The sequence below is a fragment of the Notothenia rossii genome (genome assembly GCF_949606895.1).
Source record: "Notothenia rossii genome assembly, chromosome: 1".
In the NCBI taxonomy this organism is placed as follows: Eukaryota; Metazoa; Chordata; class Actinopteri; order Perciformes; family Nototheniidae; genus Notothenia; species Notothenia rossii.
Genome location: NC_136912.1, coordinates 26572276 through 26677275, shown reverse-complemented (window position 1 = coordinate 26677275; position 105000 = coordinate 26572276). Strand labels below are relative to the sequence as shown.

General features: G+C 40.2%; 6 protein-coding genes across 9 annotated transcripts; 1 reads left to right on the top strand and 5 right to left on the bottom strand.

Moving 5' to 3' along the window:
* Positions 1 to 10823: 10823 nt before the first annotated feature.
* On the top strand, positions 10824 to 28963 carry cplx2a (complexin 2a). The gene is made up of 4 exons (XM_079646476.1): positions 10824 to 11047; positions 12431 to 12515; positions 22210 to 22388; positions 24045 to 28963. Exons 2-4 carry the CDS (start codon positions 12485 to 12487, stop codon positions 24234 to 24236), a joined length of 402 nt encoding a protein of 133 aa, XP_079502602.1. The 5' UTR covers positions 10824 to 11047; positions 12431 to 12484; the 3' UTR covers positions 24237 to 28963.
* Positions 24405 to 49807, bottom strand: tmod1 (tropomodulin 1). 3 transcript variants are annotated; one of them, XM_079646448.1, is made up of 13 exons: positions 49488 to 49807; positions 45169 to 45241; positions 44927 to 44991; positions 44472 to 44603; positions 41717 to 41873; positions 38558 to 38674; positions 35662 to 35751; positions 33988 to 34118; positions 33546 to 33653; positions 33105 to 33248; positions 32495 to 32639; positions 30871 to 30970; positions 24405 to 29432 (listed from the first exon to the last, which is right to left on the bottom strand). In XM_079646448.1, the coding sequence occupies exons 4-13, from the start codon at positions 44592 to 44594 to the stop codon at positions 29414 to 29416; spliced, it is 1134 nt and encodes a 377-aa protein (XP_079502574.1). In that variant the 5' UTR covers positions 44595 to 44603; positions 44927 to 44991; positions 45169 to 45241; positions 49488 to 49807; the 3' UTR covers positions 24405 to 29413. The 3 variants fall into 3 exon arrangements, with proteins under 3 accessions (XP_079502574.1, XP_079502576.1, XP_079502575.1); XM_079646450.1 differs by lacking the exon at positions 30871 to 30970; XM_079646449.1 differs by lacking the exon at positions 24405 to 29432 and having other exon boundaries at positions 30728 to 30970.
* Positions 49808 to 51334: 1527 nt separating this feature from the next.
* Positions 51335 to 69903, bottom strand: tdrd7a (tudor domain containing 7 a). The gene is made up of 22 exons (XM_079686402.1): positions 69660 to 69903; positions 68576 to 68794; positions 67962 to 68106; positions 66334 to 66448; positions 65913 to 66041; positions 65309 to 65346; positions 64292 to 64344; positions 63966 to 64136; positions 62908 to 63678; positions 62429 to 62625; positions 60397 to 60589; positions 59199 to 59310; positions 58837 to 59048; positions 58352 to 58486; positions 57046 to 57129; positions 56769 to 56903; positions 54711 to 54821; positions 54200 to 54416; positions 53820 to 53986; positions 53161 to 53357; positions 52021 to 52181; positions 51335 to 51926 (listed from the first exon to the last, which is right to left on the bottom strand). The coding sequence occupies exons 2-22, from the start codon at positions 68777 to 68779 to the stop codon at positions 51703 to 51705; spliced, it is 3771 nt and encodes a 1256-aa protein (XP_079542528.1). The 5' UTR covers positions 68780 to 68794; positions 69660 to 69903; the 3' UTR covers positions 51335 to 51702.
* Positions 69904 to 70077: 174 nt separating this feature from the next.
* Positions 70078 to 77127, bottom strand: stra6l (STRA6-like). Of its 2 annotated transcripts, XM_079685263.1 has the most exons (18): positions 76642 to 77127; positions 75614 to 75686; positions 75087 to 75187; positions 74755 to 74885; positions 74382 to 74502; positions 74169 to 74214; positions 73891 to 74013; positions 73575 to 73648; positions 73244 to 73352; positions 72977 to 73130; positions 72723 to 72798; positions 72563 to 72644; positions 72407 to 72455; positions 72032 to 72149; positions 71826 to 71945; positions 71513 to 71676; positions 71114 to 71257; positions 70078 to 70861 (listed from the first exon to the last, which is right to left on the bottom strand). In XM_079685263.1, exons 1-18 carry the CDS (start codon positions 76665 to 76667, stop codon positions 70632 to 70634), a joined length of 1941 nt encoding a protein of 646 aa, XP_079541389.1. In that variant the 5' UTR covers positions 76668 to 77127; the 3' UTR covers positions 70078 to 70631. The 2 variants fall into 2 exon arrangements, with proteins under 2 accessions (XP_079541389.1, XP_079541390.1); XM_079685264.1 differs by lacking the exon at positions 75614 to 75686.
* A 116-nt stretch (positions 77128 to 77243) lies between these two features.
* Positions 77244 to 84616, bottom strand: spink4 (serine peptidase inhibitor, Kazal type 4). The gene is made up of 4 exons (XM_079685442.1): positions 84493 to 84616; positions 83929 to 83960; positions 83221 to 83333; positions 77244 to 77424 (listed from the first exon to the last, which is right to left on the bottom strand). Exons 1-4 carry the CDS (start codon positions 84542 to 84544, stop codon positions 77379 to 77381), a joined length of 243 nt encoding a protein of 80 aa, XP_079541568.1. The 5' UTR covers positions 84545 to 84616; the 3' UTR covers positions 77244 to 77378.
* A 387-nt stretch (positions 84617 to 85003) lies between these two features.
* Positions 85004 to 101642, bottom strand: LOC307013972 (phospholipid-transporting ATPase ABCA1-like). The gene is given in 42 exon segments (XM_079641626.1): positions 85004 to 87545; positions 87748 to 87991; positions 88105 to 88197; positions 88308 to 88411; positions 88545 to 88679; positions 88868 to 89009; positions 89239 to 89345; positions 89508 to 89691; positions 89826 to 89955; positions 90067 to 90190; positions 90305 to 90449; positions 90559 to 90674; positions 90781 to 90958; positions 91081 to 91250; positions 91750 to 91824; positions 92090 to 92195; positions 92302 to 92334; positions 92424 to 92518; positions 92634 to 92823; positions 92936 to 93034; positions 93505 to 93629; positions 93781 to 93929; positions 94126 to 94263; positions 94359 to 94410; positions 94520 to 94722; positions 94838 to 94910; positions 95029 to 95258; positions 95368 to 95505; positions 95629 to 95768; positions 95858 to 95989; positions 96083 to 96254; positions 96444 to 96557; positions 96676 to 96880; positions 96988 to 97074; positions 97077 to 97214; positions 97393 to 97615; positions 97708 to 97884; positions 97983 to 98191; positions 99526 to 99720; positions 100827 to 100943; positions 101027 to 101166; positions 101282 to 101642. Coding segments are annotated over 42 exon segments (6117 nt in total). The 5' UTR covers positions 101628 to 101642; the 3' UTR covers positions 85004 to 87401.
* Positions 101643 to 105000: the final 3358 nt, after the last annotated feature.

Here is a 105000-nt window from a genome sequence, read left to right as displayed (position 1 = left end):
GGCATTTAATTGCAGATATTTTATCTGGTTGCTATCTTTGTCTTTTAACTCCAAGTCCATTCTCACATCTCAAGTTGCTATGTAAACGATAACAAGAGCACATCAAATAATTTTTGCATGCTCGCTACTGTACACTGGAACGCCGAAAATATTAGCAATGGCCACCAAAGTCTTATCATCTTCAGATTGATAGCCATTAAGGTTCCACGATTAAGGATGATATCAACCATCTACAGTAAATGGATTTTTTGCTGTCTTTCCATTTTAAGTGCCAAATAAAAGTGCTAAACATTCCCTGTAAAATACTTATTAGAAAGATATTCAGGGAATTGAATATGTCCTAGCTGGCAGCACTTTGGCAATGATTTGTTCATAAAATTTGATGATGTATTCCTTCTAAAGATATATAGGTAAAGAGGACAAGGTAAATCTCTGGGAGGTGTGTGGTGCAGTGGGTTATGTGTTGGTGTTTGGGTCACGGAGGTCACAGGTTCAAACCCCACTCCAGTCGTTGTGTCACTGGGCAAGACCCCAAATTGCTCCTGTGGGGATTGCCCACAGTATTGAGTAAGTCGCTTTGGATAAAAGCATCTAACAAGTAACATGTAATGTAATCACATTGGCTATATTTGACCTAATGAGTGGAGGGCAGGACAGTCCCATCTGCATAACAAATGTCAAACCTTTCGAGGTGTTATATCATTTTGCATTTACTCAGAGAAATCCAAATCTCTGCTCTTGCTGTCCACTGCATTACCTTCAGTACATGCTCATATTTGGCTGTGTGGGCGTGAATCCACCTCCCTCTTACTGTCACGTTCCTCTCTTCCCTGCATTGCTCCGTGACAGTTCTACTGCACTAGCTTTTCTAGGGCACGATGCACTCCGCTCTGGATGCTTTCCAAGTGTGCTTGTCGAGGAGAGTGGGGGGCCCAGCCTCCTGCAGTATTGTATTCCTATTTCAGACAGGTACAGGGGAAGGTACAGAGGAGAGTGAAGGCAGCAAGGGGATTTGCACTGCACACACCCTACAATCAAAGTGTGTGGGAAACACAGGAAAACACGGTCTGCTGACTGGGCCACCAGAGGACACAAACCTGCTCTGAGATGGAGAGGTCCAGTCCTGTTTTTCCACTGACAGGACAATTATAACCGCTGCACTGTCACCATGCTTTGGCTCAGTCCCCAAGATATGCCCTTTTTTTCTTTTTGTCCCACTTATGAAAGCAAGGTAATGATATTAGGTTAAACCCATACAGTAACCTCACAATTTTATACCTCTTTTTGTCACTCTGCAGGTTTTAAACAGAAGCTAGCGTTGTCTCTTACTCTGGAGTGTCTCCAGTTGTCACACTGAGCTGCTTCCCTCACCACACCTACGGCCTGCTGTTAGTCCTCAGCGAGCAAATGATCTCTTGACACCACAATATGGCAAGCTCTGTTGTCATGTTTGAGTGAAAACCACGTAACTCAGCATTTTGCGATCTCAATGTGGAGTTGAACGATCAATCTAGATTCTGATTTGTGGGCTAAGATAATAGACTGCAATTTAAACATTGATTGATTGATTGATTGATTGATTGATTGATTCTAAGACAATTAGAAATGTGCTGTCTCAGTAGAGTACAGATCTGTGCCAGGTGTTCCTCCCTCTTTCCTTTCAAATAAAGATGAATTCAATCCCTCTACTTGTCCCCTTGCAGTCAGGATAAAGAGAGTGTAGCATAGATGTAGACACATGGTAGTTTAATTCTCTTGGTTTCAATTATCGAGTATGCAATTGAACTACAAATTGTGTGTTTAAAAAAGACACCAAAGTTGTATACGGATCTACATTTTTGAGCAAGCAGAGAGGCATCAATGTGGCCGCAACAGACCGGGTTAGGCTAATGGATTGATTGCAGGCTCTACAGGCCTCTTAAAAAGACCCTGCATTTAATAGTCAATACAAGAGGCGACTCAGGAATTGTGAATAAAGCCCTGACAACCAGAGTTTGTTGAGCATACAGCATCAATGAACAAAATAAAGTATTAGGCTGATTGGTACAGTACTGTGCGAGATTAGCCGCGCCAGACGCACACATATGCACATGACAGAACACATTACCTCGGCACAGGCTGGAGGAAATAACAATGTTAACTAATTTACCGAGTGCACATTTTGGCGATACAGGGTTTCTATACGCTGACTGAGATATGCATAATGTGATTACATTGAAGAAGCGCATGGAAAGTGGCTATTTGGGGAGTGATGACGGTTTCACATTGCAAACACATCTCTGTTGGCTTTTGCTCCAAACATATTTTATGTTGTATTCTCTCGCCATTAGGACTTTTATTTACAATTTAATTGGGCTTTTACATCCAACTGTGTGAAGTACCATACATATTCTGTATTGTCTTTAAACATTACCACATAAACATTGAAGAATTCTTCCCTGAAACACCTTTTTAATGGAGAATGGCTAAATTGCTTTCGAAAGCTATAAGAGGAGATGAAGAGCCTGCTTATGATTGTTATGTAGTATTTTTGTTTTGTTTCTTGACAGGATATTTCCAAGGATTATGGTTAGACTTTGATGCCAAATGATGTGCTGAAATGTCGTAAAAATACTTTTCTTTTATATTTTTAGCTTTGTGTCATTATATATTTCTGCACAGTTTATTTACAATGCACATACTAGTTGGTGTCCCATGTAGTGGAGAGAAGATGTGTGTCACACCTGAAAAAGCTATAGAGTCAGCTGGGTAATTGGATTTGTATTAGATTTTCAGTTCATAAGGTCACCGTATAGTATGCTGTAAATCCCAGAGGCAGTCAGTCAACCAGTCAGTCATTCGGCCTTTCAGTCCACTCACTGCATGAATCCATGGAGCTGTGATGCCTTTACGCATTGCAGCAGTACACACCTCCCTCTGTCTGGGACTTCAGAGGTCCTCTACGGGTTGATGGACGGACACACACCCACACACACACGCACACACGCACACACACGCACACACGCACACACGCACACATGCACGCACACACGCACGCACACACGCACACACGCATACACACACACACACACACACACACACACACACACACACACACACACACACACACACACACACACACACACACACACAATTACATGCTAAGCCCCCTCCTCCTTCACCCACTCCCTTCGCCTCGTCCTCGTCCTCTCTCGGTGTCTCGGAGGACCTCAGAATGCAGCAGGGATGATGGACAGCAGACTAATATCCAAGGCTAACCGCTCCTCCCCTCTGACTTGACAGCGTAGCCTGACAGAGGCCACTGTGCCCTTCAGATGGAGGAATATGTCCCACTATAGTATAGAGGAAACTCTGTAGACAATACAGCTTGAAAGCATGAGCAAAGACAAGGAAGCCTTTGGAGTGAAATCATTAATATTGTAATCTGTATGTGAAATAAGAATACTGTGCCTCTGAATTCCAGATACAGATATTTGAAATGTTATAGTCATGAAGTCCCTAAAAGCATCACACATTTTCCACCTCACTAAATAAAGAAAGGATCACACAATCATTGTCAAACAGTTAAAAAAGCACCCACCGTTGTCATGCCACATATATTTCAAAAATATTCCCTGTTGATATACAAGAACCTTGAAAAGATGCTTTTGATTTGTATCAGAATCAATTTTTACTTGATGTATGAATCCTTTGTGCTTTTTTGGGACAGTATTGTGTATTTGCTTCGGCCTGCAAGGGGGTAGCATGAGAGCGGAACACAATAAGGCTTATCAAGGAGGCACTTCCTCTTACAATGTTGTTGTTGTTGTTGTTGTTGTTGTTGTTGTTGTTGTTGTTGTTGTTGAATTAGATACAAGAGTGGCATCTTAGACAAAATCTATACTCCTTTTACAACCCTGTATCTCCATTTGCGTTCACACCCAATCAAAACGTGTAGCATGTACAGTTGCAAGAAAAAGTATGTGAACCCTTTGGAATTACCTGGATTTCTGCATAAGTTGGTCATAAAATGGAGGAAGCCACTGCTGTCCAGAAAAAAACATTGCTGCACGTTTGAAGTTTGCAAAAGAGCACCTGGATGTTCCACAGCACTACTGGCAAAATATTTTGTGGACAGATGAAACCAAAGTTGAGTTGTTTGGAAGGAACACACAACGCTATGTGTGGAGAAAAAAAGGCAAAGCACACCAACATCAAAACCTCCTCCCAACTGTGAAGTATGGTGGAGGGAGCATCATGGTTTGGGGCTGCTTTGCTGCCTCAGGGCTTGGACAGATTGCCATCATCGACGGAAAAAGGAATTCTCAAGTGTATCAAGACATTTTGCTGGAGAACTTAAGGCCATCTGTCCACCAATTGAAGCTCAACAGAAGATGGGTGATGCAACAGGACAACGACCCAAAGCACAGAAGTAAATCAACAACAGAATGGCTTCAACAGAAGAAAATACGCCTTCTGGAGTGGCCCAGTCAGAGTCCTGACCTCAACCCAATTGAATGCTGCGGCATGACCTCAAGAGAGCGATTCACACCAGACATCCCAAGAATATTGCTGAACTGAAACAGTTTTGTAAAGAGGAATGGTCCAAAATTCCTCCTGACCGTTGTGCTGGTCTGATATGCAACTATAGGAAACGTTTGGTTGAGGTTATTGCTGCCAAAGGAGGGTCAACCAGTTATTAAATCCAAGGGTTCACATACTTTTTCCACCCTGCACTGTGAATGTTTACATGGTGTGTTCAATAAAAACATATAATTGTTTGTGTGGTTTTAGCTTAAGCAGACTGTGTTTGTCTATTGTTGTGACTTAGATGAAGATCAGAACACATTTTATGACCAATTTATGCAGAAATCCAGGTAGTTCCAAAGGGTTCACATAATTTTTCTTGCAACTGTATAGTGCAAGGTTAATGTAACCCTGCCAGCTCTGTTTCAAGGACATCTGTGGAATTGTCTTGACAAGCCAAGAAGTGTAAATCAATGACAGCTTGCAGTGTGTTCATCCATTCAGCTGTGGGAAGGGTTAATTTCAAGGAGAGAACTTGTCAATTACCCACTATGAAGTAGTGTCTAATACTGTACGTCTAATATACATGCAGAGAATTATGGAAAAGACCCATGACAAGCATCCGGCATCAGCTCAAAAATAATTATGCAAAGAGGAAAAGGATTTAGTAAATGATGAATGGAAAATGCTTCAATGCCTAATGGATAAGGAAGCAGTCAATACTACCTGCGTTGCATTGTGTTCACTTATCTCCACTGCTCTGAGCCAGATTGTCATATGCATGCTAAAGTAACCCTAACCCCGACACCAAAGAAGTAATGTTTTTGCAGTTACATTTGCATTTTTTTAATCAATTAGATTTAGCATGAGTTTTTGAACTCATAAAGGGGCCAAAGTCTGATCAGGTTTTTATAGAAATGGATATATAATTTTTTTCCTGAAACCTTTTGCAGATGTTTATATATAAAAGACATGAAAAAGTGGATTTTGCATAATGGGTGACCTTTAAATTACATATATACATACATACATACATACATACATACATACATACATACATACATACATACAGTACATACATACATACATACAGTACATACATACATACATACATACATACATACATACATACATACATACATACATGCATACATACATACATACATATGATACATACATACATACATACATACATACGAGGACGTTACATAAATGAATTAAAGGTCCCATGTCATAGCCATTTCTACTGATCATATTTCCATTGTTGAGGTCTACTAGAATAGATTTAAATTGTGCAATTTTCCAAAATCACATTGGTTTCTCATACAGCATCTCTGTATAGTATGTGTATTCACCAGGTATTCACTCTCTGTCCTAAACGGCTTGTTGGAGCTCCTGCCCCCCCCCCCCCCCCCCCCTCCCTGTGAGCCCAGTGTGCTCTGATTGGTCGGGATGTTGCAAGCTCGTTGCTGTGAGCTGCCGCGAGGAGCGGACAGATTTCCGGGTCGACGATACAGCGAGAACAAGCGAAACTCATCCTGAGCACACACAAACACTCACAGCCTAAGTAAAAACAATAAGTGTGGCTTGATATTGAGTAAGAAAAAGGTTTATAACGCTGTGAGAATGGGTCTGCGGAGAGCATTTCTCCACGATCCCAACTCGTCTATTACCAGCGTTCAGGGAGCTCTATGCAAGTCAATGGGGACTCCCTGTTAGTTAGCCAAGGGGTCCTGGTGTGTGAGGTGCTCTGCGGATTGGTCCATTTGGGCCAATCCGGTCATTTGTTGTCGATTTGGGTGTTTACACGTCACAGAACCCAGGAAGCAAACAATGGAAAATGAGGAATCTCCAACGAGGCGTTTTGTGGCAGCATAGACTGTGTTAGAGTTTTACTCGCTGCAGGGTGTACTTTGAGGGGGTTTGACTCTGCAGACTGTTTACATGCATACAAACCTTCATAACACACAAGGGGATGGGTAATAACAGGAAAAGCATGACATGGGCCCTTTAACATAGGTAAGTTAAATTAAGGTACAATTAAAGTGAAAGGAGCAATTACAACAAAAAATGTCTTCTCATGAAATGTTCTAAAGTTCAACTTTAAATGACATAGTATTTTATTGTAATCGATAAACATATTTGTATTCTAACTTGGCTCTATTCTCAAAGGCTTCAAAGTCACTAATGTCATCCCAAAACTTTTTGTAAAGGATGTTTTTGGCTGCCACTGCAAACATGGTTCATGTTTTCTGTGGGTCTATTTGTGTTCCTCAGACAATCCAAAGCTTTAAAGTGAATGTGTCCCTGTGGCATTTAGCTGACATTCTGCTGCCTTGTATATTATATCAAAATGTATGAGATTTGATCCTACCACATGTCTTAATAGACGGTACTACATGAACCAGAGGTGGTATAGGGGCCATGAGCCAGCTCTTTGTCAGCTAAACTTTCCTTTATGCTGAGGGGTGACTGCTACATGTGAAACTGTACAATTCAAGCTCATGCATGAAACACACATTTCAGGCTTTCTAATCCTCTGTTTGTGGTCAAATAAGATAGAAAAATATGGTTTTAGCTGACAGATGTAACAAACCAGCGACTAGGTGTTATGTAATGCGCCTTAAGGCAGGTAACCAAAAATGAGAACACTTAAAACGATTTAAAAGGCTATTGACTGAGGATATTCTGATGCACACAACAAAATTGCTGCCTTTTTGCAACATCCTGCCTTGAGAAATGGCACAGCGGCACTAAGTTGCTGTCCTGGGAACTAATCCACCATACATTTAACTGCAGTGGTGCCAAGAGGCGATGTTCAGCATCCAAGCTGTGCTGTATTTCAATACCAGCTCCTCTTTGTCCCGGGGCATGCAGCTTCAGCAGATCAGATGCAGGTTGAGTATCTCCACAATAGGCATAAGCACATAGGGCAAACTGAGTAGAGAGTGTGGACTGGTACATGGAGAGGTGCCAGATTGTCTTCTGGGCCCAGCTAGGGTGCCCTTGAGCAAGACAACAGACATTGGGTGCTGTATATATAGTAGCTGCCTTCTGCTCCAAGGATTGGTTAATTCAGAGTTTACATTTCACTTTCTGAATACTAAATAAAATGTTTATCTATAGTAGTAGGTATTGTTTTACAATAGTAATCATGAACAGTGGTTCATAGTCCATCCAACCTTATATTTATTTGTATTTGTCACTACTGCTTTCTTTATGAAATCCAATATACTTCATGGTATTTCGACGCATTGCTTCCCACCGTACTGTTTTCATACTTTTCTTCGGACTGAAGCTGAAACATTCTGTCAATACAATTTTTTTTTTGAAGAGAGCTAGAAAAACAACATCATGGCGGTGTGGCAGCATTGCTATGTTAATTTGCCCTTTTTATGAATGGCATGCGGTCCCTGTGGAGCTCTGCCATACATATTTTGGTATAAAATGCTAATGAAGTTTTCAAATGGCATCTATTGTAAGTCTCTGAGTTTCATCCGTGCCACAGCATCAGTGTATTCAGAGCAGTCACTGTGTGTTTATTTCAGTACCCCAGACATAGATTGGCAACTTCTTTTAGTTGGGCACATTTTTATAGTGACTCATTACCTGGACACAATTAAGGAAAGTACAACCATTTGAGCTCCTGTTGTGAGACTATTCGAACAAGATTAATACTCATAATGTTACACAAAGAGCCGGAGCCGTACAGGGTTTCAGATTACTAACTGGTTACTAACTGTTTGAATATTGTTCTATAAAAATGCAAAGTGTCAAACAGAAGCCAAAAGGGAATAACAGCCTATTTAAATATTATTATTTTATTTTAACAATTGTATCTAATATAAAAAAACATGTATTTGCTACCTGATACTATAACAGACAGTTTGAGAAACACAGTATCTGAATTTCAAATCATTAGCATGTTTTTTTTTAGCAAATAGACTTGCGCACGCCTCTTTGAGAAAGTCTGAAGAAATGTGTGAAAAAACCCAGAGGACAACAGAGGAGACTATCTCTATCATTACATTCAGCCTTGAAACTTAAATGTGTGGTGGATATGGGTCAAGGGCATAAGTGGCCAACTTCTAACCATAAAAACCAAAAGGCTATAAATGGCTAAAAAACAACAACACTAAAAACAGTAGTGTGTGTGTGTACATGTCTTTGCATTTGTGTGTCTGTTTGTGTGCACGACGATTGTGTGTATGGGCGCACACTCTGCCTAGGCTATAAACAAGGTGATGGATGCTGGTGCCAGAATGTGTTGAGTGGACACAGCCTCCTGTGTCTTGATTAATTTATGGAAAATCTCAGATTAAGCTCCCCTCAGGCTTCTATGTGCACCATGTGTGGAACGTAACCAAAAAAAGCAAGGACTTAAGAAGCACTTTCAGGGGCAGAAAAGGCTTATATTAGCACTTTAGTCGACTCTCAGGTACAAGGTCAAGGGGAAGTAATATATACTTGGCGTGGAACCGGCAATTGCATTATGACATTATCAAAGTCTTTTTCAATCATTCAACACAATACCATTTGCTTTAAAGCTGAAAGGTGTAAGATATGGCCAGAATTGTATATTAAAACATTGAAAACATAAACATTACCAACATGTGAAGGTATATACCACACTACAACAACTATAATATTAAATATACGTACAAAAACATACTAAGGTAGGCCATTTTAGATTACATTTAGATTGTATAAAGCTAGCAGTAGAGGGGTAATGATGCTCCCTATTTATTTTGAGCGTGTGGCTCGGTATTACACTTTGCACCTTTAAAGGGGAAAAATAATGCTCATTTTCAGTTTTCTGTACATTAGCATTCCTACTTGAACCTTAACATGCTTTGATGTTAAAAAAAACACGTTCTTTTTCTGATACTATATCTCTGAATATACCTGAATTCACCCTGATCCTGAAAGGCTGCGCTGTCTCTTCAAGCCGAAAAGCCGGTTTATTCGTCACAAAACCAATTACAAAAGTAGGACTCATTCACTCAGAGTTGAGACTCTACAAAGCTTGAATATGAGACTTGAGCTGAGTGAACATTTTCAACCAGACCAAAATGCATTACGGCTCTTTAGACTGTCAAATGGCTGTGGGCTAGGCGGTTTAAAAAATTAACAGTTGGATACAAAATAAATGATGACAAGTGACATTGAGGCACAGTGAAGGGGGAAAGCAAAGGACATATAAAATGTACTGTTGAAAACGAATGTAACACTACCATATTTAATACATTTTTCCATTGCTGTAAAAATAATAATGGACAATAATTAGTGAGTGAAAGAAGTAACGTTGATTTACATTTTGATGAACATTTAAATTCAACCATAGTGCTAAATAGCTAGACACTGTCATGTGATGAAGAGAAAAGATTGTGTGAACCGTCTGCTAGTAATGGAATTCATAAATTACTGAACACTTAATCGTTAATTTAGTAGGCAGTATGCAGTACACACATATTGAGTATGTTAGTATGTGATTTCAGACACTGCTTTGGTCTTACATTCTGCAACTGTTTTTGTTTAGTCTTGTCGCTCTCATTAACCTTGTTTCCATGTGCAGGCAGATCAGCTAACAGCTTTAATAAACCGCCTGTACGCTACATGATCAGGACCAAACTTAACTGAACATAGTGGATCATTTAGCAGCCAAAGAACCAGATATTTCCCTCAGAACTAGGTGGAGACCAAAGACGGAGCTAAAAGGAGAGTTTTGGGGGGTCTGTCCAGTGGGCAGAAGCACAACTTAAGTTAATGTTATGTGTCTTTCTGTCTTTTGAATGGAGAATGTGCTAACATTTGCTACAATTTTAAATAAGCTGCCTTAAACATTGGTGACATCTATTCTAAAAAGTCATATTTTTCTGAATAGTGTTAATTCGTATTATAAGTGTTCGTTTAATGTTGATGGCAGGGTTTGCAATTGTGTTTTTTATTTATTAAGTGCCTTTTAGTGATATGTTTGTTCTCTGTGCAACACTATTTCTTTACTCTAATCGTTTTTTCCTTTCGTGAGACAATAAAAGCAACCCTAAAGGCATTGGATGATTGAACCGAAAACTAATGAATAAATAACTGTGAGACTAAAAAGATAAATTGTATGAAAAGGCTGATATGATTTTTACCTCTGTAATGATTCAAAACATTTGTATGAGTTAAATAAAACCTTCAAAGTACTTTTAAATGTTATATTTTGCGTGTATATTGTGGACAATAAAATGGAAGCTTCTCTTGGGTAATATTACATTGATGTGCTCCCTCCCTCCCCCTCTCTCCCTCTGCATGCTCTCATCTCGTCCTGCAGGAATAGACTCTTCCTCTGCCGCTGCAGCCTCACTCTGACACAACCGGCATGTCTGCAAACTGAGAGCCGCACAGGAAGACACACAGAGGCACAATCCCCTCTTTAAGACGCACAACTTGTGTTTTCCTTCTCCCAGCTGAAGCACAAAAAGACGAGTGGTAATAACACTGCGAAGAGGCTTTTTTTTTTTGGAGGGATCAAGACTTCGAGGAGGATCAAAACAAGGTAAATGAAACCTTAAGGGTTATTTGCGTGTGTGGCTTTCACTGTACGGGACTGGATGGTGATTGGGCTCGTACGCAGGGGTAAAAGATGCTGATACACTTCCACACTGTACATGCATCGTGGTGTGTGTATCCAAGCCTGCGTGGTGCAGTTATTTACCAGGGAGTACATAATGTACGGTAGGCTACTGTTAGTGCCGAAATGCTGCAAAGCACCAGTGTCTGTGAGTGAATACTGTAAGGGGTTCACGTGAGGGGAAAATGATGCTGCTGCAGATGATGGAGAGGAACCAGGAAATGGTTCAATGACGCTCAGCTGCTGCAGATTCGACTTTGGGGCGAGCGATAATGTCACCAGGAAGAAACTGCGATATAATAATGAGTGCAGCAAGTTTTCAGGAGGACGTGTTCTTTCTGCTAGTCCGCTGTGCCGCAATGGCAAAGCAATGCTGTAAAATGCAGTGCGGATGTCATGTCGTAAAAAAGATGGTAGAAAAAAATTATCACCATAAAGTACAATAAGGTCGGTTCAAAGTCAGTCTTGAGCTCCGCAACTCCCGAAGAATATTATAAGAATATTATAATGATTTCAAATAGTTTTTTTCTTTATTACAGAAAAGCCCCACAGTGAAGTGCCTTAGACGTCCCAGCAGCAGTGTTATAGAACAAATGATACGTTAGGTTTTTACAACATGAATACTAATTATCTTTAAATCCCAAGAAAAAAATTAATACAATGTCCTTCTTATAGTCATTATGGTGAATAAAATGTCATAATGCTCTTCATAAACTTAGAAAGCGTGAGCTCATGTAGGAAATGATAGTGTCTTTAAAAAAAAGTAATGTTATTCTCTGTCATGGAATACCCTTGCAGAGATGCTCTCCAAGGCCCATACAGCATGCCCCCACTAGCTCATCTTTGACCTCTGTCTCAGCTTTTTATTATTCTGGGAGATATATCTAGGAGGATACACGACAGGCAAAGTCAGCAAAAATCCTCAAAAGATGGAGTGTTTGTTGTAAATCAAGGGCGCAGGTGCCTCTACAAAACCCAGTGTTGTACTGGAGGGTAAACCATCTTAACCCAGTTAAGTCTCACTCTTTTGTTCCTTAGACTTGGTCACATTTTGTGGCTCTAAAGGTGCACATTCATGAGTTTAAGTAATCAAATGTGTGTGAAAATCTTGTGATTATTATTAAAGTAGTAAAGCGTCCTTTGCTAAACAGAGATCTGTGTCTGGAGGTCGTTTCTTGTCCGCATCGAGCCTCTTCAGCGTCATCCTCCCCCATCCCATCAAACACTTGAATAAAAACCCCTGGAGTGAAACTGCATGTCCTAACAGTGGCATTCATGCGATCTTGTGTATTCTCTCCCCGGCTGCAGGTCTGTCCCTGATAACCTGACCACTGAAAGAAGAGAACACAGAACTGCTTCATCATGAATTTTGTAATGAAAGCTGCGATGGGAGGTGAGTAGTATGCCGGGCTAGAGGTTGATTTAACACCACTGCAGTGTAAAATATTTAAAGGGTTGTTCAGCAGCGATGGCAGCAGGACTGTACTAGTGGCCCAGTAGTTATGGGGGATATTGGGCTGAGATAATCCGTCCTGCACCAAACTCCTGACTTCAAACATCAGCGACGCATTCCACCTCTCCCCCTCTCTCACTCTCTCACTCTCTCCTTCTCTCTGCATCAATATTTGAAAACCTCTTGGGGCAGGGCATGACTTCCTGTTGGTCAAGTAATGCTTCAATGAAGATTATAGAAACCTGTTCATGGTTTGTTGCTTGCTTTTCTGCTTATTTTTAAGTGTCTTTATGACCAATTATTCCCTAAAAAGCGTGTTTAAGTATCTGTCGTAAGGTTTGGACTGCTGCATTAGAAATCGGGCAGCAGCAGAAGATTTCCACATATGCAGCACTAATAGTGTACCTGAAAAGTGTCCAACATGTCACCTTCTTAGGACGTCAGCAGCAGCCTTATTTTTAGCCTGATCTTCATGCATTTTTGAGTATCCTCAGTGGAATGTGTTAAGGAGATTTTAAGCCCAGTAAAAGCTTAATCATCGGCGCCTTGTAATGTTTTAATGACATGAACCCCCACCCCAAAGAAAATTACAGCTATCACAGTCTATGCTTTCTAGCCAACTGTTGGCGTCTTTAAAACTAGAGAAATAGAGAAGGGCTATTTTGCCAAGAACTATGATGAACACTTTTTTTTAACAAGACTTTTGTCCTTTTAAGCCTTCAGGTATTATCCTTTAGGATATTATCTTAGCTATTATTTGCCCCCTAATTAGTCCTCATTATGGCCCTGTAATTTATCCCCCTTGTCAGCGATAGCTTCACAGGAAAAGGTATGAAAGTGGTACCAGTAGGTTTAATGCTGCAGGTCATTCATGCAGGTTGCTGAGCTGTTGTTGTCCCGCTCACAGAGGTGTTGGGCGGGTACAGTTGAGGTGTGGAGTTGCAGCCCCTGCTCCTCATTGGGATGCAGAGGACGCCGCCACTGCCTCGCTCTGCATAGCTGCTGTGCCTCGTGTCTGCGCTAGGAATTCTTAAACCAACTGCATTGCATTGGATAGTGATTTTTATTCCACAGAGGTCGAGCTGCACTCCCCCAGCAGACCTTTGAAATATATTTGACAGTGTGGACTGTGTTTGCGTCCGTACCCTGCCTGTACTGCAGACGTGTTTCGTAGACATTGTATGGGACGAGTGTGTACTGCATCTCCAGGCGAAATGAATTATAGACGCTGCAAAGGCCTACTTTAGGGTATGGATTTGCGTGTGTGAGAGAAGGAGGAGAAAGTGAGAAAGGGTGCAAGAAAGATACAATCTGAGAGTGGGTGTGTGTGTCTAATAATCAATATGTATGCCTAATACGGTGATTATTCTTCTACCAGTGCAAGCTGTATTTGGTTCTGGTCCTCGTTTACTGACGGGGACACAGTGACCTCTTTCCACTCATATGTCTGTGAAATAGCTGACATTGCACTGGACCATTGAAGCTCCCTGAAGGGGAAAAAAATCAGATAATGAAAAGAACCAATTAGCCAGCTAATCAATCTGATAGTCGTTGCCTGTCAGTCAATACATCAATATGAGCAATAAAATGGATGATTCTGAATTGGGACATTTATTACTTCTGAATTGGACTGATTTTAATTTCCCTCATGTCTTGTCAGGCTTTACTGTCATCTTTTAAACAAAGACAACAATAAAGATTAATATGGCTTCTCATCAGTAGACTTTTTCCACATAAAACATCAACAACTTTTTCAATGGATTTCTGTCAAATTGTATCCACACATTCATGTTCCCCGTAAGGATGAATTATAATAACCCCTAGCATTTTATTTAGCACTGTAATCAAGGCAACTGCAATCATTTGCATGTTAACACTCCAAATTAGGATAGCACAATAAACATTGTAGGCTACCTACTTAAGATTAGCGTGTTAGCTTCATCATTGCATGTTAGCATAATGGCTATGGGATCAGATCTCATAGTTTGTTGTTACCTCGCTCTTTTCCGTCCTGTCATTGTTTTGCTCCTGATTTTTACACCGTCACTGAGTGTTTTGCTGAGTGTGTTCGATGACGGGTGTTTGGATAAGTCTCCATGACAGTGAGGATGCTGCCAGTGCATTAGCTAATTCTCCAAGGCTTATTTGGTTACAGATACTTGGAAGAAAACAGAGCGATGTTTGACTGCAATGATTCAGCAGGACTGAATCAACGCAGGAATTCAGAGCCGTATATCTGCAGAATTTAGATATTTGTTATTCGTTCCTTACTGCGGTAGCCATGTTAGCTCATAATACTGCTGCATTGTCTCTTGCCGGTGTATGGGACCAGGTACTGCAGCAATAACAAAAGAGTAAAGTCTCTTACGGGTCGTTAAACAGCTTAAGTAGAATGTAAAACTGGTACAAATTAGATAGCTCTATTTGTTCTTTACTTTAGATTACCAAGCTGCCTCTCGAACCCCCTCCCCCCAATTTTCTCACTGTCATTTATTTGAAATAATGGTGTGACCTTCTATCTCATTTATTAATTTCACTTTCTTAACAGAAAAAACTGTTAAGACTGTGTTAACAACATACCTTATTTTAGGCATCCAACCAAAACATTGACTTGCTAAAACTAATAAAGCTAATTTCTGGGTGTTAAGACTCTAAATAACTAAATATGACCTTAATGTATAAACCTATATGAAATTACAATATTATACACATTTTGCTCTCTACAGTATATTACATGGATAAGTCGCCACTGACGCCCATTGTCTCTTAAAAACACTTCTCCTTTTCAGCCTGTAGCTTAAATTACATCTTAATTGTTACAGTGGCTCACTTGTGCATTGACTGCTTATGCTCCTAAGAACTTTTGAGCTTTAGTGCTGACTCCTAAAAGCTGAAGACATTTTTGACAGAATAAGGTGCTGTTAGGTGAGGTAGACTTTAGTCCTGAGGTGTTGAGCTTGATCAAACCCTGAAAGCCTCAGGCAGCAGTCAAACCAGCAGATTTCAGCAAAAAGTCAGCACAACACAGTCAATAAGGTTTAATTACAAAATAGAGAAAATATTGCTTTTGTTTTATGTCATTGATAAATGTGTGCTGTGACAAATTAAAATCTTTTAAAAAAGAGGATCAAGCTGAACATGTACAGTGCCAAATGTTCTTTTAAACATCGACAATCTTTTAACATGATTAGCAGATTAGTTTAAAGGTCCCATGTCATGCTTTTCCGGTTATTACCCGTCCCCTTGTGTGTTATGAAGGTTTTTCTGCATGTAAACGGTCTGCAGAGTCACAAACCCTCAAAGTACACCCTGTAGCGAGTAAAACTCTAACACAGAAAAGAGCTGTCTATGCTGCCCCAGAACGCCTCGTTGGAGATTTCCCTTTTTCCATTTTGTTCTTCCTAGTCATAGTGACATAACAATACCCAGGTCCAAATAGACCAATCCGTGGAGCTCCTCACACACACACAAACACACACACACTCACTCAGTCTTATCTTTTCTCAGCCGCAGCTTCGTGGATCTCTCCACTCACAGTTCGCCACACACTCACATGTGTGTGCTCAGGCTGAGTTCCACGGTGTCTCGCTGTCTCGTAGACCCCGCGCAGCAACCAGGAAACGACACCAGTAATACAGCTCACACTGTCCGCTCCTCGAGCCACAAAGGGCGTAGCAGCGAGCCCCGCAACGTCCCACCAACACAGCACCCATACCCCACGCAGCATTCTCATCTGTTTGTCATTACTGGTGTCATTTTCTGGTGTCTAACAAACGCCATTGTACCATAAACACACATCAGAGCACAGTGGGCTCATAGGGAGGGGGAGGGGGGGGCAGGAGCTCCAACAAGGCATGTAGGACAGAGTGAATACACATACTATACAGAGATGCTGTATGAGAAAACCAATGTGACTTTGGAACATTGAACAATGTAAATATATTCTAGTAGACCTCAACAATGGAATTATGATCAGTAGAAAGGGCCATGACATGGGACCTTTAAAATACGACAGTTTAATAACTGGAGGAATATGAGTCTGGAACCCTTTAAGCAGTTCATACTTATGTAGCACTGTGTCAGGTTGAAATATGCTTTGGATTAATTTGCAGCACTATTGCATTTATGGTGCGATATAGTTAAAAGGAACTAGGATTTGAATTTGTCAATTACCAATGTCCTTCAGTTTTTTTAAATAATGCATAAAGGATGTGATGGTAAAAAGCTTGTACTTGCTGCAACTTGCAGAAAAAACAACTGAACTACTGTATAGTAAATCACACTATGCTCAATGTTTTGAATTATTTTTCAACAATTGCCTACCATTGATTACATACACAATTAGAAATTAAAAGCCCCCATGTTTTTCTTTTCCATTTTTCAAAAGGTTTATTAATTATTTCATAGTAACCTAGCGTGTCAGGAAGTACATTAATTCCCACTTAATGATGACATTTGTAGTTGTTAAGTGTGAGAAAGCTGTGCGATTTGAGGCAACATTTAAACGAAAGACACCTTGAGATGTTCTCCTCTCACCTCCAAAGTACAGATAATCAAATTTGGCAGCACTCTAACATAATTGGCTGAAAGAAGCAGATCTCATAGACCCACTCCCCGTCTCCTTCTTGTGCGTTACTCAAGCAAATCAAATTCAGCTCATCAAATTGACCTTGAGCTCCTCCTACAGTAAAACATTTGCGTGTGTCTAAGCATGTGTGTCTGACAGCATGTCCAGATCCTATAAATAATGCATTCAACCATCCAAGTCACGCACACTGAGACACAGAGAGAGAGGAAGGCTGTTTTTATTGGAAGCATGCCAGTTTATATGACCTTTTTATATAAAAGAAAAGTATTTTACACATATATAAATGTGTTGCTCCTGCTCTTAAAGCAACCAAATGTGTTTCATTCCTTGGTGTTTGCCAAACACATTGCAATTAATCATTTTAAAGGAGGTAACTAAAGTAAAACAGGGATGCAACATCAGCCCCATTCTGTTCATCATCTTGATTAAAGGTGTAAATCCATATTATTTACCAGGACCCACCTCCTGCTATACAAATTGTGTGCTGAATGTGTGGCAGGCTGTTTTAGTCTCAACAGATGCAAATCCAACACCATGGTTTCCCCCCACTTAAAATTGAGCTATTGTATGAAGATGATAATGCTATGTCCACTCACAACAAGAACTGCACTTTTAAATATGTATGAACTCCCAATGCAAATGTAAGCCGCCTGACTTTGTCCCCCTTCCACATATATTCTGCTATTTGATGGTGTGTTGAGACAACAATGTCTGCCGAGGAGGCCAACCCTAGATCTTTACATTCATCCGCTTTCTCACCACACTTTGGATTTACAGAAGGGATTTGCCTTGAGAACCTGAAGTGAAGAAAAAAATATAAGTACTGTTTATCTGATGCTGTCAAAGGTTCAAGCACTGGGGGAGCTAAGGTTAGTCTTCTTTCCTCTTCCCTGGAGACTTTGGATTTAACAAAGATTTAGCAAAGAACTTTCTGAAGGAAAGGATTAACGAGATGAGAGTTTTCATCCAAGCATTGAAACAATGTCCAAGTATCGAGAAAATAATCATTGGATAGCTTTAACTCGGCTGGGAAAGTTGGAAGGAGATTGTTGCTGCAGTAAAGTATCTTGAAAAGTAGAATTTGGTTTCAGTACAAATCACCTCAACCCAGGGATAACTGATCGTAATTTAGAAAAGGCTTGTGTATTTGACCAACATTATTATGTTACATTAATGCGTAACAGCCAGTGGTGCAGACCTGCCAGAGATCTCCTAAACAGTCCAATTGTATACAAATGATATACTTTTGATTGGTAGGGTGGAGTATTTTCCGATCTGACTCACCTAATACAATGTGGAGGCTAAAGTCCAACTAGTCAGCTTTTCATTACAGGCTTTTAGCTTCTATATGAAGTGATTCCCATTACTACTATAACCATATAGAGTGTGCAGGGATAGAGTGTAAAGATACTTTATTCAAAAACATAGCTCAACACAGCTTATGCGATGCCTCAGAGCTTAATGGAATTATTCCGGTTTGAAAGGACATTGCTGTATCTCTAAAATGGCTCACAAAGCGTGAGCAGGGATCATAGCTCAATATAACTCAGGGCTTTGTCTCTCAGGATCTGCCTCTTTTTTTTCTCCTACATTTGAATAAAGACGATCTGAATATGCTAATAAGATTTTGTGAAACCAGCCCAGTTTGTTTTGGTTTGGCTGTGTGCAGTTAGAAGAGGTTCTGGAGGGCTTTTTTCTGTGCATTGCATGGGATGGGAATCTTTTGAAATCGAGACTTAGCTGGGTGTGAGTCATTGCTCCACTTACAGGATTCAATAGCGCTGTTTACAAGGAGTGTAATGAAGATATTCAGGTACCCAGATCATAAACTGATCCTGAATCCTGTTTGCTGCGTCTCAGATAAGCTCTTACGCTGGAGCCAGTCTTTGAATTTCTGAGCTATATATTCTGACATCACTGAGGATATTAATGCATGTAAACATGAATTTGAATTTGAAACTCCATTGTTTTGCTGACTAAATCACAAATCAAAGAAAAAGCGGTACTCAGCTACAAACTCTTAATTGGTTCAATTTGAACACTGTCAGATTATTTGCTTGTGCTGACAAAATAAACTTGGATGCAAGCTGTTTCCTAGCAACACAATAAGGATAAAACAGACTCTCTATACACTATGTGTACGGAAAATGGTGATTAAAGTTCAGTCACACTTTGGTATGAGGTATGAGGCACTATCTCAAAAATTATTTGCATTTTAAATTGTATCATTAATGCTAAGTCACACCAGATATTTCGCATGCATAATGTGTATCCACATTTACTTATACTGTACATGGACACGCACACATTCAAACAGACATGAGAAGTAATTGCTCAGCCACACAACAACTCATGCGTGAGAGCCTAAAATGGAACTAAGCAATTATTTATACCCACATATAGGGACACTCGCTGTATACACTCTCTAGGTCCATTCATCCTTCTAGTCCCAACTGTCTTCCTCTCTCACGCACACACACACTTACAGATATAAATGGTGAGGCAGACAATGCTATGTCAGCTTATCTGTACTGTTTATCAAATGTGGCTACAGCAATTACCTCAGTTTTCTTTGGATTTCTCTCTGTGAATGTGTCTCATCTGTGTCTTTCACTTGAATCCAAGTGGTTCATTAATGTGACTGAATTACAGTTTGATTTATTCCTTTTATTCAGTTTATATCTTTGAGGTGGAGCTCCGATTGTGTTCTACAACTCCTAAAACTCATGCTTATTTGCAGTGTGGTGTAAGCAGCAATGATTGCTTTTTTTGACATGCAAATCATCTTTTCATATATATTTTACAGTGAAATACTGTAAACCAACAACAAGAACTGGAAAAGAATACAACAAACATAAAGAAAAAGAAGATTAAACCAAATAGCTGATGTGGTGCATTTGAAGTCTCTGTTGGTGGCCATTTTATTTTCCTTGTCCACCATTTCGCAAACACACTACCCCAGTTGGCTGTGTAATACAAACAAGTACAAATGTTAAAATGTAAGTGTCTAAAGGTTGTGACCACCTACAATTAAAACTTATCCAGGTCATATGGTAAAAGATCACATCCTACGTTGGTGTTCATATGAAATTGTGCATGTTATATTAAAGTCAATCTGAAATGTCTTCTTCCTATTTTTGCGTTTCACTAATAATACAGTTAGTTCTCTTTCTATACAGACTTGGAAAGCCAATTCAATCTCATTTAACCATATTTGCATTAATGCAGCAGACATGTAAAACCCTAATGTGATTTCCAGAAGGTCAGCAGAGAAAATGCAAGTTAATGTTTACTAGTTGGATCTACGTTACGGCAACATTAATAGTTGTTCAAGTTGCCAATAAACTATTTCAGAGGAAGGACGCAAGGAGATAACGTTATTAACGTTATCCAGTATACCGGTAAGCCTCAGAGTTCAGTGCCCTTCATGTGTGTACAGTTAATTTAGATATAACCATATGTGATTTGCAATCAGATGTTTGTCGGCAAAACATTCTATGGTAATAAAATGCCCACTTTGCTCATTATTAGTACAGTTTCCTTTTTTGATTTGAAAGATGTCTCATACAGTTCTGCATAGCCACCACAGTATAAAATAATATATATAAAAAAGAGATCCTAGAAATGGGTCCTAGAAATAATTGCTCCAACTTTGTTTTTAGTGTTTATAGCCTGCAGTTTTCCTGGTGTTTTCATTTCTTTTTCTACCATTTCCTTTTATCCTTCATTGCATTTATCCCTCCCCACTTTATCCTCTCCTGTCTTTTATCTCTAAGCAGTTGCTGCAGTTTGTTTTTCGTTATGCTGAGGAGTCAAAAATGTGAATGACACCGGGGGCAGCTGCAGACAGAAGAAGTACTCTGTCTTTCTTTCTAGGTTGCTTGCTTTCTCTCCTCAGATGCCCCTAGTCTGCCTCTCAACCTTTCCCCTCCTCATCCTCCTGACTTTCCCTTTCATTTTCCTTCCTTTATCACATGTTTCCTTCCTTCCCTCACTCTATTTATTCAGCTGTCACACTCTCTCCCTCTCTCTCCCCGGTCCCACAGAAACGGCGGGGTAATCCCACTAACTGGAACCGCTCAGCTAATAGGACTCAATAGTTTCTGACAGATTCTCTCCCTCTCCTTATGCTCTCTCTGTTTTTCCTAAATATGCTTTTTTTGTCGCAAAATTCAGCCGCATACTGACTCACTATCTCTCCAGTCCTTATTTGTTCTGCTCCTTTCACCACCCCCCACCTCTTCTTTGCTACTCATCTGCTCCTGTATTTGCCCAAATCCCTAAGACCTTTGGCTTTTCTCCTCATCTTTTTCTTTTCTGTTGATGCTCGGTGACAGCTTATTCTTGTTCGCAAGGCTCAGCATTTTCCTGCTTTTGTATCACAAGGCGTTATTTCATGGGATGTACGACTTCTACAGGGACAGTAAAACGACTTGCGTAAGACATATTCCAGGCTCGTGCCCTGTTGTGTAATCAGCACATAGTCCCATTCGTGTTGTTACTCTCTCACATCTCTTGACCTCCAAACCACCAGGGCTATAGGAGCCAATGAGGAACTCAAGGTCGTGTCTTTCTATAAATGTGTGGGGGGAGGTTAATAATGAAATAGTTAGTTCATATAAAAAGTAACAACAATTGATTTCAATATCATTTTTTCACCCTGCGTGTTTCTTTAAATAAAGGGATTATTTTTCCATTAGAATGATATAAAGTGTATTGTGGAGTGGTCTTTGAGAAAGGATTTAGATGTATGGAAATGAATTGAACAAAAACACATTTTAACTTATTGAAATATAGAAAAATGTGAAATGTGATGAGGCTTTAGTAAAAAAGCAACAAACACCGAACAGTTTCAATGCTGTAAATGGCTTAAGCAAAACTTTGTAAATGCATCTCTCTTTCTGTAAGTCCCATAAGTGCCTGCTTATCTTGTTTCCAAATTCTCTGCAGCGTCTCCCAGACTCATTTGATATTTTGACATCTCTGTCCTAGAGGAGCTGCCGTTGTGTCCTATTTATTTCTTTTGTTTCTTTCTCTCTCTAACAGGAGGTCCCCCTGATGTGGGCAAGATGCTGGGTGGGGAGGAGAAGGAGGAGGACCCCGACGCAGCCAGCAAGGAGGAGGAGAGACAGGAGGCGCTGAGGCAGCAGGAGGATGAGAGGAAGGGCAAATATGCCAAGATGGAGGCTGAGAGGGAAGGCATGAGGCAAGGCATCAGAGATAAGGTATATTAACGATTACATGGTTTCTAAAAACGTAATGTAAAATAAGTTAACATTAAACCAACCCAAGGAACGGAGTCAGTCACTGTGTTTTAATCAGGAATGCAGCAACACATTCAAAGAAAGATGTGCTTTTTAACAGAAATGTCAATGCAAAATTGGAGAGGAAGAAAACTGACAAGCACAAATGACAAAGATTTTCTCACATCCATGTAAGAAGTTTTGATAATTTCGGATCACATCCTGTCTTTTCATGTTTAAGTAGCTTCTAAAGGCTTCTCATCTTGGCTGCATGACAGCCAAACCCTTTTTATAACAGACTTGCGTTTGACACGGACTACCATCAGACTATTTCTGTTTGCTTTTATGTAATTTAAAAATAGATCACAGGAGGATCAGGAGGGAGCTGTACAGGATAAAGAGAGTAGAAAGCAATAAATTAGCAGAATGAGGCGCTATGATTCATAAGAATAAATTATAATTCTTAGACAGAAATGGGTGGGTCTGTTTTACAAACTGCTGTCCTGCATTTTTCAATGAAGGGTTCCAGTGAACTGCAATAATGAAATAGTTTCAGGTTTATCATTTATAAATGTTGTAGCATATATTTTGAAATAGTTTTCTTTATAAAAAGCAATATCTAGCCATTGTTAGTATGATGCATACTTAATTGCCTACAGTTGGAGTAAGGTCATACTCAGATAGTGTTGCTGTAACTTTTCCTCTCCACAACGGTGAGGCTGGGGGTGTGCAGGGATGGCTGCAGTGTAAGAACCTCACTGCAGAAACAGTGTGAACGACAGGCAGTGTGTGGGTGGGGCAGCTCTGAGGGGAATACTGTGAATCATTGGGATAAAAAAGCCTCACTCCTCCCCAGGCTCCTCAGCTCCCTCATTCTTCTTAAGTTATCCCGGAGGAGAACAAATAGCGAGGAACAACTCCCAGAGTGCTCGTTTCCGAAAGGATTTCTGTCAGCGCTTTCCAGAGCTTTATCCTGCTGTGTAAGATGCTGCGAGAAATGTTTAATAGCTGAAGTATACACAAGTTCCGACTATATATAGAGCAGCGTATGACACATATAAGTGTCATAAGCTGTTTTCCTGCAGTTGTGGGGGAACTAAATGCCATTATTAGCAGTGTTTTGTCCTGATTTTGGATTTATGCCTTTAAAATAAATACTTCTCAGTGTGAACATTGAAAAGCAGCATACTTTTACTATGATTCTGACGTGATCTTAAGCTTTGCTGAAGGAGAAACAATTTAAAGAACAAGATAAAGAAGAAGGGTTAACAGCTGCTAAAAACACGAGAACTTGTAAAAGGCGCCATGGGATTGGGATAATCTAAATGTCTGATCAAATGGATAAGTAGCAGTTTGTGTGCATTTTGTCACATTCATGTTGGATTGGAGTTACTATAAAAGTTACACTTCATCATCTGAGGTGTTTTACTCCTGGAAGACCTGGCGCCACAAAATTCAAGTGCCTGGTTTTTCAAACAAAACACGCCTCCCAAGGATCATCATTTAATTTCAATTAAATCCAAATTAAATTTATGTCGTTTTATATTATTTATGCAGAGTCCTGTATTTATGTTATTTTTCCTGGCCTGCATTTCCTTTAATCTTCCACATATTTCTATTTCTGTGTTTGTACAACAGTATGGCTTGAAAAAGCGCGAGGAGGCCGAGGCCGAGGCAGCAGCTGCTGCAGAGGAGCCTGCAGAGGGCAGCTTGACTCGACCCAAGAAGCTGGTACCGGCCGGGTGTGGCGACGAGGAGGAAGAGGAGAGTATCATGGACACAGTGATGAAATACCTGCCAGGCCCACTGCAAGACATGCTGAAGAAGTAGGCTAGCTTGCTAGCTTATGCTAACGTTTTTCTAGCTTAATTCGAAGGTTAAACTCACACTGTTGGCTTGAATCAAACATTTTCCCACACAAATGAAAGATGTGAACATTTCTACGAAAGTCCATCAAATAAAGTTTAATTTTGATGTGGTTTATGGTTTTTGGAGAAGTTTTACGGTGGGGAAATTAATCAGATGTCGACCAACAGTGTGAATATTAGCCTTTAAACAGCCAGGTCAAAGTTAGCTTGAGTCATGTTAACGTTAGCTATGTTACACTATTTAAGCTAACTTCAAACAGGGGGGCTAAAAAAACAACGTTAGATGGTTTATCCTTCTAGTTTGAGACATTTAAAATTCCTTTGACTCTACTCTGCAGAGCTCTCGCGCAGCACTGAAAAATAACCTTGTCCACCACGCTGTTCACTCGATTTGTACATAAGTAAATGAATACAATACAAGCCTAATGGTGGGCAAACAATCATAAAATATGATATTAAATTATTATACTAACTGTGTGTCTGTCTCTAGAATAAAAAAAGATGTGATAACTTGATAAGCCATATTTTAAAAAGGAAATGTAAAGACTTCTGTTGTGTGCTCCTAAAGCTACTGTTTTGTGTTCGACCATGTCTGAAACTTATGTAAAACTTTTTGCACACAGTGTTACACATTCTATGTCAGACCTGTCTATCTGCCCTACACATAAGTGTAATACCATTCATGTAGTGTAGTGTTTAAAACTGTTTCTATTCCCCTTGTTCAGTGCGTCTCCTTTTTATGTCTTGCATGCCATTTGTCTGGACATGTTTGTTGTGTGAATATGTAAAAACTCACCCTCTCCTTTTATCCTCTTCTTTGTCATGCAAAAAATATTAAGGCAATAACTCCTAAGTTTGTGTGTGTTTTCACTTTCATGTCAATATAATCGTTAATTATATCAGTAATTTAAAAAAACGATATGTATGCATTCAGGAAATTTCCTTTACAGGTTTGCAGGGTTTCTTTTTTTTGATGTTTCATTGTCTCAATGAAGAATGATAGTGTAGCCATTCATACAATAGCCAAAACCTTAAGCTTTCAGCCATAAATCCAGAACTTATATATATATATATATAATACTACTATCAGGGCATACTACTAGGGAGAGAATAGTGAATGAATCTGTATAATTAAGAAGATATATGTATTCATAATAAGCAGTATAAACTTGAAAGTGGGCTGGATTTTGCATCATGTGGAGATTTGCGACAAAGAGACCCTCCCTCAATACACACTTACACAAAGCAAGTTTAGCTACTATATTATATTACTATGCTATTTAGTTACACAGTACAACCAGATGGAAGTGATACTTGATTCAGTTTAACTTATTGTTGGGTTGAATGTAAGAACAGGCCGCTGAGTGCGACGTGGAATGCCATTGAGCAATAAAGGATTATCATGTATGTTTCTGCCTGAGATTCAATAAAAACGTAAAACCTTGTTCACAGACATTCAAATGTGTCATCTTCTAAGATTAGACTATATTTACTTTATTATTCCCAATTAGGGAACACTTTTTGTCACAGCATTATGAAGACAAATAAATCCCAGTATAGTATGTAATTTAAAAAAAGTGCTTCATAAATATTTAAATGAAATATCAAAGAGAGTAAAGGTCCTAGGTATGATGATGATGATGATGATGATGATGATGATGATGATGATGATGATGATGATGATGATGATGATGAAAATGATTTGATAAAAAGGGTCACAATATAGTATAAAATAAAAAAAGTTATAGAATATTGAGTCTTGGAAAAAGCTACAGTATATAAAAATGTCATTAAAAAGGCCATGGTATAGTTAATCATAAAAAGAGTAATTCAAAAAGGCTATGCATATAGTGTGTCATAAGACATTTGCTAAGAACCTCATTATGTCATGAAAGAATCAGAAATGAGTCAAACTTTTAGAAAAAGTCAGAGTATGTCCGAAAAATACCTTAAATGGTCATAGTAAAGTATGACACATAAGGTTCCTAGTATAACATGTCATAGAAAGACCATTCAAAGTAAAAGTATATCATTAGCCGTTCAAAAGAAAAGTCAGAGTACAGTATAACATTATAAATACTGATTGTTCTACATCACTACGTTTGGTAAAAAATGCTCGTAACATTCATACTAAACTATGTTCTAAAAATGTAACACAATGATAAATTGTATGGTCTGAAAGAAATATCATAAGAGCTGTAATAGTACCCAGAATCCTCAAAATCAATCAAGCAATCACATTTTATTTATATAGCCCAATATCACAAATACCATGAAAAAAAATGTCAGTATTTCAATGAAATAGTCACAAGATCTTTCAGTTGTATTTTGGCTGTCAAGCAACAACTTGGTGTATGTTGATACAACTTATTTTCAATGGATCAACATTCAGAATATTTGACCACTGCCTTTGTGCAGTTAACAGAAGTGTAACAATAATGTTTGTCTGAAGAGGGCAGCATAGGGAGAGACGGCAGCCCAACTGAACTGACCTGGTGTATTTATTCCATTTATCTGCTGAGTATCACTGTTGTCAATAACACAGCACTGCACATGTCCACACAAATGCTTTGGCAGTTCAAGAAAACGAAATATTTTCAAGCTTTATTTATTTATTAAACAACATTCAACCAAAAAATATGAACTATCTAATGTAACACAGAGTCAAGCACTAAAATATCAGAAAACACTGGACAGAAACTGGACACAACAAAGACTTTTGAAGAGTAGCACAAGTCCACATCCTCTTTTGCCTTTAGCATTCAGTTGTACCTGTTTGACAAATGTTTACATCTATAACTTCCATTTGTTGAACATCACCCACAGCACTGACAACAGTAACAAAGCGGTGACATTAAATAACATTAAAAGGGTTATCTGACACTCAAAACGGCTGTCAATATCAGGTACAGTTGTTGACATCAAGGAAACAAGGATGGTATGGTCAGCTAAGATTTTTCCTTGATTCTGCAACATTAAAGGTCACCTATTATGCAAAATCCCCTTCGTCGTGTCTTTTATACGTAAACATGTGTCCCCTCTGTGTAAAGAGATTCGGAAAGTTTCAGGAAAAAAGATTTGCTCACTTTTTGTCCTGATCAATGTATATAAAAACCTGTCTACAAATGAGCTGATCAGATTTAGGCCACTTTGTGATGTCACAAAGTTGTACAACCATTAACCAATAACAAACCAAGGTAAAACCCGCCCACCTTATCACTTGAATCTCCATTGTGTTTTTAAACCCATAATCTAGCAGAGGGGCGTGGCCAGCAGCAGCTCATTAGCATTTAAAACTAGACACAGAATCAACACTTTTGAAACAGGGCTGAAACAGAGGGGATTATGGGATGCCACAATGCATTATCTGTTTGGCATTTCGAGCCAAACACTTCAGAGACATGTTTTGTATATATCTGAGACCTATATTATATTGTTGAAAAATAGTATAATAGGGGACCCATTTTCTTTAAGCCAAAAAATACAGACCTGTTTCACCTTGAGACATTACAATGTAACAGACAGTTTTCCAAGGATTTTTACTGGAGCAAATTTATTTTCAGACAGCAACATATTAGCTCAAGTTCCTGGTTACATAGCAGCTAACACCTCCTTTTTCTCATTATGCTGTTAATGTTTAAAGTGTTGCAAAATACACAGTAGAGTTCATCATTACCAGCATGTGGATGTGTAGTCAGAGTTGGAACCGTAAATCACCATTGTGAACCATTAAAGGATCCATCCAGTATCAAAGTGTTATACCATATTTCAGACGTTAGGTTGTTAACTCATCACAAAGATAACAAGCATTTTGAAACAGCTAAAAGTATTTTTATTTTGAATAACTTTTATGGATTTAGGTAATCTGACAGCTGTGATGACATTAGAGGTTTTCTGTGTTTTTAAATCGTCGTCTACTGTCTGTTATTGAAACCTGGATTGAGGCTTTAATATGAAACCTTTAATCAACAGTAAGTCAACATTACCAACCATTTTGTAATAAACCACATGTTTTAGCTCCAGTAAATAAAAACACAAACAATCAACAAACCAGACTTGGTAGAAAGTGTAACAGAAGTCCAATCAAATACTCAGTTTGGGTTTTTATAGATTATCGTATATAATTAACAGTAGACAGTAAATTCAATAAAACAACACAGTGTTTGTAGGTTGTTGTTTTTTACAGTGGGTTCATAGAATATCTATTGTCAGTAAATAACTCAGTTTCTAATCCCAGCTGGCAGGAATGCTCTGCAGAGATTGCTTGTATATTGCTGGATAATTTAACGATGTAAAGTGTCATTAGTTTCATTTACAGAAACCTTTTTAGACAAGACGTTACACTATCCAGCAAAAAGTATTTGAATGGTTTCTGACTCTTTCCCAGGTCCGTCACAAATAAATATATTCTCTATATAGCGACAAATCTCACAGTAACCAGGTTTATAAATCTACTGTCCATTACTGAAGGATCTGTATAGCCTCCGAGCACTGAGTCACCAAGACAATGTTAAGGTCTATCAAATTCAAATGGGACATTGGCTTTTGTGAATAATTGGTAGAAAATATCTTGTATGTCGATCTCGAAACAACATCAGACACTTTAGGGAACAACAGTAATGGCAGCACAACTCATTTACAGCATAATAATTCAAATTAATTCAACTCATCAATGGTAACAGCGATTTCTCCTGTCCCATTTCAATGTGCCTCTGTTCAAAACCAGGCCTCCAGCCCCCTTTTTTAAGGATCTAGACACTTAAAGGGATATTAAAGGATACAAGAGTTTATCCAAACAGCTACAGCAAATATCCACGCCTGAAACTCGAGTAAAAATCAAACATCAGAGTGCAAAAATAGGTACATAATTTCACCTTTTGCATGCCCTGAAAGCTTTGAATGACACTGCTGATGAATCCATGATATCCTTTAATATCTACCAAAACATTTCTGGAAAAAAGAGTTCAGAGACAACATGGTGACGTGATGGTTGTTGTTTTCTGCCACCGGAGGGTGTCAGACCGGAGAGGGTTACAGGAAGGTGTTTAGAGGATGGTCCGGGTCGAAGGGGAACGGAGGGTTGATGGGCGCCCTGGTTTCTATATATTTGTCCGACACTTGGGGAAAATGGGACCTCCCTCAAGCCTTCTCTTTCTTACTGTAAAAAGAGGAGATTAGATCAGACAGAAGAAGAAAAACAGAGGTGAAAGGATGAGAGGGAAGAAGAGAGGGAGGTAAATAGGGACAAAGAAAACCATTAGAAAAACAGACGCAGGACTGTGATTCATCAGCATACGCATCGTAGACAGCAACCGCAGAGCAAAGTTGGCCCTTTTGTTGCTTTACATGAGTAGGCAAAGAGAGGCAACAGAAAGAAGCTATCAGAAAAGGAGAGAAGGATTAGAGTTGCAACACCATTTATTCAAGTGGCTGCAAAGGGCTCTAGCAGGAGCTCCTGAAGGAAGAAATAACAACAGTCAAAGGTTAAACTCGAATGAGAGCAGGAATTGATCCACTTCTGCCCCAAAATAGCGTAAACACCCCACTTGACCCTTAGTTTGTAATATTAATAATCAATACTGAATTTGTGATCAATCAGCAACTTGCGCCAAGTAATGACTATGAATTTAAATGGCTTCACATAGTTTTGTGTATAAATCATCGCATTTGCCTTTAGAGGCCTCGAACCTTTCAGTTTACACTGTACTTTAGTGGTGCGTGAAGTTTTAACAAACAAATTGGGGATGCAGGGCAACTGTTTTGAATGAACAATCCACCTTTGGAAAAGAGCAGTATTTGAAAGAGTAAAGGAGAGGACACAGGTTGAGCTGAGGCGGCCAAAAACCCTCCAAGCAACGCAAGAACAGCAAAAATAGAAGGTCGGGAGAATATAATGATCATAGGAGAAAAAAAGCCAAGAAAAACAGAAATAAAGTGGACCAAGAAAAGATTGTAGCATCGATCTAGTGCTGGGAGAAACCACAGATCATGAAGGTGTATGTAGGTTCATAGTGCAGCCAAAAGAAGATGGAGTACTTGAGCAGGTGAAAGGGGGAGAGTTTCATCCCGTCCAATCAGATTCAAAGGCAGGAGAGGTAAAGTTGTTGCTAGGATTCAAACAAACGATAGAAGCAGAGTTCAAGGCCTGCTTCTTTGCATTTTGGTTGTCTATTTTGGAAAGTGTATATTATCTGCTGTTTATTGTTCTGGGTTAAAAAAGCATGGTTTATTTTAGCCTTGAGTTATTTCAAAGTCATGTCAACGTTTCACTCCTTATTTCTGTTAATCAAAGGATTTAAAAAAAAAATTCTGGAGGTCTTATGTCCCTGTATGTGGACCATATGTGTTATTATTCAGACTATTGTAGGGACCAGAGAGCAACAACAGCTAAATCTGGGAGACAGTCAACCAGAGAAGACAAGAATATGAAAAAAAGAAGCAAGTGATGACAGGTGGTGGCAGAGGAGCAACAGAAACTGTCAGAGCAGTTTGACAGCTGGTGGCAGAGGTTTCCAGTGGTCTGGAAAAGATCCAGGTGATGTTGGCAAAAGAAAGGCAAGGCTGAGCGGTCACATGTGCTTCTTTCTCTTTTTTACTTAGTCTTGGACTTGAACTTTTTCCCGAAGGCCATCTCCAGCTCAGGGACGGACAAGGTGAGGGTGAAGGAGCCGTCAGCCTCCGACCTGACAACCCGAGCTTAAAGATGACGTGGGGAAGAAAACAAGATTATGACACATACACTTAACTACAAGTGCTTAGTGACAGAGTACGACCACACTTCAAAAGCATCCAAAAATAAGCCCATGAACAAAATCCCAACCATAATTACAAACTTAAAGTGGACCTATCGTACTATATTTGAAACATATATTGTAGGGCCATACCTATATAAAACATGTCTGTGAAGTCTTTTTTTCAAAATACCAAACAGATCATGCATTTTAGCCATACCTCATTTCGCTCTATTTGCTCTTTTCCAGCCCTGTTTTTGCAGGGGCTGATTCTGCTTTTGTGGCAGACTACAGCGCCACCTACAGGCCTGGCATATGTACTACAGCGTCTCCAGCGCTTTCGAGCGGTCTCTCATTCCCCTGATAGGTGGAGAGTTGCCCATATATGCGGAGCACCCCTTTTCTGACGTCAGAAAAATTCAAATAATAATCAGCTCCGTTGCAGCCACGTTTTTAGAGATTTGGGTATGGAGGAAAATAGAGAGGTTTGTGTTTTCTGACACTTGGTGAGTTCCCTGGAACACCGGGGACACGTATTCATGTATAAAAGACGTACAAAAGTGCATTTTGCATGATAGGTCACCTTTAACATCAATCCTGTTTTATCTTCATTTAGTGAAACTTATAAGGAGTTAAACTCACCTCTTTAGTGCAAAAACAAGTAAATGAATTGCCGTAATAACTTGTGCATGTGCGCTTCTTCTCCCAGTCTAATTTTGTTTTCTCTCTCATGCACTGACTCTTTTCTTAGTGCTGATGTCATAACTTAAAAAGCCACTGTTTTGATTGGCTGGTGCGTTTTGGCCTTACTACTGAGTTACCGGCCGATGATATCACTCTGATACTTGCATTACAGTCTGATTCTAGTAAAACCCAAAGAGATATAGTGGAGATAAAGTGTCAGCATTGACGCACGCAACAACCTTCTGCACTAGCATACTTATACTTATATATAAAATAAATATTCTAAACATAGTCTACATTTAAAATGATGTTGATTTTTTTAGGTAGTCCTTTTTGTTAGGCTAATACAATTGTTTTCTGATGCCCCCGTCCAAAGTAATACATTGTTTAGCGTCTGTGCTGGTACTTCTGTCTGTTTCTCAAAACCTGGGGATTGCTGAGCGGAATCTAGTGTTAATAACATATTGACTAACGATAAGTACCTATACAATCTCATTTAAAAAAGTCCAAACCATCCCTTTAAAGCAATTTTCGGGAAATCTATCATATAACACAAGGCAAGTTTATGAACCATTGTCACAGTCCCAATTATGTGTGTGTGTGTGTGTGTGTATGTGTGTGTGTGTGTGTGTGCGTGTGTGTGTGTGTGTGTGTGTGTGTGTGTGTGTGTGTGTGTGTGTGTGTGTGTGTGTGTGTGTGTATGTGTGTGTGTGTGTGTGTGTGTGTGTGTGTGTGTGTGTGTGTGTGTGTGTGTGTGTGTGTGTGTGTGTGTGTGTGTGTGTGTGTGTGTGTGTGTGTAACCCACCCAGGTCGTTGTTGTTCATCATGGCGTTGGAGCCTCGGAGGCGCGGACCCTGCTGGGTGAAATGATATCCAAACTTCAACAGCGTGGTGTTTTTCTCCAGCATGCGGGCTATCTCCATCTCCACCTTGTTGCCTAGCGGCTGGCTCTGGAGTTTGTAAACAGAGGGGGAAAGCTGGAGCATTAAAACTGGACAAAAAAGGCACTGTGAATAGAATTCAATAAATAAAATAACTGCTCCTATGTCAACGCCAAGGAGAAAAAGTGGCAAAAGCAACACGGATAATGAACTAATGAGTAATGTTGAACTATGCAGTATATCATGACAATATAATCTGGGTGCATTATACTGGAGGCCTGTATACACTACTTAATACACACATACCATCTCAGTTGTATGCATTACACGTAAATCTACATCTATATATGCAAGTGGGTTTTGCGTTTAAGTGTGTGTGTGTGTGTGTGTGTGTGTGTGTGTGTGTGTGTGTGTGTGTGTGTGTGTGTGTGTGTGTGTGTGTGTGTGTGTGTGTGTGTGTGTGTGTGTGTGTGTGTGTGTGTGTGTGTGTGTGTGTGTGTGTGTGTGTGTGTGTGTGTGTGTGTGTGTTGATACCTGGTTGTCTATCTTGAGCTCCTGTAGTGTGGTGTTGTTCTGCAGTGATTCTATGAGGGACACTATGCCGGTCCCTGTGATGAAGTTAGACTCCACATTCAGGCTCTTCAGCGTCGTGTTGACCTTCAACATCTCTGCCAGGGCCTGAGGACACACACACAGCACACACTGTACATGACTTTATTCATTTCTATGCAACATTTTTTTTCCAACCTCATAACCATAACCTAAAGTCTGTTTTAAGCAAATGTCTAATTAAATAGTAAAAGAAACAAGAGAAAATAGGCAGAGGAATGACATGCAGAAGGAGTTATTATAAAGATCACATATAATTGTTTTTGTTGTACTGTTTTTATCTTATATGCAAAGAAAGAAAGTAAAGAAACAGGTTGAAGGCATTCTGGTTAGCATTTTGTGTAAAATGTAAGAGATGTGACTTACAAATGCTACAGGGTCGTTGCTCCTGGTTCCCACAATACTAAACCTCTCCACCACAGAGTTCTCTATCAGAGCATCAGCGTACGCCTTCAGAGTCTTGATGGGGATATTCTGGGTACAGATAAACATTACAGTAAATGCTATATGTTACACTCAATATTAAGTGTTTTACTTAAAAAGTACATTTTTATAGCTGGAAATTGAAAATGAATGTTGTGCACCAATGTTTAGTTTGTTTGTGCTTTTTGTGTCACAGAGTTTAGTTTTATGTAGAAGAAGGTACTAGAAAAATAAAAAACAAATGGTAAGGGACAGATAACTTTAAATAAGAGAGACAAATATATTTCCTAAGATTTTTCATCTTTACGGAATGATGGTTCAAGTAGAAGCTCCAACTCCAAAATCAATAAAGAAATCAGACCCAGTTGTTTTCCCACAGACACACCTTGATGTTGTTGAGGTTCACCTCCACCAGGTCGGGGTCGTTCCTCTTCATCCTCAACAGGGTCTCTTCTACGTCTGTGGAGTTGGGCTCTTCATCTGGGAGTGCTTTATACTGGGCGCACTGGATCACACCTACAACACAGGACACACAGCTGTGGATCAAACCAGTCTGACTGTGGGAACAACGCATATTTAAACATGTTTGACGCCCTTTCTACACTTCACTCATAAAGAGTTAAAGACTGCCAGACTTCACCGAACAATGTTAGAAGTTTTATCTGATGTTGGTAACTTATCATCTGCTTACAGCAATGGCCAAACAAAGCATGTTAGCCTGCCATGTCCAGAGAGACCCTGTTTAACTGCACTCAGGCTAATGCTGATCATTTTAAACACAGCATGCATAGATTTGTCAGTTTTATCCCACTTTCCAGGCCAATGGTTTTCACAGTACAGACATGTCAACAGCCACTTTGCCACAGCAGTAGTACATTCAAACCTTTACTACCACAGGAGCAGAGAACAGTGCCTGCCAGTGACTCCTAGCAAAAGTATTGTTTTTCTTTCTGGTGCATTGGAAGTGTGTTTTATTTCATCTACAATGAGTAAATAAAGTTATTTTAGTAAGTAATTGGCGTGAAACAATGTTTCTGTCGGTACGTAATTTCTGTAAGTCTACAGTAAGAAAAGTAGGTTGATAATAACAATATTGGGACACTAAATTCCATTTACTTATGTTTATTTTATTATCTTTTCTTTTTAATGACTGATTTTAAATGCCATTTTCTTAATGTCTTTCATTTTTTGTAAAGCACTTTGAATTGCCTTGTGTTGAAAGGTGCTATATAAATAAACTTGCCTTGCCTTGCCTTACTTAACAAGCACACTTACAGCATTCCCTTAGTGTAGTATCACAAAGGGCAACATTTATTTTTGAAATACAACTGTTTTTATGTTATAAAAGTCTCAAACTATAACATAATAACAACTCATTGTTCAAAAATCATTTTTTACTTCCTGTGTTTTGGCAAGCGCGAAATTCTGCAGGCAAATCCGAGTTTGTAGCTGGCTCTTTTATCAGAGCCGGTCATATTTGGAAGTGAGGTGCTCGGCCTCTGTCTCTGTTTAGAGCTGGAGCAGAAGCTATAGGATGAGCCGCCATGCAATATAAACACAGGCTCATTAACATGTGATGTGTGTGTCTGTGTGTGTGTCGTATCAGAGAGTTTACACTACCAGTGCTAGATTAAGGGTAAACAGATGAATCATCGGTTATTCCTGGAGGAGCTATAGAACAATGTATGAGAGTCTGTAGACACTTTTATATCTACTGAACACCTTACTTCTAGTTTAGGCTGTGTAGTTAAATGTTAACATGTGTGGAGTGCAACAAAAAAAGTCAGTGCTGATCATCTTAGGTTAAATAAACTTTCTGCCAGCATGAGATCATTGCACTTTGCATTTTTCTTGAATGAGGTGATTTCTCTCTTCCAAATAGTTGAGTGATTATCTTTATTTTAGGATACTTTTACTCATGCTGTGCACCAAATGCACTTAGAATTGAACCAAGTGAAGACTGCTCATACAACTTTCAGTTTTAAACATTCAAAAGACTCAGTCAAATCTGACTAAAAAGTGCAAGTACATACGTGGGAGAGTGTGTGTTTTTACGTACTGTTGAGGCCTTGCTTGTTGACTATGTTGCTGCTGGCCAGGGCTTCATAGTACTGCTGGTTACTCATCAGGGTGTGCATACCCAGGATGGCTGGAAGACAGTAAGAAGACAGAGTGAGGATGGAAAGTAAAAATGCGGAGAGAGATGACTGCTGAATATTTTATAGATTTAATGGTTGTCTAGTTACAGCCATACAGAAGACCAACATGCTGACACATCACTTTAGGAAATACAAGCAGGTCAAACCTGACACTTATTAAACATTTTAATGCCATATGCTTTCAGGTAAATGGTAACATGTACGAGTTTTGGTCTCCGCAGCACACAACCAAAATATCTTTTTTGTGCTCCTAGGAGGCTGCTATATAGAATACAAGATAAAGAGAGATTTATAACCTTTATCAGAGAGGCTGACAGCATGAGAACAGAACACTTTGCAAAGACATACACAGTCAGGGAACACAAGCTACCAAACTGCTTGCTGTGACAGTTGGTTATGTTACCTTCAGCATGTCCAGGGACTCGTTGTGCTCCCAAAATATTCCTGCAGCATTTTTGATGATAAAATTCTGTCATGCAGGAAGTAGAGACGGAAAAATGTGTGTACATGTCATGTATTCCTCTCACAGACAGATGTATTATCTTTCAACCTCAATGTGATTGCCTTCTACTGCTACGTAAATATCAAAGCATGTTGTGATTTACTGAAATAAATTATTTGTCAATACTTAAAATATAGTGTTTTAGAGAGAGAGTTCTTAAAATCCAATGGTAAACGCGACCTCTGTATGCTTTACTGCAGAGACATGACGTTTTTTCAAACATCTTAATTTTTTTACATGCAGCATCGACATGGCAAAGGGTGCAGAATCGCTCCATGCAAACATGGTGTGCAGTCTACAGATACCCTGGGTGGTGAAACAGAGATATCCAGCAGAGATGGAGGAGGAGGTGGAGGGATGAGGGGGAGGGGTGAAGGGAAGATGAAAGGAGTGCTGGAGGAAATGAAGAAGATTTGGTTCAGGAAAAGTAAATGAATGAGGGGGAAGTTGAGGCCACCGTTAAGTGAGGGAAGATGAAAAATAATCAGACACCTGCACTTTAGCACATTAAACAGATCAGTTATATGAATAACAATCAATAGGCGCTTTCACACAAAGTCCTTGCAGTACTTAGTTCCCAGTACTTAGTTCATCGGAACTCTTTAGTTCCCGGAACTAAAGAGCAGATCGCGTTCACACCGGAATAAGTCCCTGAGGGAGGCCCAATCCCAAACCGCCCCCTACACCCTATACACCAGTGGTTCCCAACCTGGGGGGCGGGGCGCCAAAGGTCGCAGGGGGGTGCCAGGCCTCAGAAGATTTGAGGCCAAATATCATATTTAGACTTTTTTTTTGTATTCTTTTTTTTTTACATATAATTGTAGCACAATACATGATTGTCACTAAAAGCCTTGTCTCTACATTACAATAAAATGTAAAAAATTATTGATTAATTCATTTGAATACAAATTCAAGTTAGTAGCTATTAAAGGCATAAAAAGACAGAAATGTATAATTCTTTCTTTAATAGAAATGTTTATTCGGCCCGTAAAGTGTCCAAACCAGGATTTTCTGTATAAGTGCATTTTTAAAACATAGTCATTGTCCATGCCGGTTTCAGTTGGATTATTTGTCACAATTGCTCCGATCAGATCGGTCTCCTCCATTTTGTAGATTATTTACGACTTTTGAATCCACATAAACACATCGGCAAAATCCGGCTTACTTTGAGCATGTTTTTTAAACAGTTTAATCCCTTTGTGAATTTGTTCCACTTGCGCCGTCCTTTAATTTCTTCATACAGCGGGCATCCAAATGAATTAATCCTGAGTCCAATAACCATCAAAGTCACTCCAATAGTGCTCCTTAATTACGCTTTCATCCTCCTTTAACAAAATACTTCACATTCATCCAGTTTGTGACAGTAGTTGTAGCATTTTTGAGACTTTTAAACTTTAATTACCCTGGGCAAACAACTTCACAGCGTATACTGCCACCCGAAGTCCCCGGCCAGAAGTGCCTGGAGTTGGGGACTGGCTTCAGTAGAAGCTAATGGGCCTCTGGCGAGTAAATGTAAATGTCGCCAGAACGCCGACACCTCCTCATCACTCCTCCGCTCCCATGTTTTTTTTTGTGTTGCCATAAGTTAGTCTCTCTCCGTTGGTGCGCTGGGCTAATGCTAATAATGCTAATGCCAGCAAATAAAATGGCGGCTTCACAAACACTTTTTGGAGTTTTACGGGGCGTGGTTTGCAATTCGCCCAGCCAAACAGAAATGGGAACCTTTTTCTCCCAGGAAAGTACCTGCTCTCTAGCAGGGACTAAAAAGGGGGGAAAAAGTTCTCATGAACTAAGTTCTAGTGTGAACCGTATATACATTCTATGGTGTGAACGCAAAATCCCAGGAACTATCGGAACTAAAAGGGAAAAGTATGGGGAAAAGTACTCCGGTGTGAAAGCACCTATTCAGATTATGTTTGTATAAACGTGGGTGTGGATTTGAGATGTTATGTTAGTTATTAGTTATTAAAGGAAAGGTTTATCTGTATTCTTTCACTTTTATAAACCCGTGAAATTCTGATGAAGAACTGCAAATTAAGAAAATATATTCTCCCAATGTTTCCATTCATTTATCACTTTTGTAGGCATGTTTTAAACTGCCTTCACCATGGGGACTCTGGTAATTGTTCTAAAGGTCTTGCCAAAAAGAAGATAAAGAACAGCTTTGTATAGAAGAAACAGAAAAACCATTGTGTATAAGCGAGTATAAATGAGAGAAAAGTTCAAACGATAAGAACTATGGATATTTAATACATGTTGCTGTGATGAGATGTGAGTGGATGTGTTTAGGATACCTGCTATATCACAGAGTTCAGCATCAGAAGCACTCGCCAGGGCTTCTTCCAGCTCCGGCTCCAGAGTCACATTCTCCATGATGGGGTCCACCATCTTCTTCGGCACAAAGGCTTTCCCTGCAACATGATGGGTGGTTTTAATCCGAATACAAGCACTACTACTACCACTACATTTACCCCATATGATATGATATCTCATATGATCTAGCTACCACATTCAAAGACTGAAGACCAAATCAAACCAAAGAAAAAAACTAGATATAGTCTTCGGGGAACATACTGATTTAATATGAATCTAACCCTTACTTTAATGAGTATCCCTCCATCACATCACCCCTGACCACAGGCTGCTGTTGCTGACAGGTCAGCTGTGTGGTCAGCTCCTCGAGTTTCAGTCAGGTATGTTTTGACCCCCACATGAGCACTTTGACGAGATGTTAACCAGAGCGCTTAGCAGCCTAACTGAAAATCCCCCAAGTCTTCCCTTGACCCTAATAATACCACTGCACCCATCCAGGTTGGTGAACACACTGTTTAAAGTGTGTGACAGGTAACACCAGTTTCAAGTCCAGCTTTGGTGCAACCTGTAGTGGGCCTGGTCTCAGCAGATGGTGAGAAAAAGACGAGAGGTTAAAATGGATAACTGTTCTAAACAGTTTGCAGAACCTGCTGTGGTCTCCCTCTGCTTGTTTGCTCACTGGGTGTTCCACATGAAGACGTTGACTCCATATATCTTTACTGATTCAGTACAGCTGGTCTGTGAAAAACGTTATTGTCTTACAAGTTACATTACATTACATTGCATTTAGCTGACGCTTTTATCCAAAGCGACTTACAATAAGTACATTCGACCGGGAAGATACAACCTTGAAGAAAACAGAATCATATAAGTCCATCAGGTTTCATAGAGCCAAACATTTCAAGTGCTACTCAACTGGCTTTAGATAAGCCAGCCCTTTATTAGTATATAAGTGCTTTGTTAGTAATTCTATCGCTCGAAGTGGAGTCGAAAGAGATGAGTTTTCAGTCTGCGCCGGAAGATGTGTATCTTTCTGCCGTCCTGATTTCAATGGGGAGCTCATTCCACCGTTTTGGAGCAAGGATAGCAAACCCACATGTTTTTGCTGATGGGAACTTGGGTCCCCCTCGCAGTGCGGGTGCAGCGAGCTGTTTGGCCGATGCAGAGCGGAGTGCACGTGCTGGGGTGTACAGTTTAACCATGTCCTGGATGTAGGAAGGGCCAGATCTATTCGCAGCATGGTACGCAAGTACCAGTGTCTTGAAGTGGATTCTAGCAGTTACCGGAAGCCAGTGAAGGGAGCGGAGGAGCGGCGTGGTGTGGGAGAATTTTGGAAGGTTGAAGACCAGACGAGCCGTTGCATTCTGGATGAGCTGCAGAGGTCGGATGGCACATGCAGGTAGACCAGCCAGGAGGGAGTTGCAGTAGTCTAGGCGTGAGATGACGAGAGCCTGGACCAGAACCTGCGCTGATTTCTGGGACAGCTGGGGACGTATCCTCCTGATGTTGTAAAGTGTGTATCTGCAGCAGCAGGTTGTAGCAGCGATGTTTGCAGTGAAGGACAGTTTGTTATCTAGGGTCACACCCAGATTCCTTGCAGTCTGAGTCGGGGAAACAACAGAGGTGCCGATGTTGATTGTTAGGTCAAGAGTGGGACAATCTTTTCCCGGAAGGAAAAGCAGTTCAGTCTTGTCAAGGTTGAGCTTGAGGTGATGAGCAGACCTCCACCGAGAGATGTCTGCTAGGCAAGCAGAGATGCGTGCGACGACCTGGGTCTCTGAGCGGGGAAAGGACAGCATTAGTTGGGTGTCGTCAGCGTAGCAGTGGTATGAAAAACCATGCGGGCTAATGACTGATCCGAGCGAGTTTGTGTTCAAGGAGAAGAGGAGGGGACCAAGAACAGAGCCCTGAGGGACCCCTGTAGTTAATTGTCAAGGGTCGGACTCGGACCCTCTCCAAGTTACCCTGTAGGTGCGGTCTTTGAGGTATGAGGTGAGGAGGGAAAGTGCAGTGCCTGAAACTCCAAGTTATTGGAGAGTGCGAAGGAGGATCTGATGCTTCACCGTGTCGAAAGCAGCAGACAGGTCCAGAAGGATGATGAAAGAGGAGAGGGATGCTGCTTTAGCCGTGTGCAGTTCCTCAGAGACAGCAAGGAGAGCAGTTTCTGTCTAGTGACCTGCCTTGAAACCAGACTGGTGCGGATCCAGAAGGTTGTTCTGATGGAGATAACAGGAGAGTTGTTTAAAGACAGCGCGTTCAAGTGTTTTAGGCAGGAACGGGAGGAGAGAGACAGGCCTGTAGTTTATAACATCAGACGGGTTGAGAGTGGGTTTCTTTAGGAGAGGGTTTACTCTTGCCTCCTTGAGGCTGTTTGGAAAGTGACCAGAAGTTAGAAAAGTGTTGATGAAATGGGTGAGAAACGATAGAAGGAGCGATAGTCTGAAGGAGGTTTGAGGGGATAGGGTCCAGAGGACAGGTGGTAGGACGGGCAGAGGTAACGAGGGTAAGAACCTCACTTGGAGAGAGAGGGGAAAAGGAGGTTAGTGTGTGGGACAAGTCTTTTAAGAATACAAGTGCATTAAGGCAACACCCAGACAGAACCACCTGATAAGTAGAGCCAGAGCTTTTTAAGGAACTTAAACTTTGTCTGCGGTCCAAAGACCCAAGTAGATTAAAGAGGCCGCATTATGCTCATTTTCAAGTTTCATCATTGTATTTTGTGCCTGTACGATGACATGTTTACATGCTTTAATGTTAACAAAAAGTGCTTGCATATACTGCTCTTTTCACCCTCTGTCTGAAACCAGAGCCCAGTGTGCTCTGATTGGTTAGCTGGCCGGCTCTGTTGTGATTGGTCAACTGCCTTGAGATGTCCCGTCAACTATCACGTACAATGTGTTAAAGCGCTAGCCAATAGACATGTCACTATGTTATGGAAGTAAAAACAGGAGTCCAATCGGGCACCCAAAAACATATAACACACCACAGGAAAAGGGAAAACCCAAAAAAGCATAATAGGGCCTCTTTAAACATTTCAACTTATGAAATGGCCAAAGCGGTTTACTCTTTTTTGAGTGCAACTACTATGACCTCGAAGCGGCACCGTCACATCCCAAAATGATGAGAAACCCAGATTGTACCTCTCTTCTCCCCTGTGAAAGGCACCAGGTCTTCTTGCTCAGGATGCTCTTTGGCCTGTTTCTCCAGATGGGCCAGCAGGTTATCTCTCTGAAATGTCCCAGTCGGATTTTTCTTGGTCTGGTCCTTCTGCCGCATCCCAGCAGGCAACAACGCATTCTAGACAAACAAGAGTTTACATCAGTTAAAGGACTGATACTGATTGTATCTAATTTCCTTCTTCCTATCATAGCGGTTAAGTGCTGTAGTATCTTGCATCAGTGCCGAAGAAGGAGAAACAACTACACATTTAGAGACGAAGAACAAATACCTTATTCATGTGGTGATTAAGATGTAGTTAATATTCAACTTCAGTCTTTTTTTAAATGAAAAACGGTTAATTCTTCTAGATTTTGCCTTTGGAAATAAGAATACACAATACCTTTAACCCCCTAAATAAAAAAAATAAACCATGAAATGCAAATAACACTAGTAATGTAATGTATTTGTTTACATTTAAAAGAAGCAAACAAATCCCAGTGGCAGAATACTCATAGAATATTCATTAAAAATACTACCAAATTAAGCCCAACGGTAATATGGTCATTTTTGCATCACACTTGAAAACATGTTACACAAGTATTACAGTATTAGAGCAAAGTGATATCAACTGAGCTCTGTTTAATTTAACTCCCACATCAGTCCCTAACTACAACTCCAGCCTAAAACAGGACCCAGAGATTTCCAAGAGCATTACTGGTCCCTACGTTATGCTCAACCCATAGCAGCATTCAAACCAAGCTCTTACAAATGCTACTTATAGCTTCATATCTTATCTTTCCTCTCAGCACTCTCTCCTCATGACTGTGTCTCTCTTAAACGCTTTGACTCAAGGCCAGCAAACAATTTACAAAAACAAACCAAACAAGTGCCAGTGTCAGACCAGTTACATGATAACTTGGGTTTAAATGTACTCTTTTAAAGTCAGTTTTTCAAATGTGGTCTTTCCAGTAGTGGTCGGTAAATGTTCACATGACTTAAAGCAGTATTTATAGTAAAGCCAGGAGTATATCACATCGTCACTGCCAAGCTCTTAATGTCACACGTTGTATCAGCCTTAGATAACAGGCACACTTGGAGCATTTTATTTTTACCAACATGAGACTTTGTCTTTCTCTCCTGTCACTTACTTTACTACTCTGTGTCCTTTTTTTTTTTTTTACCTGTTTCCAAGCTTTTACCAGTAATCTAGATACATTTTATTTAAACTTTCCCAGATCTAAATGTAAGAGCTTTAATTCAAAGATGTCACAACAAGTCTTTAGTTATAAAGTGACAGTACTGTATGTCATGTCTTAGAAAAGTAAACAGTACTGTATGACCCATTCCAAGTTGGAATGGGTCATTGAAAGACAATACTGTACAGTATGCACAAAAACACAAAGTATTCTCAAGATCATCGACAATAAATGAATCTCACTACCGCAGTACAGTTTGCAAGCATGCTGTTTTTTTTTTAATGTCTTACTGGAACTGACATGGGAAGTACTGGGAAGGTTAGAGTGGGCACTTTACTGTTGTGCAACGGGTTACCCTCATAAACAGGCACAAACAAGGTAAGCACGCACTGCTTCTGACTATTTCCTCTGTTTACGTCATGAAGGAACTTCGGTCACTCCCTGCTGGCATCAGTCTCGCTCCCACACACACACACACACACACACACACACACACACACACACACACACACACACACACACACACACACACACACACACACACACACACACACACACACACACACACACACACACACACACACACACACACACACACACACACACACACACACACACACACACACACACACACACACACACACACACACACACACACACATACACACACACACGCACACACACACACACACACACACACACACTGAGTTCTGCACATTATACCCTTCCAGTCATTCCCTGGCATTGAGGGGATATCCAGCCTCTTTATGAGCAGTTGGAGAGTCATCACAAAGCTATTACAGCTGCTGTCACCATCTCCACCCATGAAACATCACTGAGGGTACAAACCTGGAGGTTGATTCATCAAATACAACAATTATTACCGTAATCTTGAGCAAAGCAAGCATCATAACAAAATCAGACATATACGTTTCCCCATACACTGTTCCCCATACTTCCTCAGACATATAAGTAAAAATTATTATTGATATTTCTTTAAGGGAAATAGCACCAAAAAAAAGTGAATGACTATTCTGGACAACAAAAGGGGACATCGTCATCTTTTATTGTTTGTTATGATGACTGACTAACAGTTCAAAACTAAACGTCTTCAATGTACAAGGATGGAGCCTCATATCTGAGAAGCTAGAACCACCAATGTCTGGCTTTTTTTCTTGCTTGTAATATTAACTCCATGCTGCCTCATTGTGCAGTTACACTTACTGCCAACTGACTGCTAGTAAATAGGTTTTTGATTGGCTGGTCTTCCGTACACTACATACAAAGCAAAGTGCATTAGCTGCCACTGTACTATTACTGTGTAACGGATTCAAGATTACTCGAGCATTAATCGTTTGCACTTGTTTGAGTGGCTGAAAAAATTATCTAACAGTATTTCAGATTATATCACATAGCTATTTAGTTATAGCAATATACAGCATAGTCAGGGGCCTCTGTTTAGCCTGTAAGACCACCTCACACTCCACTGACACCAACACAGCGACAGAAACTCTTTATGGACTTCATACTATAAACTTACATCAGGATCCAGCTCCTCTAATTCATCCTCTAATCGCTGCAGCTCTTCCTCTGACAGTTTCTTCAGCAGCTCGTCCTCGTCTATGTCCCTGTACTTATCCATCTCCTTCTTCATAACCGACATGATGGACACCTGAAAACATGGATAGGCCCACTCTCAATTCAACATGATAATAAATAGCCACATTATTGACAGGAATGTAAGGTTTTTATACTATAAAATAAACGTTTGGGTAGAACATTTTTCACAACTTACTTTTGATTTCTTTCAATGACAGTGGGCTTTCACAATAATTTATAACACAGATCGTACACTTACATTTCTTGTACCTAAAATAACTTGAGGTGGTATAATTAAACCAAACCTTTGTAACATAAGATGAAGTGCCTCCAGGGAAAAAATATATTATACAAATAAACAAAGGGATCTGGGAGGTATTCAAATAGTTCACTCACCTCAATCACCCCTCCAAACAGGAAAAGGCCAAATGTAGGAGATCAGGAGCCTGCAAGACCCTACACTTTGAGAAAAAATAATCTGTCGATCAAATCAACAGCGAAATCCCTCAAATGAATGGTCAAATAACATAGGGTTTGAGACGAGAGACAAGCATAGCCGACTGTTTTTGCCAAACAAAAACATTACTATGGCAAAAGTCATTTTATGTGGAGTTAAAATAAAACTTGAATGCACTTACCTCAATGACCCCTGGCTCAGGGGTAAAATAACAGCAAAGGCAGCCAAGTGCCTGTCACGCTCCTGAGATGGACCTGGAAGAGGAAGAAGAAGAGTGTAGAGAGATTAATTTACCTTAAAATGAAAAAGCAATAGATACACTCAGTCATTTATGGAGGAAGATATTAAGCATTATATTTCACAGCTTTCTGTGTTTTTTTATTTCAGCTTCTTCACTTTTTCCTAAAGTAACTAACAGCATAGCTACATCTAATTTTCCGATAGTATTCCATTTGCACATAAAAGCGTTTGGTTAGCTATGTGCTACAAACATTAGGTTTTCAGATTAGACAGCTAGTGTCACATATTTGTTAGCAGGATTTCTTTAAGGAAACAAACTGGTCTCAAAGCAATAGTTTGATATTTTGGGGAGCAAAAACAAGAGTTAGATGTTAGTTTGATAACACTCTCTTGGCTCTACAACTAGCTAAACTTAGCACACCAACTGTAAATGCTAGCCTGGCGCTGTCCAGACAATTTCTTGACTAGGAGCAGTAACTTCCATGAATCTGCACCTGTTGGCTACCCCCATACAATGGCCAATTGTTATGTTTGCACAACATGATGAAACATTTGAATCGATGAGCTTTAGAGTTGATTGATGGTTTCTGTTACCTTTGGTCAGAGCCAGGCTTGCTGTTTCCCTCCGTTTCCACAATTGTTGCTAAGCTAAGCTATCTGGCAGTTAATTGTAGCTTCATAGAGTATTTAACATAGTGATAGAAGAGTGGTAATGATATTCAATGACTGTATTTAATAACATCAATCTAAAATCTTCCATAAATTACGAGGGTACATGATGTAATTTAAGGTAACACCTGGCAATATCAATTATTTGCTAGAATTTTGGTTTATTAATCTCAACCAGGATTACAAAACAAATAGATATGGTTGTATGGCCTTTATTGAAGGAAGAATCCATTACATTTCAACAATCAATGTGAAGAGAAAGGGATTATTTTTCAATGTTGTTTACATTGTGAGACAAGGCATTTTGCCTTGGCGGAGATCCGCTCTCAGACTATCTTTCTAGTTTAATGGCTTGAATATATCTGAAATAAAAAAATGGTTGATTGTCTACGGTTTGCCTCATCTAGGCCTACTCATTTGGAAAAGGGAAACCACAAGAGAGGCAGTGTGACTTGCTGCAGCAGCTAAAGAATGTCCCACTCCCTTTTATGAGATTCTAAGACTCCAAATCTCAATAAGCACGCAGATGCTCTATGTCCTCCCAGAATGATATCCTGTCACTGATCCCTCCGCCATGAATCACTGCAGGAAGTGCTGTTTTTTTCTCAAAGCTCGCTGCAGAAAAATGAAAAAGTCAACCCAGGATACACTAAATATCTTATCCCAAAAAGTTTATTTATTTTTCTCTCCTACTCTGCCAACAATATGGACAGATGGCAGATCTGTTTTCTTTCTCTCTCATTGTCTACTTTGCAGTCCAGATAACTGATGATAGATGAGCAGCAGCAGAACATTTGTGGGTAACAGCTCTAAGCCACTGTCCCTTAAAACTATGGGTCAGGGTTCAAAATGCTTTGTGAGCTGCTGCTGATAGATGTCCACATGACAACACTAATAATAACTACACTGAGCCTGCATCAAAGGATGAGAATGATCTCAAATGAAGAAAAAGGGTTGTGATGGAGCCTAAAAACTCAACCTGCAAAGAACTTCCATTCAAGAAGGGAAGATATTCCTTTTTGATCTTAAGTATGACAGCAAGTGTGTTTTGACTAACCTCCTAACAGGTGGAGTCAAGCGTGCTGTTTTTTTGTTCTGCTTTCTTAAGCTCCACAACAGGACAAGTTTCCAAAACCAAAAATGAAGAACTGGGCTCTATTCCAAATAACACTGCAAGTCTGCTGGAAGAGGGCGACCTGTGTGATGATGTCAAACAGACCCGTGCTTGTATTTATAACGTTATTACAAGCTTCTGCTTCATTGGAGGACATTCAGTGGGTAGAGGAAAGACAATTAAATTTGACCTGAGTTAGAATGTACCCTATAAAGTTATAAACACTTTACTTGAACCCTGACCTCTAAACTTGTCCAGTTCTCAAGTCTCCAAGAATAGCAGCAGAACCATTCATCAAGTGTGATGTGTGTGAAACTTTTAAATTGATGTAGATTAAACATGTTTTAAACCTGATTTGCAAAAGTCAGCTTTCCTGCAACAAAAAGCTCTGCGTGCCTGCTCTACCAGAAATTGTATTTGTATATATTTCAGTTTGATTGTAAGTGTTAACCCTGCTCCAAGTTTTTCAGTTGTAAAACATATCTCTGGAAAACTCACATGCTCATAGAGAGGCCAAAGATTTGTTCAGCCAATAAATCTGAACATAAAACAGAGTTGAGGGCACTGCAGTGGATATTTAGATGATTCAGTGGACAACTTCCTGCTTAATGTCTTCAAACAGCTCCCATTGTCATGATAAACAATCACATGTACAGTAAGTGTCGTGTGAGTATTCCATTTAAAACTTCTTCAGTTTGAGAGGTAAAAGATATATTTCTTTCATGTTTGAGTCCAGTTACCACTATTTTCCTTAAAAATTATGATGGACATTTGTCTAAACTAAACAAATAATCGATTAAAACATAAAATAATTTGCAGATTAATCAATAATGAAAACAATTTTCAGTTTCATCCATATAAAAGAGGTTCCAATGACAGATACCAATCATAAGCAATGATAATAATGAGGAATAAATGTCCTAATCTGGTCAACCTGAGAATACTAACCCGCTACTAACAACATTCCTAGAGGGATAAATCATGTATAACACATCATGCTTCATGCTATCAATCTTCTGTTGTTTATGAATTCAAGTGTTGTTTCAACATTTGTAGGATGTCTATGTAAACTTTTTTCGCAGGATTGCAGTTGTTAGAATGGTCTCTGAAATCTTCCAGCATAAAACAGCTGAGAGGCAACTGGTCAGCTTTCCCCTGCCTGTGGCTTTGATAAGCTACAGTAGAGAGAGAGAGTGTGTGTGTGTGTGTGTGTGTGTGTGTGTGTGTGTGTGTGTGTGTGTGTTTTCTGCTGTGACAGTAACAAGGGTGTCCACTTACATAGTTGTGAGTACAAGTGAAATGCATAGATATGCTTACCAAAATAGATTAGTAGACCACAGGTTTCTTTTTCAAGTTCTTATCATTGATTGATATTAGTGTGTGAAATCCACCGAGCATTGTTTTTAGAAATGATCTCATTCTGCCACTTTATGGAGCAAACTAAACCCATGGTTATGTGTGCTGTGTCGTTAGTCTCCACTTTGGGGACCAGTCATAGGCCTATATCATAAAGATTACAACAAGGGGCCTGAGGACCGACTATTTGGTGCCTTCTGCAAAGGTCAAAAAGTTATGTGTGTCAGTGATCGGAGTTTCGTTTCAAGATGGCTAGTGCGATTATACAATACATATCCAAGAGAAGATGCTGATTAAATACTCCGCAACAGCGAGCTCAAAACTTAAAGTGAGGCGACTAAAGATTGAGTTTTGTGTCGTCAGTGAACCACAAGAGTATGCATGGCTATACTCAAGGAAAGTAAGTGGAGAACCAAAATGTACTAAGTAACAAAGGTTACAGGGTTCAATTTACTCTACAGTAATGCATTTAGGTCACAGAGGAACTGACATCCAACATGTCAGCCGCCAACTGTTCCATCTCACTAGAGTAGAACTGTAATCCTGATTATACATGGTGTATTTTTTTTAAATCATCAAAAACCTTGGAAAATGAACCAATTTAGCTCAAGCTTTTGCTCAAAAGTATGTTGTTGTTGCAGTGACTTTTACTAAAGTTTTTACAGACGTTAAGAGATACAGCAAGCTATATTGAGAATATGTACAATCCCTATTACACACTAACCAATTGTATCACTGGGGTCAAATGTGCCATAACAGAACATTTTACTGATTTATTTGTATCAAGTTGCACCTGTATGTGATAAGGACTGCATTAAAGACCTCATCTATGTAGGGCTTTAGGGTTAGGACTTGCTGAGGGCCATTATATCAAGAGTGGAGCCTACAACAGCCAATAAGATATTCTCCAACAGGTAGGAAAATACTGGCAGTGACATTAAGAAAAACTATTCAGTGTTTCTGGAGGAGCCCCCTTTATACTCAAAGACATGGAGGAACCGGATTACTCCCAGCTTTCTTTTAGGTGTTCTCCTGCACATTATTTTAACCAAGATATTGTGAACTTCACGCATTTGACTGTTTTACAGGCTGCAGTATCATTTTTGCATTTATTTCCGTACCTCCTCCAGCGCTATTTATAGCCGGACAGTCCCGCTGGGTGACAGCAACGAATACTTTGACCAGATATGGTTTCCTTCAGAGCCGCCTGGAGTCGCGCCGCGCGGTCCGCTCTGCAGCACGCGCAAAAACCGGGAATCCGCAGAAAACTCCAAACCAGCAGAAAGCGTCCAGATAATCCCGAATGCAGCAGATTTCTCAGCGTGCTCACAGTTTCCTCCCCCGTCAGTGCTCGTCTCTCGGCGGGTTTACGGAGGCAGAAACTCGTCTCCCGTAAAGGGCAAAGTAAACTTATGTGGAGAGATCCTCCTCCTCCCCTTCCTCCCCCCAACACGGCTGCCCTGTCACTCCAGTGATGTCATCCAGTGGAACTGTGTCCATTATCGGACACCTTTCTCCATCATTTAATAAACTATAACGTGAAATATGTACAAGCCTGCTCCTTAATGTAATTTTGAACAACGCGAGACAGTTTGTCACCGTTGCAGAATTGGTTTGACAAAAGAGATTGGTTCAGTTTTTTTTCCAATAGTTTACATGTCATCTGAACCAGTTAATCCCAATCCATACCAATATAATTACTTTGACGATAAAACAATTTGTGTTCTTAGATTTTAGAGCTTCTTCTTAGAATATTTTAAGAAAATTGCTGTTTTTCAACAAAACTCTTGGATTTCTATATTGCTTCCATATCACGTGATCCTGTGAAGACAAATCAACATGCAGTATTGTATTACTATTTATATTTATTGTACTTTAGTGCTTCTTCTATTTCATATGAATATTTGGATTTTCTACTTTGAGTAAATAGGTCACAACATGAAAATATATAAAATTAACTAGAATAGTCTTCTATCTGGCTAATTTCTGCACACTACAATTGGCATCCAGCTTGTTTATGGGGACGATAGGTTGGGACGTTGCCAGGAGTTCAATGTAAAGCCAGCACACATTTCCAATTTAACGTCAAGTACGCAGCAAATCTGGATCAACTCCGTTGTACCCGCGTTTTTAGAGATGTGGGTAAGGAGGAAATGAGAGAGGGTTGTATTTTCTAAAACTTTATGTTTCTCTCCTTACACACCGGGGACACATTTATATATAAAAGACATAGAAAAAAGGGAAGTTTTGCATAATAGGTGACCTTTAAGTGATGTTTTTAAACTCTTTAATTTAGTTTTAATCAATTAATACATGTATTGTGTAATACATATAATTAAGTTGTGAAAATATTATTTTTTAGGTTAATACATTTAAAAGAATTGAGACAATAGATTGTCTTTTTTTTTTTTAATGATTTGGAGATAAACAAATCAGATTTTGAACCCAAAGCAGAAATGTACAACTGGCTATCTTCAAGCCATCAAGCATCTGCTCAATTGTTTTGTCAAGATCTTTTTAATTCTAAAGCTTTAATACACAAATCATCTTTAGACACTCTGCTTTTCTAAGATTTGGTTAAAAAAAAAGGAAAATCTTATGTTTTTTTTATTACCCAAAACGTATTCCCCGTAAGTAAGGACTAAAACATATGAATAATAGATCATTGTAAAGCTTCTCAGTCATTTTAACCAGGATCTGCGGTCATCCAATCAGGATTTAGTACTGTGACTGCAGTCTTATAATTTCTCCACCAGCAGAGGGCATCTCCATCACCTCCACAGTCATGTTGGATGATGTTAGTGTGTTAAGGCCCTGAGAGTGGAGCAGCTGTGTGTGTGTGTGTGTGTGTGTGTGTGTGTGTGTGTGTGTGTGTGCGCGCGCACTAACCAACAACTTTAATGTTGAAACAGTAAAACATTACAACTTATTGTCAGCCAAGAGAGGTTCAAACACAAATGTAGATAAGGGCTGTCAAGTCATTTAATATTGATTAATGTAAAAACATATTAACAAAATTAAGCAAAGTAAAACACAGCAGAATGCATTAAGCACAGCAAACAAGAACAAATCAGATGGTGGAATTTAATAGTGTAAAGACAAAACAAGCACCATATAGGTAACTCAAAAATCCCCTCCTGTCTCACGTTGACATGGCCCTTAACAATAATACAGAAACATTCAAACGTGCTTATTCAAAGTCTTTGATTAGGAGATCCATCCAGAACGCTGAAAACAAACCGAGGGCAGAGAAAGCAACTTGTGGCTTTCAAAGTTCACCATTTGAAAAGAAGCAGAAAAGATACAATTGTTTACCATGGTGCATGATAAGAAGTCCTAGGCAGCCGACGACAGCTCTCCGCCAATGTCGGCCATGAGGCTGTGAATCCACAGGTCCCTCTCCTCAGTTGTAGTGTCCACCAGGTAAACCGACAACCTCCGCTCCCAGAGCTCACCTTTGACCTCGCACACACTCTCCACCTGGGCGACCAGCGCTCGGTCCTCCACGTGGTTCCTGAACAACATGGAGGCCTCCTCCGACCACTGGCGCTGCGTCGTACCTGCAGAGCAAAAATTGAGTAATCCAAACGCATCTCTTTACAGAATCAAAGACAAAAAAAGACATTTGTAGGAGAGCCTTATGATGGGACTCACCTGCCAGTTGTGCAGTGATAGCCTGGAAGGGCAGCTGTCTGAATTCCTCGATCAGAGGCCGGAGGAAAGTGCTGCGGACCAGCTCATGTTTGCCGTAGTCCAACTCGAAGACAGAAAACAAGCCGTTGGCCAGAATCCCCTTCACCTGCACGCGATGCCAACTAGGTGGAGGCAGGCAACAGTTAAGCCATCAACCAACATGTTGTAAAAAAAGTCTTTCTCATGTCGTTACAAAATAGATAGATTTTTTGTGGGACACACAACCAACACAAGGGCAGATATCAGTAGAACTTTCTTGTAGTCATCACACCTGGCAGGGTCAAAATGAACATTATACGAGGTTGATTATTTTAACTACATTTTTTTGTAATCTTTATTAATCAAAAGCAGACTATCAACTAATTGAAATGTGTGTTTCATTACATGAATTGGAAGTTATAAAAAAACAAACACATATTGACTATAGCCATTCATCAGCCTTTCTCCCTTATAAAAGGACTGCTGGGGTGAGAAGCAGGTTGAAGATCAGCAGTTACACTTTAAGAAGGTCATGACATCACCAGTAGGGATTAAACAAAAAATGACTCAATGCTGTTTTGAGGCTGTAAGGATTTGATATGGTTATTTAACTTGTTCCAATATCTCTCCTTGACAAATAAAGGCCTTTATATTTGGTTTAACAGCAGAGGGTGCTATTAGAGAGTTAGAAAGTAACTTTCTTTCCACTGTCCTGATGTCAGTTTGCAAGCAGCACCAGCCTCAGGCAGCCAGATGGAAAGCAGACAGATTACCAGGTGGCTGAGTAGAAGGAGGTGAATCAAAGAAGAATTACAGCAGTATAAAGACAACTTGATAACTATACGTTGAATTTTTTTTATGCATTTGCATAAAAACGATTATTTGTCAAGCATTTTGCACCATATAAAAGTGTATAACTATAACCATTCACTACAATTGGTTTCCAGTGAATGTATTCATCCTCACATACCACAGGAGTGCTATTAATATGACCTCCATATCCTGAAGTCCTCCGAAATCTATTAAGATTATCTTCTGTTAAGGAGCTAATGACATTCCTGACCTATCATCATTTTGAGTGTACAGAAAAATGTAACCATGAAACAATTTACAATCACTTACTTCTTGTCTATTTTGGTCGCGTAGATCCCTCCTTTCTCAATATTTGGGGCAGAGGAGTCGATCTTGGACGACTGGTTATAAAAAAGAACCATCTCCCCCATCAACACCACCAGCTTATGCAGGTCCTGCCATTGCTGCAGCACAAAGTAACCGGGGTGGCAGGCCACTGGCACAAACACATCCATATTCTGACCAGGCTGAAAGAAGACCGGGTGTGACATTATTACAAAGCTTTTATTCACATATTTTCTATTTCTGTAGGTTAAGTTATTCTACAGTAATAATTCATGTCAAAAAGTGTGTAAAGTATATTGGAATGGTGGTTAATGCTTGTATGACCATAAGCCACAAGTTGTTTTTTAAACTTCTTATATCATATACAACAGAAATGTGAATGCCTACAAGCACAACACATGTATTGTCAGTTTGGAGTGTGGTGACTGTGGCGTTAAGGAGTTTGGCTCTTGATCGTTTTTTTTAAGTGATCGGAACATCTGTGTGATGCAGACAAATGTGAATGAGAACAATGTGTTTCCATTCAAATACATAGTTCTTACACCTATTGATTAAAGCCCAAAAAACAAGCAAGGACATCATTTACATACACTTCCCTTGCATGATTGTGAGCCCCTACAGAAAGTGAGTCTGTGTCCACATACCTGGGGGAAGTCCAGTGAAGGAGGCAGGGGAAGGGGCTGCACCCCAGCTTTGGAGGTCGTATCTTGAGGACCGTCCCCTGCCCCGAGAAGAGCTTGGCTTGAAGTCTTGGCAATGGGGTAAGGGGCCGGGCTGCTCAGAGTCAACTTCTCCACTGAAGCACTCAGACCTGGACATTTGATAAAACACAGGTACATTCAAAACCATCACATTAAAGCCAAGTTAGCACTTTAACCTCATTGTCAGTGTGATTTCAATCCACGATAGATTCACATAGAAGGACATTTTGGAGAACAAGAAGGCCCAACATTTGACCAGACTTGTTCATGCAACAAATGCTGACTGTTGGTGGGACTTGGCGCTTGCCGTCGTGCAGTGTTACCTGAATCCACGCCGCCATTGTTGCTGGTGATTGTGTTGCTGTTGGTGATTGTGTTGCTGTTGGTGATTGTGTTGTTGTTCTGTGTTGTGAGCTGCTGCCAAAGCTGTGACTTGGCCAGCTGACGGTTGATGCTCTTGTCCAGCTCCTGACTGTCAGCACCAATGAAGAGGTACATGTAGATCAGACAGTCCCCTTTGTGCTGGTCTAATTTGTGGATCTGTGACGAGGGAACAAAGGGAGAAAAAAACAAAAAGGCACACATTGTTAGAGAGACCTTGAGATGATAGTGGTTGTTTTTGCACTGTTCTTCAACAGGGCTTTACTTGTAAACTTGATTTGCAGCGTTTATATTTTGAATATTTGGAGATAGATTAAAACAACTCCTGCTACACTGTTATTGTGCTCCATGCAGTCAAGCCTTTATAATAAAACATACACTCAGGCATTTAATCATTAGGGACACTTTTGTAATAGTTGGAAGGGCTGCATTTGCCCTAAAAAAGGACATTACCTTCATTTTACAGTCATCAGAGCCCAGGACAGCCTCCTTCACAAACCGGACGGCCTCTGGGCTCCAGTCTCCCTCTGGGACTGTGAGGTCAGCCAGGCGACATTTTATAGCCTGAAGAGATGGACAAAAAACAACGACATTTTACTAACAACTTTATCAGACAGATTTTAATTTGCAGCCTTAGAAATAATGTTTGTTTGTTAACTGTGACAATGACAGACATGTTCAACAAAACAGCAATTCAACTTCTTTGTCCACAAATTTAAAACAAATTCTAGATTCAGCCCTTAAGCTGTTAAGCAGTTTCGGGTTTTTTTTACGAAACTGTGTCTAAGGGCTTCTTAACATTTAATAAACTATGAATGTGTCACTCATTTAACGGAAAGAAACTCAGCTCAATGTTCAATCTGAATTTTCTTTAAAATAAAAAACATATATAGTCTGACTTTTCTACATCCAACTCACAGGTTTATCATTACTTTGAGAAGAAAGATTATTAATGTTCCCCTTTTAGAAGTGTAATTATGGTCATTTGTTGTGGAAATGTCATTTTCGAGCCTGAGACCTGGAAAACAGGCTCTGGGTTGAACAGATTCAGTGATGATGACACATTAATAGGTTTTTTAAAATATTAAGAAGCCCTGAGACACAGTTTCGTGAAGAAAAAAACCCCGCAGCCCCCTCTACCGGGGGCTCTCGGGCTGAGCAGGTTAACGACTATAAGTAAGGGATAATGTGCAGCGGTCCAGGGCTCGACATTATAAATGGCCAGCAAAACGTACTTTCCACTTGCCCGCTCGGGCCACTAAAAATATTGCTTTCAAAATATAAATTGTCCTATTGGTACTTTGAATAGCAATTTTGTTAAATTGTTTAGTTTATCAACGCTACAACATAGCGTTTCGTGAGTCGGTTGTTGGGTGAAAAGCAAACAGCTGCTTGCTGCGGAGCGCAGCGCGAGCAGGCTCCCGTGAGTGGGAGCGCGCTCCTTCGCTACAGACTATCGCGCCACCTAACCATTCGCCAAAATATTTTTAATACCAGCGGTAACCGGCCAAGCGCTGGGCAAAAAACTATCTTCAAATAAAAGTCAGAAAAAAAAAGTCACAAAGAAAGTCACCGGAGGAGTTAAAGGAGAGTGACAGGGAGCATGAGAAGAAGAGGGAGAGAAAGTTTCAGCCAGCTTGATCGATGGAGTTGGTTTCTACTGGTGCAGTGACGCGTCCTAAAACCCTTTTATAATCTATCGATTAGATTTATGATTTGAAAATGATAAGTAGGGTAGACATGTGGAGATTATCCGGCTGAAAAAAACGTGCATTTATCAAACAGGTTTTTTTTCCACAGACCTTATTCCCAGCTATTTTCCAAAACCCTGTGGAGAAATCCCATTGCTTTTTTGTCGAGGGAACCAGCAGCTTACTTCCTGGTTTAGGACGCGTCACTGCACCTCTCAATATGATGCCAATATAAACAAGGTCTTCTGTCGGCTCTGTACATCAATGCCGACCTATGCTGACAAGTAAGTGAAGACAATATAAAGGTATTGGCTATAGGGAAATGTCCCAGCAGTTTAGGATAATGAAGGTTGTAATCTAATCTACTACATAGCCATTACATTTCTAACTCCTAATGATAGAAAGGCAGAAAGCTCATCATACAAATAATAATACTCATAATAATAGCACTCATTTTTTAACAATGACCACAATATCATTATTTGAATAAACCAAATATGAACAATTGAGGAAAATTAGGAAGAACTGATGATTCAAATGTTGTAGTACAAGTAGTAATGTAGTTAGTGCATAAATTACTATTGCAACAAATGTGTTCATTTTCTTCATTATTCATATATTCTTTGGACGAATGCTCCGGGCCAGTGGTTACAAGGGTGGGGCCAGTGATAATACAATTCCACCGGCCCGGTGAATCAGAATCGCGTATTCAACTAGGCCATATTAAATAAGATTGAAATCAATGTGCAAATTAAGGGATGCTTCTCCAGCCATGTGATTGGTTGAAGATTAAGGTGATCACAACACAACAACTACTGACCAGTGGTGGGATGATGATGAAGTTTTCCAGGAAAAGAGAGGGGATCTCTCTGAGATCAGTGACCTCTATAGTGGCCTGGACACCCAGGTCGATGAAGAGGATCTCAATCACTTTGTTGCCAAAAATGTTGGTGATCTGAGAACAAGACAACGGGCAAGTAGGTGCAATATAATGACCTCAAACAATATGATTTTCACTATACTTTAAATATCCAACATATTTTAAGCTTTTTCATATCAAGCTTTTCAAGAAATGATGATTTAAATTCTCTTCTTACCTCCACTCTGGACCACATTCCTTTGTGACGGGCTAGGCAGAACTTGCCACTGAAGGGTCTGGACACCAAGAAATCAGACGTCATCTGGTAGATACAATAACAAAGACATAAAGACCTTTACCCAAGAGGAATTTAATATCTAATGGGGCTGCATGATATTGAAAAAGCTGGCATCGCGATTTTTTTTTTCCCTGCGATATATATTGCGGGTTTTTTTTTTTACTATATTTAACCGGATGAAGGTATTGTCCTCCTGTGCCTCGCTCATTTTTTACCGGTGTTTTGATGGTCTGCAAACTAGCGCGGCGGGACCTGCTGTGATCTGATCAAGAATGATTTTGATTGGTGGTTTGCTGTGCATGCAGAGCCTGCATGTCACTCACTCAAGTACCCCTGACATGAGAGCCGCGCAAGTTTTCCTTTTGTAGCAAGCAGCCACAGCAGCCCTGCTGCTGTACTGGCTTGTAGTTCGTTTATAGCATAACGTTAGCATTTTGCTTCTGGCGACTAGATTTATGATTCAAAAATTATAAAAGTAGGGTTGACATGTGGAGATTATCCGGCTGAACAAAACGTGATCTCTCTTAAATGTGTGTCAACCACAGAGTTTATTTCGAGCTGTTTCCCCAAATCTTATGGAGAATTTGGATTGGTTTTTGACGAAGGAACTGAAAGAAGTTTACTTCCGGGTTTAAGGACGCGTCACTGCGGCTCTCTATAAGGAGTGAGAGCGACGCGTAGCCAAAACCGGAAGCTGCATACACTCTGGTGGCTACCATTAGCAGCTAACTTTTGTGCTCCGATTTTTACATAAAAATTGAATTCTGGATGATAAACAATTGCTTCAAAGCCACAGATACATTATCAACCTATGGATTAACCGATTCAGCCGCGTTTTTTCTCGTTTTAATGCCATTGAACACGTCTTTTGATCAGATTGACAACTACGGTGAGACGATCTCCCGTAAAGGTACGTGTTGTGATGTCTGTGTTTGCTTCCCATTCAATACTTAAATAATCTTTGGAGTCTCAGCTTTAATCGGATATATTGTATGTGCATTTTTGATAAGTAATAAGGGTATCTTTATTTTGAATTCTGTGCTAAAGTGCGTTGGCATTTAAAAAACATTTTTTTTAATAAAACCACACGTCCCTGCGGTGTGAATATCGCGCATGCGCATATCGCGGTTATCGCCATGACACGATATATCGTTCAGCCCTAATATCTAATCATGATTTTGTTTATACTATCACTGTAAACGATTCAATCCTAACAAACGCTGAGGCAAACAACAGTCTTGTTAACCTGGGAGAAGAAGAAGGTCTCTGTTTCTTCCATTAACTTGTTGAGTCGTGCGGTTCCTCTGGAGGGCAGCTGGCAGTAGATGATACCATCTGCACACACACTTGTGACACACACATCCTGATAGGTAGCCTTTACCTACAGGCAAATGAAAAAAAGATGTTAGATAATATACAGAGGATTAATGACACTGAGGACCCAAAGATCATGAATCACCAACTCCTGGTTTTCATTCTAAATGAATAAGACTTATTTTAGTTGATAACAAACACAAGTCAAAAATGATGAGAAGAAGACAACAGCACCACACACTGGTTGAGCTGAGGTGTAATGTCACGAGATATTAATAAATGTGAGAAGCCCCCCTTTGCTGCAGTTAAATTGGCTTTTCAAATGCAAAGGTTTGGTCAAGCCTGCTATTGTAAGAGATGGGATCTCATACTCTAATGCATTCACACAATACGTGTAGTTTGCAGCACCCCCCTTACAGTCAGTGGGTTCTTCATGGTGTCGTCCTGGAGAGCCTTCCGGCAGGCGGAGTTGATGTTGATGTCATCATCCTGAGACGTGTCGTACAGCACGGCCACAGGCGTCTCGTTCTCTTGACATGGCTCCAAAGTCTCCATCAGCAGAATTTTTCCGACTATCAACTTCTCCACAGAAGACACCACCAGTGCGTGGGAGCCAAATGCCTCGAGACCTTTGAGCAAGGCAAAATAAAGGATGAAGGGAAGGAAGAGGGGCCATTGAACAAAATAAATGTTTTCCTTCAGTTGTGACATGGGTGCTTTTATCTTAATCATTTGCACAACAAAGGGTTCCTAAAGTAATTTACTTATCCTTTATGTACCTGCGAGTCGAACATTGAAAGCCTGGAAGGGCAGAGAGAGGAAGTCCTGGTGCAGATCCAGCAGATTAGTCCCACTGGTTTCCACAGAGAAGCCATGGTCCACATAGTACACCTGGCAAACAGACAAAACGATCATGAGAGGGAATATTCTAGATGGCTTTAGGCCCCATCTGCCGATACCGATCGCCGATGGGGCCTAAATGGAAGATTTAAACATCACTTTAAATCTTCCATTTAAAGTGATGTTTAAAACTCAGTTAATGGGGCTCATTCACGCGCACAGAGAAAAGGGTCATGTATTTTACGTCATGCGATCGGCTCTCGCGGTCGGCATGTTTAGAGAGCACCGATCGATCGGTAGAGAGTGAGTATCGGCCGATCTCGTAGCATCCCTACGTGTCATTGTATTTTCATGTCTTTTTTAAGAAAAATGTACTTGTCCACATTGCTTGACGAAAGGGCAGATCTGCTGGCACTAACAATGTCTCCTGTTGTGGAGAACACCCTCTCGCTAGGGACAGAGGTAGCAGATACAGCCAGGTAGCGCTTTGCTAACATGGCAAAATAAGGATATTTGGCGTTTGTAATAGCTTTGGCTCGGTCTGAACTTTTTGCGAGTGTTGGAGGCTTAAATGCTAGTGGGAGTTGGGTTTGCACTTCAGTCTTTTTTCTTTTGGTACCGGTGATATTCACGTTTGGGTGATGCCTTTTCAAATGAGTGTGCAAGTTTGATGTATTTTCAGCCGCGTAACCAATTTTAGTTGAACAATGCCGAAACCTGTCTTTGTCCGTCATCCTTTTACGTAACTGCGAAACCAAAATGTTCCCAAACCGGAGACTTCAATGATGCTGGAGGATTTGAGCTCAACTTTATCTGCGTTCGCCATTTCGACAGTTCCTCAAATTACTGACTACATTTAAACGCATCCCTGTGACCAGCTCTCATAGTATGCATCTCGTCCAATGAAATTACTTGGTGCTCTATGACTCGTTGAACCCAATGTGAGCAAATTATACTGAATGCTGCAATGCAGCACCTGAGATTACTTCCAAAAAGTTGTTCACGTTCTCAATTTTTTGTTCAAGTTTAACGTTATATTTGTTCGGTACACGTGTCCGTACCGAATAATTTCGGTATGAATACATATACCGTTACACCCCTACTGCAGACGTATACAACTATAACTAAATGACTTACCTTGACCTTGTTAAGGGTCAGAATCTCAATGACTTGAGCTCTTGCCAAGTCCTCTCCATCCTCCCCTCTGACGGCTGCCAGCTGACCAATCACAGGTCTAGACAGAGGATGGTGGGTGGAGCCTTGGCTGTAGAACGTGCGCATTGCTTCCTCCATGGCCTCCTGGGCATTGGAATAGTTCTCACCTACATACCTAAACAAATAGAAAAAGGTTTTTAATCTGTGAAGTGTAGTAATCAAAAACAGTTTGCTGGATGTTGCATTAACAAAAGCAAACATGTAGTTTACATTTAGTTTGTAAATCCCTTCACCCACTGAATAAAAAAAGGGCACTAACATCTGGCTTTCTTTTGGAAAGGTTACAATCAGCATTCCAGGAACAAATGCAGTCACAGGTATTTTTAGGATTGAGCTTAGATTGGCAGTAGTTTAAACATTGAACACTAGCAGACATGCTAGTGTCTTTGCCTGAGTTTTGCAACGGTTCACAATCAAATACAACTGAGCAAGCAATACTCCTATATTGTTGGTACAACATACAGGGTTCTTACACCTCTTCCAAAGTCAAATTCAAGCACTTTTCAAGCATTTTCAAGGTGCATTTTCAAGCAGCGTACAGCTGTTGTAAATTACATATTTATATGCACATACTTATACTCAAATGATTATTTCCCTACCTCACATTAAATCAGATGTTCTTTATGCTATAAACAACCAAATGTGTGTTTCGTAATAGCATTCTACATAAGGATGAAAAATTAAAGATAAGAAAACAAAGTTTAATATTGTAAAATGAGTGACCCATATCATATATAGTAGACTGGGCATCCCATATAACCTGGCTGAGCCAATATAAAACAATCAGCCAACTAACTTTTCAATAAATTCTTTATTAACATTTTTAACATTTTTGAGGTCCTTTTAGGGTGGCAGTAAACATACGGCTCTCCAAGGTTAGGACAAAACCATTGCAACACAAAGCTGATATAAAAAAAGCGTGTGCAGAGATCCTCTTTCTGTGTAAGGGTTTTGGAGGTTTCCAGGGAATTTTTTGCAGAATATGAAACTTTTATTGCCAAAATCTCCCGATAAATACATGTTTGAAGCTTGTAAAGGGAAGATGACAGCTCTCCCTCGCACTAATGCTTTTACGTAGCGATACTACCAGTAGAAATACATTGCTTTTATGTGCTTCATCCTCTGAAAACCACAGGATGGCGACTGTCGCACATACTGACATAGGTACGCTCCTTTTTATTATTGTCACCTGCATAAGCAATAATCCACATCGAGTTCGCTAACGTTACTAGCTTAAACAAACGTAACATGCAACGTTAGCCTAATCCAAAATCCTCTACTACGGCTTACCTTTCATATTGCTCGTCAGCGCAGACTCTCCCATCGCGAATAATTGAAATTCTTTGTGGCAAACTGTGCAGAAGGCGAATCGTTGGGTTGATCCTCGTTTTAGCCACAGCTTGTATTTCTTTTCGGATAGCCAACGCTCGTTAAAACAGCAACCTCCTGGCATACTGTCATTCTCTCATTAGAATGCCCAGGTCACACAAATAAAACACTTGCAGGTCGCGCGCATAGCGCGGGAAGGCCGGAGCGGAGCTGTTTTATGTAGAAGCGAAGCAACTAAGGGCGCTCCGACTTCTTTATTTTCTTTTAATCTAAAAAGCGAACTATTCAGTCAGACAGCAATTTATTGTAAAAGTAAAGCATTTACAATTTCAAGCACTTTATCTCAAATCCAAGCACCATTCCCAAAATTCAAGCACTTTTCAAGTCATGAAAACACCTCGTAAAAATTCAAGCATTTTCAAGGATTTCAAGCACCCGTACAAACCCTGAACATATAGTTTACTGACACCTACATGATCTGTAAGTTCATATTTTTCATTCAAAATAAACTTCACAAAGCTTTAATTTATTATTTAAGGTCTTGCCATTGGCTGATGAACGACTCTTCTGTTGTGTGTACTGTTATTAGCTCCAGGAAAAGATATTGCCAACTTGTGCGTCTCACCTTAACGTAACAACATTGCTGCCTTTGGCCTCAGTGACGAGCACAGAAGGGTACTGCTCCGCTGGAAGAAGCAGATCTTGAGGCACCGCAGACCCCAGGACCTCCAGACCAGAGGGAAGGAGACGGCGTCTACCCTGCTGGCTTTCCTGGCTGTCTACGGCTTTTATGACGGCTTTACTGGAGTAATACAGGATGGCCTGAGAACAGAAGATTACATCAACAACAAACACAATCATTTATACAGTTTTTCAAGAATATCAGTGGCAGGAAGGATGTCTAACACCTCCCTTAATAATACAAGGTAATGGCAGAAATTAAATCATTATTTCTGTTGGAAACAATCCACATTTTATCCACACCAATAAATCAGGTTAGTGATGAGTTATTCCACGCCTTCAAGGTTCACTTCTCAGTAGTGAGAGAGCATTAACTGAGGAATAAATAATTATGCACTACTCTTGAGGACATTGTGTACTTACCTTCTTCTTGTCATGTGGAACAGGGTACTCCACAGTACATATATCCAGCAGAAGAGACAAGTTGTTCAGAACCTGTTCGGGGAATGGCGTCTTGTATGTATCCATCAAGAGTTTGGGCAGAGCGTGGGCCCAGAGACCTTGACTGTACTTTAACAGAAGCTCCTTTATTCTCTGACGCACCTCAGCAGACACAACATCAGCAGAAGCTTTCGAGGCAGGGCAAGGGACAGGGTCAGAGTTAGGGGAGAAGGTGACCTTTAAAAGGGGTAACATCTCAGGGCCAGGATGGAGGGAAGAAGCTGATGGAGGAGCTTTAGTGGATGCCAGGCAAGTCCAGGTAGGGGCGAAGGAACGAGTGTTTTGGATGTCGGTAGTTGTAGGAAAGTTGTGATTATCTCCACCATCATTGGGATTGACTAGATTAACAAAGGGCTGCAAATGTGGAGCAAGTGCTGGGTTGCGGGCGGGACTGCGCAATGTGACTGAAGACAATGGTTTACATGAAGAGAAAGTGACAGTTTTTGGAGGAAAAAGGAAGGTGGGCTTAGCTAAGGGGGAAAGACTGGGTTTAGGGACAGGGATAGGAGAGCGGGGGATTGAGGAAGTTGTGTCGGATGTTGGGGGACAGGTAGAAACAGGTTTGGTGATACTTCTTGAATTGGTGGGTGGTGGTGGAGCCCCATTGGTCATGCTACTTTTACTAACAGTACTAGTCTTAAGGGGCAGAGGAGGGTAGACGAGGCGGTCCGATCGGCTGGGAGATTTTTCCACCTGTGAGGACCAGACGGGAGACAGAACAAGGAGGAAGGACATTTTACCACTTCCTATTCAAGTTTTGTCTAGGTATTGAGAATACTTTTGATGGACCCTCTTTACCCATGTATTCGCAGTCTCAGAAAGTATAATAAACTAAAAAAGTAAACTAAAATAGGATCAGATCATTTCACCCTTCCCCAAAAAGGCCAGATGAACATTTGTATAGTCCTCAAACAATACTCACAAGGCTTTATTTACTGTATAATTATTTGTACATGAATAAATAAGAGTGACTGACTCACCAAAGCGATGTGGGTCCACTTTTCCAGATCTATGAGCACCTGAGGGTGGAGCGTCTGACTGAACATATCGCTGTAGACACCTGGTAGTTTAGACAGCCACAATCCACTGAAGTACATCGTCAGGAGTTCAGTTATTCTGCTCTGCGTCAGCTCCATGTCATACAGACCGGACTGCATGGGGAGATTTCACATTGATCACTACTCTGATTTAGTCACAATAACAGGCAGATATATTTTATGAATGAAGGTTTCATTGATAAATCTAAGCAGTTATGTTATGTTGGGGATAAATTAGACAGTAAGCACAGAGAAAGTATATTTTGTACCTTGGGTTGACCAAGGCTGGAGACCTTTTCAGGAGGCTTTGCTGTGAAATGTTCTGCAAAGGAAGAAGAAAAGGTTAAGTGCTGATATTTGTAAACGGTTTGGGGCAGATTCTGCAGGATTTGGTTAGTCTGGTAAGCATCAAAGGATTTTTGTGTTGGCAGTGTTGCCGGCATACATTCGTCTGCAATACTGTACAGGTGGTGATAGGGATGCATATCGTTGACTTTTTTATGATACCGATACCGATACTCAACCGATACATATCGTGATACTTTGAAAATGCATCATCCCACAATTACTCCCATGAAGCGCTGTACGATATAGTTAACATTTCAAATTAATATTACATTTAATTGTGGGACTTCTTGGACCTTTTAGTACTGAACAAACAATGAAAAATACATTAAAAATATGAAGAAAACCGATTATGGAATATCTTTTATAACACCCGCCATCAGGTGTGCGGCATGAATAGCACATCTTGTCAATGCAAACAGACCGTTATAGCACCGTTATAATTCATGTTAAACCTGAGATTCGACAAGAGAACAAATAAATAATAGAATGGTCATGAGATCTCGGCATTGCACAAACAAACAAATCTCATCTTTAAAATCAACAATTGCCTTCACTGGTGAGAGAAAACAAATCCCATCACAGCTCATTTGTGGGACTTACCTTTCTAGTATTGAACAAACAATGAAAAATACATAAAATATGAAGAAAAACGATTATGCAATCTAATTGATAACAACCGCCATCACGGGCCACGGACTCACCTTTAAAATAAAAAATTTAAAAAGAACAAACATTTTATTTTTATTTTTTAAAGTATCGAAACAGGATCTGATTTCGGTACGGTATACCGTAGCCACCAGTAACCGGTATTTCGGTAATACCGGTATGCATCCCTAGGTGGGGAAGGGATCAACTGTGTGTTTCAACAGTGACAAGAAAACATGACAGGGAAACAATAAACGTTGTGAAAGGACAAACACCAAGCAGGTCCAACTTACCAGGGGGTTTCTGAACGTTTGCCAAGCTCTTCTCTTTCCTGTTGGCAACAGAACAGTCTATTGAGCATTTTTTACAATAACAAAGCTGTAAATCAAAACAATAAATATAATAAAAGCGCTGCCCTGAGCAATATTTTAGTAAAGGGTGGTAGACAAACAGTTATAAGCATGCTCGCTTTTATAGTTCTTTTTTTTATTCATGCACTGAAAGTATGCAATTGGCAAGAAAAACGAGGGTTGAGATTTAACTAAGCTAATGTCACTTTGAACCCTGTCATCCAAATAAAGAGAAGGAAGGGTGGGACACTAAGCCACTTTTTACATTAACAGGTGCTGACCAACTACAATGGAGAATAAGTGTATGCTGCCAGTCTCCAAGTATCAACGTCTGCTGTCAGTTGCAATATTTCACAAGTGGGTGCTGATTTGTGCAAACAGGCCTACTCTTCCTTGTGCCTAGTTTATGGATATTACGTATCAATGAAACCAGACACAACCACAGCATTAATAATACTTTACTTCAAAAGTACTCGCAGTTTTTTGGTTTTCAGCTGGGAAAACAGGCTATGGTGGGAAAAGGGATGGTCCACATGTGCATGTTCACCTGTCAGGCACCAAACACTGTTCTACAGCTGTTCGAGGGGCTGGTTGGTAAGTCGGTTGAGGAGGATGATGAAAAACGGGTTGTCTGTATGGGACAGGGACGTGAGAGCTGAAGCTTCGGCCCAATTGCCTGATGTTTGGGGAGAACACAAGGAGATACTTTGGTTTATTCACTTTGGAAATCACTTAAACATGATGCCTTGAAAAAAACATTATATTCTTCGATGCATGAGATTCAATGAGTGCTTTTTACAGAAAGCAACCACCACTTTGGGTTTCCAAGAACTGAAATTAAATAGCTGACAAAAATGTAATAATAATGCTGCTTTTTAGTGGCTAGACAATGTATAATCAATGTTGCCCCATAACGCTGTAAGTGCAGCCACTGCTCATCATTATTGATTTAATCTGTTATTGTTTACCTGTAGTCTCCTGAGGCGCTGTGGCCTCCGTGGCCTGGAGCGGACCGAGAGCGGTTTGCTATCCAGCTAGAGGGACCACCAACTATGGGTTGGCGGAGACTAGACCGTGGCCTCACTAAATGCATGGACAGGGAGGTTAGTTTAGGTTGATAAAAGGAGCAGAGACACAGAGAAAGCTTTGAGGAACTATATCCTCCTGGGACCAGAGGAAAAAATGTGTCTTCCAATTTCCTTTTTTTTTTTATGATTTCCTACCTATTTAGGGTTAAAAAAAAAAAGATCTTGCAATTTAGACTTATTTTATTTTTTAAATGTTACAGTATGTCCACTGTAGAGGACGTCAGGACCATATTAGTTTGAAAATCAGCCAAAATTAACAGATAGACTATGTAACGTATTATGGTTATAGAGTGATATTAATACAATAATACATTCACCTTTATTTAAAACATAAATAAGTAATTGATCTGAACATTGCTGTTTATTTGGTCAATAAAAAACTAGTTTGTTTTTTGGTGAATCTTTCCAGATCTTCAAAGACTTTGTATTCAATGTAGTGGGAAAAGTACCTCAATGACTCCAGTCGGCACGGGCTGTAGGGTCATCTTGACTAGTTGTATGGATGTGGTCTCCATTTTACCATGCTCATAGAAACAAAGCTGTCTGAGGCAATTCTCATTTTTCATGGCTCCACTTAAAATAAAAGCAACAATAAGACATACGTGCTACTCTTGGCCCACAGAGGGCCATGTCTTTCCAGCTCGTCCCTATCTGTCTCTCTATCTGTATCTGTGCGCTCATGGAGCCTCCTTCATCTTTCCCCCCCCTTCCTCTTGACCCTCTTCTATCCCAGGTGTGAAATCATCATCTCTCTCATCATCTGAGAGCTCAACATCTTAATCTCCCTTAACTATCTGGTACAGAAAATGTCTGATTCAGTTCCGTCTCCTGCAACAATATTGAGTCATTAAGTCCATGAAGATGGTCCTGACGTCCACTAGAATGGACATTTATAAAAGAGCTGTTATTTCAAAACTTGAATTATTTAATTACTTTCAGAACTAATTATATAGTTCTCACATGTTAATAAACAAGAACATATATGATTTTCATTGTAAAAATTACAATTATTCAACAATATTTGACTTCTCCTCCTGCTTCTATAACATTTAGCTTTTGGTATGCCAGCCATTTTGGATGAAAAGAAAGAGGAACTTCCCAGCATGCAATTTGAACCAATGACATATCACTGCAAAGACTAGGATGTCCTCTGTACAGTACATCAGGGATTGATAGAGTAGCTCAAAAGAGTAAAAGGAGATGCGTGTTAACAAAATGTCCACTACAGAGGACATTTTCAACCGGCTGGGTCCCACGAGGATATGGGCATGTCCCTGGGCAAGACACTGCACCCCAAATTGCTCCTGTGGGGATTGCCCACAGTATTGAGTATGTAAGTCACTTTGGATAAAAGCGTCTAACAAGTAACATGTAATGTAATATGGAATCACAAATAATGATTTACGAGGTTAATATTTGCAGCTCTCATCCCTTGTCTTGATAAAAAAAAACTCTTACTGCCGATATAAGAGGTCTGACATAAGAGACAAGCAACAAGCATCTCTTACCGTTGAGCATGTACGAGTTGGACGGTTTGAATCTCATCTTGCAGTTGACGAATTGGGAGCGGCCAGCCCTCTTGGCGTTCTTCTGCTTGGCCACCAGCTCAGCAATGTGGGCCGTCTCTCCACACACTGCAGCAAAGCATTTCACCTAAAGAGCACATGTGTTGAAGTCTTATTATTCACAATGTGCTTTGTAAAAGTGAACTTTTGCCGCAGTTTTTTTCAGTTCTGTGTTGATGCTAGTCGACTGAGACACTGTTTAAGGAAGCAAATTAAACACCAGGTAGGGCTGTACCCAAATATTCGTTCGTTGGACTACTATTTGGGTTTCAATTTCGTTATACGGATATTTGTTTTTTTCCGCACTGCGGCTGCCAAATAGAATTTATTGAAAACTCCAATATCAACGTAAGAGCTTGTGCCTGTTAGGGGGGTTCTAACACTTAACCATAAACGTTATCGTTTACTTTCTCCGTCTTTATATGTAGATATAACTTTTTCTCCGTTTATCTCCGTCACGTTGTTTCCATGACGTGACAGAATATTCGCTGATTGCTACCGGATATCCGGAGCCCGAAAAATTGTATTCGGGACAGCCATAGTAACAATGTCCTCACCTCTCCCATGTGGTAATCCATGCGGACTACCGAGGGGATGCTCGTGAGGTAGTCTTCCAGTTTGGAGTAGCCCAGCTTCCTCAGCGGGATGCTCTCTCCGCACAGTGACCGGTACTCTACCTGCAGGGTGCTAAAAGACACCCCGTGTTTGCTGGACTGAAGTACAGACCGCAACATTTTCTTAATGGACTCGCTGTCTGACATCCTGATAGATTCACACTGAAAAATAAACACAATAAACATTAAACCGGAATATAGTTTCCCTAATGGCAGAGGTGGGAAGTAACCAAGTACAGTTACTCAGCTTTAGCTACTCAACACAATACATCTTTACAAATTAAACTAGTCGTCAGGGGACCATCTCTTTAACACAAGTAACAAAAAGTAAATCAGAACTTTGTCTAATACAATAAAATGCTATTTGATGCAACAATATAGTCTAGAAATGTCATATGCATAAACACATTTAAACACTAAAAGGCAATTTTTCTGCACATTGATAACTTTTACGTGTTATACTTTAAGTTACATTTTGCTGAGAATATTCTTTTACTTTTGAACGCAGGACCTTAACTTGTTTTTACGTATTTTTGACAATAATGTATTGTTGTACTTCCACCTTTGCAAAGCGACAGGTGGGGGACGCGTGGAAGTAGTAGGCCACAGGCAGACCGTTAACATTACACTCTGATCTTTTATATACCGTAAATCATAAATGTGTATATTATATTAAGTGTTGTATGTCTTTTTAAAAAAAAATGGACCTAGAGTCTGTTCAAATAAAGCTGATGTAAACGACATAGCTGCTGCGTAAATTACGGATTGTGTTCGACTCTCTCGTCTTCCAATGTGGTTGTTAGCTTAGCCAACGTGGTTAGCCGCTTAGTGGTTGGATCATGGCCTAGGTGTTGAACAGAGGCTAATGGCTAGCTGTTCGTTAGCAGCTAGCGGTAAAATAAACTGTGTTATTTCGGCCCACAACTGACCCGTTACATTCCAGACATAATTATTTCCAATGTGCAATGACGTTAGCCCATGTTTTGTGACGGACAAAGATGTCTCCATTGTGTTTCTATGGATTTACCTTTAGTTTTAAATTGTTAGCCGAACTGACGTGGTCTCTCCTGTGCTGCCGAGTTCAAAATCACGTGCAGTCGTTCAAGAGATCACGAACGTTAACGCCCACAGTCTCAAATGGTTACTGCCGGAAAGTGAATGGGAAGGTTTTCCGTTGAAGCACGCGAAGCAACGGATAATGTTTTCCTACCACTAATCTTATGAACATTTAGGTAGTTAAATACTTTGCATTTTAGGTGATCAACAAGGCAATCTTGCACAAAACGGTCGTTTTGTAAAACGTTAGCTAAATGTAGAAAGTATGCTGCTTTTAAGTACCGTGGGAAATCTTAGGATTCAATGTTGGGACAGTGAATTCAACAATAAAGGTAACAACCTGAATGTTTCTAAACATAAATTAAAGTACTTTAATCATCATCAACATGCATGGTTCACAATTAGGCTTTTATTTCCAACTCAAAACTTTTGTTTGTACAGTAACCAAATATTTACAACTACAGAATCAGTATACAATAGCCTACAGAGGCTATGCAAAAACATTTTAAACCATTTAATGAAATGACACTTGGTAATATTATATTATAATATAAATATAGTGTACGTTATTAGGATATTAACACAAATATTAGGCAGAAATACTGTACAGCAGTTCAAAGCTGAGCTTCACTTAAAAACACTCAATCTCTGCTATAGGTTTTCGATAGATCCAACATGAGTAAATCCTTAAGAATGAAGACTCCTTCTGTGCTGATAGAAAAGTTGACCTCATCTAATTTAGTAATATTAACAAAATGAACATGCTTTCTCAACGGAAGCTTTTGAAAATGACCATTTGAAAACACCACAGAATTACTTCTACAACTTGTGGACCCATTAAACCTTCTTTAAAATCTTAATTTAAAATGATATAAACAACATTGCTTGACTGATACACGTGTATTTTTTAAATACGATACTAATCTATAGAATTGTTCCTTCATCAGTCCTCTGTTGGTGTGACCACTGGTGGTGACTGTGACTCTGCTTGGCAGCTCTTTGATTGAGAAGCCATGACGCAAGCCTGCACCATGTCTGAGTGTGGAGATGATGATGTGTGTACTGATGAAGATGAGCAGAGGTGGTGTTTTCTTAGAAGAATTAAATGAGGGTTCCTAAGTAATGTATAAAACAATATCCAACGCCTCCTGGCCCGGCTGTTCACAAGGGATTCTAGAAAAAAAATTATGAAAAGTTAATGAACTGGAAAGAAGAAGGAAATTAAGTAATGATGAAACAAAATGGAAAAAGATTAATATTGCTAAAACATGTGAATATGTGCACACAAAAACAGTGAATTTTAAAGGTAATTTGAAGAACATAGTTTAGTCACTAGTTGCATAGTTTGCAGACAGATGGAGACAGTGGTTTATATACTGTATAAGATACTTGTTTATACAAGAACTACACGCTCACACTACTGACCTGATTGCACGTTGCTGAATGTGGAGTATGCAGACGCAGTGTGTCTCTCCCATGTGTTGGAGACCAGCAGCCGGCAGAAACACACCATGACTGGATTGTTATGATAGTGGTCAGCAAAGATCATCCCAATCCAAGTAGCATAGCCTGAAACATGCAAGAAATACTGTCATCTCTACACACCATATGAGAGATAAACAATATATGCTTTGTGAAATTCTACCATCTACTGAAATAAATAAACCCCACCCCCAAGTAATGATAAAGTTACAGCTGCGGTTCTCACCTACCATAGTGTATAAACAAATAGAGCTTTAGCTGTAATGTTTTATTGTAAAAAAATAAACTTAAACTAATATTGTACTTTTGTCTCACACACGTCTCTGTTGAACTTAAGCTTACCGGGATCCATGGTTTCATATCCTCTCTGCATAATGGTTCGGTCTATGCGGGACACAAGCCATGTTCCCACCACAATGCTGCACAGCAGCCTCATAATGCAGTTACCGATCCCCATCACCACGTTGTAAAAAAAGAAGAAGTAGTTGAAGCAATGGAACGCCTTTCTGAAGAGGGGGTAGAGAAACTGGAACTTCAAGCTACAGATTTAATTTTGAAGTATGCCAAAAATATAAGTCCATAAATCCTCATTTCTAACAGTCAGGGTTTTCTGGCAAATAAAAAACCTGATGTTCTTATATTAAAATATACTCACCTGTTATTGATAGCTAGAGGTTTTTGTTTATCAGTTGGAGACATTTTGTCCTGAAGGAAGAAGATCTGAACCAGAACTACCTGGAGAATGACCAGGGAGATGACCAGACTCATGGTCAGACTGAAGGACACACGAAAAATCAATCAACCAATGTGTCCATTCAAAAGCAATCACATATCCACAACCACAGGGAAAACATGCCTTACACTATAATTCCCAGGTTGTGGAGCATGCTCAGTGCTCTTCCGTGCATTACAGGAAGAATCAGCCCATAGACCAAAAGCAGAGCAAACAGGAAGTGGACAAAATGGACTATCACGTAGCCTGGAGAGAAAATACGAATGAGACATTCAAATATTTCACATAATCTCTTCACACACATGTTTATGTTATTAAGCTCATAAAGAAGGACTGTGTTATTGTTACACGCTGCTGTTGTTTTATCAGGTTTCTTGGTTATCTAAGGCTTTGCTGGGATGTAGGTTTTCATTTTGGGTTCAGTCGTACATCAAAATAGCCTATGTAATTGCTGTTGTTTTTTTTTGTTTTGAAAGCATTTAGTGATGAGGTGAAAAAGTTACCCCACAGTGTAAATGCTATTTGCCAACCAGAGTATCTTGCAATGGAAGCCTGTAAACAAATTGAAACAGAAAAATGTGTCGATAGCACACTTTGACATTCACATTGTGACCTGAAACAGATTAACAGCCAATGTCAAACTTGTGTGTGTTACTTACGACGCTGACAGCAGAGCTAGGGTTGTGAAACTTTTCAGGAAGAAAACCCTTCTGCCCTTTCCACAGCCTCTTCAAGTGTTTCCTACGATGAATCATGTCAATTATTGTTTATCATAACATAAAATACATTTTCAAATTTAGTTTTTTTTAGGTCTCTTACCTGTAACATGCCAAGACATGGAGGCAGTAGGCTACAGAGTTGAGACTAGCAAAGATGTTGGTGGCCAACCAAGCCTCTGGAAGTAAAGAAATAACAACAACTTTACTCTGTTTAATTGATCAGGCCACAGTGTATCAATGTGGAGCTGTTTGTTTTGCCTTTTCTTAAACCAGAACTATGAAGAAGTAAGGAAGCAATGCATATTTAGTGTAAATGAACCCATATGTTGCATTAATAACAGTTAAATAACTCACTCCTAGACACGTCAATGAACTCTTCCAGCTGTGTTATCATGAATCCTAGAGCTTCAGTGTCATTACAAGAAATAACCAGGTGTTTAAGTGTATCCTTCCACCTGTCAACTTGGTCGAAAGCCAACTCACTGACACTGTAGTCTGCCAGGGTCATCTAGAGAAAAATGAAGTGGATGCACAGATGAGGTGCTTTGTGTTTCCATAACAAAGTTTGTAGATGAGGGAAGTTGTTTTCCATAATTAAACATGAGAGCTGTCCTGCTGTACCATGTATAGGCCTATAAGAGATATAATGACGGTGCCGATGATCCTGTTTGGGAACTTGAAGTAAGGGTCCCACTCATACACTCTTCTCTGGAACCAGCTGAGAGGCTTACTGCAAAAGAGAGACTAATATGTTATTGAAATGCTGAATAGTGAGAAGCTGACATTTTTAAAAATGTGCAAAAGAAAGTGTTTTTGAAAACGGTTGACATTTCCGAGATCTCGGGTTTTTTTTTTGGTAAACTGGTTCAAACAGCAGAAGTAGTAAATCCCATTTGTTCACGGTCCGCTTGAAAGCAGCACCAGTGCAGGTGTGCGTGGATGTGTGTTCTACCTGTGAACAGGTGTTTTGCACAGCAGTCTTTTAACATGCTGCACCTGGTGTTGCTCAGTCAGCTCCTCAGTGTCCTGGCAACAGATTCAGAGTATGTCACACAGCGTTTGTTATACATAATGTTCAGTAAAAAACTGATAATCACTGCAGACCTAACTGTGAAGGAGAATAAAATACAGCATAGAATACAATTATATACCATTGTTTTAATAAATGTGACAATGAAATCACATAAACTGTAGATTACTAGGTATTAGCTTATGGAAAATACACAGCAAAAATAAGATCAAAGGTTTTATTCATGAGGGATACTGACCTGTTCCACTTGCAGGTGTATACGAACTGCTTTTACTAGTATGTAGACAAATCGTCCCAAGAGGAAGATGAGGGAAAGGATGCAGGGCAACTGGATAATTAACTTCTGGTATTTACCCAAAATCTTTAAAACCACACACAAAAAGCGAGTTATTTCAACAAAAAAACTGGAAACACTGTTTTGTACAGCTGTATTTCTTTAGATTTGGGAAGGGACTGGATCCTTGGTGAAAGCCAGACTGCAACATAGCTTTTATTATGGATGTAGTACTCACTTACCATGCCATCTGGACAGGTGAATGTATCCCAGAGTGTGACCATTATCCTAAAAACCAAGCATCAAAACATGATTACATGCTTATGACATCATTCACTTGTCTAACAGGCCAACTTGTTGGATACTTTTACAATGTTGAGTAAAATAAAAAAACACACCAGTGAAAGAAACCCTTTGCTGTACTAATCCACATTTTGAGACATCTAGACATTTACCAGGACAGAGAGTAGAGTATTCCCAGCACTGCACCAGTTGTTCTGAAGGGTGTGGATAGACAGGCAAAGAAAGGAAAATAGACCAGGCCCACCTCTAAAGCTCCAACCAGATACACTAGAGCTGAGGAGAAGAATCAGAAAACATCACATCAATCAGTCAATTTTTAAAATTGTGTCTAGATGGTTACCTCAAAGCTGTGAAGATTTGGGAAGGGTAAGGTTAGGCATTGTACTTGAATGGTATAGACTGCTGGGCAGCAACTCTTCCAATAGTTTTCTGGGGTCACCAAGAAACTATCTTTATTTCCTTTAGTAGCAAAGTAAATACGTTTAAAAATTAAGCCTGGATAAAAATATCAAACAGTGGGAGTACCTCGGGCCCAGGAAGGCACACTGAAGGGGATGTAACTGTCAGAGAAGAGTAGCATGACGCTCGAGGACACGGCACCAAATGCAGACCCATAGGACCAGCGATTGCTCAGGCTTCCTATAGTATCCAAAGGCCTAGGACACAATAGTGACAGAAACACAAATTAATATTGCTGATTTGACTAATGTTTAATGTCTACAAAATATGGGTACATGTTAAATAACTCTGTTGCCGATAGCATCCATGGTGCTATATGTTAAATACTTTAGTTGTGATATTGAAACATTGCTTCTAACTTATTTTCGTAGTTGTTGTTACTGTTGTTGTTGACTTACACCACAATAGCAAAACGTCCCCCCAGAAAGGGCAGTCTGTGATCGATGGCCAGTCTGTGGGCCCTCTTCTGGAGGAATGACAGCACCCCTGCAATCAACACCTAGAAGACAAGAAATCAATACATTATACACTTTGGTTTTGAACACTATGCTTTAGAATCTGCTTATTCATTGGATGTAGTAATGGTACTAAAGATTTCACGATTTAATTTGGTCATTCTGGTTTCCTAGAAATTCTCCATTTGTTTATGGCGAGCGCATAACAAGGCCAACTCTTTAATTGTAAAAGCAAAATGCATATGGCATTGCTATTTACTACAAGATCTCTGTTCTCATCCTGTGAAATCATGCATCTCCATATTTGTGATATATGATTTTTCATGGTTACATGTTTCTCACAAGACGGCCACCCAAAAAAAAAGACAAAATAAATCATTGGAGTAAGTTATGGAAAGTGCATTAGTACCCTCTCTGGAGAAATAAAGCAAAAATATTGATATTTGGGGCTAAATAGATTGACAACTTACTGCTGGTATGAGTGAAAGATGCAAGAAGATCTCCATAGAGATTCCATTTTGACAATCCTGCACTGTGGAGAGCCTGGAGAAACAGTGACAGCACAAACCGAGTGTAGCAAAATGGAGTGGAGGGAAACACAATGAAACCAAACAGAAATAAATAACTCAAGTGTTGGAAACAGGATGACAGGATCCTTTTGATGTATTTAGCTAATGAACCTACGTAGGTGTGGACAGGCCTAAAGGACATTACAACTACAAGACACCATCAACCCCTGAGGTGATCCTCAGTCATGTGTGCTCTGCATCACACCCATCCCTCTCTACACCAATGATTGTATCTCTGGTGACTCTTCTGTTCTGGGATGTCACCGACACATTTCAACATTTTTACAATTGACTCAACAGTTTGTCTTGTGCGGTGTTGGTCATTGTTCATATGTATTTCTTTGAACGTACTTAAGGAGCAACACAGATAAATAATAATTTCCTAATTCATGTACACAAACCTGGCCAATAAAGTTGAGTCTACTTCGTATTAATGGTCCTTCATAATTCCATATAATTCCAGTAGATTTCAAAATCAAATATTACACGTTTAATTCAATAACACTTGTGTTATTAATCTAGTTGCTGTGCAGAAACAGAAAATAATATTCTTGATCCTTTGGAGCAATTTAAATAGTTGGCAGAATAGCTAGCTGCAGCGTGAGCTAATTATCCAAAAGTAGGAACCAATAACCCAATAAACAAAAAGTCAAAATTAGTCAAAAGTCATTTTTTGAATGTAGAACCTTTTGAAAATTATTATGTATACATTGTTAAATAGCTACAATATTCTGAGTACAAGATCTTTCAAACTTCATAATATGAGTTCTCATTCATCATGAAGTTCAGGTGTATGTTAACGGTTACCCTATTTGATTTGAAACAGGTTATATCAGGTTGTTACTCCTAAAGTCAGTGTTACATTATGACCGGCTAACAGCTGGTAGTGAAAGTAAAGGGCGGTAGCAGAGAGCAGTCAGCATACTTACAAGTCTTCCACTTGGTTTCTTATCATCCTTGATAAGTCGGTTCACTGAAATCCAAAAAGCTTTGTTCCTGCTCTGCTGTAAAGATGAGGGAAGTCACTGGATTCATATCACAACTCTTAATTTCCTGGTTTCGAGCATGTGACTCACACAGTGACCCTTGACCTCAGAATTCAACGATTTGTTTAATTATATTTTTGTGTGCGGCTTTTTGTCGATGCATCTGCTCAAACTCTCTCTGTTTGTCTTTATCATGCTCACACACACACACACACACACACACACACACACACACACACACACACACCTGGCCAGTATTGACCTATGTGTTACTCAGTATAAGGAGTGTAAACATGTGGCTCTCACAGAGATAAGCAACCGATCATTCACCTCCCGCTTTCACTTTACAAAGGAATTTGGTCAGATGATATAAATCCATTATTTCTCTCCTTTACTTCACTGCTATTACAAAACACTCACAAAAGAACAAATGTATAGCTTCCTCTTCTTGATTTTAGTTTTTAGCATCTGTGTTTGTCCTTCTATAAACATAATCAATAATTATTTGTGGCATAATGTATTCATAAGAAATGAACAGAAATGAGTTTAATGCTGAAATACATGTATTGGTCATTGCAATGACACAAACATTGAGGAAATGTTGTTTCCCAGATCCACAGGATAGTCCATAATCAGATCCTGATTGGTTCCCTGAGCGATGACATCATCCCCTGCTCAGTTCAGCAGCCCTCCTCTTTAGCAATCAAAATGTTCATCTTGGTTGTTCTGCAGAGAGGATCATAACAAGACATGGCTGTGAATCACTCAACTTTTGTCTGATGGGATTTAGGTAAATTTCCTATAAATGTTGGTTGGAGTAAACCAAAATAGGGGTGGGGCTCTGTTGGAGCAGGCGGGGGATGGGGTGTTGTGTCATTTGGAATGTAATACTGTATTGTACTGATCATTGTATCTTATGTGTCCTTAAAACCAATAAAAAGACCTTGATCAAAAAAAAGAAATGTTCAACTGTTCAAAGAATCTGCTCAATTGTTTTGCCAGAATCTTTTTAACTCCGGAATGAAATATTTAATGCACGAATAATCTTTTGACTTTTCTTAGAATTGTTCAGGAAGAAATAGTATCACACATGTACCATTATTCTCTTTTAGGACTAAAAAGGTGAATAATAGAAAGAACTGTAAAGATTCTCAGTCATTTTAACCAGGACCTGCTGTCATCCAATCAGGAGTCAGTACTGTGACTGCAGTCTTAACATTTCTCCACCAGCAGAGGGCGTCTCCATCACCTCCACAGTCATGTTGGATGATGTGGAGTTAGTGCAGTGTTTCTCAAAGTGGGGGGCGCAGGGGCATGACAGGGCGCGAGAGACCAGGAGTAAAAATGGTTATTAAAAAATAAAATAAAGAAAAAATAAAATCCTAATTTGAAAATGTATTGATTCGAAAATAATATGATACAGTACAGTACTATTACGTCTGGGTCTCTGTGTTTCATTAAAGCTTGGCTCTGTGTGTGTGTGGAACGAGCCACGAACACTTTACCGGAGCTTACACCTATATGCCGTGAGCTGATTATCGAGCCTTCATTGTAACTGTCACACTGTGTATTTGGGTGGGGATTGTTGGAGTGAAAATTTCACATTAATGGGAAACCCTAAATGTTTGAGCACCCTCTATGAAACCTCAAGCTACCCCACCAACACACTCTCACTCCATAATCGTCCAGGAGCGACGTTTGGTCAGGGTCCCGTGGCGTGCAGTTGTGACGCTCCTAGGCTCCTTCAGCTTCATAAAGGGACGCAAATAGCTTTCAACTGATTTCAATGTATTCCCATCTGCAGCGGGATTTGACGCTCATGGAAGCACGGCATTCGTTTGTGTCAGATGCCCTTAAAGGCAATGTGAGCGTCCATTCCCATTGGATAACGGATAATTGTACACCCGGAAGTAAGTATTCCCCTTACTGTCGATTGCTTTTACAGTAATATCTGCACTACTCATCGACTAAAAAACACCAGATTATCCTTTAAATTGTGTGCAATGCTTTTGTATTTTTCCCCTTCGATTCGGAGAAACAAATATTTTTTCGGAGTAAAGGATGGCAGAAGACACTACACTACCCAGAATCCCCAGCTATCGTTTAGGACTACACCATGTGCTCTGTTTGACAAACCCCGTGATTAGTTCTCAAGCTCTGTGATTGGTTGACCTCCAACTGCATTCCATATGAAAAAAACGTTTCGTAAAAGATAAAATCATACTTTATTCAGCAGTGCTTGCTTTACTCTTTGAAAGTCATCACATGAATGCATTGTAATAAATGGTTCGACTGCATTAAATATATTACACATCTGTCGTAGTTCTTTATTTTTATTTATCTACAGAGATCGGGCTCAGAATAAACCGGAAACTATTCATTTACCGTTCAGTTTGAATTTCACAATAAAGTTAGTAGTAATATTTTGTTTTGATATTATTGTTTTTTATTAACTACTAGACCGCTGGGTCATGTTAAGACCATCTTTTCTGTGTTGCTGTGGGTTTTTTCCATCGCTTTTGTGTTACGAGTATCAAAACAATAACTAAATATATCCTTCGTAAACTAAACCAGAAACAGCAGTATATTTTATTTTGTTAACACTGTAAACTTGACAGCTTTTTAACCTGAACCACCTACTGGTTAAAGCACGTTATTACACGTTTAGAGTAATGCAATGCAGGTAGATTGTGTTGCTTTTTAATGACTGTTTAAAATACCTTTTTCTTAATGTCTTTAATTATTATTAACTACTTGTTACTTGTTGCTAGGGACGCTGCTATCGATATTGTGTTTCACAACATGTTATCTATCTATGGCACGTCTCTACTGGGAGTTGTAGTTTTAAAAGACGTTTTCGTATTTCCCATAATAAGAAGTTGCCAGTATACTGTGTACATCCCTGGAGGTTTAGGGGATAGGAAACACTCAAATTTAAAACATATAATTAATAAATGTTTGAAAATTGCTTGTGCCCATAATGGGCAGCATTAATATATATACCCACATGCCAGCTAAGGTCAGAAGAGCTTTATTTAACAGCAGGTCTTATGTTTGTGACCCCTCCTGTTGTTAATTGATAACATTATATTGCATACATTACATTACATTAATTGATAAGCCTAAAACATGCACTTGTCAAGGTTCAGAGGCACATTTTGCAAATATGGCAGGAGCCATCGATCATCTTAAGATAAGATATACTTTATTGATCCCAAGTTGGAAACATTTGCGTTACATCAGCATGTGTAACAGTTGTAAATACTCAGTGGTGTTTATTTGTAAATCATTTAGTATAATCACAAAAATTCTGTGTTTTATATTTAATAATTCTGTGTTCTTTATTTATTGATTGTTCAATACCTGACAAGGCCGGAGAGGAAATATCTATATACATCCTATAAGAGTATAATATTATGTATAATATCAGTTAAAATAAGTGCTTCAACATAGTTAACATTGCTGGAAGTATGCACAAATATTGATAGATGTCTTGTAATGCACTATTGAGGAACCTGCGACCCAAGTTTTTCATTCATTGCATAACTACACCGTTTGTGAATAAACCTTAGAAAATCTTGAAATCTTGAAAGGGATGTGCAAAATAGTCATTATATACAGTCTTTAATTAACTATTCGTAGAGAATAACGAGTAATGAATATACTTTATAGGGATCTTATTAATATCTAATAATAAAAATAATGAAATTCGATAACATGCTTTAACCACCAGGTGTCCCTTTCTATCAGCTGTGCACCTTTATGGTGTAAATACAGCCTATCTACCAATTGGATCAAATATAAAAGTCAGCCGAATTAGTGTTGATCCTGCGAAGAGACGTATTGTGTGAAAAGAAATGTAAGATGTTGTGTAATTGCGGATATATTTATGATCCACGTCACGTTTTCAGTGTTGGCGGCAGTTCCTCATGTTTCTCTAAGTCTTCTCATCAGGGCTCTATAAATAGAGAACTACGGTAGATATGTAATATTTAATGCAGCCGAACCGTGTATTACAATGCCGTTATGTGATGACTTTCAAAGAGAAAAGCAAGCACACTCGGAATAAAGTATTTTTTTTAAAAATGTTTTAAATGTTTTCGGTCCATTTGTTAATGACGATGTGATGTGAGATGTGAGACTGGAATTGCACAGGGGAAAATAACGTATCTTTAGATGCGGATTTTGTTAAACTAATACGTTTTTCGCTGTGGACCAACACTATTGACGGGGAAGGGGGTAGCAATAAAGATAACACCATTAAACAGTTACACAACATAACAGAAATAATATCGATAGCAGCGTCCCTAGCAACCACCTTGGTAACAATGAAAACGTTCTATGGACGCAATTTCCTGAAGTAATCTTCGTAATAACTAGCAAACTAAAGATCATGTACATCCACTGCACACATAATCTGAAATAACAACTCATATTTCTCGCATCAAATGACATCAAAACGCATTTTAATGGCCAAACTAACTTTAAAATAGGCATTTTCCACCGAGAATAAAACGAAGTTCGGCCATGTTTTTTTTTTCTGCAGGGAGAAATTTGAAGATCACGTGACATAGACGCCAGCCATTGGAATGAAAGGTGAAAAAAAACGGGGTTTGTCAAACAGAGCAAAAGGTGTAGTCCTAAACGATAGCTGGGGATTCTGGGTAGCGTAGTGTCTTCTGCCATCCTTTACTCCGAAAAAATATTTGTTTCTCCGAATCGAAGGGGAAAAATACAAAAGCATTGCACACAATTTAAACCAATCAATTTTGTGTAATTAACAAGGATAATCTGGGGTTTTCTAGTCGATGAGTAGTGCAGATATCACTGTAAAATCAATTGACAGTAAGGGGAATACTTACTTCCGGGTGTACAATTCTCCGTTATCCAATGGGAATGGAAGCTCACATTGCCTTTAAGGGCAGCCGACACAAACGAATGCCGTGCTTCCTTGAGCGTCAAATCCCGCCGCAAATGAGAAGCCCCTCACTGCAGTGCGCAGTACCACACTCCCCTTCTCAACCTTTGAGACACGTGACGGGACGGCCCCTCCTTCTCAACCTTTGAGGCACGTGACGAGCTTCACTTATGACGCGTTGCATCCTGTTTCAGGGGTAAGCAGTTCTCTTCCCTCCCTTCAATCTAACCCTTCCCTTCCCCCCATCCTAACCCTAACCACTCCCTACCTTTTTACCTAATCCTAATCTTCCTTCCTCCCTCCCAAACCTAAACCCCAAAACCTCGCCTACTGTAAGAAATTAAAATCAATGTTGATATGACGTAATTTAAATTAAATACAGGGTTTTATTATAAAGCAGTTTTATTCTGAAAAAAACAGAAGTTCACACTAACTATTAACTTAACACTTTTATTCTGAAAAGTCTTCATTTCCAGTTAGCATTAGCATGTGACTAACGTTTTGAAAACCGTGAATTGAAGGTGAAATGACATGTGATGTTGCACTAAACACACTGGGATTAACACATTTATTGACGCTAAAATAACGTTTATCAGGGAATGTTTAAATAACCACAGACATCAGAATTATATATATATTAATAATTTAAGATATAATATGTTACTTTTGTGACTGGGTAAGTACACAACACGGGAGTCGGGACGTCACGTGCCTCAAAGGTTGAGAAGGAGGGGCGTCCCGTCACGTGTCTCAAAGGTTGAGAAGGACGGGCGTCCCGTCACGTGCTCAAAGGTTGAGAAGGTTGAGAAGGAGGGGCGATCTTGAGGTTGAGAAGGAGGGGCCTGTGGTACTGCGCACTGCAGTGAGGGGTACTACCCGCAGATGGGAATACATTGCAATCAGTTGAAAGCTATTTGCGTCCCTTTATGAAGCTGAAGGAGCCTAGGAGCGTCACAACTGCACGCCACGGGACCCTGACCAAACTTCGCTCCTGGACGATTATGGAGTGAGAGTGTGTTGCAACCCCACAGCACCCCTAAAAGAAAATCCCTGGCGCCGCACTGAGCCTCCAACCCCGTTTTGAAGAAATGTGCAGTGCAAAACACGCTCATTGCAGCCACCTGTGATAAGACACACTTTTTTTATTTTTTTTGCAAAGATTGCAAAGTGGCAAAGTATTATAACATATTGTTCTAGTAAAGGGATTGCACAATTGTATTATGACTTTTTTTGACCACACAGACGTAGCATTTTTTTATTATCACTGTTCTAGCAAAGTGATTTTTTTTAAAGGAATGCTCACGTTCATATTAATGGACATTTAAATAAATGTTAACTTGGCCCATTACGTGACTATTTGTGTTGGGGGGGCATGACTTTTTTTTATCAAACTTTTTCTGTCAGGCCTGACAGGAAAAGTTTGAGAACCACTGAGTGTGAAGGCTCTGAGAGTGGAGCAGCTGTGTGTGTGTGTGTGTGTGTGTGTGTGTGTGTGTGTGTGTGTGTGTGTGTGTGTGTGTGTGTGTGTGTGTGTGTGTGTGTGTGTGTGTGTGTGTGTGTGTGTGTGTGTGTGTGTGTGTGTGTGTGTGTGTGTGTGTACTCACTGCCTCTGGGCACACAGGGTACACTCGTTGGCATAAGTGTTCCCGTCGCTGCCGCACACAGGAGCCAGGTTCAGGGGGCACGCCATGATCTCCTCCGTGTCAGGACAGGAGGGCTGGCGGGAAGAAAAACACAGGATCTGGGGTGACTTACTGCAGAGAAAACTTGACCTTCACGTGTTAAAACATGTTTTGTCACTTAATGTATCTATATTTATTTAGATGTTATGTTTTATTAATGTATTCTTATTATGTATTGTATAGTGTTTAATGGTAAAGTGATGCTTTGTTTATATTCCTTTAACAATCTAATAAATCATTTTTTCACTGCATTCTCTTCTTTTATTTGTCTTGTCTATGTCTGTCTGTTCATAATGTTTCTTGAACATTGAATAAATAAAGTGTGAACATTTTTAACTCCATTATTATTATTTTATCTGATACATATTTTTATTTATAATCTAATAAAAAACTAAGTCCATTACTCTTTTATCTTGCACATGTTTGAATATTGACACAGTTATGTTTCCTGTGCACACACACACACACACACACACACACACACACACACACACACACACACACACACACACACACACACACACACACACACACACACACACACACACACACACACACACACACACACACACACACACACACACACACACACACACACACACACACACACACACACACACACACACACACCTTTCTCAGGAGTCCATAGTCCTCCTCAGCATCTGTAAAGAAGGAAATAATTGACTGCATCTGTGATAAATACCTACGCAAGAGCAAGTTCATAAACAACTCACAAAGCATCAAAAAGATCAATAGCATGTAGAATAACACCAATAGACTAGAAATTACATGAATTTATGTTGGAATGAAGAAAGTATAGTATTCTACCTTTGAAGAATTGTAACATAGCTAATGTTAATGATATTACAGTATAGAGTAGAGTATATTCTTGGGTAACTATTTAAGTGGCTATAAACAGCAAAGTATTTTTTATTTTATATTTCTCTCATTTTTACTTAAATATCTGTTTTCTCTTTGACAACATAATGTCGTTTTTGTAGCTGTTCAATGTAAAAAAAGCTACTTTAATTAATATATATTAATTAATATTAATACTTTACTTTAAGCTTTTAATCCTTTTATTTTTCATTCTTTGCCATCCAAACCAAAATCCCTCTGTGAGGACACAAAGATTCATCTAGAACATCCTTCAAATGCAAATAATACCTCAAATAAAGTGTTTTTCTCTGTTACCTGCAGCCACGCAGATGAGCAGGAGTCCCAGAAAAACAAGTCTTCCAATCATGATGCTGGTCGATGAATAACTAAGAGTGACAGAAACTTCTGAACCTGTCGCTATTTTACTGGCAGCATAATTGTGTGTGGGAACACAACAGGTGAAAGTACACACACAAACACATGCACACTCTAGAAACATACAGTGATCCACACACACACACACACACACACACACACACACACACACACACACACACACACACACACACACACACACACACACACACACACACACACACACACACACACACACACACACACACACACACACACACACACACACACACACACACACACACACACACACACACACACACACACACACACACACACACACACACACACACACACACAAGCATAAAGTAAACCTTCCTTTTGTTCAGTCATTAGCTACAAACTTCCATGACAACAAGCTTTTTGTGGGAGCGCACACAGATCAGACAAACAAAATGCAAAACAATCAGGATTTTTTTCAAAATGTATGAATTTTTTATTTCACAATGTAAAGAGTAACTATACACAATGTGTAACAGACTCAAACAGCTGTTTAATACTTAAAAATGTAAACAAATAATAATATTGAGCACGAGAAGAGAAAAATCACCACTGTAGTTTTGTCTTGCTTGTCTCTACTCTGCGTTTCGCTGTTCCACTTATCTTCTCATTAACATATAAGCCTTCGTTCTCGATTTCAAGTTTCAAACTAAATGTTCCGAATGCAGTGGTGTAGCATCGTTGCGTCTGGATTATACCTGTGTTCCAGTTCAGAGATTTGTTTTAAAATGCCTAATTTAACATCTTTAACAAAACAGGCTATGAAGTCTATAAAGTGCTCAAATTTCGATGAGGATTTTGGTACGTTCCAATATTTGTATATGACACAGATGACCCGTAATGACAATCTGTCATTAATGGAAACCCTGGACACGATTTTTTGGACTATAAAGCATTACAAGCACAACTCTAACTCACATGGTCCCTGTTTATGTGTAGCCTGGCTTCTTTAATGTAGCATTGGAAACAACATTTGTTTGAAGTAGCTCAACCTCAAGCCTGAACATTTTAGTTTTTGACAGTACAGTAAGTGTGGCAGCTTATTAATGAGGACAGACAGGAAGTTTAGAATTTGGCAACATGACGAATAGATAGAAAAACGGATAGAGTTGTACGATGGAGCACGCATTGGACATAATATGTGCTGTCTGTATCGAGCTGCTGACAATGGATAGAGAACTTAAATCAAAGCACAACTTAAACTTTACAAAATAGTCGCATCCTCCATGTTATGCTGGTTGATCAAAGATATATATTCAGCTCCATTTGGCACAGATACTGTTTGTTCACTCCACTGGTAACATTTTTTTCTGACTTGACATCACGAAGTTGCTACTGTACATAATATCCACATCGGTGCTGGCTCATGTCTGAAATGTATCACATTTTGATACAGACTTTTCTATTTCTCTTTTACAACAGATTTTTGGATTTAGACTCTATATGTGCCAGTAATCTCACAACAATGAAGCACAATTCAGTTGTTACCCGTCCATTTACAAGCTGATCCCACAACATGCTCCGGCACACACACAGAAGTGCTGATAGTCTAGTGTGTGGCCAAGTGGAAAGCATGCAGTATAATATTTCCAAGGAACTTTCCATAACCAGTTCACATTTCCTTTCAACTTTCTCTTGAAGTCACAACTGCAAGTTTGTGATGTTCATCTTGCATCGACACTGTTTAGCATTCAGTTCTTTCGAAGAGAGCAGGGCGAGTAAAAACAAGCCAGTGTAGCAGACTGCACATCTTGTACAGACATCAAGCAACCACAATATATTTTTGTTTTTGTTTTTGAACAGTCAAGCATCATTCATCATCTTCACAAAAAGCCCCTTTTTTGTGTTTCGATGCCTGTTGGTATCGGTCTTATACATTCCTGGGCAGCCTACATACATTGTTGTTGTTGTTGTTGTTGTTGTTTTAATGGAGTGCTCAGATTTCTCTCTCCACCATGGTACAGTATAGGCACTGTTCTGGACAATGTCAAGGACACAAATTAAAACAAATTAAAAAGAGAACTTGGTTATCAATCTTAATTATTATCTAAGAAAGGTTACATTTGTCTATTAGAATTAAATTATTTTCAATAACAGAATTAGCAACAATGTATATGATTGAAAGTAATTGGATTGTGATTTTCTTTTACCATAGTTATCAAGATAAAAACAACTGCACTTGGTCATAAAGAGAGACGAGAGACCTTTGACCCTGAATATAAAAATAGTCATTCCGTCTTTTTAGCCGTTGGCAGTGAATGATCTGAACATTTTTTTTGTTGTTTTTTGTTTAACGCTGTCGTGTATTCACGATAGAGAGCAGCACATACACAGTCCCACGGACTACTGCTAACTACTTTTAGGAACGGAGATAAAAAACCTAGAGATATTTCCTTCCTTCATCCCACATGCCGTGTCCACTGAGGGACCAGCGTGGCTCCAAGCCTTCAGTCCTGCGCAGCATTCAAATCCTGCTGTCGCTTCAAGTGTTTCTTTCTTTCTGTCCATCTAGTGAAGGAGAAGCACCGGTCTCCGACCCTCACAGGAATATCTTCTTAAATATATTCATATATATTTCTTGCATTGATTTGCATTGATTCAGTGTCACAATACCTGCAGTCTCTGCCTTTGTTAAGAGGCTGTGCGCCGAAGTGCAGGTCCACTGAGAAATGATAACAATTAAAAAAGACTAAAAAATAGAAATAAAAAATGAACAAAGTTCTCCTCCCCCCTGCAGGTTAGTGGTCAATGTTTGCTGGGAGGGGGGAGGGTGGGGAAAGCGTAGCAACTCCCCCTGATTGTATGTGGAATCAGACGCAGCTCTCCTTGGTCGTGTTGTCCTTTAGGAAAGTGTTCAGCTGTGAAATGTCCACTACCACAGCGTCCCGTTTGTGTAGAAGGCCGTCTTTCAAATGGTCCTCATCACTTTGGTCCTTGGCGAAATTTACAAACACCTGCAGGAAGGAGAGAAGAGGGAGGAGAAATTAGACTCAGCCTAAACTAAAGTCCCCATCCAGTGTCGTATTGTCATACTGATATTCTGTACAAACTGTGAAGTCCACTGAGACAAATGTAACATTTGTGATATTGGGCTATATAAATAAACATTGATTGATTGATTGACAGTTGTAGACAGAGCATTGGGTGAAGTCTTACTTGGTCTAAAGTTGTCTGTGAGACGGAGTAGTCCTCTATGCTCAGGGTGTCCTTGTTCTGAGAGAGCAGGGAGAAGATGCGGGCGAGCGAGGTGAGGGAGGTGGGCAGCTGGTACTGCAGCATGTTTCTGTGTTTCTCCTTCAGATTGCTGCCTGGGAGCTCCCGCTCGATGAACTCCATCACCGGCCGGAGGTCCGGGTCTGGGCCCGCCACCCGCAGGATGATGGTGTAGCCATCCCCAAACCTGATGAGAACACAACAAAACACATTTAAATCAACTGAACTGTTTAGTGCTAATCTTAAAAATCTGGTATTATATTGTTAGATATGTGTTAGTCTGGCATCATGTGTTCCTACCTGTTTTTGAGATGCTGCACACTGCCCAGACAGCGGAACCTGCCGTTGACCATGATGGCCATTCTGGTGCAAAGCGCTTCACACTCCTCCATGCTGCAAAGAAACACACCAGGATGAGTTTTGTCATGTTGAGGTAAACTCACAACAACAGTATAAAGTTCACACATTTGAGAATATGTCAAATTCAGATGCTATAATCTAACCTATGAGAGGTCAGGACTACAGATCGTCCCTCCTTGACGATGTTCAGGATGGCATTCCACAGAGCGCGCCGTGCTTTAGGATCCATGCCTGTCGTTGGTTCATCCTGTGAAAAGAAAGAAACAGATGATCAGATGCTGCTGCTGTTGAACACACACTGGCTTCAGTAACTTTGGATCACACTACTTCACTGCAAATTCATTCAGAAGTATTTGGTTTAAGAATGAACATTTACTCACCAAAAAGACTACAGGCGGTCCTCCTATGAGAGCGATGGCAGTAGACAGTTTCCTCATGTTGCCTCCACTGTAGCTGCCTGCCGACTTGTCCACATATTTGACCAAACCCAGTTTACGGATGCCCCACTCTGCCACCTAGTGGACATAATGAAGATGTCATGAGTGTCCACCATTTTCTTTTTCTTTTGTACATACACAATGATGTATTATACCATTTGATTTGAAATAGATTTGAAAGTGTGATATAATTGATCAACTAATACAATATTTCATAATAAATGGAGCGGGTCCATGTGTGTTAATGACATTAGTTAGTGACTGACCTCGCAGACTTCCTTCTCGGGCACTCCCCTCAGGATGGCGTAAAACTCGAGGTGTTCTCTGCCGGTCAGCAGGTCGTTGATGGCATCAAACTGAGGACAGTAGCCCATGTTCTGATGCACCTCGTCTATCTCTGAAGTCACACTGGACGGAGATGAGCACATAAAGAAGAGCGTTATTACGTTTCATACAAAGCATAACAAAATGTTGCCTTGTTTGGACGTTTTCCGGAAAATAAAAGAAAGCCATAATATTCCAATTGCAAATCAAAATTAGACAAGAAAAATATGACTGTACTTTTATCCAATCAGGCTTATATACATTATAATGCAAAGGATTGGATGGGCATATTTTGAGGTTAGATGTGTCTCACCTCTTGCCAGCCAGGTAGGCCTCTCCTCCGGTGACTGTGGAGTCTCCTGTCAGCATTTTAAAGATGCTGGTTTTCCCTGCCCCATTCACTCCTAGCAATCCAAAACACTGCAGGAAAAAAGGGAAAACTAATGTTTATTATCACAGGAATATAGAGATTTGGGAACCATGTTTACCACATAAACATTTGAACAAAACGTAAGGTTTTCCTGGTGGCCCTGTGTTAACATCAAGTGTGTATCAGGTGCATGCTGTCTGCCTGTGTCATACCTCTCCGGGGGGGATGCCAACACACAGCCGATCCACTGCCGGCTTCTGTTTCCTCTTGTAGATCTTGGTGAGCTCTTTGATCTCCAGGATGTCTGAATGTCCTCCTCCGTTCAGGATCCTCTGCCGCTCTCTGGCCACGTCCTCGTCTTCCTCTCCAATAGGCTTCAGATGACTGGTGGAAGACCTGCAGCACAGGAGGCAGGAAGACAAGAGGTCACAATCAGGACAGAGATATTTTAAATCCAAGTTGTTATAGAGAAACAAAAAGTGTGGTATGGACACTTTGTGAGGGTCACACGTGTTAAAGTTTTCACCCACCTGGCCTTGAAGAAGAAGTGGTACTGAATGAGGACGGTGATGGTGAAGAAGATCACTCCCTGTATAGCCATTGCAAACAAGTTCTTGCCCACCATGTCCCAGGCCAGAGGGGAGCGGAACCGGTTTTCACCTACAGAGACACAACCACAATCCATTAAAACATGTTTAAACAATGTGTATACTTATTTCCCTTGTCAGGATTACAAAAAGGATTTAATAAAAAAAAGTTGGCAGTAATTACCAAATCTCTCCAAAGCGTCGGCCATTGCCTGATTCTTCACCATGTCGATCAGTCCTCTGCCCAGACAGAAGTGAGGGAAGATGAGGAACACGTTCTTCAGGATGTCGTTGATGCCACCGATTTCCTTCAATAGGAAGTGAATATTAGAAGTTAGCATTGATTTTGATAGTCATTCAAAACCCTCTTTTTTTCTACACAATCGTTCACTTCTTTAACTCTCTGAATCAAAATGGCTTACATTGCTTCCAAACAGCTCCAGTACAAATGTTGAGACGCTGCCATTGATTCCTATCAGTATGTTCACGCTGGTCAGAACCACGTAGGCCGTGCTGGGGATCTTAAAGAAGAACGAGGCCGGGTACATCAGAGGGGTGATCGACCATCTGGAAAAGAGATACACAGATCAGGTTAGAGGGGAGAAAAGGATACACACATTGAGAAAATAAGGAAAGGAGAAGCTAAAAGATGTATTTATTTTTAGAGTCAATGTACCCGTAGAGCAGCAGCAGCAGCGCCAGCACGGGCAGATTGGTGGAGGAGACGTAGGAGTCTTGTTGGAAACACATGAAGATAATGATGACCAGTGTGGCTGGGACGACGTAGTTACACTGCAAAAGAGAGAGAAACATATGCTTTAGTAAGTTCTATCACTCTTTCCTCATTGTATTTCATCCAGATTGAGCTAATGAATCCAAGGGGTTTGAGATGTCTTACCATATCCCAGACAAAGTTGGCCAGCCAGTAAAGTAGAGGCTGCACTCCGCTGATGAACTGCATGTGCTTGGCTTTGTTTACTCTCTCTTGGATGAGGAAGACCACAAAACTGGCAGGGACAAAGGACATGGCGAAGATCACGCAGATGGAAACCAGCACGTCCACTGATGTCGTCATCCTGAGGGAGGGAGGACACAGAGACAGAAGACGTGGGAATTACAAGTGATGTCTTAGAAAGGGTCAAAGAGATGTTGATTCTCAAATGTACTCTAGTATAAACAGTTAAACAGTCATACTCACAATGCAACCTGGGACAGCTGCTCCTTGGTGAGGTTGAGCGGGTGATTGGAGGCAGTGATGCCAAACTTAGTGGGGTCTTTGTCGGATGGCAGATTGGCCCGCAGGATGCCATTGTTCATCACATTGAGGAAAGAACCGATGCTGTGCCAACCCTTGTTGTTGAACCAGATCTGGACATAGAGAGGCATGTTAGTGTCTGTTAGCTCAGAGTCAATAGAGAGCAGTCTGTGAGTACATTTGAAACTTGGTGATCAGATGAGTGCCACAAATCTGCATTGGAGTAAAAATGACGGTATGTCTTGGTGACCTCAAATCTGTTTCCTTATATAGCCATCGGTTTTTTCTGTCCAAAATACTTGATCAATGAAGAAAAATATATTATGCATAATTCATACATAGGGGAAAAAAGAACAAGAAATGTATTGAATGTGTGGAGGTGAGGCTTTAGGTCTTTTATTCTGCCACAAAGCAGGAACCAATTATAGAGTAATCAATTCACACAAAATGAATAGAGTGAAAGAAGCCCATTGTGTCTACTTTGGATAATGTGGTGAGGGAGGCTTGAAGGTAACCGGCAGGGCCACGTGTTGGTGTATAACCACTGTGTGTGTGTGTGTGTGTGTGTGTGTGTGTGTGTGTGTGTGTGTGTGTGTGTGTGTGTTTGCTAACCTTGACGTTGTTCTTGGTGTCCAACCCTTGCATAAAATTGGAGAGACTGTGAAAGAAACGATCCGCTGCAGTTCCCTGGAGGGTGGGAGAGGGAGGAAGTCTTCTTTAGCACATGGGTAAACAGACAATGTTTAAACCTGCTAAATATATAATAGACTATACCATCTAGCTACACTACAGCCATTATTATAAAAACATACAAATTAAATGAGTCAATCTCCTCAGCAGTTAGCCTTAACTTGACTAACTAAAACAAGCTCAGTACAGTTGCCCTCATTAGTGTCTACTTTGGCATGAGCTTAGTGCAGTTTATAAATAATCACAGAATCAAATCTCTTACTCTCTCCAGGCGGAAACGTCTCTTCAGCTGAGCGATTGCTTCATCAACCTGATCTGCATGGGATGAAAGCTGAGAACCCCTGGCGCCCAGCGAGAACCCACCGTATCTGTGAAGAGCACACATAATGTTAATATCAGCGAAGAGCAGAGAGACATTCAGTTTGATATTATCGACAAATTAGCTCAAAATGGGTCATGTCTATGATCATTTACCTGAACTCGTTGACCCAAATCTTGTTCCTTAGGCTGAAAAAGAAACAAAAGAAAAGACTAAGTTCAATGAAACATAATACAACAGGACAAGAACCAATTAAGACATGTAAGATGAGTGTTACCTCTTGCCAATGATCTGAGCGTAGGTTTTAACCAGATAGTCTGAGATGTTCCTGCCAGTCAAGTTCTGAAGAGTGTCCGTCTCACTGATCTTCATCTGGATACACAAACAGACAAAATATGTATGAACATTTGTGTAACTGGTCTTAATTTGTAATTTTACATTGGTTTACACTTCAGTTTGGACTTTCTAATGATGTGATGTCACCAACCTCTGGTGGTGGAAGCCCCCCGGCCCCAGCGGGACACTCTGGGAGCATCCTCTTGCGTCCTTCACAGCTGCACTCACACATGGGGGAGGGATTCTCCATAGACCAGTTGCCATTGTCGAACATTTCCTTCACACTTTGAGAGACCAGAGGGGCCGACCACTCGTCCCCAACTTCAGTGCAGTGACTGTCCCTGGAGCAAAGAGAGACAATTCTTAATAAAGGCTACCATAGTTGTGTTTGTTCTGTAGATGTATGGTTTGTTATTTTCTTTAATGAGTGATTACATTCTTCTAAAAACTCACGGTGAGGGTTGTCCATCCATGCAACGTGTCCCAAATCCTGGCTGTTCTGTGAGACCGCTGTGTAGTTTGTTGATGTGAGGATCGTCAGGTATGTCATTACTGCAAAAACATACAACACATTGCCTTTAACATCACAAAGCATTTATTAACTACCTTGAAATGGAAATACATTGAACAATTATGTTGAACAAGATTGCAGTCAATAATAGATTGACATTTAAAATAGCTTTATCATCAATTAATCACACCACCACTCTTAAAACTTGTTTCTAAAGTACTTTCTAGAGTACTAAAATAAATACTGAACGCAGTGCAGTTTTCAGCACTTATTCGTTGCCTAGCTTGTGGATTTAAAATACATAAGTTATCTAACATGCAACCCGTTGTGAACCGAGGTAACCTCTTACATATTTAACGAGTGGTGCACTTTGTAGATGGAAATACCACAGACATTTTTTATAGAAAATGTGCTTTGAAAGAGAATGATTCGTTTGAGGTGAATTTAAGATTAAAAAGTGATTTTAAAGGATGAAGAACATTTTCTTCAGACATAAAGAATGTTATCCCACCTGATGAAGGTAAACTGTTCTCCATACATGCTGGAATCCAGAGACAGACTTGGGTACTTTCCAAACGGAGGGACAATCAGACTGAATATCAGGGCGATACACACAAACACGGCCGGGAGAACAATCTGAAAAATAACATCATGACAATTTATCACAACTTGCACACATGAATACTAACTAACTTCAGAACTATTGCCGAATTTGAACAGGGTGTATATTTTCTGCAGGAGAACTATTTTTGAAAACAGTAAACTATTTTAAAAAGCATTAGCGTACCTGAGCAAAGAAGCCTTTCCTGGAGCGCCGAGCGTAGAGGAATCGTTTCCAGAGGAGAGCAACAAACTGCTGTCTCTTCAGACTCCAGCCTTTAACCTGGTATGAGCCTTTTCCATCTGACCCACTGAGCCAGTCAGTCTCCCGGGATTCTGGACAGAGAAGACACGATACATATAACCAACTTGTCTTGTGACCTGATTTTGTAATATTTCAAATAAGTCAGTAACCACAGAATATTTAAGATTGCAATTTTACTGGCACAAAGCAATTGATCTGAATGTTTTGCAACACAAATTCAAAAACATGTACATTTTTTTTTTCTGTTAACAATAAGATTGTTGCTACCATTGAATTGAACCCTGGGTAGTGAAGGCCTACCTTCAGAGTCATTGAAATCAAAGTCGTCTTCAGTGAAGGGCTTCAGGCAGCTCTGGTGGTCTCCGAATGCATGATGGCGTCGAGTCCTGGTTGGAACGACTCCATCTGAAATCACATGAGGGTCAACATGTTAATATAACAATATGGAGATATTAGGAGTGTGCATGCTGTAAATCTTGCAAATGCAACACAAATCTTACCTGAAAGCTCAACAGCATCCACTCCACTGTCCTCAGCAACTTTCAAGAAAATCTGCATAGTGGAAATACACACAATTAGAACATCAGAAGAACAGAGAAATTCCATCCAGACAAAGTATACAACTGCTCTAAGTTTAATTCAGCTCTTCACTGCTTCTCACCTCTTCCAGGGTGGTATCAGATATTCCATAGCTGGATATTCCCAGGTCGGTGAGTCTGTCATCCAGCTCGTGGAAAAGCTCGACAAAGGCTCCGTCTTTAGCAGATTCGTAGGGCAAGACGTAGGTGATTTCGTGGCCAAGGTCCTCAACCAGGCGAGCTTCTTTGACATGTTTGAATATCAGATTGGAGATAAGCGACACATCTGTAGGGAAGAAATCAGCAGAAAAGAGTGAGATGTTTGTGAGGGGAAATTATAAAAATGAACATACTATATGCCTTATTTTGCAGAAATAAACCGCTATTTTGTCAGTTCTTACCAATAGTGGTGGTTTCACTCTCCGGTTCGCTGCCCAGACCAGCATCTGAACTGCTTTCTGATACGCTGTCCTCCTTAACCAAAGACAAAAAGGTCTAAGTAAATTGTACTTAAACAATGGAAATGAGACAGCTTCTTTTGTATCTTTTTAAAAAAAAAAAAACACAGGTTCTCCCAAGCAATCTTTCTTACCTTCTCGGCCTTCTTGATGTAGGACACGGTGCTGGCAGAGTTCCTGCAGGACTGAAGCGTCAGGTCGTAGTCTCTCTTGACCAGGGTCAGGTAGTAGCCCGTGCCCAGCTGGGTCTTCAGGAAGAGGGAGGAGCCTACGCAGCACAGCTTGCCGTGGGAGATGATGGCGATGCGGTCACCCAGGATGTCAGCTTCGTCCATGTGATGGGTGGAGAGGATGATGGTGCGGCCTGAGGGAGGAACACAGTGGAAAATGTAGTTTGCAAAACAGTAGTCCTTTTAGAAGTTGTTGGAAAGAATGACTGTTACTGAGTAAGCAGCAAATTCAGATTAGTTTACCTTGTCTGTATTTGAGCAGCAGGTCCCAGATACCCCTGCGTGCGTAGGGATCGACTCCAGCAGTAGGTTCATCTAGGATCACCACTTTTGAACCCCCAACAAAAGCCAGGGCCACTGAAAGCTTCCTCTGCATCCCTCCTGCAAAAACAACACGATGAAAAAGTCAGAATGACATCTTTAAAAAGGACTATTTCATGTAAAACCTTTCTTATATGACTTGTGAGATGACTAAAAGAAAAATAAATGAGTGATGAAACTGACCAGACAGGGTGTGGGTGCGAGCGTTTCGTTTGTGAGGCAGTCCGACATCGTTCACAATCTGTTCCACCTCTGCCTTCACCTTTTCCTCCGACAGCCCCTTCAGACGGGCGTAGAACCAGATGTGTTCCTCGACTGTCAGCCTGAATAACAAAACAGCAAGAAATCGCACAATTAGCACAAAAAAAGCAACTTTACTATGCAAAGACTTCTTGATGCTGTGTATACGTACATGCTGAAAAGTACGTTGTGCTGCGGACAGACGCCCAGATTCTGCCTGATGGTGCTGAGTTCGCTGCGGATGTCCTTCCCGTGGATATAGGCGGTGCCAGATGTGGGTGGAAACAACCCTGTGAGGATTGACCTATCGGAAAACAGGTAGGAACATAACAGTCAATTACCATCATTTGCTTAGAGTAATATAATCGTACAGCGGATAATCTGTGTATTATCTTACATAATGGTGGTCTTGCCAGCTCCATTGTGTCCGAGGAAGGAGGTAATCTGTCCCTTATAGAACCTCAGGGACAGCCCGTCTACAGCCAGTTTGTTTCCATGGCTGTACACCTTCACCAGATTCTCGATGTAAACACCTGGCTCGATGTGGCTTGGTTCCTCCTCAATACAAACTGGATACAAATAAAGAAAAGGACAACGGTATATTAGCCATGAGGTGAGCTTATGTTTGAAAATACACATTAAAGAAGGGATCATGTATCTGTTCTTTAAACTTAAGGCAATATTTCACCAGTGGTTTTATATCTGGAAATTAATCCTTAAACAGAAATGCAATTAATTGTAAGGATAATGATTTGTACCTTCAGCGTTGCCCTTCTTTGACAGAGGGGTGGAGATGTTGGGGTTTTCTTTCTCTCCACACCAGTATGACTTAGTGAAAGGGAAATACCACGGCCTGGGGATCCCATACTGACCTGGAAGAGAATGAAATGGTTAGTTATTTAGTGCAGTCCACCGAAAGAACCCTAATTATTTAACTGTGCATTGTTGATTTAACAAATACCAAAGTTGTAAACCATATCCATGACTCACCAGGGAACACAGCTTCAAAGTACCAGGTCATTATTCCGTAGAGCACAGCGTCAAACAGCATGAGGGAGATGGAGGTGGTCAGGTTGTAGCTGTCGTCCTCCAGGGGGCTGGCCAGCAGGTTGGACCACTGGATGCCCACCCCTTGCTCCTCAAACAGGGCGAAGTACTCACAGCCAAAACCGAACGCCACAGGAGAGAGCAGACTCTGTGAGAACAACAGAGGAGCCAGAGTTTAGATGAGAGGAAAATGCAACACTCAACACAAAATACTTCCTGTAATAAAGTACAAATTTATAATATTCTTCCACACACCACAATGAGTTTGGCTCCAAAGCCCACGTAGTCCTGCCAGGCGACACACAGCACGTAGGGCAGGTAGAGGGTGAAGTAGATGATGCGATGCCACCGCAGGCGGCTGCCAGGTTGGCACGAGAGAAGAGAGTGCTGATGAGGAAACACTGCATGATGGTAACAATGCCGAAGGATGCCAGGAAAATAAACACTACGCCTGGGTCACTGTAAGGCAGCAGGTTGCCCATCTGAAAGAAATTGAAAAATAAAGGTTTATAAAGTTTCCACCTTACATCAGCTTGTTTTCAACATGTTCAGATATTGGAAATAGGGATCAAGGGAAACAGAGTGAATATCATCTAAATGTTAAACATCAGCCATGATCAGTGCTGACATGTATCTGTGAGTGTCTGGGATAAGACTTACCTTCAATAACACCACCAACAAGCCGGCGCTGATCAGAAGTGGGATCAAACTGCTGATGAACCAGCTCAGCCACAGGGTTCCGTTATTCAGTCCCATGATCCTCATGGTCTCTTTGAGGCGGGCCTCCTTCTCGTATACGACGCCCTTGATGATGATGGCCACAGAGTACATCCATGCCAGGGTCATGAAGAGAGGCATGGACCGACTCATCACCCTCAGGAACCTGAAAAAGAGGGACAATGGGTCACACATGTTTTTGATACTTATACAGTGAAAATTGCAATGAGTGTCTTGCTTTGCACTGTGGTCCCTTACATGTCATCAACAAAGCAGGGGTAGGGCATCTGCTGGATGTAGATTCCTGTCTTCTCTTTTGTGCCAGTGATGGCTCGGATGATTCCCTGCTCGATGACGTCCTGCAGGTAAGAAAATCCGCCCCAGATGTAACGAAGGTCCTCGAAGGGGTCTGCCCTGGGACCGGGGTCCCAATAACTGCAAATCAAGATTACAGTCAGTCACTTCCTAAAAACAAGTGGAGAAGAATTTGCAATGGCTCTTCAATAGAATAACATTCAGAAGCAGCTTCTTACTTATCCTTGATCTTGTTGGTCCTCTCCACATTATCGATGTCCATGCGGATCTTGTAGTTGACGTTGGGAGGCAGTTCAGTGCTGTTGCTAAGGGCGATATCAGGAAACACGATTCCAGCCCAGAACTTCTGGTTCTGCAGAAGACCCATGGACTTGTTGACCAGTCGCTCCTCATTGGCTACTGGCTCCAACTTGTCCAGGTTCACACACTGAAAGGAACAGAGAGGGCACATTTTACTCTGAGAAGCATTTCCAGAAGCTGTATGAAGACTTTAAATGGCGTTTGGAGGGATGGACAAAGAAAACAAAACATGTAATGACATTGTTTTTCAGAGGGACAGAAAAAGAACAATCTCAAGCTTTATCTAATCAAAAGCTGAATGTCAGTGATATAGGTCGTATGCCGATATACTATCTTATTTTTAATTGAAATTCCTGTTCACACATTCCCATGCTTTCCTCAGAGTTTGTTCAGAGGCTGAAAAAGACTATGAACTCAATGCCCTATTACACACACTCATGTGCCTGAACGCTGAGTAACCACCCCAGAGTTGTTGAGCTGATTTTATGAGACCTCCTGCAGATAAACCTCTCGCATGCTTACATAAGCTGACTTACACTTCCTCGCAACATACTGTGAGAGGCCAACGAGTTCAGAAGGCATGATGGAAATACAGCACAGGCACTCCTAATGCTGAAGGCATGACAGCCTTTTATTTTATTTATTTATTTTACTTTGTGAGGAATTTGAGTTTACACACACGATATGACCTCCTTAAAGGGTGAGACACTCAGTAGGTCAGTTGAGTTGTTTGTAGATATTTTTACAGTCTAAGAAATGTCATTATTATTCAATTCTGTGTTCTAAGTGGTTGCCATTAAGTTATGGTTTAACATTTGCTCATTTGATATTATTATTAATGTATATAATCTAATTTTATAAAATGTATTCAATATACATTTAAGAATGGTCAAATTCCCTGACACAGATAAGCAAGACAACTCAACAGAGCACTGATATTGATTAACATTTGGCAGGAGTTGAAGGTAGTTGTTTATCGCTAAGGCTCGGCTCTGACAGACTCAGCAGAGCAATGATTACAGGAAGTGGAAGTGGAAAGAACATTTGATTTCAAGGCTTTTAATAGTCCTGCCTGGAGCTTAATGCCTTTTAAAGTGCATTTCAAAAAATTGAAGATACTGGAAAAGATTATTTAGTGTGACGACCTATTTGGACAATTAGCATATAACCTATTTTTCCCCTTTAGGTTTTCTTTGCAGCTTGACCTAAATGGAAGAAACTCGATAACAGCTGTTTACAGACAAACCTTGAAACACGTACAATTATGGATTTATTGGCCATGCCCCTAAACCCCCTTAAGGATTAAGCTATGTCGGAATATTATTTCGCACGTCTGCATTTAAAATGTTATGCATACTCTTCTTTGTATTCTTGCCCTTAAAGCCAAAACTCATACGGAACTTTATGCACTGAATATATTTCCTGGAAAAACAGATATGGTATGATGCATCCTGAACTAACCTCCATGAAGCGTGAGATGGTCAGAATGGCCTGGTCGGTTTCGTTGAAGACGTTTCTCCAAGTGTAGGTGGATCCTGCAGGTCTTTTGTCTTCTGAGACTTTCGACAGGAAGGCGGACAAATCTGACACACGCCACTCAGTCCCACTGAGCTGGTTGTTAAGGAATGAGGCACTGGCGCTATTCTGGAGCAGCGTCTGCAAAAAGGAAGGTTATTATGGTTTATTATAGAGAGTTTAATGTCAAGAGACCTGTTATAAGTATATATTACAAATGTTAAAGCAGATACAGATAAACATTTACAGATGGCTCAAAGTCTTCCTGTCTGTTTGTGTGGCTTGTGACCTATTTCACTGTCTTAAATCTCCTGAAACCCTGTTCAAGGCTTTCTCATGTTTATTATGTCTATCTGAAACCCGTTTTCCTTTTCCCACGAGATTTAAAACGATGTCATGACACAAACAGGCTGAGAATCACCAGAGAGAACCATCTTATCAGATCCAATACAAAACTGTATCAAGCCCTATTTCCAAACTTTTCTATTTCCATGTTTTCAAAATAAATGAAATGGTTCAACTGAGGACTCATTTTACACGGTAAATGGTCTCCGGAACATTCTTCATTGTAAAGTTATTTCACAGTATCACCTTTGGCCACTAGGTGGAAGTGGTGCTTATATAATTACGTTGGCAAAAAAACTAAACACATTTGATGCCAGCAGGAGGGCCATGCATGAACTATAAACCATTAAAAAAATACTTAAATCTCAACAATATGACATTCAATGGCTCCTTCTGTTAGAGTGACTGTTATTCTATTCCCATTAATCTATTCTCTGTGCAAGAAATCTAACCCTTTGTACAATATTTCCCTTGTGATTTGATCAGAGAATCAACAAAAGGTTTAAATGAGGGCAAGAATTGTTCTGCTTTATGGCTTCACACTGCTGCCAGGATCGTATTTTAATACCACGCTGTCAATGCCTCTATGCTTTGTTGATCTTGCATGTACCCAAAAGACACCAGCGAGTATGAACAGTTCACTTTTCTTGGCCTTTGTCCTACTCTCCCACTTCCTCCTTATGAACCCACATAAGGAGTCATATGATTTTGTGACATTAAGGGTCAGATATTCTGTTAGTTTGGGTGGTGACATGTACAGAAACCTCAGAAGCTGCTAGCCCCTTTCTTTCCTTATTTGGGTCACAAAGACGCACAGTTTACCGTCTTTTAACCCGCTCATGTAAACAGGAAGACGCAGCTTTGATGTGAGTACGTGTGTGATGGCGGGGCATCTCACTTACCCTGACCATATCCATTTCCTCTCCATTTTCCATGAAATTCCACACTTTGGGCCTCATCTCCTCCCACATCCCTCCGAGGTCCCTCAGCAGGCCGAGTTCCTGGAAGGTCTTATTAACCTGGAACACACAGAGATACGTTCAGTCTCGTTCAATTCATTATTCTGATGGGGGCTTTTCAAAGATGAGAGGGCCTTTTGTACCTCGTGGATGATTCTCTGTGTGGCTGGAGTATCTGGGGTGTACAGGATCTTCCCCATGAGCAGAGGCTTCAGAGCTCTCCAGATCATCCTTGAAATGGGGCTGGACTCCAGGCTACGCATCATGTTGTTACAATAGGGAGCTGGAAAATAAAAACAGAGACAGTTTGAGTCTTGGTTTATCTCGTACGGTAAATTATTGGCAAGGAACCATATAAAAAAAGCATGACATTTGCGTTTCAGGTGGTTCAGATTTACTTGAAGTGTTGTCGTAAGATGAGGGGTGGTCACTGTCACTGTCGTTGCCATGGTTTCCGAACAGGGCCTTGTAGTTGTTGTCTTCATACCAGTTGAGAGACTTGATTTTGAGGCCGCCTCCCTCGGGGTGTCCGCAGACGATACGTGACACGGCCTGGTACATCTGGTTTGGAGATCCTGTGGCGTTCACAGTTAGATACAAGATCTCCTTACGCATGTCCTTCCAACTCTTCATACTGGCAAGCTGGACGGAGAGACACAAACAGAAATATAAGCATGACGATAAACATATCAATTCCAAACGTTGACAGGCTAGGCTAGGGGATACAAATACAAAGAGAGACATCTACCAGACACGTAAAGCTCAACTCAGATGAGAAAAAATCATACAATCTGACATTCTAATGGATGTGTGACAGAAAATGGCTTTTACTGTGATTTTAAGTACATACGATACGGTTCGATAATACTTTAATGGTCAGATCAAGTCTGAGATTCGACTTGCATCCCAGCAGCTCGATTTGCAAAATCAACATGGACAAATATCAAGACAGAATACATGAATAATGCTAGACTGAAGGGTTCCTTTTTTTTCTCCAAAAAGAACGCTGTGAAATATATATATATATATATATGCCGTTAAAAACTATGCAATATATACCTGACTGCCAAATCCTCAGAACTGTGTATGTGTATTTTGTAAAATGTGTAACTTTCTTAATTTTTTGTATCTTTGATATTTTGTATGCATGCAAGCTCTTTTCTGCATTAACAATGTACATTTCCCCTCTGAGGGACTAATAAAGGTATTCTGATTCTGAAATATAGAGATCCATGTCTTTGAAAAGATCACATGACATCAGCTTCAATCTGAACAAGGGCTCACTTCAATGTTCTTTTATTTGTTGAATCTACTGCATGCCACATGCGACTGATGCGTCATCTGTGTTTAAACCTGCTGTGCTCATGTTTCTCCTTCAGGGTGTCTCACATGTCTCATTTACTGTAGCTAAGGAAAGTGAAATGGATATCTCTACATGTACATTTGAAAAGCTATCCCCTTTCGCAACAGACAGGATATATGAACCAGTTGTTTTTGATGCTGCAGGTTTGAAGTTAGTAATGCTTATCAACTGCACTCTGAGTGGTATTCTAGACATGTGAGTGCTGCACAGTAGTGGGGTGGAGACACTTAGCACTTAGCCGTCTGCCTGACTAAGATACATTTAACTGCTGTGCCCAGTCCTATCTCTCTTTCCCTCCCCCTGTGTGTGTGTGTGTGTGTGTGTGTGTGTGTGTGTGCGTGCGTGCGTGCGTGTGTGTGTGTGCGTGCGTGCGTGTGCGTGTGCGTGTGTGTGTGTGTGTGTGTGGGTGTGTGTGTGTGTGTGTGTGTCTCTTTACAGGAAAGGTCAGACAGCTTATATCATGTAATTGAGCGTGTTAATTAAATGATATCAGACAGTTTTTAAACAACAACTAATAAAAACAACTAAGATGAAGGTTCACTGAGTTTATTTCGGAGGTTCTCTCCTGTATTCACTAGCGTTAATAGGTTTACATTCTAAATGCGGAAGGCTTAGGGGCAGCACAGTATTGTTGCCTCATTATCACATTATAAAATACTTGCTTCTCAGCTACTTTTAACAGTCCTATTATAGTCGGTCATTTTAGAAATAAAGGTCCACAGAAAGTCCACAGAGAAACTGTTCTTAATCGACTGTCGACATCAGCTTAAAGTCAGTGAGACTTCAGGCTGAAATGGTGTTTCAGCCTGAAGTCTCACTGACTTTAAGTGTGGTTAACACAGGGGTTACTGCAGGTCATCAGACAAGTCACCACAAGTTCCCTGTTCATGTCTGCAAACTGGTCAAATCCTGATTCAATTATGTCACTTCCTCGTGATCGGCAAGCACTGAAAGGAGGCGTTTTGTGTGTTCCGTGTGAGCAAAACAAAGAAAGGGCAGACGAAGAGGGGAGCTTTTGTTTCCTAAGTGTGAACCACAGGAGGCGACTTGGACTTCAAATAAGCTTGAGCTCTGAGAGTGTGAGGGATGGAGGCTTAAGAAATCACACCTTTTCCTCAGGTGAATATGTGAGGAGGTCAGAGATAAGTGAAAGAAACTCAGAGACAACAAAGAAATTAAGAAGGAAATATAGAAAGAGAGAAGGAAAATAAGAAAGAAAGAAAGAAAATGGATTGTTGCAGTAGAGCACGAGGTGGAAATGAGTGCAGAAGGCGAGAGAACAAAGAGAGGTTACTATCGGTCGTTTTCCTAACAAGCAAACCTCCGCAGGCTCCCGAGGCAGGGTGCTATTATACTGACGATTCTTACTGAGGACACACTCATATGCAAACACACACACAAACACATTAACAGACGGCACGTCACAAATAGCTGTTTGAATACAAATATTATTATTCACCTTCCTATTATACACACATGCATTTCCAAACATTTGGACTACCTATGTTGCAAATGTATTATCTTTTCAATTTACACACGGCATCTATTGCACGTCTGTCCGTCCTGGGAGAGGGATCCCTCCTCTGTTGCTCTCCCTGAGGTTTCTCCCATTTTTCCCTTTAAACTGTGGGTTTTCTCTGGAAGTTTTTCCTTGTACGATGTGAGGGTCTAAGGACAGAGGGCGTCGTATTGTCATACTGATATTCTGTACAAACTGTGAAGTCCACTGAGACAAATGTAAAATTTGTGATATTGGGCTATATAAATAAACATTGATTGATTGATTGATTGAAATAACAATGTTTTCCTTGTCAACTGTGACCAGTCTACTGCAGGTAATTCTTAATCTGCCCGTAGACGAGATATTCAACACTCTTTTCCGACAAAGCTGCCGTCTGGCAGGCGTTACCGCAGCATCCGGACAGTTTCATCCCACAGGCCATAAGACTAAACACCAGAACTGTTGTAACAACATCCATAATATTCATCTGCTACTTAGTAATTATTTATCTAATATATCATTCCAATAGCTTGCATATAGACTCTTATTTCAATACTTCAATTTTTAAAAACTATTTTTGTATTTACTTTTTTATATTTACTTGCACTATATCTTTTTGTTTTTCTGTATTATTGTGTTGCACTGTTGGAGAAGCCTGTGACCTAAGATTTTCATCGACATAACTACTCTGTAGTTATGTTCATATGAAAAATAAAGAACCTTGAGACAGAGAGAACTGTTGGGTCTCAGGTCTCTGACACACAAACACACAACACACACACAACAAAAAAAACCTGCTGAGATCGTTCTGCATGTGGTTGTGTTGCAGCTGAGCCCGCAGCCATAACAAACCATCAACTTCCTGCTCAGTCACATGCAAATAACTGGGTCCAATAAGGTGTGTGTTTAAGTGTGTGTGTTACATAATGTACTTCAAAATATGTGTCTTCATCTTTTCGTAGCCACAGGCTACAGTAGCTGCAACACACACATTATCCTCTGAAGTATGTTTTTGTTTGACGACAGTGTGCAAGGTTTTGTGTGACGTCATTTAAAGATGATGCCAATATGAACTTGTGTGACAATAGGAAAAACACACAAACAAGGACTCACACACCCACACAGACAGGCAGCAGAACAGGATCGTCTCAGAGTTACCTCGTCGCAGCTGAGTCTGTGTGAGGTTACTCAAGTTCAGATTTCCACCCCAGCACACAGCTATTTAAATCAGAGCAGCTCAGAGGCCAATGCTT

Coding starts and splice junctions, on each gene's coding strand:
- cplx2a (XM_079646476.1), top strand. CDS start 12,485: ATGAATTTTGTAATGAAAGCTGCGATGGGAG. Junction 12,516..22,209: donor AATGAAAGCTGCGATGGGAG/GTGAGTAGTATG, acceptor TCTCTCTAACAG/GAGGTCCCCCTGATGTGGGC. Junction 22,389..24,044: donor GGCAAGGCATCAGAGATAAG/GTATATTAACGA, acceptor TTTGTACAACAG/TATGGCTTGAAAAAGCGCGA.
- tmod1 (XM_079646448.1), bottom strand. CDS start 44,594: ATGTCGGTTATGAAGAAGGAGATGGATAAGTACAGGGACATAGACGAG. Junction 38,675..41,716: donor TTTCACAGGGGAGAAGAGAG/GTACAATCTGGG, acceptor ATCATGTTGCAG/GGAAAGCCTTTGTGCCGAAG. Junction 34,119..35,661: donor CAACAAGCAAGGCCTCAACA/GTACGTAAAAAC, acceptor CCTGTGTTGTAG/GTGTGATCCAGTGCGCCCAG.
- tdrd7a (XM_079686402.1), bottom strand. CDS start 68,779: ATGTCAGACAGCGAGTCCATTAAGAAAATGTTGCGGTCTGTACTTCAG. Junction 64,345..65,308: donor AAACGTTCAGAAACCCCCTG/GTAAGTTGGACC, acceptor CTTCCTTTGCAG/AACATTTCACAGCAAAGCCT. Junction 62,626..62,907: donor TTCCACATGACAAGAAGAAG/GTAAGTACACAA, acceptor TTCTGTTCTCAG/GCCATCCTGTATTACTCCAG.
- stra6l (XM_079685263.1), bottom strand. CDS start 76,667: ATGATAAGAAACCAAGTGGAAGACTT. Junction 73,649..73,890: donor TACACCTGCAAGTGGAACAG/GTCAGTATCCCT, acceptor ATCTGTTGCCAG/GACACTGAGGAGCTGACTGA. Junction 70,862..71,113: donor ATTCAGCAACGTGCAATCAG/GTCAGTAGTGTG, acceptor TTTTTTTTCTAG/AATCCCTTGTGAACAGCCGG.
- spink4 (XM_079685442.1), bottom strand. CDS start 84,544: ATGATTGGAAGACTTGTTTTTCTGGGACTCCTGCTCATCTGCGTGGCT. Junction 83,334..83,928: donor ACTATGGACTCCTGAGAAAG/GTGTGTGTGTGT, acceptor TCTTCCCGCCAG/CCCTCCTGTCCTGACACGGA. Junction 77,425..83,220: donor ACCCTGTGTGCCCAGAGGCA/GTGAGTACACAC, acceptor TCCTCTCTGCAG/AACAACCAAGATGAACATTT.